Source organism: Xenopus tropicalis, chromosome 6 (assembly GCF_000004195.4).
Source record: "Xenopus tropicalis strain Nigerian chromosome 6, UCB_Xtro_10.0, whole genome shotgun sequence".
In the NCBI taxonomy this organism is placed as follows: Eukaryota; Metazoa; Chordata; class Amphibia; order Anura; family Pipidae; genus Xenopus; species Xenopus tropicalis.
Window position 1 is genome coordinate 142,668,740 of NC_030682.2, and position 138,588 is coordinate 142,807,327.

The 138,588-nt window shown below is 40.5% G+C and overlaps 1 protein-coding gene and 79 non-coding genes across 81 annotated transcripts; all 80 read left to right on the forward strand.

The window, feature by feature from the left end:
- The first annotated feature begins 401 nt into the window (after positions 1 to 401).
- Positions 402 to 4,015, forward strand: LOC116411720. Of its 2 annotated transcripts, XM_031904533.1 has the most exons (7): positions 402 to 442; positions 912 to 1,053; positions 1,598 to 1,738; positions 1,826 to 2,043; positions 3,071 to 3,230; positions 3,364 to 3,503; positions 3,824 to 4,015. In XM_031904533.1, exons 2-7 carry the CDS (start codon positions 957 to 959, stop codon positions 3,839 to 3,841), a joined length of 774 nt encoding a protein of 257 aa, XP_031760393.1. In that variant the 5' UTR covers positions 402 to 442; positions 912 to 956; the 3' UTR covers positions 3,842 to 4,015. The 2 variants fall into 2 exon arrangements, with proteins under 2 accessions (XP_031760393.1, XP_031760394.1); XM_031904534.1 differs by lacking the exons at positions 402 to 442; positions 912 to 1,053 and adding an exon at positions 1,196 to 1,468.
- A 21,452-nt stretch (positions 4,016 to 25,467) lies between these two features.
- On the forward strand, positions 25,468 to 25,540 carry trnav-uac. The gene has a single exon. It is a non-coding gene; the product is annotated as a tRNA-Val (tRNA).
- Positions 25,541 to 25,954: 414 nt separating this feature from the next.
- trnav-uac lies at positions 25,955 to 26,027 on the forward strand. The gene has a single exon. It is a non-coding gene; the product is annotated as a tRNA-Val (tRNA).
- Positions 26,028 to 26,619: 592 nt separating this feature from the next.
- On the forward strand, positions 26,620 to 26,692 carry trnai-uau. The gene has a single exon. It is a non-coding gene; the product is annotated as a tRNA-Ile (tRNA).
- A 271-nt stretch (positions 26,693 to 26,963) lies between these two features.
- trnav-uac lies at positions 26,964 to 27,036 on the forward strand. Its single transcript has one exon. It is a non-coding gene; the product is annotated as a tRNA-Val (tRNA).
- Positions 27,037 to 27,905: 869 nt separating this feature from the next.
- On the forward strand, positions 27,906 to 27,978 carry trnav-uac. The gene has a single exon. It is a non-coding gene; the product is annotated as a tRNA-Val (tRNA).
- A 414-nt stretch (positions 27,979 to 28,392) lies between these two features.
- On the forward strand, positions 28,393 to 28,465 carry trnav-uac. Its single transcript has one exon. It is a non-coding gene; the product is annotated as a tRNA-Val (tRNA).
- A 592-nt stretch (positions 28,466 to 29,057) lies between these two features.
- On the forward strand, positions 29,058 to 29,130 carry trnai-uau. The gene has a single exon. It is a non-coding gene; the product is annotated as a tRNA-Ile (tRNA).
- Positions 29,131 to 29,401: 271 nt separating this feature from the next.
- Positions 29,402 to 29,474, forward strand: trnav-uac. Its single transcript has one exon. It is a non-coding gene; the product is annotated as a tRNA-Val (tRNA).
- Positions 29,475 to 30,343: 869 nt separating this feature from the next.
- On the forward strand, positions 30,344 to 30,416 carry trnav-uac. Its single transcript has one exon. It is a non-coding gene; the product is annotated as a tRNA-Val (tRNA).
- A 414-nt stretch (positions 30,417 to 30,830) lies between these two features.
- Positions 30,831 to 30,903, forward strand: trnav-uac. The gene has a single exon. It is a non-coding gene; the product is annotated as a tRNA-Val (tRNA).
- A 592-nt stretch (positions 30,904 to 31,495) lies between these two features.
- Positions 31,496 to 31,568, forward strand: trnai-uau. The gene has a single exon. It is a non-coding gene; the product is annotated as a tRNA-Ile (tRNA).
- Positions 31,569 to 31,839: 271 nt separating this feature from the next.
- trnav-uac lies at positions 31,840 to 31,912 on the forward strand. The gene has a single exon. It is a non-coding gene; the product is annotated as a tRNA-Val (tRNA).
- An 869-nt stretch (positions 31,913 to 32,781) lies between these two features.
- trnav-uac lies at positions 32,782 to 32,854 on the forward strand. Its single transcript has one exon. It is a non-coding gene; the product is annotated as a tRNA-Val (tRNA).
- Positions 32,855 to 33,268: 414 nt separating this feature from the next.
- trnav-uac lies at positions 33,269 to 33,341 on the forward strand. Its single transcript has one exon. It is a non-coding gene; the product is annotated as a tRNA-Val (tRNA).
- Positions 33,342 to 33,933: 592 nt separating this feature from the next.
- On the forward strand, positions 33,934 to 34,006 carry trnai-uau. Its single transcript has one exon. It is a non-coding gene; the product is annotated as a tRNA-Ile (tRNA).
- A 271-nt stretch (positions 34,007 to 34,277) lies between these two features.
- Positions 34,278 to 34,350, forward strand: trnav-uac. The gene has a single exon. It is a non-coding gene; the product is annotated as a tRNA-Val (tRNA).
- An 869-nt stretch (positions 34,351 to 35,219) lies between these two features.
- Positions 35,220 to 35,292, forward strand: trnav-uac. The gene has a single exon. It is a non-coding gene; the product is annotated as a tRNA-Val (tRNA).
- A 414-nt stretch (positions 35,293 to 35,706) lies between these two features.
- trnav-uac lies at positions 35,707 to 35,779 on the forward strand. The gene has a single exon. It is a non-coding gene; the product is annotated as a tRNA-Val (tRNA).
- Positions 35,780 to 36,362: 583 nt separating this feature from the next.
- trnav-uac lies at positions 36,363 to 36,435 on the forward strand. Its single transcript has one exon. It is a non-coding gene; the product is annotated as a tRNA-Val (tRNA).
- A 414-nt stretch (positions 36,436 to 36,849) lies between these two features.
- On the forward strand, positions 36,850 to 36,922 carry trnav-uac. The gene has a single exon. It is a non-coding gene; the product is annotated as a tRNA-Val (tRNA).
- Positions 36,923 to 37,514: 592 nt separating this feature from the next.
- trnai-uau lies at positions 37,515 to 37,587 on the forward strand. Its single transcript has one exon. It is a non-coding gene; the product is annotated as a tRNA-Ile (tRNA).
- Positions 37,588 to 37,858: 271 nt separating this feature from the next.
- Positions 37,859 to 37,931, forward strand: trnav-uac. Its single transcript has one exon. It is a non-coding gene; the product is annotated as a tRNA-Val (tRNA).
- An 839-nt stretch (positions 37,932 to 38,770) lies between these two features.
- On the forward strand, positions 38,771 to 38,843 carry trnav-uac. The gene has a single exon. It is a non-coding gene; the product is annotated as a tRNA-Val (tRNA).
- A 414-nt stretch (positions 38,844 to 39,257) lies between these two features.
- Positions 39,258 to 39,330, forward strand: trnav-uac. The gene has a single exon. It is a non-coding gene; the product is annotated as a tRNA-Val (tRNA).
- Positions 39,331 to 39,913: 583 nt separating this feature from the next.
- Positions 39,914 to 39,986, forward strand: trnav-uac. The gene has a single exon. It is a non-coding gene; the product is annotated as a tRNA-Val (tRNA).
- Positions 39,987 to 40,400: 414 nt separating this feature from the next.
- trnav-uac lies at positions 40,401 to 40,473 on the forward strand. Its single transcript has one exon. It is a non-coding gene; the product is annotated as a tRNA-Val (tRNA).
- A 1,043-nt stretch (positions 40,474 to 41,516) lies between these two features.
- trnav-uac lies at positions 41,517 to 41,589 on the forward strand. The gene has a single exon. It is a non-coding gene; the product is annotated as a tRNA-Val (tRNA).
- A 271-nt stretch (positions 41,590 to 41,860) lies between these two features.
- On the forward strand, positions 41,861 to 41,933 carry trnav-uac. The gene has a single exon. It is a non-coding gene; the product is annotated as a tRNA-Val (tRNA).
- Positions 41,934 to 42,691: 758 nt separating this feature from the next.
- On the forward strand, positions 42,692 to 42,764 carry trnav-uac. Its single transcript has one exon. It is a non-coding gene; the product is annotated as a tRNA-Val (tRNA).
- A 1,253-nt stretch (positions 42,765 to 44,017) lies between these two features.
- Positions 44,018 to 44,090, forward strand: trnav-uac. The gene has a single exon. It is a non-coding gene; the product is annotated as a tRNA-Val (tRNA).
- A 758-nt stretch (positions 44,091 to 44,848) lies between these two features.
- On the forward strand, positions 44,849 to 44,921 carry trnav-uac. The gene has a single exon. It is a non-coding gene; the product is annotated as a tRNA-Val (tRNA).
- A 418-nt stretch (positions 44,922 to 45,339) lies between these two features.
- trnav-uac lies at positions 45,340 to 45,412 on the forward strand. Its single transcript has one exon. It is a non-coding gene; the product is annotated as a tRNA-Val (tRNA).
- An 869-nt stretch (positions 45,413 to 46,281) lies between these two features.
- Positions 46,282 to 46,354, forward strand: trnav-uac. The gene has a single exon. It is a non-coding gene; the product is annotated as a tRNA-Val (tRNA).
- Positions 46,355 to 46,768: 414 nt separating this feature from the next.
- On the forward strand, positions 46,769 to 46,841 carry trnav-uac. The gene has a single exon. It is a non-coding gene; the product is annotated as a tRNA-Val (tRNA).
- A 583-nt stretch (positions 46,842 to 47,424) lies between these two features.
- Positions 47,425 to 47,497, forward strand: trnav-uac. Its single transcript has one exon. It is a non-coding gene; the product is annotated as a tRNA-Val (tRNA).
- A 414-nt stretch (positions 47,498 to 47,911) lies between these two features.
- Positions 47,912 to 47,984, forward strand: trnav-uac. Its single transcript has one exon. It is a non-coding gene; the product is annotated as a tRNA-Val (tRNA).
- Positions 47,985 to 49,027: 1,043 nt separating this feature from the next.
- Positions 49,028 to 49,100, forward strand: trnav-uac. Its single transcript has one exon. It is a non-coding gene; the product is annotated as a tRNA-Val (tRNA).
- A 271-nt stretch (positions 49,101 to 49,371) lies between these two features.
- trnav-uac lies at positions 49,372 to 49,444 on the forward strand. Its single transcript has one exon. It is a non-coding gene; the product is annotated as a tRNA-Val (tRNA).
- Positions 49,445 to 50,202: 758 nt separating this feature from the next.
- trnav-uac lies at positions 50,203 to 50,275 on the forward strand. The gene has a single exon. It is a non-coding gene; the product is annotated as a tRNA-Val (tRNA).
- Positions 50,276 to 50,693: 418 nt separating this feature from the next.
- On the forward strand, positions 50,694 to 50,766 carry trnav-uac. The gene has a single exon. It is a non-coding gene; the product is annotated as a tRNA-Val (tRNA).
- An 869-nt stretch (positions 50,767 to 51,635) lies between these two features.
- trnav-uac lies at positions 51,636 to 51,708 on the forward strand. The gene has a single exon. It is a non-coding gene; the product is annotated as a tRNA-Val (tRNA).
- Positions 51,709 to 52,661: 953 nt separating this feature from the next.
- Positions 52,662 to 52,734, forward strand: trnav-uac. Its single transcript has one exon. It is a non-coding gene; the product is annotated as a tRNA-Val (tRNA).
- A 418-nt stretch (positions 52,735 to 53,152) lies between these two features.
- Positions 53,153 to 53,225, forward strand: trnav-uac. Its single transcript has one exon. It is a non-coding gene; the product is annotated as a tRNA-Val (tRNA).
- Positions 53,226 to 54,094: 869 nt separating this feature from the next.
- trnav-uac lies at positions 54,095 to 54,167 on the forward strand. The gene has a single exon. It is a non-coding gene; the product is annotated as a tRNA-Val (tRNA).
- Positions 54,168 to 54,438: 271 nt separating this feature from the next.
- trnav-uac lies at positions 54,439 to 54,511 on the forward strand. Its single transcript has one exon. It is a non-coding gene; the product is annotated as a tRNA-Val (tRNA).
- Positions 54,512 to 54,925: 414 nt separating this feature from the next.
- Positions 54,926 to 54,998, forward strand: trnav-uac. Its single transcript has one exon. It is a non-coding gene; the product is annotated as a tRNA-Val (tRNA).
- Positions 54,999 to 55,269: 271 nt separating this feature from the next.
- trnav-uac lies at positions 55,270 to 55,342 on the forward strand. Its single transcript has one exon. It is a non-coding gene; the product is annotated as a tRNA-Val (tRNA).
- Positions 55,343 to 55,760: 418 nt separating this feature from the next.
- Positions 55,761 to 55,833, forward strand: trnav-uac. The gene has a single exon. It is a non-coding gene; the product is annotated as a tRNA-Val (tRNA).
- Positions 55,834 to 56,702: 869 nt separating this feature from the next.
- trnav-uac lies at positions 56,703 to 56,775 on the forward strand. The gene has a single exon. It is a non-coding gene; the product is annotated as a tRNA-Val (tRNA).
- Positions 56,776 to 57,391: 616 nt separating this feature from the next.
- trnav-uac lies at positions 57,392 to 57,464 on the forward strand. The gene has a single exon. It is a non-coding gene; the product is annotated as a tRNA-Val (tRNA).
- Positions 57,465 to 57,878: 414 nt separating this feature from the next.
- trnav-uac lies at positions 57,879 to 57,951 on the forward strand. Its single transcript has one exon. It is a non-coding gene; the product is annotated as a tRNA-Val (tRNA).
- A 953-nt stretch (positions 57,952 to 58,904) lies between these two features.
- trnav-uac lies at positions 58,905 to 58,977 on the forward strand. The gene has a single exon. It is a non-coding gene; the product is annotated as a tRNA-Val (tRNA).
- Positions 58,978 to 59,395: 418 nt separating this feature from the next.
- trnav-uac lies at positions 59,396 to 59,468 on the forward strand. The gene has a single exon. It is a non-coding gene; the product is annotated as a tRNA-Val (tRNA).
- An 869-nt stretch (positions 59,469 to 60,337) lies between these two features.
- Positions 60,338 to 60,410, forward strand: trnav-uac. Its single transcript has one exon. It is a non-coding gene; the product is annotated as a tRNA-Val (tRNA).
- A 271-nt stretch (positions 60,411 to 60,681) lies between these two features.
- trnav-uac lies at positions 60,682 to 60,754 on the forward strand. The gene has a single exon. It is a non-coding gene; the product is annotated as a tRNA-Val (tRNA).
- A 414-nt stretch (positions 60,755 to 61,168) lies between these two features.
- On the forward strand, positions 61,169 to 61,241 carry trnav-uac. The gene has a single exon. It is a non-coding gene; the product is annotated as a tRNA-Val (tRNA).
- Positions 61,242 to 61,512: 271 nt separating this feature from the next.
- Positions 61,513 to 61,585, forward strand: trnav-uac. The gene has a single exon. It is a non-coding gene; the product is annotated as a tRNA-Val (tRNA).
- A 418-nt stretch (positions 61,586 to 62,003) lies between these two features.
- On the forward strand, positions 62,004 to 62,076 carry trnav-uac. The gene has a single exon. It is a non-coding gene; the product is annotated as a tRNA-Val (tRNA).
- An 869-nt stretch (positions 62,077 to 62,945) lies between these two features.
- Positions 62,946 to 63,018, forward strand: trnav-uac. The gene has a single exon. It is a non-coding gene; the product is annotated as a tRNA-Val (tRNA).
- Positions 63,019 to 63,634: 616 nt separating this feature from the next.
- Positions 63,635 to 63,707, forward strand: trnav-uac. The gene has a single exon. It is a non-coding gene; the product is annotated as a tRNA-Val (tRNA).
- A 414-nt stretch (positions 63,708 to 64,121) lies between these two features.
- Positions 64,122 to 64,194, forward strand: trnav-uac. The gene has a single exon. It is a non-coding gene; the product is annotated as a tRNA-Val (tRNA).
- A 592-nt stretch (positions 64,195 to 64,786) lies between these two features.
- trnai-uau lies at positions 64,787 to 64,859 on the forward strand. The gene has a single exon. It is a non-coding gene; the product is annotated as a tRNA-Ile (tRNA).
- Positions 64,860 to 65,147: 288 nt separating this feature from the next.
- Positions 65,148 to 65,220, forward strand: trnav-uac. Its single transcript has one exon. It is a non-coding gene; the product is annotated as a tRNA-Val (tRNA).
- Positions 65,221 to 65,634: 414 nt separating this feature from the next.
- trnav-uac lies at positions 65,635 to 65,707 on the forward strand. Its single transcript has one exon. It is a non-coding gene; the product is annotated as a tRNA-Val (tRNA).
- Positions 65,708 to 65,978: 271 nt separating this feature from the next.
- On the forward strand, positions 65,979 to 66,051 carry trnav-uac. Its single transcript has one exon. It is a non-coding gene; the product is annotated as a tRNA-Val (tRNA).
- A 1,360-nt stretch (positions 66,052 to 67,411) lies between these two features.
- On the forward strand, positions 67,412 to 67,484 carry trnav-uac. The gene has a single exon. It is a non-coding gene; the product is annotated as a tRNA-Val (tRNA).
- A 271-nt stretch (positions 67,485 to 67,755) lies between these two features.
- On the forward strand, positions 67,756 to 67,828 carry trnav-uac. The gene has a single exon. It is a non-coding gene; the product is annotated as a tRNA-Val (tRNA).
- A 758-nt stretch (positions 67,829 to 68,586) lies between these two features.
- On the forward strand, positions 68,587 to 68,659 carry trnav-uac. The gene has a single exon. It is a non-coding gene; the product is annotated as a tRNA-Val (tRNA).
- Positions 68,660 to 69,073: 414 nt separating this feature from the next.
- Positions 69,074 to 69,146, forward strand: trnav-uac. The gene has a single exon. It is a non-coding gene; the product is annotated as a tRNA-Val (tRNA).
- A 1,043-nt stretch (positions 69,147 to 70,189) lies between these two features.
- Positions 70,190 to 70,262, forward strand: trnav-uac. The gene has a single exon. It is a non-coding gene; the product is annotated as a tRNA-Val (tRNA).
- Positions 70,263 to 70,533: 271 nt separating this feature from the next.
- Positions 70,534 to 70,606, forward strand: trnav-uac. The gene has a single exon. It is a non-coding gene; the product is annotated as a tRNA-Val (tRNA).
- A 758-nt stretch (positions 70,607 to 71,364) lies between these two features.
- Positions 71,365 to 71,437, forward strand: trnav-uac. Its single transcript has one exon. It is a non-coding gene; the product is annotated as a tRNA-Val (tRNA).
- A 414-nt stretch (positions 71,438 to 71,851) lies between these two features.
- On the forward strand, positions 71,852 to 71,924 carry trnav-uac. The gene has a single exon. It is a non-coding gene; the product is annotated as a tRNA-Val (tRNA).
- A 238-nt stretch (positions 71,925 to 72,162) lies between these two features.
- Positions 72,163 to 72,235, forward strand: trnav-uac. The gene has a single exon. It is a non-coding gene; the product is annotated as a tRNA-Val (tRNA).
- A 271-nt stretch (positions 72,236 to 72,506) lies between these two features.
- On the forward strand, positions 72,507 to 72,579 carry trnav-uac. Its single transcript has one exon. It is a non-coding gene; the product is annotated as a tRNA-Val (tRNA).
- Positions 72,580 to 72,997: 418 nt separating this feature from the next.
- Positions 72,998 to 73,070, forward strand: trnav-uac. Its single transcript has one exon. It is a non-coding gene; the product is annotated as a tRNA-Val (tRNA).
- Positions 73,071 to 74,071: 1,001 nt separating this feature from the next.
- Positions 74,072 to 74,144, forward strand: trnav-uac. The gene has a single exon. It is a non-coding gene; the product is annotated as a tRNA-Val (tRNA).
- Positions 74,145 to 76,022: 1,878 nt separating this feature from the next.
- Positions 76,023 to 76,095, forward strand: trnav-uac. Its single transcript has one exon. It is a non-coding gene; the product is annotated as a tRNA-Val (tRNA).
- A 6,472-nt stretch (positions 76,096 to 82,567) lies between these two features.
- trnav-uac lies at positions 82,568 to 82,640 on the forward strand. The gene has a single exon. It is a non-coding gene; the product is annotated as a tRNA-Val (tRNA).
- The last annotated feature ends 55,948 nt before the right edge of the window (positions 82,641 to 138,588 follow it).

A 138,588-nucleotide genomic window follows, 5' to 3' on the forward strand; every position in this document is an offset into this window, starting at 1 on the left:
ATTCGCTAAACGGATCTGTGCCGCATCTGTGAAAACGAGTGCGCAAAATTCTTCGGTGTGGTAGTTATCGGTGGTACAGTACATCCTCAGAGCTACAAATTTCATAAAGGTAAGTCACTGTGCTGCCCCAGCAGGTAATACTGTATATTATGTTTTAAAGTTAATGGTTTATATGTATTTTCATTGTTACGCTGCCACCTAGTGACCAAGGTCGCATTACAACTTGTTTACTTCAAAGTCTGTATACCCTCCCATCCCCTTCCTTATGTGTGACGTCAGTTCCTCCCATCATGCCATTCATGTTCCTGCTTCCTATGTGTGAGGAGCTACTCCAGGGGTTGGGAAAGCAATATTTCTTTTGACCTCCAGCATTTGTCCATCCACCCCCAACGTTTGTTAACCCACAACAAATAAAGAACCTTATGTGGATCCCAAGTGCCTGGTGAGTTCTGCTATCTGGCACAGATTGCCAACAGTGACTGTGCCCAGCTCCATACAGGCCCAGGGAGAGGGGTCTCAGGGGAAACTCAGCCATTATCACAGCATATTATTAGAGACTATTACACCACTACTACTATGTACCATTTAAAATACATTTAGAAATATTTAACTATAGAGCTGAAAGGCTAGGTAGTGTAAACTTCTCTTTTTTTGCTTTGAAGTAATTTGCTATAATTGCCAAAGGAAGCAATGGACTGTTTGGATATTTTGCAGTACTATAAAGGGTCAACTGATACAAGTCATACTATAGATTCCATAGTGTAAGTTAATTTAATATTTTGTGTGTCTTTTTATGTATTTTGAGTGTTTTTAGGTTTTAATCTTAAAGCAATTTGTTAAAGTTTTTAACCCTGCCAAACATGATTAGTTGGTGTTTGTGTTGTTTGTTGGGCAAATCTTTGGCGATACAGACTCTGACAGTGAGCCAGAGACAGCTATAAAGAGGAGATGCCACAATGTCCTCCCTTTTCCAGTACCACCTATTCCTTCCCCTACTCCTGACTACTGCTAGACCTCTCCTAGACCAGAGGCAGACGGAATCTTATTTTACTGGTATATTCTTTTATTTTCGTTGAATAGTTTTTTAATACTGTTATGTTAATGTTACAACTGAACATGTATATACAGTCAAGCCGTGGCAAATTTTATCTTGAGTCAAGGTACTTGCCTGGATCTGATGCAGTTAATGTAACTGTAAAGTTTTTATGTGCTGAGTGAATCTGACAGATCTTGGCTGAACATTGTTCATTGTAAGCTTACATTTAGTTTGGTCATTTAGCAGATGCTTTTATACAAAGCAACTTGCACATAAGGACAATAGAAACTATAAACATAAAGGATTTATTATTATAATAGTAAATTTATCATAATTTGTTGTTATTCACTTAAAAATATGTTATTGACATACCTATGTTTCACAGCAGCACCACCTGCCCCCTTAAGTACATCTTGCATGCCTTCCAGTCAGGTATTTTTTATAATAATTAATATATATATATATATATATATATATATAGTATATTTTTTAATAATTGTTTGCATGCCATCTTTGATCAACAATCAGTGAGCTAAAAATAATGACTCTCCCCATCCTCAGTGCCTCAAGTTGCAACACGTGTCTCTCACACACCATCAAGCTCTATGGGCCAGATCTCTGCCACGCCTCTGCCAGATGAGCATTTCTTTAGGCCCACATTTAGACTGGGGAAGACAGGCACTGGACCAATTCCATGCTCTGGTAAAATCTTTTTTTTTTTTATTTCAAACATCCAGTTTTTCAAAATGATATATAAAAAGAAATCTTTCAATCTTTCCTTTATTGTAGCTGCTCAGCTGCACATCCTAACTTTATTGGAACATGTGAAGGAACAGCAAATGGCGATTGCTGCTGCTGTGAACAATCTTGCTTCAAGACTGGGGACAGAGGCTCCTGTGGCTGAAAAGCCTAAAGACATCAGTATCCCCCTGACCACTGTGCCTGAAGTTGAGGAGTTTGAGGAATGGCTTAAAGACTCAAGAAATTCACAAGCTAAACAAAACATGGTATGTTTTTTTTCCCATTATCTAAAGCTACTTTATGGTTGTTGTACCTACGTTATCTCAAGTGGTTCTGTGCCTGTTGTAGTGATACTGGCCTCAAATATTAATATTAATTCTTAGTTTTGGTTACATATTATTTAAGGTGAGAGTGTTAGATTTAGGGCACCAATTAATATAAAGTTTGGTACTCGTTCGGTTCATGGTACAGAACAACATGATGAAGACCATCCCTCCCTCCAGTGATCAGATGCTCTGTATGTTCATTAAGAAACATTACGCAAATGCAGAGTTAACCCATGGAAATCTGCTGGACCAGACAACATTCCTGGCAGAGCGTTCAGGGAATGTGCAGGACAGCTAGCATCTTTAACATTTTCCTGAGCAGCGCTGTTGTTCCTACGTGCCTCAAGACAAGGGGGGGAATTCACAAAAGTGGAGAGAGCCCTTTTTTGGAGTAAAAGTTGTGGAAAAACTGGTGGAAAACACTTTCTCCAGATTCACAGACAGAAATCCGCCTCAACCGCCACTTTTTAGTTTTTGGTGAAAGAAATATAAACAACCGCAAAAAATCCTCTGCACTCACCCATTATCAATATGTAGAAATAGGACATTAGGACATTTCTGTGCATTCAGCTACTAAGAAATGCCTTCCCCCCCACCTCAAAAGAGGGATTGTTTGTCCGTACATTGCAATATACTTCAAGCTGGCCAACTACGTCAAAGTCATCCCTTCTGGCCAGTCCTACCCTGACTGACCTATATAAGTAATTTAAGATTAGTACTGAGCAAAGGGACTAAGTTTTACCTGCAGGTTGCAGGTAAAACTTTGTCCCTTTGCTGTACTGCGTCAGCTATATGTGGTTGTAATGACAATAAAAGCGTCTTGACTTTACTAATGTCTCTCTCTACTTTTGTAGTCAGAGAGGGTCCTCACCGTAAAACGGCCCCTGGAATATGCTGTTCTCTACATTATATAAAATTTGTTCGTTTTGATTAGAGCAGAGAATATAATATATTTTTGTCTTTTCAGATATCTGCTCTGGGTGCTGTTGGAGGTCAAAACACCAAAAGAGTGACATGGAACATACTTTCAAGGCTTTACTCAGATGCAGTAGCCAAACAAATAAACTGGAAAGGAGTCAATGGGAAGAAGTGCTTTAAGGAAATGCTCACAAGAAGTTTGTTGATCAGTAAGTATTGAGTAATACCAAGAAGTTGAGTATTAGATACATCTTTAAAACCTAAACAATAAAGTTACTATGCCATTTTTATGGAGCTTATTATTCTGTGGAAGTTAAAGATTCTTATTTTTCTTTTTTACAGGGGCTATAAGAAAGAACCAGTCTTCGACCAATGCAGCAGACAGTGAGATAGATTCTTATGCCATCCGTTGGTTCAATCTTGCTCCTGACCGTGGCGGTGGCCGGAAAGAGCGTTCAAGAGTCAAAGAGGCGTTAACTGAGGTAAATTCAGATCCAAGAAGCATAGTGGCAGTTCCATTTTTTCATTAGGACAACAAGTCAGTAATAGAGGTTGACTTCATGATAAAAATAAATTTCAACTTTTATTTAAGGCAAAAAACTCAAACATTATTAAACAGCCATTGATTTATAGATAAAAAAATAATAAATAAATAAAAATATTACTAGAATTTGTAAGATAACTTAATCAGTAAAATAAGTTATAAGTTAATTTGCAGTTTATCCATAGTCTGTCTCATAACACTGCTTTAGTGGAAAAATAACAGCTTTCTTATTGGTGTTTTGTTTTTTTCTTTTTTCAGATGGCCCGTGGGAATTAAATTGTTTGACTGCTCTATCTGATTGTGTTTTTAGTTCATTGGGATAAATCTGTTATTATTAGTATTCTCTGTTTTGCTCTGACCACATTGTTTGGACTCGGGGGACCAACTCCTGTAGTTGCACAGTTAAAAAAAATAGTAAATAAATAAATAAATGAATTTATTTGCATTGTTCTTGTACTGTTTTATTTGTTTTTTATTTACACTTTGCACAATAATTATTTTTGTCAACAGTGTTGTAAAGATCAGTGTTTGTTTTTCTTTTATTAGTATAAATATACTGTCAATTTACTTTACTTTGAAACAGAAAAACAATACTTAAACAGAAGTCCAAGAACTGCTTGTGACCACTGACTCAGGGCCTTTATTGGATGTTATTCCTTATCCTGTCACTCCCCTACCATCTTTGTTAGTAAAAGCATAACAAGGCTCAAAACATGGAGAAAATATTGGTAAATAATGTTTGTGACTAACAACTTAAATTGAAATTAGATCTCAGTTGACTTATTTATATTTTTTAAATTTCAGGAAGTGTTGCATTACAACTATGTGGTAATAATTAGGTTTTTCTTATTGTGTAGCACTGATTTAAGCTTGGTGAATATTATGGAAGCACAGTAAGTAAAAAACTGTGTTAGGTAGAAAGTAAGGTCGAATCTGCTCTGTGTAATTGTTTTTGTATGTTTACAGTAAAGTAGTGGCTGTTGTGTTAGAATTAACATTAGATGATCAGAAGGCATTTTAATACAGTATTTGTTTATATCAAAAAAATAAGTAGCAAAAGACAATAAGATATTTAATCATGTATATTTTAGATAATAAATGCTTGAAATTCTAGACAACATAGTCTTAGAGAGCGCTGAAATAATTAATGAAAGCGCAGAGGGACTGTGCAGCTAGCTGGGGCTCAATTTCCTTCCGGAACACGAAGGGTTAAGTTGGTAGCCTTGGGCGGGAAAGATTAGACCCCACACTCACCCCTCCCCCTGTTGCCCCTGTCACATCCCAGCGCAGCGTTGCAGCCTTACCTCCCTGCTACACACGGAGCGGAATCTCCCTCCTCCCTCCCTGTTTAAGTGCATTTAGCTTGTGACCAGTAGGTCAGTAATTTCGAGTTTTGATTTGTCACAGCATATGGCGGGTGATTGGCCATTTAATCTCTGGTTGTTTGATGGTTTCCACATGCCCACTGCATTCGCAGTGGCTGGCATTCGTTATAAAACAGTCTTTAGGATGTTTGGTAAAAGTTGGAAATACATGGCAAGGACTATTCTGATGTTGGATTCTTTAATAAAGCTGTGGCCGAACTCCACCCACCAAAACGGCGTCATTGTGTTTTTCTTATGTCAGTTGGGCTCATTGGGGGGGATTAGGTGGAAGGAAGGGAATGAGTCTCCGCAGTCTGGGCCAGATCTGAGTCAGCTGAGCGAACTCCAGGCCAGATGCTATGATGATTTGGCTCAAATGTGAACCACATCTGGCCCACATCTATTCCACACTTCTGGCCCACATCTGGGGCTGGTATGGGACCAGAACCAGAACAGAGCTGGACCAGATCTGGTCCACATTTGAGCCAGATCATCATAAAGGAATCCGCATCTGGCCCGGAGCCGGCTCAGTGCTGGTCCGGATAAGTACAATCGGATATGTGCCAGTATTGGCCCGTTGTGCCAAAAGACACCGGCCCAAGTCAGTTGCGCGAATCTGGCCCAGAAATTACGATGGGTCTGGGCCAGATCTGGACCACATGATTTTTGCTATCTGGGTAGGTGATAGATAGATAGATAGATGATAGATAGATAGATGATAGATAGATAGATAGATAGATAGATAGATAGATGATAGATAGATAGATAGATAGATAGATAGATAGATAGATGATAGATAGATAGATAGATAGGTGATAGATAGATAGATAGATAGATAGATAGATAGATAGATAGATAGGTGATAGATAGATAGATAGATGATAGATAGATAGATAGATAGATAGATAGATAGATAGATAGATGATAGATAGATGATAGATAGATAGATAGATAGATAGATAGATAGATAGATAGATAGATGATAGATGATGAATATAATCTTATACAACATTTTAAGTATTTTTGATCTATTTACTAAAGTAAACCTTGTCATTATGCACCTTCCCACCCTCAAGGAAACATAAACTCAATTAAAAAAGAAGATATAGGAGAATGGAAGGGATAATGACACTGAAAAAAATGAAAAAGGTAAGGACAAAACACAAGGTGACAGTAAAAGAGAAACCATAAAAATAAAAACAATAAAGGGCAGAACATTAGGGAGGCAAACGCAAAATGAATGGGAAGGAATAAAAGCCAAGAAGAGAAATAAATAACAAATGTTTGAGCATAATGACACTTTGTACCCAACTATAAGTGGGTATAGAACTCTATTACAAGTATGGGACCCATTAGCCAGAATGCTCGGGACCTGGGGTATTCTGGATAAGGGGTCTTTCTGGAATTTGGATCTCCATGCCTTAAGTCTGCTAAGAAATAATTTAAAGGTTAATTAAACCCAATAGGATTGTTCTTCCTCCAATAAGGGGTAATTATATCTTAGTTGGGATCAAGTACAGGTACTGTTTTATTATTACAGAGAAAAGGGAATCATTTAACCATTAAATAAACCCAATAGGGCTGTTCTGCCCCCAATAAGGGGTAATTATATCTTAGTTGGGATCAAGTACAGGTACTGTTTTATTATTACAGAGAAAAGGGAATCATTTAACCATTAAATAAACCCAATAGGGCTGTTCTGCCCCCAATAAGGGGTAATTATATCTTAGTTGGGATCAAGTACAGGTACTGTTTTATTATTACAGAGAAAAGGGAATCATTTAACCATTAAATAAACCCAATAGGGCTGTTCTGCCCCCAATAAGGGGTAATTATATCTTAGTTGGGATCAAGTACAGGTACTGTTTTATTATTACAGAGAAAAGGGAATCATTTAACCATTAAATAAACCCAATAGGGCTGTTCTGCCCCCAATAAGGGGTAATTATATCTTAGTTGGGATCAAGTACAGGTACTGTTTTATTATTACAGAGAAAAGGGAATCATTTAACCATTAAATAAACCCAATAGGACTGTTCTGCCCCAATAAGGGGTAATTATATCTTAGTTGGGATCAAGTACAAGTACTGTTTTATTATTACAGAGAAAAGGGAATCATTTAACCATGAAATAAACCCAATAGGGCTGTTCTGCCCCCAATAAGGGGTAATTATATCTTAGTTGGGATCAAGTACAGGTACTGTTTTATTATTACAGAGAAAAGGGTAAATCAATTTTAAAAATCTGAATTATTTGATTAAAATGGAGTCTATGGGAGATGGGCTTTCCATAATACTTTTTCTGGGCAATGGGTTTCCGGATAACGGATCGAATACCTGTACTTAATTTTGGTTTTCCTTGGAATAGTAAGGTTTTTTTTCTATTTTAGACCCAGAAAGCAATGGCTGAATACAGTATAATGTGATTTTCAGACAGTTAGGTTTTTAAAATGGGATTTTCTTTTCTGAATGTTAAATAAAAATAATAAGTAATGACAATTTGGAACAATATGAAAGATCTGCTGCCAGAGCAGAAAAAACCCTGTATAGTTTACTGGGAGTATTATGGAATATTACCCTTAGAAAAAAAACTGAAAAACTCCTACTGACAGTAAATTGATTGAGTTAAGGTTCCTATTTGAGCTTACGGATGACACTTATAAAAACAAATGGAAGGGCATGTGAAGAGAGAACATTCCTTGGACACGAATCATGAGAATTGGACTTTGAAAGAGGTAAAGTTATTGGAATGGCAACACGATCCTTCTGAAGGGAACAAAAGAATCGTAAATATTGTGCAAATGGAAAAACCACAGTAAAGATATTGTGGAAGGAGAAACACATGGGTGATGCCCAGGCTGATATTAACTCCTACAATATTTGATACATTTTATAGATATTTAAACAGAGATACTTATGTTATATGACAATACTTATGAGATACTTATGTTATATGTTCCTTCCTTCCTCCCTTCCTTCCTTCCTCCCTTCCTCCCTCCCTCCCTCCCTCCCTCACTCCCTCACTCCCTCCCTTCCTTCCTTCCTCCCTCCCTCCCTCCCTCCCTCCCTCCCTCCCTTCCTTCCTTCCTCCCTCCCTCCCTCCCCCTCCCCCCTCCCTCCCTGCCTCCCTCCCGCCCTCCCTCCCTTCCTTCCTTCCTCCCTCCCTCCTTTCCTGGCTCCCTCCATTCCTCCCTTCCTTCCTTCCTTCCTTCCTTCCTCCCTCCCTCCTTTCCTGGCTCCCTCCATTCCTCCCTCCCTTCCTTCCTTACTTCCTTCTTTCCATCTTTTCATTGTTCTTTTATTCTCTTTTTAATTCACACTGTATGTATTCCTTCTGTATACTGTACTAGTCATATATTTGCATATTTTTTAACCGCATTAAGCCTAGAAAATAACATTTGAATAAACTCACTTACACAAATGTCTTAAATTTACTAAAAAGTCTAAACTGAAATGGTCTACACAAGAAAACTGCCTCCCTCCCTCCCTCCCTTCCTTCCTTTTTTCCTTCCTTCCTTCCTTCCTCTCTCCCTTCCTTCCTTGCTCCCTCCCTCCCTCCCTCCCTTCCTTCCTTCCTCCCTCCCTCCCTCCCTTCCTTCCTTCCTTCCTTCCTTCCTTCCTTCCTTCCTTCCTTCCTTCCTTCCTTCCTTCCTTCCTTCCTTCCTTCCTTCCTTCCTCCCTCCCTCCCTTCCTTCCTTGCTCCCTCCCTTCCTTCCTTCCTTCCTTCCTCCCTCCCTTCCTTCCTTCCTTCCTTCCTTCCTCTCTCCCTTCCTTCCTTGCTCCCTCCCTCCCTTCCTTCCTTGCTCCCTCCCTTCCTTCCTCCCTCCCTCCCTTCCTTCCTTCCTTCCTCTCTCCCTTCCTTCCTTGCTCCCTCCCTCCCTTCCTTCCTTCCTTCCTTCCTCCCTCCCTCCCTTCCTTCCTTCCTTCCTTCCTTCCTTCCTCCCTCCCTCCCTTCCTTCCTTCCTTCCTTCCTTCCTCCCTCCCTCCCTTCCTTCCTTTCTCCCTCCCTCCCTACCTCCCTCCCTTCCTCTCTCCCTTCCTTCCTTCCTTCCTTCCTTCCTTCCTTCCTTCCTTCCTTCCTTCCTTCCTTCCTTCCTTCCTTCCTTCCTTCCTTCCTTCCTTCCTTCCTTCCTCCCTCCCTCCCTTCCTTCCTTCCTCCCTCCCTCCCTCCCTCCCTTCCTTCCTTCCTTCCTTCCTTCCTCCCTCCCTCCCTCCCTCCCGCCCTTCCTTCCTCCCTCCCTCCCGCCCTTCCTTCCTCCCTCCCTCCCTCCCTCCCTCCCTCCCTCCCTCCCTCCCTCCCTTCCTCCCTCCCTCCCTCCCTCCCTCCCTTCCTTCCTCCCTCCCTCCCTCCCTCCCTTCCTTCCTTCCTCCCTCCCTCCCGCCCTTCCTTTCTTCCTTCCTCCCTTCCTTCCTTCCATCTTTTCATTGTTCTTTTATTCTCTTTTCAGTTCACACTGTATGTATTCCTTCTGTATACTGTACTAGTCATATAGTTGAATATTTTTAACCGCATTAAGCCTAGAAAGTATTTTTCTCAAATATTTGCTGTTTTTAACTTGAATATTATGTTCCTTGTGTGCATTGCAGGGATAATGTTCTGACACTGTGTTATTTCATATTAGTTTTGTTATATTGATGGCAGTGTCTTGTTTACATAATTTGATGTTATTGAGTATAGAATAAAAATTCACCAAGTTGAAAAGAGTTGTGAATAAAAAAGATCTTCTGAATGGCAAATAAGGTTCTGCTCCATTTATCCAAACCTTTAGAGATAGCGTGTTTCTTAAATAACTAAAAGAAGGGCAAATACATTAAAGGAGCTTAGCCAATTTTATTGAGTCTTGTGATGAAGCTCAAAATTTTTGGGGGGATAACCCTCCCCCCAAAACAGTCTGTGACTGAATAAAATTGTCTAGATGCCTTTAATGCAGGTGCGTTGCTCAGGATTAAAACAAAGTAATGAAAGATAAAACATTGCCTAAGCCAATAAGAATTTTCGGTGATTCATAGCTTGAATGAATAATAATAATTAGTGCTAATACTTCACTGACTGGCAGATGTAGTTTAGACACTGGGGGGGGGGAAGATTTACTAAAACTAGGGATGCACCCAATCCCGGATTCGGTTCGGGATTCGGGCCAAATCCAGCCTTTTTTTGGTGGATTCGGTTTCGGGCGAATCCACTTTCTCAGCCGAACCACAAACGCATATGCTAATTATCATTCTGAAAGAGTTAAAATTTAGGGGGGGGGGACATTTTTAGTAACTTTTAACCCTTCACGGTCCTAATTAGCATATGCTAATTAGGATTCGGATTCGGTTCGGGATCTGGCAGAACCCAAAAAAGTGGGTTCGGTGCATCCCTAACTAAAACGCTAACATTCTTATTATTGAAAATTCAATAAACTCACTTACACAAATGTCTTACATTTACTAAAAAGTCTAAACTGAAAAGGTCTCCACAGGAAAAGTTGTGAAACTGCCTCTTTTTTCAATTGTCGCCCCAAAAACACAAATTTTTCGAATTGCCACAAAAAAAAACTGTGTAAAAAAATCTGAAACCTCTGACATTGACTTCTGCATGATCTTTGCAAGTTTTACCCGGCAAATTGGCAAATTCTGATTTTTTGCTATTTGGACGCATAGTACATGTTATGAAAGTCGGGACTTTCTTTTTTCTGTGACCTTTAGTGCTAAAAAAAAAAAATCCACCATAGTGGTATCTAATGTAGTGGTAGTGAAGGGTTTACTGAGAAATTGAGAAATATATATTTTCTTTCAGACAGAACTGTTATTAAAAAAGAAATGAGCAAGTTAGCCCTGATTCAATTCCCAAGGTGTAATCCATTCCCAAATATCAGCTTCTGCCTATTTATTAATCATTTATTTTATCAAGATGTAAATTGGGAGTAAATAGTTTATAAAAAAAAAATCGAAATCGAGGGAGCATCGGAAAGAATTGTAAGATGTGGCAAAAAAGGATGAAATGAAAAGGAAGGTCTATGGAATATTTGGGGTTTAAGGAGGGACTGGGGTACTTAGTAGTGATGAGTGAAATTTTTTGGCATCTTGCCATTGGCGAATTACTTTGAGAAAAAATTTGTTGTACTGTACGTCAAAAAAAGTTGCAGTCACGTCAAAATAGGCGTGGTCGTGCCAAATTGGGAGCGGTCACATCAAAATAGGCGCGATCACGTCAAAATAGGCGTGGCCATGCCAAATTGGGAGCGGTCATGTCAAAATAAGCGTGGTCGTGCCAAATTGGGCGTGGTCATGTCAAAATAGGCAAAGTCACGTCAAAATAGGTGTGGTCGTGCCAAATTGGGAGCGGTCATGTCAAAATAAGCGTGGTCGTGCCAAATTGGGCGTGGTCATATCAAAATAGGTGCAGTCACGTCAAAATAGGCGCAGTCAAGTCAAAATAGGCGCGATCACATCAAAATAGGCGTGGCCATGCCAAATTGGGAGCGGTCATGTCAAAATAAGCGTGGTCGTGCCAAATTGGGCGTGATCATGTCAAAATAAGCACCGTTACGTCAAAATAGGTGTGGTTGTGCCAAATTGGGAGCGGTCATGTCAAAATAAGCACAGTTACGTCAAAATAGGTATTGTTGTGCCAAATTGGGAGTGGTCATGTCAAAATAAGCGTGGTCGTGCCAAATTTGGTGTGGTCATGTCAAAATAGGCGCAGTCATGTCAAAATAGGCGCAGTCACGTCAAAATAGGTGCGATCACGTCAAAATAGTCGTGGCCATGCCAAATTGGGAGCGGTCATGTCCATAGGCGGAGGGTGACTTTTTTGTTTGGGGAGGCTAAAGATGGGCCGTACACAGACTGACCTACAGCTAATGTGACACTTAGTGGATTCGCTGCTGGTGTAAAAAATTAACCTCCCAACTACCTCTTGCCGTTCCCACTGACTCCCAGGGATACTGCGCAAAAGTGCGGGTGGGGGGGATTTTTTTAACCCTAAAATGCTTAGGATGTAAAAGCATTCATACGTGCACTTCTGTTAGGGGTTCTCTATACATTTGTGTTTGTGATCAGTTAGCTTCAAGTGGTAGTTAACCTTTAAATTAACTTTTAATATGATGTAGACATTGATATTCTGAGACAAGTTGCAATTGGTCCTCTTTTATTTTTAATAGTTTTTCAGTTATTGTTCAGCAGCTCTCCATTTGGTATTTCAGCAGCTATCTGGTTGCTAGGGTCTTATTTACCAGGTAGTGGTTTAAACAAGAGATGGGAATATGAATAGTTAAGGGGCCTGCATGGAAAAGTAAAACTGTAGCTTCTCAGAGCAATACTTTTTGGTCAGTGACCCTCATTTGAAAGCTGGAAAGAGGCAGAAGCGAAAGGCAAATTATTCAAAAACTATAAAAAATTAACTAGGAAGACCAATTGCAAAGTTGCTAGGAATAGGCCATTCTATAATATACTACAAGTTAACTTAAAAGTGAACCTCACCTTTAGATGTGTTTAAGTTAGCTTTATAGAGAGAGAGGCAGCAGGTACTGACATCCCACGCACGTTATATACAGTGAGACGCAGTCTTTATATACAAAACCAGCACATTATATACAGCGAGACACAGTCTTTAGATACAAAACCAGCACGTTATATGCAGTGAGACGTAGTCTTTATATACAAAACCAGCACGTTATATGCAGTGAGACACAAGCTTTATATACAAAACCAGCACATTATATGCAGCGAGACAGAGTCTTTATATACAAAACCAGCACATTATATGCAGTGAGACGCAAGCTTTATATACAAAACCAGCACATTATATGCAGCGAGACGCAGTCTTTATATACAAAACCAGCACATTATATGCAGCGAGACGCAGTCTTTATATACAAAACCAGCACATTATATACAGTGAGGAGCAGTGGGTACAGATGGCAGATATTCAGGCCCTGGCACTATAACATTGGCACTGATACACAGCATTGGCCGCACTGTAACTAACTAGAAATGAAAAAAACAATGACAAAAGTAAAAGAAAAATAGAAAGTGCAAAAAAACATAACAAATATATAAAAGCACAATGAGCTTTGTCAGGGGGAAAAGTTAACTTACCCTCCATCTGTTAGTGTAGGGGATAGGGATATTATAGATATCAGGTGACAAAAAACAATTTAATTTCAGCTAGTGGGTCAGTCTTTAGAACATATACAGTATAGTACTTGTGAATAGTACAGAACTCTACTTCCTCCTTTCAGCTCTTTAACCTCTTAGTTAGTCAGTGACTGTTCAGTTAGTTTGCTATTGATCCTGACCTGTGTGCTCACAAACTAACTGACAGTTATATCCCATATGCCTCCCAAGTCACTGATTGGTTACTGACTGGTAACATGTTAGACAGCTGCAAAGGAGGTAGTTGCATCCTGGACAGTATGTCGGGCATCAGTTTGCTCCAACCTACAGTATGTATATACACCACTTTTATTTTTACACTGATTTAGAACCAGTTACTCATTCTGTACATGTGTTCATGCTGCAGCACACTGCCTGATGCTACCTCCTTTCAAAAAGGGGCTACACCAGGGGTGCCCAGACATTGCCACCTGGCCTCCGTCATGAGATCTACCACAGTTAAAATAGTGTGACAAATATTTGGTGCAATAAGCAAGAAAAAGTATCAATCAATGTTCAACAAATACACACAGTAATATATAAATGTAGTGCCAAATTCACATTTAATGCCCACATAACATTATTCAAGTGCCAACTTTAAGTTTAATGTGAAAGGATTGTAGTAGCTTTTACTCCCCTTCTTCATGGCCCACTTTGTAGTCTGTCACAGAAACATATATAAAGTAGAAACAAATATATACAGCGGCTTGGTGGGGACAATCTTCTTAACTGGGATGAAACTACAGAGACGGATGGCTTGAGCAGCCGCACTCAATAGTATGCTGGGGGGGAAATGAAGTAGTGGGATGTCATTCCACCACGATCTACCTCGGGCACCCCTGGGCTAGACACTGACTGACTCCTGCTGTATACCATTTACACTAGGCACTCTAACACAAACTGCCTCCTATTTCATCCCAATCATTGCAGGGACCCCCCAATGCAAGCACTTTGGCAGCTTAAATAAGAGCTTCAGACATATTGCCTGCTGCTAGCTCTTTATACTGGTTTAGCCTAAATGCTACTGAATGTAACCAGGACCTCTAGACTTTTAACAGGAACTCCCAGCAGGTACACTGTCTACTGCTGCACTATTTTATATAGGGGCCCTGGTATTTGTTTTGTAAGCACATTATATCATGTAACCCAAAGGTCTCAAAGCTGTGCAGCACAGATGTATTTAATATGATATTTAAATATTAAATATAATAGCTACATACCAGACAACAAGCAGCTTAAGAATCAGCACCTGCTGTGTCTGGGAGCCCAGATTACCAGCACCAGCAGTACAACAATTTCTTTGGATGAGTTGCACTTGTACTTGTGCTGTGTAGTAGTGCCTGACTAGCAGATCGCCTCTGGTTATGCTTTCCTATTCTGAAATCTCTCGAGATTTGCAGTCCGAAATCCCGTGGTGATGTCATCAAACACCAGAGTCACTAGCAAACTAACAGGTTGTTGTTCTAACTTCAGAGACACTAAACTGCAGCGTCCCCCACCCACAACATAAAGTAGGCACAACATCGCTCAGAGGATTTATTTTTTTTTTTAATTTTTTTTTTTTTTTTTTTAATTTTAATTTTTTGAAGGGGCTTTTATTTTGGGGAGGCTTAGCCTCCCCAAGCCTTAATGAAAATCCTCCTATGGTCATGTCAAAATAAGCGTGGTCGTGCCAAATTGGGCGTGGTCATGTCAAAATAGGCGCAGTCACGTCAAAATAGGCGCAGTCACGTCAAAATAGGCACGGTCACATCAAATAGGTGCCAAAAAAAGACGGGGCGACAAAAAAAAGTTGGGGTGACAAAAAAGTTTTGCAGATTTTTTGGTGAAGTGAAACAGGACAGATTCACTCATCACTAGTACTTAGTTAAGAATGAAGCATTTCAAAGGTAAGAGAAGATTGGGGTAAGAATCATATCATATTTATAAACATATATATCCTGTCCCTATTTATAATACCATATCAGTAAATTGGGGTGAAATACTCCTTCAGATCTACTTTTCAGTTTCTGCGCCAGAACGTCTCTCCCTCTTGTGTTTATATTCAGGTTTCTCAGTGGCCAAAAATGATTTCATTAAACTGACACAAAACAGAAATCAATGATCTCACACTTTACATTCTGAACCCTTTGCCTAAAAACTAGGAATACACACGTACATTGCTATTGCTCGACTGCAGAGAAACACAACATGCAATGTATTTACATCAATATTTGTTACCGTTGAAAATGTTCTTTCATACAAGATCAATAGAGTAATAGATATATCCCTCGAAATCTATGGATTCAAACTAAATGCAATGATCTCTTGAAATATATGATCAATTCAGTAGCCACTGTGTTATGTGCAGCCAATCATTGGTTGCCAAGCTGTTACTGAATTGCCATGTAGAGTGTTAATCACTAGCAACCAGGACCAGTGTGAGGATTGCACAAACCAGTGGGCCAATAGGCTGAAGACTAGTGGTGAGCAAATTTTTTCGCCAGGCATGGATTCACAGCAAATTTCTACATTTCGCCATTGGCAAATTGTTTTGTGAAACTTCCGTGAAAATTCACAGTGGAAAAATTTGTCACGCATTAAGTTAGTTGCTATTGCATCAAAAAAGGACAGGGTTGCGTCAAAAATGTGCAGGCGGCAAAAACAATTGCGCAACAAAAAAGATGCGGGCGACAAAAACAATTGCGTAACAAATGCGTTTCATAAATTTTTCGCTATTTCGCAAATTTTCTTGCTGTTTCGTGGATTTATGGCAAAGCGAAATGGAACAGATTCGCTCACCAATACTGAAGACACACCAACAAAGGTTACAAAAAGATAGTTGCGTGCAAAAAATTTTTAGTCACGTGTCAAATTGGGTCGCGTCAAATTGGGCTCTGTCACTTCAAAAAGGGCATGGTCACATAAAAAATGTGCGGGCAACAAAAAAAAAAGACGTGGGCAACAAAAACAATCGCGTTTCGCAAATTTTTCTCCGTTTCGTAAATTTTCTCGCCGTTTCGTGAATTTTATGGCGAAGCAAAATGGGACAGATTCGCTCATCACTACTGAAGACACACCAACAAAGTTTACAAAAAGATATGATTACGGGCTGCTGTGATATCCCTTTATAAAGAGGATAATTAATTGGACGAGATATCATTTGATGCACATTTGTCAAGATTAGTGATGAGCAAATCTGTGAATTTGGGAAATGCAGCTACCATGCAACTTTTTTAATACCTGCAATTTTTTTTGATGTGCAGAACTTTTTTTGATGCGATCATGGCTTTTTTGATGAGACCGCAACTTTTTTGCCGCAACCACAACTTTTTTGACATGACCGCAACTTTTTCCTTACAAAAAATTCAAAAGAATAGTCGCGGGCGGCAATTTTTTTCCGTGCGACATTTTCGCCGTTTCGCAAATCTTTTGAAAGATTCGTGAATTTATTGGCGAAGCGAAACAGGACAGATTCGCTCATCACTATTCACAATCTTTGGGATAAGTACGAAATTTTTGTATTCAAACGAAAATAATTTTCGTGACATTTGCGATCATCAGAAATGATTGGATTACATGATTCGGATTCGCACATTAGTGAATCAGCCCCATAAGGTATAGTGATGAGCAAATCTGTTGCGCTTGCCATTTTGTGGCACGTGCAGCTTTCTTTTGACGTGTGCATCAAATTTCTTTTTTTGACGTGCTACATTTTCACCGTTTCGGAGATATTCCACCGGTTTGCAAATCTTATGAAAGCTTTGCAAATTTTTCAGCGAAGCAAATTGGCGAAAATGTCACACGTCAAAAAGAAAATGTTGTGTGCGTCATTTTTGTGACGTGTGCAACAATATTTTGACCATTTTTTTTTGAAGCACAACAATTATTTTTCCAAATGACAATTTTTTTTTGCCACTGTGAATTTTTAGACAGTGAATTTTTCTACCCGTTTTGCTAAATAATCCGCCAATGGCGAACACGGAAATTTGCCGCGAATCCATGCCTGGTGAATTATTTTGCTCATCACTACTATTAAGGTATGTTTATCCAAATTAAAGAAAGATCCATTATCTGGGAAAGCCCAGGTAGCAATCTGTAAATACCGACTATAATGCTAAGGGGCAGATTTACTAATCCACGAACGGACCGAAAGCGTTCGAATGTGTTTTTTCATAATGATCGGGTTTTTGCGATTTTTTTTGTCGCCGTCGCAACTTTTTCGTATGTCCCACGATTTTTACGCCGCGTTGCGACTTTTTTGTATATTTTCCGCAACTTTTTCGCCGCCGTCGCGAAAAAATCGGATTGGTCTTTCCGGCGTTTAATATTGCGCAATCCGCGACGGCGACGAAATAATCGCGCAAAATACGATAAAGTCGTGCCGGCACCGAAAAAAGTCGTGACAAATACGATACATCACGAGGGCGACAAAAAAGTCGATTCCAGATTCGGATTCGTGGATTAGTAAATCTGCCTGTATGTTTAGTCAGATCTATGTTTCCCATGTAAATATTTTACCCACATATCTGCAAGGTATTGTTACCCGTTGGATAGATTGTAAGGAATCCCCCATTGCTTCACACCGGCAGTCGTAATTATTAAATATTTCAGAAATTGTTTAATCGAGCAATTTACAGACGATTAAAGGTCGCGGAAATATAAAAGTCAGTTCTGATAAATGGATAGTTAAGGCAGCTGAAATACTGTATATTTCTGTCCCATGCAACAGCTTTCATTAACATAAGAATAACACTAATAGGTGACCTTTTGTTCAATGAGAAAAATTGCCGTAATTAGTATGACAACCGCGCAAAGCGATGAATTAATGTAAGGTTACAATAAGGGCAAAAGGCTGTATAGAAAGGCACAGTCGCAAGCATTTACACTTGGTCCTCTGATCAAATACAAACGACAAAGATAAGTAATAGAGGAGAAATCATTATAAATAAAGGTGGATAAAGCAATTCATCCTTGTAGGAGGTTGAAGGTTCAGGGTTCAACTGTCTTCATATTATTAAACTTAAAAGGTTTGCCACCAAACAGATCAAGACTGCCCAGGATTTATATGAAACAATTCAATAAAAATATTTCCAAATGGAGTAGTTTAAGGGTGTGATCACCCTTTAGTAGTGATGAGCGAATCTGTCCCGTTTCGCTTGGCTGAAAAACTTGCGAATCTTTCAAAAGATTTGTGAAACGGCGAAAATGTTGCGCGTCCAAAAAAATTGTCACCCGTGGCTAATCTTTTGTCCCGTGGCTAATCTTTTGTTACCCACGGCTATTCTTTTGTCCCGCGGCTATTCGTTTGTTGCGCGTCTATCTTTTGTCACCTGCAGCTATTCTTTTGTCGCGTGTCTATTCTTTTGTCGCCCGTGGCTATTCTTTTGTCGCCCATGGCTATTCTTTTGTCACCCGTGGCTAATCTTTTGTCGCCCCTAGCTATTCTTTTGTCACGCGTCTATTCTTTTGTCGCCCGCAGCTATTCTATTGTCACGCGTCTATTCTTTCGTTGCGTGGCTATTCTTTTGTTGCCCGCAGCTATTCTTTTGTCACCTGGCTATTCTTTTTTTGACGCGCGACTATTCTTTTGATGTGGGTGACAATTTTTGGGTGCTGCGATTTTTTTTTCAGCAAATTTTTTCATCCATTTCGCGAAACAATCCGCCAATGGCAAAAAGCGGAAATTCGCCACAAATCCATGCCTGCCAAAACATTTTGCCCATCACTACCCTTTAGTATAAGGGTCCGGGTGCCCCAAACCTCAAAAAAAATCCTCAGCCCACAGGAAAACTTCAAAACAAAAATACCTCAAAAATGAGAAAGCAAGGCTGGCACTATAAGAAACTGGACCAATCAGTCAAAAAGTGTTGCAATAAAATATATTTGTATTTTATTTAAAGAAAAAAGCATCTCAAACACAAACAGCCTGACACGTTTCGTGCCAAAAGTGGGCACTTAATCATAGGCAGTATTTTTTATGATTAGAAATTCTACATCATGCTGTGATATATTCGTTTTTTTCATTCAAGGCCAAGGTTTCCTATATTTTTTTTATCACCAAAAACCTGTGATAGTATTATTGTTGTGATATTTTGATATATTTACACTTACGTACTAGTGATGGGCAAAATAATCCATCAGGAAGGGATTCACTGCAAATTTCCGCAGAGAATGGTGACAAAAAATGGCAAAAACAAATTGTTGTGTGCATAAAAAAATTATGAACGTCAGATAAAAAAAAAATGTGTGCACATATGCACTTATGTACTAGTGATGGGCGAAATAATTCACCAGGCATGGATTCGAGTCAATTTCCGAGTTTCACCATTGGTGGATTTTTTCGTGAAACTGGTGGCAAAATTTGCAGTGGGAAAATTCACCACGTGTCAAAAAATTGATGCCCGCAGCAAAAAAAAAATAAATCGGTGAGCGCATTAAAAAAAAATGACGCGCAGCAAAAGGCAAAAATAAGTTGCGCGTGTATGAAAATTGTTGTGTGACTTTTTTGCTATTTCACAAATCTTTTGAAAGATTCACAAATTTTTCGCTCATCACTATTATGTACTTATTGTGCAATTTTTGAGTTTGGGAATTCGTTTTTCTAATTCGGATAAACTTACAAAGGTCAGGTTAAAGGTCCTTCTTCAGCTCTTCTATTTTTAAAATTTAATTACATCCTAATTTCATTTATTAGTAGGGATGTAGCGAACCTAAAGGGGCCGATTTACTAATCCCGAAAGGGAAAAAATCGTATTAGAAACGAAAATGTTGCAACTTTTTCGTTGCCGACGCGATTTTTTGTATTTGTCGCGACTTTTTTTTTAATCCACGAGTCCGAATCCCGAAAGGGAAAAAATCGTATTAGAAACGAAAATGTTGCAACTTTTTCGTTGCCGACGCGATTTTTTGTATTTGTCGCGACTTTTTGAAACGACTTGAAACTAGTGATGATTAAACAATCATTTTAAAAACATTTTGACAACACAACTGTGAACAAAACAGGCACAACATCAAATTCCATGTGTGTCTATTAACTGATTTGTTGAACTCAGCATGGAATAGCTTATAAAGGGCTAAAGCTGGCCATACACGGGCAGATCCGCTCGCTTGGCGATGTCGCCAAGCGAGCGGATCTTCACCCGATATCCCCCACCTACGGGTGGCGATATCGGGGAGGCATGTAGACGAATTTGATTGTTTGGCCCTGGGGCCAAACGATAGAATTCTGCATGTGGCAATGGGGCAGTAGGTTGGGGGACCAAGTCGGTCCAAGGGACCCATATCGGCAGCTTCTATCGGCCCGTGTATGGGGGACTTTAGCAGGGCTTTATTTAATGAAGTACACAATGCAAGCATTAGGCATGGCAGCCGGCATCATTGGCTGTAAAGTGAGGCACCAATGCAGCTTAGTAAAAACAATCATAATTTAAACACTTTCATAATTGTATTGAACACTACCTAATCCATCTCCTACCCAAGGTACAGGTAGAGGATGCTGGTCTTTCTTAATTTTGGCTTCTGTACCACTTTTAAAGACTTTGGGGACTGATAGATCTTCAATAGTGATGAGTCGAAAATGCTGCAAATCTTTCTAAAGATTAGCGAAACAGCGGAAAAGGTTGCATGCGAAAAAAATTTATGTGCGAAAAAAAAAGCCGTACGTGTCATTTATTTGAAGTGTGCAAAAATTTTGTTGATGTGTGTGTCAAAAAAATCGATTAGTGATGAGCGTATCTGTCCCGTTTTGCCGAAATTTTTTTTTTGAATCTTTGGAAAGATTCGCTAAGCTGCGAAAATGTCATATGTCAAAAAAAAATTGTTGTGCACGTATCAAAAAAACAGCATTCGCCGCGTGCATCATTTTTTTTTTTTTTGTTTGTGAAAATAACCCACCATGTTGATGTTTTCCAAAGATAACAAACTAAACAATAAACTGTTCTATTTAGGGTTAATATCACTGGAGTGTAAATCTGTTAGGCACCCCCCCCACACTGATTGTAATTAGTGATTAGAGATGTAGCGAACTGTTCGCCGGAGAACTAATTCGCACGAAAATCGGGTGTTCGCAAGTTCGCAAGTTCGCGAACTTTTAGCGAAGTTCGCAATTTTGGGTTCGCCTTAGCTGGAGCCAAATTTTGACCTCTCACCCCAGAGCCAGCAGATACATGGCAGCCAATCAGGCAGCTCTCCCTCCTGGACCACCCCCGGACCACTCCCTTCCATATATAAACCGAAGCCCAGCAGCCATTTTACATTCTGCCTGTGTGTGCTTGATGAGTTAGCATAGGGAGAGAGCTGTGCAGGGGTTTGAGGGACAGTTTAGGTAGCTTTTCTGCTGATCTCATCTGCTGTAACCCAATACGTTACACATAGTAGTGACATTGCATTGCAATAAAATCACCTGAGCGATGTTTTTCCACCAGCAATAATATATTCCGTATCCACTACTGCGGCGTTTTGTCTTTGCGTGTGAACCGGCCGTAACCTTTACACGACTTGATTGGCATGTAGACGCCGGACATTTAAAAGCAGTTTATTACACAAGTTTAGAAATGTAGTGTGATTTCTGCCCTTTACAGCACAAAACGCAACGCTGTGTCAACAACGTATTTTCAGAGAAATTTTTGCCCTTGATCCCCCTCCTGCATGTCACTGTCCAGGTCGTGGCACCCTTTAAACAACTTTAAAATCAGTTTTCTGGGCAGAAATGGCTTTTCTAGGTTTTAAAGTTCGCCTTCCCATTGAAGTCTATGGGGTTCGCAAAGTTCGCAAAAGTTCGCACTTTTTTTGTGAGGTTCACTACATCTCTATTAGTGATGAGCGAATCTGTTCCATTTTGCTTCGTGGAAAAAATTTGCGAATCTTTCAAAAGATTAGCGAAACAGCAAAAAATTTGTGAAATGGCGAAAATGTCGCGCGTCAAAAAAAATTGTCTATCACGCAACTGCAAATGTTTTCATCCGTTTCGCAAAAAAAACCGCCAGTGGTGAAACGCGGAAATTCGCTGCGACTCCATGCCTGGCGATACATTACGCCCATCACTAATTATAATCAATACCTGGGCAAGTGCTCCTCTTAACTGAAAAAAACATTGGGCTGGGGGACTATTCTAGTGAGCGTCGCGCTGCCATCTTGCTCCTGATTCTGGGATCTTTCCTGCCCCCATGCTGTGCGCATTCAAAGTAGAGCAAAGTTTTGGGTTTTCACATCTAAGTTCTGATGTAAAAGTGAACAGCCCAGAAGGGCCACTGGGACAGAAGCGAAAACCATGGAGCTTTACTGATCCACATTCATCTGATCCATTTCGTACTCTAAGGGGCTGATTAACTAATCCACGAATCCGAATGGGAAAAAATCGGATTGGAAATGAACATTTTGCGACTTTTTCGTAGCCATTAGAACAAATTGTAGCGACTTTTTCATAGCCGTTACTACTTGCGTGAATTGTTGCAACTTTTTCGTAGCCGTTACGACTTTTTCGTATTGAGCGCTAGTAAACGGCGGGCAAACCTTTCCAATTTTTTCACAATGGCTATGAAAATTTCCGTATATTGACAGATATGACAATTTACGAAAAAGTTGCGTCGGCGGCGAAAAAATCGCAAAATACCGATCATTGTGAAAAAACCGCATTCGGATGCTTTCGATCTGTTCGTGGATTAGTAAATCGGCCCCTAAGGGGCCGATTTACTAATCCCTGAATCCGAATCCCGAAAGGGAAAAAATCGTATTAGAAACTAAAATTTCGCCGACACGATTTTTTGTATTTGTCACGACTTTTTCGTCACCGTCGCGACTTTATCGTAATTTGCGCAACTAATTCGTGGCCGTCACAATTTTTTCGTATTGAGTGAAAGTAAACGGCGGAAAAAACAATCCGATTTTTTCACGGCGGCGACGGAAAAGTCGCGATGAGCAACGGAAAAATCCCGGGACATATGAAAAAGTCGCAAAAATACCGATCATTATGAAAAAACGCATTCGGACGCCTTTGGACCGTTCGTGGATTAGTGAATCTCCCCCTTAGTAGAGCAGATAAAACAGAGAAACTTGTGATGCTAAGCCAATATAACTAGTGTGCCATTTTGCTTTCATTGCCAGCGTTAGGTCAACAAATACAAAAATCATTCTGTTTTGTAAAGACTAAATTTAATAAAAAAGCGTGAATACGGAAATATGAAAACAGACTCTTTCTGTATGATGAATTAAACCATGAAGAAGGTAAATCTTTAAATACACCGAAATCCTCTATAAATCTCCCAAACAAATTTCAGCTGCTTCCCATGTTGCACATTATTCTTAAGGGATGCTCCATTTTTGTTCTCAGAGCTTGTTTATTTTGGCCTAGCTAGGGTGCCTAGATAGGATTCGTTGCTATAGTTTCCAACATTCTGGAAAGAAGAAATCAATTTGTTGTGTAGTTTCCTAGTGAGATATTTGAGAGGAGGTGATGTTGATATGAAGAAGGAAAGCAGCATCACTGAAACCTAGAGCCATTGTAAGTTATTTACATGTACTGTATGTAGGTTATTAACTTGATTAAAAGTCTGGCAAATGCTGGGGAAGCTTCTCCGAGCTGTGGTTTCATAGTGTAGTGGTCATCATGTCTGATTAACATGCGGAAGTTCCTGTGTTCAATCCCCACTGAAACCTTTGTTTGAGCCTGGCTTTTCTAAAAGTAAGCCATCAAACAAGGCCAACTAAAAAGGCAAAGTTGTGTATACATAGGAATAGCTTGCTGTGCAAATACTGGCGTATTTCGGCCAACGCTTGAAAAATCCGTGCTAAGGCGTTGTCTGCCTTGCTTCAAGCCTTTTCAAGTTAATTCTATGGATGATATTATCGGGCGTTTTTCAGCCGCTGAAAGAATTAGAAAATAAGCAGTGTAAAAATGCCTCGTGTGGCATCAGCCTAAGCTGAGAACACAAATTGTCTACATGTCTATTGGGTAGTTTTAAAAATCCAGTGGAGCGAGAAATGCAATGACATCTTTACATTTCGATTGAAAAAACTAACCTGGAAACCTGGAGGTTCGATCCAATGTGAGGTTTCATAGTGTAGTGTTCATCACGTCTGCTTTACACGCAGAACGTCCTCGGTTCAATCCCTAGTGAAACCATGCATTGGGCTTGTCTGTTTAAAAAGCAGCAAACAAAAGTGGCAAAGCTGCCATATATATCTTAAACCCCGTCAATTATCAGCCTTTGGGTAATACATATAACTTAAGCTGAGCACACAAATTGTCCACATGTCTATTGGGTAGTTTTAAGTGAAACATCAGGAAAACACTAATGAAATGTCTCCCAAGGTGAGCTTTTCCAATAATATGTGTCCAAAAATGGTCCATATATCTACTGGGAAGTTTTGAAAATCATCATGTTTGGATTGGAAAACTTCACTTGTAATCCATGGTTTTATTACTGATAGAAAGATAGAAAGTCTTGGAAATACTATTGGGTCAAATGCAGCCTGTGGTTTCATAGTGTATTGGTCAACATGTCTTCTTTACATGCAGAAGGTCCTGGGTTCAATCCCCAGTGAAACCATGCATTGGCTTTGTTTATTCAAACCGTATGCAAAAATCAAAGCTGCGCTTCATATACAACTTAAACTCTATCATACATCAGGCTGGGAAAATATATATGACTGATGCTGACCATGTAAATTTTTGAGATATGTATTGCGTGGTTGTAAGAAGATAATCCTGGAAAGTGTCATTTCATTAGTCTTTGGAAAGTGAAAAATCAGGAAAACACTAATGAAATGTCTCCCAAGGTGAGGTTTTCCAACGATATGTGTCCAAAAATGGTCCATATATCTTCTGGGAAGTTTTGAAAATCAAGAGAAAGGACTGCATTGGAGAGTTCATATTTGGTTTTGAAAACTTCACTTCTAATCCATGCTTTTATTACTGATAGAAAGATTGAAAGTCTGGAAAATACCGTCGAACAAAACACAGCCTGTGATTTCATAGTGTAGTGGTCATCACATCTGCTTTACACGCAGAAGATCCTGGGTTCATTCCCCAGTGAAACCAAGCATTGGGTTTATCTGTTTAAACAGCAGCCACCTGAAGAGTTAAAGCTGCAATATATACCTTAAACCCCATCAATTATCAGCCTTGGGGTAATACATATAAATTAAGCATAGCACACAAATTGTCCACATGTCTATTGGGTAGTTTTAAGTGAAACATCAGGAAAAAACTAATGAAATGTCTCCCAAGGTGAGGTTTCCCAACGATATGTTTCCAAAAATGGTCCATATATCTACTGGGAAATTTTTAAAATCAAGAGCAAGGACTGCATTGGAGAGTTCATGTTTGGTTTTGAAAACTTCACTTGTAATCCATGGTTTTATTACTGATAGAAATATTGAAAGTCTGGAAAAGACTGTCGGGTCAAGCGCAGCCTGTGGTTTCATAGTGTAGTGGTCATCACGTCTGCTTTACACGCAGAAGGTCCTGGGTTCAATCCCCAGTGAAACCACGCATTGGCTTTGTTTATTCAAACCATATGCAAAAATCAAAGCTGCACTTCATATACAACTTAAACTCTATCATACATCAGGCTGGGAAAATATATATGACAGACGCTGACCATGCAAATTTTTGAGATATGTATTGCGTAGTTGTAAGAAGACAGTCTTGCAAAGTGTCATTTCATTAGTCTTTGGAAAGTGAAAAATCAGGAAAACACTAATGAAATGTCTCCCAAGGTGAAGTTTTCCAACGATATGTGTCCAAAAATGGTCCATATATCTTCTGGGAAGTTTTGAAAATCAAGAGAAAGGACTGCATTGGAGAGTTCATGTTTGGTTTTGAAAACTTCACTTCTAATCCATGCTTTTATTATAGAAAGATTGAAAGTCTGGAAAATACCGTTGCACAAAACACAGCCTGTGGTTTCATAGTGTAGTGGTCATCACATCTGCTTTACACGCAGAAGGTCCTGGGTTCAATCCCCAGTGAAACCATATGTTGGGTTTGGCTGTTTAAACTGCAGCAGCCTGAAAAGGCAAAGCTGCAATTCATACCGTAAACCCTGTTGATTATCATGCTTGGGGTAATACATATAAGTTAAGCTGAGCACAAAAATTGTCCACGTGTCTATTGGGTAGTTTTAAAAATCCAGTGGAGCGAGAAACCCAAAAACATCTTTACATTTCGATTGGAAAAACTAAGCTGGAAACCTTGAGGTTTTCTCCAAGGTGAGGTTTCATAGTGTAGTGGTCATCACGTCTGTATTACACGCAGAAGGTCCTGTAAATTTTTGAGATATGTATTGTGTGGTTGTAAGATGACAATCTTGGAAAGTGTCATTTCATTAGTGTTTGTAAAATTAAACAACAGGAAAAAACTAATGAAATATCTCCCAGGGTGAGGATTCCCAACGATATGTGTCCAAAAATGGTCCATATATCTACTGGGAAGTTTTGAAAATCAAGAGCAAGGACTGCATTGGAGAGTTCATGTTTGGTTTTGAAAACCTCTCTTGTAATCCATAGTTTTATTACTGATAGAAAGATTGAAAGTCTGGAAAAAACTGTTGGGTCAAGTGCAGCCTGTGGTTTCATAGTGTAGTGGTCATCATGTCTGCTTTATACGCCGAAGGCCCTGGGTTCATTCCCCAGTGAAAGCATTCATTGGGTTTGTCTGTTTAAACTGTAGCAACCTGAAGAGGCAAAGCTGCCATTCATACCATAAACCCCGTTGACTATCAGGCTTGGGGTAGTACATATAAGTTAAGCTGAGAACAAAAATTGTCCACATGTCTATTGGGTAGTTTAAAAATGCAGTGGAGCGAGAAACGCAATGACATCTTTTGATTTCGATTGGAAAAACTAACCTGGAAACTTGGAGGTTTGATCCAAGGTGAGGTTTCTTCCTAGGTGAGGCTTTGTCCAAGGTGAGGTTTCATAGTGTAGTGGTCATCACGTCTGCTTTACACGCAGAAGGTCCTGGGTTCAATCCCCAGTGAAACCATGCATTGGCTTTGTTTATTCAAACCGTATGCAAAAATCAAAGCTGCGCTTCATATACAACTTAAACTCTATCATACATGAGGCTGGGAAAATATATATGACTGATGCTGACCATGTAAATTTTTGACATATGTATTGCGTGGTTGTAAGAAGATAATCCTGGAAAGTGTCATTTCATTAGTCTTTGGAAAGTGAAAAATCAGGAAAACACTAATGAAATGTCTCCCAAGGTGAGGTTTTCCAACGATATGTGTCCAAAAATGGTCCATATATCTTCTGGGAAGTTTTGAAAATCAAGAGAAAGGACTGCATTGGAGAGTTCATATTTGGTTTTGAAAACTTCACTTCTAATCCATGCTTTTATTACTGATAGAAAGATTGAAAGTCTGGAAAATACTGTCGAACAAAACACAGCCTGTGATTTCATAGTGTAGTGGTCATCACATCTGCTTTACACGCAGAAGATCCTGGGTTCATTCCCCAGTGAAACCATGCATTGGGTTTATCTGTTTAAACAGCAGCCACCTGAAGAGTTAAAGCTGCAATATATACCTTAAACCCCATCAATTATCAGCCTTGGGGTAATACATATAAATTAAGCATAGCACACAAATTGTCCACATGTCTATTGGGTAGTTTTAAGTGAAACATCAGGAAAAAACTAATGAAATGTCTCCCAAGGTGAGGTTTCCCAACGATATGTTTCCAAAAATGGTCCATATATCTACTGGGAAATTTTTAAAATCAAGAGCAAGGACTGCATTGGAGAGTTCATGTTTGGTTTTGAAAACTTCACTTGTAATCCATGGTTTTATTACTGATAGAAATATTGAAAGTCTGGAAAATACTGTCGGGTCAAGCACAACCTGTGGTTTCATAGTGTAGCGGTCATCACGTCTGCTTTACACGCAGAAGGTCCTGGGTTCAATCCCCAGTGAAACCATGAGTTGGCTTTGTTTATTCAAACCATTTGCAAAAATCAAAGCTGCACTTCATATACAACTTAAACTCTATCATACATCAGGCTGGGAAAATATATATGACAGACGCTGACCATGCAAATTTTTGAGATATGTATTGCGTAGTTGTAAGAAGACAGTCTTGCAAAGTGTCATTTCATTAGTCTTTGGAAAGTGAAAAATCAGGAAAACACTAATGAAATGTCTCCCAAGGTGAAGTTTTCCAACGATATGTGTCCAAAAATGGTCCATATATCTTCTGGGAAGTTTTGAAAATCAAGAGAAAGGACTGCATTGGAGAGTTCATGTTTGGTTTTGAAAACTTCACTTCTAATCCATGCTTTTATTATAGAAAGATTGAAAGTCTGGAAAATACCGTTGCACAAAACACAGCCTGTGGTTTCATAGTGTAGTGGTCATCACATCTGCTTTACACGCAGAAGGTCCTGGGTTCAATCCCCAGTGAAACCATATGTTGGGTTTGGCTGTTTAAACTGCAGCAGCCTGAAAAGGCAAAGCTGCAATTCATACCGTAAACCCTGTTGATTATCATGCTTGGGGTAATACATATAAGTTAAGCTGAGCACAAAAATTGTCCACGTGTCTATTGGGTAGTTTTAAAAATCCAGTGGAGCGAGAAACCCAAAAACATCTTTACATTTCGATTGGAAAAACTAAGCTGGAAACCTTGAGGTTTTCTCCAAGGTGAGGTTTCATAGTGTAGTGGTCATCACGTCTGTATTACACGCAGAAGGTCCTGTAAATTTTTGAGATATGTATTGTGTGGTTGTAAGATGACAATCTTGGAAAGTGTCATTTCATTAGTGTTTGTAAAATTAAACAACAGGAAAAAACTAATGAAATATCTCCCAGGGTGAGGTTTCCCAACGATATGTGTCCAAAAATGGTCCATATATCTACTGGGAAGTTTTGAAAATCAAGAGCAAGGACTGCATTGGAGAGTTCATGTTTGGTTTTGAAAACCTCTCTTGTAATCCATAGTTTTATTACTGATAGAAAGATTGAAAGTCTGGAAAAAACTGTTGGGTCAAGTGCAGCCTGTGGTTTCATAGTGTAGTGGTCATCATGTCTGCTTTATACGCCGAAGGCCCTGGGTTCATTCCCCAGTGAAAGCATTCATTGGGTTTGTCTGTTTAAACTGTAGCAACCTGAAGAGGCAAAGCTGCCATTCATACCATAAACCCCGTTGACTATCAGGCTTGGGGTAGTACATATAAGTTAAGCTGAGAACAAAAATTGTCCACATGTCTATTGGGTAGTTTAAAAATGCAGTGGAGCGAGAAACGCAATGACATCTTTTGATTTCGATTGGAAAAACTAACCTGGAAACTTGGAGGTTTGATCCAAGGTGAGGTTTCTTCCTAGGTGAGGCTTTGTCCAAGGTGAGGTTTCATAGTGTAGTGGTCATCACGTCTGCTTTACACGCAGAAGGTCCTGGGTTCAATCCCCAGTGAAACCATGCGTTGGCTTTGTTTATTCAAACCGTATGCAAAAATCAAAGCTGCGCTTCATATACAACTTAAACTCTATCATACATGAGGCTGGGAAAATATATATGACTGATGCTGACCATGTAAATTTTTGACATATGTATTGCGTGGTTGTAAGAAGATAATCCTGGAAAGTGTCATTTCATTAGTCTTTGGAAAGTGAAAAATCAGGAAAACACTAATGAAATGTCTCCCAAGGTGAGGTTTTCCAACGATATGTGTCCAAAAATGGTCCATATATCTTCTGGGAAGTTTTGAAAATCAAGAGAAAGGACTGCATTGGAGAGTTCATATTTGGTTTTGAAAACTTCACTTCTAATCCATGCTTTTATCACTGATAGAAAGATTGAAAGTCTGGAAAATACTGTCGAACAAAACACAGCCTGTGATTTCATAGTGTAGTGGTCATCACATCTGCTTTACACGCAGAAGATCCTGGGTTCATTCCCCAGTGAAACCATGCATTGGGTTTATCTGTTTAAACAGCAGCCACCTGAAGAGTTAAAGCTGCAATATATACCTTAAACCCCATCAATTATCAGCCTTGGGGTAATACATATAAATTAAGCATAGCACACAAATTGTCCACATGTCTATTGGGTAGTTTTAAGTGAAACATCAGGAAAAAACTAATGAAATGTCTCCCAGGGCGAGGTTTCCCAACGATATGTTTCCAAAAATGGTCCATATATCTACTGGGAAGTTTTGAAAATCAAGAGCAAGGACTGCATTGGAGAGTTCATGTTTGGTTTTGAAAACTTCACTTGTAATCCATGGTTTTATTACTGATAGAAATATTGAAAGTCTGGAAAAGACTGTCGGGTCAAGCGCAGCCTGTGGTTTCATAGTGTAGTGGTCATCACGTCTGCTTTACACGCAGAAGGTCCTGGGTTCAATCCCCAGTGAAACCATGAGTTGGCTTTGTTTATTCAAACCATTTGCAAAAATCAAAGCTGCACTTCATATACAACTTAAACTCTATCATACATCAGGCTGGGAAAATATATATGACAGACGCTGACCATGCAAATTTTTAAGATATGTATTGCGTAGTTGTAAGAAGACAGTCTTGCAAAGTGTCATTTCATTAGTCTTTGGAAAGTGAAAAATCAGGAAAACACTAATGAAATGTCTCCCAAGGTGAAGTTTTCCAACGATATGTGTCCAAAAATGGTCCATATATCTTCTGGGAAGTTTTGAAAATCAAGAGAAAGGACTGCATTGGAGAGTTCATGTTTGGTTTTGAAAACTTCACTTCTAATCCATGCTTTTATTATAGAAAGATTGAAAGTCTGGAAAATACCGTTGCACAAAACACAGCCTGTGGTTTCATAGTGTAGTGGTCATCACATCTGCTTTACACGCAGAAGGTCCTGGGTTCAATCCCCAGTGAAACCATATGTTGGGTTTGGCTGTTTAAACTGCAGCAGCCTGAAAAGGCAAAGCTGCAATTCATACCGTAAACCCTGTTGATTATCATGCTTGGGGTAATACATATAAGTTAAGCTGAGCACAAAAATTGTCCACGTGTCTATTGGGTAGTTTTAAAAATCCAGTGGAGCGAGAAACCCAAAAACATCTTTACATTTCGATTGGAAAAACTAAGCTGGAAACCTTGAGGTTTTCTCCAAGGTGAGGTTTCATAGTGTAGTGGTCATCACGTCTGTATTACACGCAGAAGGTCCTGTAAATTTTTGAGATATGTATTGTGTGGTTGTAAGATGACAATCTTGGAAAGTGTCATTTCATTAGTGTTTGTAAAATTAAACAACAGGAAAAAACTAATGAAATATCTCCCAGGGTGAGGATTCCCAACGATATGTGTCCAAAAATGGTCCATATATCTACTGGGAAGTTTTGAAAATCAAGAGCAAGGACTGCATTGGAGAGTTCATGTTTGGTTTTGAAAACCTCTCTTGTAATCCATAGTTTTATTACTGATAGAAAGATTGAAAGTCTGGAAAAAACTGTTGGGTCAAGTGCAGCCTGTGGTTTCATAGTGTAGTGGTCATCATGTCTGCTTTATACGCCGAAGGCCCTGGGTTCATTCCCCAGTGAAAGCATTCATTGGGTTTGTCTGTTTAAACTGTAGCAACCTGAAGAGGCAAAGCTGCCATTCATACCATAAACCCCGTTGACTATCAGGCTTGGGGTAGTACATATAAGTTAAGCTGAGAACAAAAATTGTCCACATGTCTATTGGGTAGTTTAAAAATGCAGTGGAGCGAGAAACGCAATGACATCTTTTGATTTCGATTGGAAAAACTAACCTGGAAACTTGGAGGTTTGATCCAAGGTGAGGTTTCTTCCTAGGTGAGGCTTTGTCCAAGGTGAGGTTTCATAGTGTAGTGGTCATCACGTCTGCTTTACACGCAGAAGGTCCTGGGTTCAATCCCCAGTGAAACCATGCATTGGCTTTGTTTATTCAAACCGTATGCAAAAATCAAAGCTGCGCTTCATATACAACTTAAACTCTATCATACATGAGGCTGGGAAAATATATATGACTGATGCTGACCATGTAAATTTTTGACATATGTATTGCGTGGTTGTAAGAAGATAATCCTGGAAAGTGTCATTTCATTAGTCTTTGGAAAGTGAAAAATCAGGAAAACACTAATGAAATGTCTCCCAAGGTGAGGTTTTCCAACGATATGTGTCCAAAAATGGTCCATATATCTTCTGGGAAGTTTTGAAAATCAAGAGAAAGGACTGCATTGGAGAGTTCATATTTGGTTTTGAAAACTTCACTTCTAATCCATGCTTTTATTACTGATAGAAAGATTGAAAGTCTGGAAAATACTGTCGAACAAAACACAGCCTGTGATTTCATAGTGTAGTGGTCATCACATCTGCTTTACACGCAGAAGATCCTGGGTTCATTCCCCAGTGAAACCATGCATTGGGTTTATCTGTTTAAACAGCAGCCACCTGAAGAGTTAAAGCTGCAATATATACCTTAAACCCCATCAATTATCAGCCTTGGGGTAATACATATAAATTAAGCATAGCACACAAATTGTCCACATGTCTATTGGGTAGTTTTAAGTGAAACATCAGGAAAAAACTAATGAAATGTCTCCCAAGGTGAGGTTTCCCAACGATATGTTTCCAAAAATGGTCCATATATCTACTGGGAAATTTTTAAAATCAAGAGCAAGGACTGCATTGGAGAGTTCATGTTTGGTTTTGAAAACTTCACTTGTAATCCATGGTTTTATTACTGATAGAAATATTGAAAGTCTGGAAAATACTGTCGGGTCAAGCACAACCTGTGGTTTCATAGTGTAGCGGTCATCACGTCTGCTTTACACGCAGAAGGTCCTGGGTTCAATCCCCAGTGAAACCATGAGTTGGCTTTGTTTATTCAAACCATTTGCAAAAATCAAAGCTGCACTTCATATACAACTTAAACTCTATCATACATCAGGCTGGGAAAATATATATGACAGACGCTGACCATGCAAATTTTTGAGATATGTATTGCGTAGTTGTAAGAAGACAGTCTTGCAAAGTGTCATTTCATTAGTCTTTGGAAAGTGAAAAATCAGGAAAACACTAATGAAATGTCTCCCAAGGTGAAGTTTTCCAACGATATGTGTCCAAAAATGGTCCATATATCTTCTGGGAAGTTTTGAAAATCAAGAGAAAGGACTGCATTGGAGAGTTCATGTTTGGTTTTGAAAACTTCACTTCTAATCCATGCTTTTATTATAGAAAGATTGAAAGTCTGGAAAATACCGTTGCACAAAACACAGCCTGTGGTTTCATAGTGTAGTGGTCATCCCATCTGCTTTACACGCAGAAGGTCCTGGGTTCAATCCCCAGTGAAACCATATGTTGGGTTTGGCTGTTTAAACTGCAGCAGCCTGAAAAGGCAAAGCTGCCATTCATACCGTAAACCCTGTTGATTATCATGCTTGGGGTAATACATATAAGTTAAGCTGAGCACAAAAATTGTCCACGTGTCTATTGGGTAGTTTTAAAAATCCAGTGGAGCGAGAAACCCAAAAACATCTTTACATTTCGATTGGAAAAACTAAGCTGGAAACCTTGAGGTTTTCTCCAAGGTGAGGTTTCATAGTGTAGTGGTCATCACGTCTGTATTACACGCAGAAGGTCCTGTAAATTTTTGAGATATGTATTGTGTGGTTGTAAGATGACAATCTTGGAAAGTGTCATTTCATTAGTGTTTGTAAAATTAAACAACAGGAAAAAACTAATGAAATATCTCCCAGGGTGAGGTTTCCCAACGATATGTGTCCAAAAATGGTCCATATATCTACTGGGAAGTTTTGAAAATCAAGAGCAAGGACTGCATTGGAGAGTTCATGTTTGGTTTTGAAAACCTCTCTTGTAATCCATAGTTTTATTACTGATAGAAAGATTGAAAGTCTGGAAAAAACTGTTGGGTCAAGTGCAGCCTGTGGTTTCATAGTGTAGTGGTCATCATGTCTGCTTTATACGCCGAAGGCCCTGGGTTCATTCCCCAGTGAAAGCATTCATTGGGTTTGTCTGTTTAAACTGTAGCAACCTGAAGAGGCAAAGCTGCCATTCATACCATAAACCCCGTTGACTATCAGGCTTGGGGTAGTACATATAAGTTAAGCTGAGAACAAAAATTGTCCACATGTCTATTGGGTAGTTTAAAAATGCAGTGGAGCGAGAAACGCAATGACATCTTTTGATTTCGATTGGAAAAACTAACCTGGAAACTTGGAGGTTTGATCCAAGGTGAGGTTTCTTCCTAGGTGAGGCTTTGTCCAAGGTGAGGTTTCATAGTGTAGTGGTCATCACGTCTGCTTTACACGCAGAAGGTCCTGGGTTCAATCCCCAGTGAAACCATGCATTGGCTTTGTTTATTCAAACCGTATGCAAAAATCAAAGCTGCGCTTCATATACAACTTAAACTCTATCATACATGAGGCTGGGAAAATATATATGACTGATGCTGACCATGTAAATTTTTGACATATGTATTGCGTGGTTGTAAGAAGATAATCCTGGAAAGTGTCATTTCATTAGTCTTTGGAAAGTGAAAAATCAGGAAAACACTAATGAAATGTCTCCCAAGGTGAGGTTTTCCAACGATATGTGTCCAAAAATGGTCCATATATCTTCTGGGAAGTTTTGAAAATCAAGAGAAAGGACTGCATTGGAGAGTTCATATTTGGTTTTGAAAACTTCACTTCTAATCCATGCTTTTATCACTGATAGAAAGATTGAAAGTCTGGAAAATACTGTCGAACAAAACACAGCCTGTGATTTCATAGTGTAGTGGTCATCACATCTGCTTTACACGCAGAAGATCCTGGGTTCATTCCCCAGTGAAACCATGCATTGGGTTTATCTGTTTAAACAGCAGCCACCTGAAGAGTTAAAGCTGCAATATATACCTTAAACCCCATCAATTATCAGCCTTGGGGTAATACATATAAATTAAGCATAGCACACAAATTGTCCACATGTCTATTGGGTAGTTTTAAGTGAAACATCAGGAAAAAACTAATGAAATGTCTCCCAGGGCGAGGTTTCCCAACGATATGTTTCCAAAAATGGTCCATATATCTACTGGGAAGTTTTGAAAATCAAGAGCAAGGACTGCATTGGAGAGTTCATGTTTGGTTTTGAAAACTTCACTTGTAATCCATGGTTTTATTACTGATAGAAATATTGAAAGTCTGGAAAAGACTGTCGGGTCAAGCGCAGCCTGTGGTTTCATAGTGTAGTGGTCATCACGTCTGCTTTACACGCAGAAGGTCCTGGGTTCAATCCCCAGTGAAACCATGAGTTGGCTTTGTTTATTCAAACCATTTGCAAAAATCAAAGCTGCACTTCATATACAACTTAAACTCTATCATACATCAGGCTGGGAAAATATATATGACAGACGCTGACCATGCAAATTTTTAAGATATGTATTGCGTAGTTGTAAGAAGACAGTCTTGCAAAGTGTCATTTCATTAGTCTTTGGAAAGTGAAAAATCAGGAAAACACTAATGAAATGTCTCCCAAGGTGAAGTTTTCCAACGATATGTGTCCAAAAATGGTCCATATATCTTCTGGGAAGTTTTGAAAATCAAGAGAAAGGACTGCATTGGAGAGTTCATGTTTGGTTTTGAAAACTTCACTTCTAATCCATGCTTTTATTATAGAAAGATTGAAAGTCTGGAAAATACCGTTGCACAAAACACAGCCTGTGGTTTCATAGTGTAGTGGTCATCACATCTGCTTTACACGCAGAAGGTCCTGGGTTCAATCCCCAGTGAAGCCATATGTTGGGTTTGGCTGTTTAAACTGCAGCAGCCTGAAAAGGCAAAGCTGCCATTCATACCATAAACCCTGTTGATTATCATGCTTGGGGTAATACATATAAGTTAAGCTGAGCACAAAAATTGTCCACATGTCTACTGGGTAGTTTTAAAAATCCAGTGGAGCGAGAAACCCAAAAACATCTTTATATTTCGATTGGAAAAACTAAGCTGGAAACCTTGAGGTTTTCTCCAAGGTGAGTTTTCATAGTGTAGTGGTCATCACGTCTGTATTACACGCAGAAGGTCCTGCAAATTTTTGAGATATGTATTGTGTGGTTGTAAGATGACAATCTTGGAAAGTGTCATTTCATTACAGGAAAACAACAGGAAAAAACTAATGAAATGTCTCCCAGGGCGAGGTTTCCCAACGATATGTGTCCAAAAATGGTCCATATATCTACTGGGAAGTTTTGAAAATCAAGAGCAAGGACTGCATTGGAGAGTTCATGTTTGGTTTTGAAAACTTCACTTGTAATCCATGGTTTTATTACTGATAGAAATATTGAAAGTCTGGAAAAGACTGTCGGGTCAAGCGCAGCCTGTGGTTTCATAGTGTAGTGGTCATCACGTCTGCTTTACACGCAGAAGGTCCTGGGTTCAATCCCCAGTGAAACCATGCATTGGCTTTGTTTATTCAAACCATATGCAAAAATCAAAGCTGCACTTCATATACAACTTAAACTCTATCATACATCAGGCTGGGAAAATATATATGACAGACGCTGACCATGCAAATTTTTGAGATATGTATTGCGTAGTTGTAAGAAGACAATCTTGCAAAGTGTCATTTCATTAGTCTTTGGAAAGTGAAAAATCAGGAAAACACTAATGAAATGTCTCCCAAGGTGAAGTTTTCCAACGATATGTGTCCAAAAATGGTCCATATATCTTCTGGGAAGTTTTGAAAATCAAGAGAAAAGACTGCATTGGAGAGTTCATGTTTGGTTTTGAAAACTTCACTTCTAATCCATGGTTTTATTATAGAAAGATTGAAAGTCTGGAAAATACCGTTGCACAAAACACAGCCTGTGGTTTCATAGTGTAGTGGTCATCACATCTGCTTTACACGCAGAAGGTCCTGGGTTCAATCCCCAGTGAAACCATATGTTGGGTTTGGCTGTTTAAACTGCAGCAGCCTGAAAAGGCAAAGCTGCAATTCATACCGTAAACCCTGTTGATTATCATGCTTGGGGTAATACATATAAGTTAAGCTGAGCACAAAAATTGTCCACGTGTCTATTGGGTAGTTTTAAAAATCCAGTGGAGCGAGAAACCCAAAAACATCTTTACATTTCGATTGGAAAAACTAAGCTGGAAACCTTGAGGTTTTCTCCAAGGTGAGGTTTCATAGTGTAGTGGTCATCACGTCTGTATTACACGCAGAAGGTCCTGTAAATTTTTGAGATATGTATTGTGTGGTTGTAAGATGACAATCTTGGAAAGTGTCATTTCATTAGTGTTTGTAAAATTAAACAACAGGAAAAAACTAATGAAATATCTCCCAGGGTGAGGTTTCCCAACGATATGTGTCCAAAAATGGTCCATATATCTACTGGGAAGTTTTGAAAATCAAGAGCAAGGACTGCATTGGAGAGTTCATGTTTGGTTTTGAAAACCTCTCTTGTAATCCATAGTTTTATTACTGATAGAAAGATTGAAAGTCTGGAAAAAACTGTTGGGTCAAGTGCAGCCTGTGGTTTCATAGTGTAGTGGTCATCATGTCTGCTTTATACGCCGAAGGCCCTGGGTTCATTCCCCAGTGAAAGCATTCATTGGGTTTGTCTGTTTAAACTGTAGCAACCTGAAGAGGCAAAGCTGCCATTCATACCATAAACCCCGTTGACTATCAGGCTTGGGGTAGTACATATAAGTTAAGCTGAGAACAAAAATTGTCCACATGTCTATTGGGTAGTTTAAAAATGCAGTGGAGCGAGAAACGCAATGACATCTTTTGATTTCGATTGGAAAAACTAACCTGGAAACTTGGAGGTTTGATCCAAGGTGAGGTTTCTTCCTAGGTGAGGCTTTGTCCAAGGTGAGGTTTCATAGTGTAGTGGTCATCACGTCTGCTTTACACGCAGAAGGTCCTGGGTTCAATCCCCAGTGAAACCATGCATTGGCTTTGTTTATTCAAACCGTATGCAAAAATCAAAGCTGCGCTTCATATACAACTTAAACTCTATCATACATGAGGCTGGGAAAATATATATGACTGATGCTGACCATGTAAATTTTTGACATATGTATTGCGTGGTTGTAAGAAGATAATCCTGGAAAGTGTCATTTCATTAGTCTTTGGAAAGTGAAAAATCAGGAAAACACTAATGAAATGTCTCCCAAGGTGAGGTTTTCCAACAATATGTTACATAGTTACATAGTTACATAGTTACATAGGGTTGAAAAAAGACCTGTGTCCATCAAGTTCAACCCATCCAAGTAAACCCAGCACACCTAACCCACACCTACCAATCTATACTCACATACATAAACTATAAATACAACCACTAGTACTAACTGTAGATATTAGTATCACAATAGCCTTGGATATTCTGATTGATCAAGAACTCATCCAGGCCCCTCTTAAAGGCATTAACAGAATCTGCCATTACCACATCACTAGGAAGGGCATTCCATAACCTCACTGCCCTCACCGTGAAAAACCACCTACGCTGCTTCAAATGGAAGCTCCGTTCCTCTAATCTAAAGGGGTGACCTCTGGTGCGTTGATTGTTTTTATGGGAAAAAAGAACATCCCCCAACTGCCTATAATCCCCTCTAATATGTGTCCAAAAATGGTCCATATATCTTCTGGGAAGTTTTGAAAATCAAGAGCAAGGACTGCATTGGAGAGTTCATATTTGGTTTTGAAAACTTCACTTGTAATCCATGGTTTTATTACTGATAGAAATATTGAAAGTCTGGAAAATACTGTCGGGTCAAGCACAACCTGTGGTTTCATAGTGTAGTGGTCATCACGTCTGCTTTACACGCAGAAGGTCCTGGGTTCAATCCCCAGTGAAACCATGAGTTGGCTTTGTTTATTCAAACCATTTGCAAAAATCAAAGCTGCACTTCATATACAACTTAAACTCTATCATACATCAGGCTGGGAAAATATATATGACAGACGCTGACCATGCAAATTTTTGAGATATGTATTGCGTAGTTGTAAGAAGACAGTCTTGCAAAGTGTCATTTCATTAGTCTTTGGAAAGTGAAAAATCAGGAAAACACTAATGAAATGTCTCCCAAGGTGAAGTTTTCCAACGATATGTGTCCAAAAATGGTCCATATATCTTCTGGGAAGTTTTGAAAATCAAGAGAAAGGACTGCATTGGAGAGTTCATGTTTGGTTTTGAAAACTTCACTTCTAATCCATGCTTTTATTATAGAAAGATTGAAAGTCTGGAAAATACCGTTGCACAAAACACAGCCTGTGGTTTCATAGTGTAGTGGTCATCACATCTGCTTTACACGCAGAAGGTCCTGGGTTCAATCCCCAGTGAAACCATATGTTGGGTTTGGCTGTTTAAACTGCAGCAGCCTGAAAAGGCAAAGCTGCCATTCATACCATAAACCCTGTTGATTATCATGCTTGGGGTAATACATATAAGTTAAGCTGAGCACAAAAATTGTCCACATGTCTACTGGGTAGTTTTAAAAATCCAGTGGAGCGAGAAACCCAAAAACATCTTTACATTTCGATTGGAAAAACTAAGCTGGAAACCTTGAGGTTTTCTCCAAGGTGAGTTTTCATAGTGTAGTGGTCATCACGTCTGTATTACACGCAGAAGGTCCTGCAAATTTTTGAGATATGTATTGTGTGGTTGTAAGATGACAATCTTGGAAAGTGTCATTTCATTACAGGAAAACAACAGGAAAAAACTAATGAAATGTCTCCCAGGGCGAGGTTTCCCAACGATATGTGTCCAAAAATGGTCCATATATCTACTGGGAAGTTTTGAAAATCAAGAGCAAGGACTGCATTGGAGAGTTCATGTTTGGTTTTGAAAACTTCACTTGTAATCCATGGTTTTATTACTGATAGAAATATTGAAAGTCTGGAAAAGACTGTCGGGTCAAGCGCAGCCTGTGGTTTCATAGTGTAGTGGTCATCACGTCTGCTTTACACGCAGAAGGTCCTGGGTTCAATCCCCAGTGAAACCACGCATTGGCTTTGTTTATTCAAACCATATGCAAAAATCAAAGCTGCACTTCATATACAACTTAAACTCTATCATACATCAGGCTGGGAAAATATATATGACAGACGCTGACCATGCAAATTTTTGAGATATGTATTGCGTAGTTGTAAGAAGACAATCTTGCAAAGTGTCATTTCATTAGTCTTTGGAAAGTGAAAAATCAGGAAAACACTAATGAAATGTCTCCCAAGGTGAAGTTTTCCAACGATATGTGTCCAAAAATGGTCCATATATCTTCTGGGAAGTTTTGAAAATCAAGAGAAAAGACTGCATTGGAGAGTTCATGTTTGGTTTTGAAAACTTCACTTCTAATCCATGGTTTTATTATAGAAAGATTGAAAGTCTGGAAAATACCGTTGCACAAAACACAGCCTGTGGTTTCATATTGTAGTGGTCATCACATCTGCTTTACACGCAGAAGGTCCTGGGTTCAATCCCCAGTGAAACCATATGTTGGGTTTGGCTGTTTAAACTGCAGCAGCCTGAAAAGGCAAAGCTGCAATTCATACCATAAACCCTGTTGATTATCATGCTTGGGGTAATACATATAAGTTAAGCTAAGCACAAAAATTGTCCACGTGTCTATTGGGTAGTTTTAAAAATCCAGTGGAGCGAGAAACCCAAAAACATCTTTACATTTCGATTGGAAAAACTAAGCTGGAAACCTTGAGGTTTTCTCCAAGGTGAGGTTTCATAGTGTAGTGGTCATCACGTCTGTATTACACGCAGAAGGTCCTGTAAATTTTTGAGATATGTATTGTGTGGTTGTAAGATGACAATCTTGGAAAGTGTCATTTCATTAGTGTTTGTAAAATTAAACAACAGGAAAAAACTAATGAAATATCTCCCAGGGTGAGGTTTCCCAACGATATGTGTCCAAAAATGGTCCATATATCTACTGGGAAGTTTTGAAAATCAAGAGCAAGGACTGCATTGGAGAGTTCATGTTTGGTTTTGAAAACCTCTCTTGTAATCCATAGTTTTATTACTGATAGAAAGATTGAAAGTCTGGAAAAAACTGTTGGGTCAAGTGCAGCCTGTGGTTTCATAGTGTAGTGGTCATCACATCTGCTTTACACGCAGAAGAACCTGGGTTCATTCCCCAGTGAAACCATGCATTGGGTTTATCTGTTTAAACAGCAGCCACCTGAAGAGTTAAAGCTGCAATATATACCTTAAACCCCATCAATTATCAGCCTTGGGGTAATACATATAACTTAAGCATAGCACACAAATTGTCCACATGTCTATTGGGTAGTTTTAAGTGAAACATCAGGAAAAAACTAATGAAATGTCTCCCAAGGTGAGGTTTCCCAACGATATGTTTCCAAAAATGGTCCATATATCTACTGGGAAATTTTTAAAATCAAGAGCAAGGACTGCATTGGAGATTTCATGTTTGGTTTTGAAAACTTCACTTGTAATCCATGGTTTTATTACTGATAGAAATATTGAAAGTCTGGAAAATACTGTCGGGTCAAGCGCAGCCTGTGGTTTCATAGTGTAGTGGTCATCACGTCTGCTTTACACGCAGAAGGTCCTGGGTTCATTCCCCAGTGAAACCATGCATTGGGTTTGTCTGTTTAAACTGTAGCAACCTGAAGAGGCAAAGCTGCCATTCATACCATAAACCCCGTTGACTATCAGGCTTGGGGTAGTACATATAAGTTAAGCTGAGAACAAAAATTGTCCACGTGTCTTTTGGGTAGTTTAAAAATGCGGTGGAGCGAGAAACGCAATGACATCTTTTGATTTCGATTGGAAAAACTAACCTGGAAACTTGGAGGTTTGATCCAAGGTGAGGTTTCGTCCTAGGTGAGGCTGCGTCCAAGGTGAGGTTTCATAGTGTAGTGGTCATCACGTCTGCTTTACACGCAGAAGGTCCTGGGTTCAATCCCCAGTGAAACCATGCATTGGCTTTGTTTATTCAAACCGTATGCAAAAATCAAAGCTGCGCTTCATATACAACTTAAACTCTATCATACATCAGGCTGGGAAAATATATATGACTGAGGCTGACCATGCAAATTTTTGAGATATGTATTGCGTAGTTGTAAGAAGACAATCTTGCAAAGTGTCATTTCTTTATTCTTTGGAAAGTGAAAAATCAGGAAAACACTAATGAAATGTCTCCCAAGGTGAAGTTTTCCAACGATATGTGTCCAAAAATGGTCCATATATCTTCTGGGAAGTTTTGAAAATCAAGAGAAAGGACTGCATTGGAGAGTTCATGTTTGGTTTTGAAAACGTCACTTCTAATCCATGCTTTTATTATAGAAAGATTGAAAGTCTGGAAAATACCGTTGCACAAAACACAGCCTGTGGTTTCATAGTGTAGTGGTCCTCACGTCTGCTTTACACGCAGAAGGTCCTGGGTTCATTCCCCAGTGAAACCATATGTTGGGTTTGTCTGTTTAAACTGCAGCAGCCTGAAAAGGCAAAGCTGCCATTCATACCATAAACCCTGTTGATTATCATGCTTGGGGTAATACATATAAGTTAAGCTGAGCACAAAAATTGTCCACATGTCTATTGGGTAGTTTAAAGATGCAGTGGAGCGAGAAACGCAATGACATCTTTTGATTTCGATTGGAAGAACTAACCTTGAAACTTGGAGGTTTGATCCAAGGTGAGGTTTCGTCCTAGGTGAGGCTTTGTCCAAGGTGAGGTTTCGTAGTGTAGTGGTCATCACGTCTGCTTTACACGCAGAAGGTCCTGGGTTCAATCCCCAGTGAAACCATGCATTGGCTTTGTTTATTCAAACCGTATGCAAAAATCAAAGCTGCGCTTCATATACAACTTAAACTCGATCATACATCAGGCTGGGAAAATATATATGACTGACGCTGACCATGTAAATTTTTGAGATATGTATTGCGTGGTTGTAGGAATATAATCCTGGAAAGTGTCATTTCATTAGTCTTTGGAAAGTGAAAAATCAGGAAAACACTAATGAAATGTCTCCCAAGGTGAGGTTTTCCAACGATATGTGTCCAAAAATGGTCCATATATCTTCTGGGAAGTTTTGAAAATCAAGAGAAAGGACTGCATTGGAGAGTTCATATTTGGTTTTGAAAACTTCACTTCTAATCCATGCTTTTATTACTGATAGAAAGATTGAAAGTCTGGAAAATACCGTCGTACAAAACACAGCCTGTGGTTTCATAATGTAATGGTCATCACGTCTGCTTTACACGCAGAAGGTCCTGGGTTCAATCCCCAGTGAAACCATGCGTTGGCTTTGTTTATTCAAACCGTATGCAAAAATCAAAGCTGCGCTTCATATACAACTTAAACTCTATCATACATCAGGCTGGGAAAATATATATGACTGATGCTGACCATGTAAATTTTTGAGATATGTATTGCGTGGTTGTAAGAAGATAATCCTGGAAAGTGTCATTTCATTAGTCTTTGGAAAGTGAAAAATCAGGAAAACACTAATGAAATGTCTCCCAAGGTGAGGTTTTCCAACGATATGTGTCCAAAAATGGTCCATATATCTTCTGGGAAGTTTTGAAAATCAAGAGAAAGGACTGCATTGGAGAGTTCATATTTGGTTTTGAAAACTTCACTTCTAATCCATGCTTTTATTACTGATAGAAATATTGAAAGTCTGGAAAATACCGTCGTACAAAACACAGCCTGTGGTTTCATAGTGTAGTGGTCATCACATCTGCTTTACACGCAGAAGATCCTGTGTTCATTCCCCAGTGAAACCATGCATTGGGTTTGTCTGTTTAAACTGTAGCAACCTGAAGAGGCAAAGCTGCCATTCATACCATAAACCCCGTTGACTATCAGGCTTGGGGTAGTACATATAAGTTAAGCTGAGAACAAAAATTGTCCACATGTCTTTCGGGTAGTTTAAAAATGCGGTGGAGCGAGAAACGCAATGACATCTTTTGATTTCGATTGGAAAAACTAACCTGGAAACTTGGAGGTTTGATCCAAGGTGAGGTTTCGTCCTAGGTGAGGCTTCGTCCAAGGTGAGGTTTCATAGTGTAGTGGTCATCACGTCTGCTTTACATGCAGAAGGTCCTGGGTTCAATCCCCAATGAAACCATGCATTGGCTTTGTTTATTCAAACCGTATGCAAAAATCAAAGCTGCGCTTCATATACAACTTAAACTCTATCATACATCAGGCTGGGAAAATATATATGACTGAGGCTGACCATGCAAATTTTTGAGATATGTATTGCGTAGTTGTAAGAAGACAATCTTCCAAAGTGTCATTTCTTTATTCTTTGGAAAGTGAATAATCAGGAAAACACTAATGAAATGTCTCCCAAGGTGAAGTTTTCCAACGATATGTGTCCAAAAATGGTCCATATATCTTCTGGGAAGTTTTGAAAATCAAGAGAAAGGACTGCATTGGAGAGTTCATGTTTGGTTTTGAAAACGTCACTTCTAATCCATGCTTTTATTATAGAAAGATTGAAAGTCTGGAAAATACCGTTGCACAAAACACAGCCTGTGGTTTCATAGTGTAGTGGTCCTCACGTCTGCTTTACACGCCGAAGGTCCTGGGTTCGTTCCCCAGTGAAACCATATGTTGGGTTTGTCTGTTTAAACTGCAGCAGCCTGAAAAGGCAAAGCTGCCATTCATACCATAAACCCTGTTGATTATCATGCTTGGGGTAATACATATAAGTTAAGCTGAGCACAAAAATTGTCCACATGTCTATTGGGTAGTTTAAAAATGCAGTGGAGCGAGAAACGCAATGACATCTTTTGATTTCGATTGGAAAAACTAACCTGGAAACTTGGAGGTTTGATCCAAGGTGAGGTTTCGTCCTAGGTGAGGCTTTGTCCAAGGTGAGGTTTCATAGTGTAGTGGTCATCACGTCTGCTTTACACGCAGAAGGTCCTGGGTTCAATCCCCAGTGAAACCATGCATTGGCTTTGTTTATTCAAACCGTATGCAAAAATCAAAGCTGCGCTTCATATACAACTTAAACTCGATCATACATCAGGCTGGGAAAATATATATGACTGACGCTGACCATGTAAATTTTTGAGATATGTATTGCGTGGTTGTAGGAATATAATCCTGGAAAGTGTCATTTCATTAGTCTTTGGAAAGTGAAAAATCAGGAAAACACTAATGAAATGTCTCCCAAGGTGAGGTTTTCCAACGATATGTGTCCAAAAATGGTCCATATATCTTCTGGGAAGTTTTGAAAATCAAGAGAAAGGACTGCATTGGAGAGTTCATGTTTGGTTTTGAAAACTTCACTTCTAATCCATGGTTTTATTACTGATAGAAATATTGAAAGTCTGGAAAACACTGTCGGGTCAAGCGCAGCCTGTGGTTTCATAATGTAATGGTCATCACGTCTGCTTTACACGCAGAAGGTCCTGGGTTCAATCCCCAGTGAAACCATGCGTTGGCTTTGTTTATTCAAACCGTATGCAAAAATCAAAGCTGCGCTTCATATACAACTTAAACTCTATCATACATCAGGCTGGGAAAATATATATGACTGATGCTGACCATGTAAATTTTTGAGATATGTATTGCGTGGTTGTAAGAAGATAATCCTGGAAAGTGTCATTTCATTAGTCTTTGGAAAGTGAAAAATCAGGAAAACACTAATGAAATGTCTCCCAAGGTGAGGTTTTCCAACGATATGTGTCCAAAAATGGTCCATATATCTTCTGGGAAGTTTTGAAAATCAAGAGAAAGGACTGCATTGGAGAGTTCATATTTGGTTTTGAAATCTTCACTTCTAATCCATGCTTTTATTACTGATAGAAAGATTGAAAGTCTGGAAAATACTGTCGAACAAAACACAGCCTGTGATTTCATAGTGTAGTGGTCATCACATCTGCTTTACACGCAGAAGATCCTGGGTTCATTCCCCAGTGAAACCATGCATTGGGTTTATCTGTTTAAACAGCAGCCACCTGAAGAGTTAAAGCTGCAATATATACCTTAAACCCCATCAATTATCAGCCTTGGGGTAATACATATAAATTAAGCATAGCACACAAATTGTCCACATGTCTATTGGGTAGTTTTAAGTGAAACATCAGGAAAAAACTAATGAAATGTCTCCCAAGGTGAGGTTTCCCAACGATATGTTTCCAAAAATGGTCCATATATCTACTGGGAAATTTTTAAAATCAAGAGCAAGGACTGCATTGGAGAGTTCATGTTTGGTTTTGAAAACTTCACTTGTAATCCATGGTTTTATTACTGATAGAAATATTGAAAGTCTGGAAAATACTGTCGGGTCAAGCACAACCTGTGGTTTCATAGTGTAGTGGTCATCACGTCTGCTTTACACGCAGAAGGTCCTGGGTTCAATCCCCAGTGAAACCATGAGTTGGCTTTGTTTATTCAAACCATTTGCAAAAATCAAAGCTGCACTTCATATACAACTTAAACTCTATCATACATCAGGCTGGGAAAATATATATGACAGACGCTGACCATGCAAATTTTTGAGATATGTATTGCGTAGTTGTAAGAAGACAGTCTTGCAAAGTGTCATTTCATTAGTCTTTGGAAAGTGAAAAATCAGGAAAACACTAATGAAATGTCTCCCAAGGTGAAGTTTTCCAACGATATGTGTCCAAAAATGGTCCATATATCTTCTGGGAAGTTTTGAAAATCAAGAGAAAGGACTGCATTGGAGAGTTCATGTTTGGTTTTGAAAACTTCACTTCTAATCCATGCTTTTATTATAGAAAGATTGAAAGTCTGGAAAATACCGTTGCACAAAACACAGCCTGTGGTTTCATAGTGTAGTGGTCATCACATCTGCTTTACACGCAGAAGGTCCTGGGTTCAATCCCCAGTGAAACCATATGTTGGGTTTGGCTGTTTAAACTGCAGCAGCCTGAAAAGGCAAAGCTGCCATTCATACCATAAACCCTGTTGATTATCATGCTTGGGGTAATACATATAAGTTAAGCTGAGCACAAAAATTGTCCACATGTCTACTGGGTAGTTTTAAAAATCCAGTGGAGCGAGAAACCCAAAAACATCTTTACATTTCGATTGGAAAAACTAAGCTGGAAACCTTGAGGTTTTCTCCAAGGTGAGTTTTCATAGTGCAGTGGTCATCACGTCTGTATTACACGCAGAAGGTCCTGCAAATTTTTGAGATATGTATTGTGTGGTTGTAAGATGACAATCTTGGAAAGTGTCATTTCATTACAGGAAAACAACAGGAAAAAACTAATGAAATGTCTCCCAGGGCGAGGTTTCCCAACGATATGTGTCCAAAAATGGTCCATATATCTACTGGGAAGTTTTGAAAATCAAGAGCAAGGACTGCATTGGAGAGTTCATGTTTGGTTTTGAAAACTTCACTTGTAATCCATGGTTTTATTACTGATAGAAATATTGAAAGTCTGGAAAAGACTGTCGGGTCAAGCGCAGCCTGTGGTTTCATAGTGTAGTGGTCATCACGTCTGCTTTACACGCAGAAGGTCCTGGGTTCAATCCCCAGTGAAACCACGCATTGGCTTTGTTTATTCAAACCATATGCAAAAATCAAAGCTGCACTTCATATACAACTTAAACTCTATCATACATCAGGCTGGGAAAATATATATGACAGACGCTGACCATGCAAATTTTTGAGATATGTATTGCGTAGTTGTAAGAAGACAATCTTGCAAAGTGTCATTTCATTAGTCTTTGGAAAGTGAAAAATCAGGAAAACACTAATGAAATGTCTCCCAAGGTGAAGTTTTCCAACGATATGTGTCCAAAAATGGTCCATATATCTTCTGGGAAGTTTTGAAAATCAAGAGAAAAGACTGCATTGGAGAGTTCATGTTTGGTTTTGAAAACTTCACTTCTAATCCATGGTTTTATTATAGAAAGATTGAAAGTCTGGAAAATACCGTTGCACTAAACACAGCCTGTGGTTTCATAGTGTAGTGGTCATCACATCTGCTTTACACGCAGAAGGTCCTGGGTTCAATCCCCAGTGAAACCATATGTTGGGTTTGGCTGTTTAAACTGCAGCAGCCTGAAAAGGCAAAGCTGCAATTCATACCGTAAACCCTGTTGATTATCATGCTTGGGGTAATACATATAAGTTAAGCTGAGCACAAAAATTGTCCACGTGTCTATTGGGTAGTTTTAAAAATCCAGTGGAGCGAGAAACCCAAAAACATCTTTACATTTCGATTGGAAAAACTAAGCTGGAAACCTTGAGGTTTTCTCCAAGGTGAGGTTTCATAGTGTAGTGGTCATCACGTCTGTATTACACGCAGAAGGTCCTGTAAATTTTTGAGATATGTATTGTGTGGTTGTAAGATGACAATCTTGGAAAGTGTCATTTCATTAGTGTTTGTAAAATTAAACAACAGGAAAAAACTAATGAAATATCTCCCAGGGTGAGGTTTCCCAACGATATGTGTCCAAAAATGGTCCATATATCTACTGGGAAGTTTTGAAAATCAAGAGCAAGGACTGCATTGGAGAGTTCATGTTTGGTTTTGAAAACCTCTCTTGTAATCCATAGTTTTATTACTGATAGAAAGATTGAAAGTCTGGAAAAAACTGTTGGGTCAAGTGCAGCCTGTGGTTTCATAGTGTAGTGGTCATCACATCTGCTTTACACGCAGAAGATCCTGGGTTCATTCCCCAGTGAAACCATGCATTGGGTTTATCTGTTTAAACAGCAGCCACCTGAAGAGTTAAAGCTGCAATATATACCTTAAACCCCATCAATTATCAGCCTTGGGGTAATACATATAACTTAAGCATAGCACACAAATTGTCCACATGTCTATTGGGTAGTTTTAAGTGAAACATCAGGAAAAAACTAATGAAATGTCTCCCAAGGTGAGGTTTCCCAACGATATGTTTCCAAAAATGGTCCATATATCTACTGGGAAATTTTTAAAATCAAGAGCAAGGACTGCATTGGAGATTTCATGTTTGGTTTTGAAAACTTCACTTGTAATCCATGGTTTTATTACTGATAGAAATATTGAAAGTCTGGAAAATACTGTCGGGTCAAGCGCAGCCTGTGGTTTCATAGTGTAGTGGTCATCACGTCTGCTTTACACGCAGAAGGTCCTGGGTTCATTCCCCAGTGAAACCATGCATTGGGTTTGTCTGTTTAAACTGTAGCAACCTGAAGAGGCAAAGCTGCCATTCATACCATAAACCCCGTTGACTATCAGGCTTGGGGTAGTACATATAAGTTAAGCTGAGAACAAAAATTGTCCGCGTGTCTTTTGGGTAGTTTAAAAATGCGGTGGAGCGAGAAACGCAATGACATCTTTTGATTTCGATTGGAAAAACTAACCTGGAAACTTGGAGGTTTGATCCAAGGTGAGGTTTCGTCCTAGGTGAGGCTGCGTCCAAGGTGAGGTTTCAAAGTGTAGTGGTCATCACGTCTGCTTTACACGCAGAAGGTCCTGGGTTCAATCCCCAGTGAAACCATGCATTGGCTTTGTTTATTCAAACCGTATGCAAAAATCAAAGCTGCGCTTCATATACAACTTAAACTCGATCATACATCAGGCTGGGAAAATATATATGACTGAGGCTGACCATGCAAATTTTTGAGATATGTATTGCGTAGTTGTAAGAAGACAATCTTGCAAAGTGTCATTTCTTTATTCTTTGGAAAGTGAAAAATCAGGAAAACACTAATGAAATGTCTCCCAAGGTGAAGTTTTCCAACGATATGTGTCCAAAAATGGTCCATATATCTTCTGGGAAGTTTTGAAAATCAAGAGAAAGGACTGCATTGGAGAGTTCATGTTTGGTTTTGAAAACGTCACTTCTAATCCATGCTTTTATTATAGAAAGATTGAAAGTCTGGAAAATACCGTTGCACAAAACACAGCCTGTGGTTTCATAGTGTAGTGGTCCTCACGTCTGCTTTACACGCAGAAGGTCCTGGGTTCGTTCCCCAGTGAAACCATATGTTGGGTTTGTCTGTTTAAACTGCAGCAGCCTGAAAAGGCAAAGCTGCCATTCATACCATAAACCCTGTTGATTATCATGCTTGGGGTAATACATATAAGTTAAGCTGAGCACAAAAATTGTCCACATGTCTATTGGGTAGTTTAAAAATGCAGTGGAGCGAGAAACGCAATGACATCTTTTGATTTCGATTGGAAGAACTAACCTGGAAACTTGGAGGTTTGATCCAAGGTGAGGTTTCGTCCTAGGTGAGGCTTTGTCCAAGGTGAGGTTTCATAGTGTAGTGGTCATCACGTCTGCTTTACACGCAGAAGGTCCTGGGTTCAATCCCCAGTGAAACCATGCATTGGCTTTGTTTATTCAAACCGTATGCAAAAATCAAAGCTGCGCTTCATATACAACTTAAACTCGATCATACATCAGGCTGGGAAAATATATATGACTGACGCTGACCATGTAAATTTTTGAGATATGTATTGCGTGGTTGTAGGAATATAATCCTGGAAAGTGTCATTTCATTAGTCTTTGGAAAGTGAAAAATCAGGAAAACACTAATGAAATGTCTCCCAAGGTGAGGTTTTCCAACGATATGTGTCCAAAAATGGTCCATATATCTTCTGGGAAGTTTTGAAAATCAAGAAAAAGGACTGCATTGGAGAGTTCATGTTTGGTTTTGAAAACTTCACTTCTAATCCATGGTTTTATTACTGATAGAAATATTGAAAGTCTGGAAAACACTGTCGGGTCAAGCGCAGCCTGTGGTTTCATAATGTAATGGTCATCACGTCTGCTTTACACGCAGAAGGTCCTGGGTTCAATCCCCAGTGAAACCATGCGTTGGCTTTGTTTATTCAAACCGTATGCAAAAATCAAAGCTGCGCTTCATATACAACTTAAACTCTATCATACATCAGGCTGGGAAAATATATATGACTGATGCTGACCATGTAAATTTTTGAGATATGTATTGCGTGGTTGTAAGAAGATAATCCTGGAAAGTGTCATTTCATTAGTCTTTGGAAAGTGAAAAATCAGGAAAACACTAATGAAATGTCTCCCAAGGTGAGGTTTTCCAACGATATGTGTCCAAAAATGGTCCATATATCTTCTGGGAAGTTTTGAAAATCAAGAGAAAGGACTGCATTGGAGAGTTCATATTTGGTTTTGAAAACTTCACTTCTAATCCATGCTTTTATTACTGATAGAAAGATTGAAAGTCTGGAAAATACCGTCATACAAAACACAGCCTGTGGTTTCATAGTGTAGTGGTCATCACATCTGCTTTACACGCAGAAGATCCTGGGTTCATTCCCTAGTGAAACCATGCATTGGGTTTATCTGTTTAAACAGCAGCCACCTGAAGAGTTAAAGCTGCAATATATACCTTAAACCCCATCAATTATCAGCCTTGGGGTAATACATATAACTTAAGCATAGCACACAAATTGTCCACATGTCTATTGGGTAGTTTTAAGTGAAACATCAGGAAAAAACTAATGAAATGTCTCCCAAGGTGAGGTTTCCCAACGATATGTTTCCAAAAATGGTCCATATATCTACTGGGAAATTTTTAAAATCAAGAGCAAGGACTGCATTGGAGAGTTCATGTTTGGTTTTGAAAACTTCACTTGTAATCCATGGTTTTATTACTGATAGAAATATTGAAAGTCTGGAAAATACTGTCGGGTCAAGCGCAGCCTGTGGTTTCATAGTGTAGTGGTCATCACATCTGCTTTACACGCAGAAGGTCCTGGGTTCAATCCCCAGTGAAACCATATGTTGGGTTTGTCTGTTTAAACTGCAGCAGCCTGAAAAGGCAAAGCTGCCATTCATACCGTAAACCCTGTTGATTATCATGCTTGGGGTAATACATATAAGTTAAGCTGAGCACAAAAATTGTCCATATGTCTATTGGGTAGTTTTAAAAATCCAGTGGAGCGAGAAACCCAAAAACATCTTTACATTTCGATTGGAAAAACTAAGCTGGAAACCTTGAGGTTTTCTCCAAGGTGAGGTTTCATAGTGTAGTGGTCATCACGTCTGTATAACACGCAGAAGGTCCTGCAAATTTTTGAGATATGTATTGTGTGGTTGTAAGATGACAATCTTGGAAAGTGTCATTTCATTAGTCTTTGTAAAATGAAACAACAGGAAAAAACTAATGAAATGTCTCCCACGGTGAGGTTTCCCAACGATATGTGTCCAAAAATGGTCCATATATCTACTGGGAAGTTTTGAAAATCAAGAGCAAGGACTGCATTGGAGAGTTCATGTTTGGTTTTGAAAACCTCTCTTGTAATCCATAGTTTTATTACTGATAGAAAGATTGAAAGTCTGGAAAAAACTGTTGGGTCAAGTGCAGCCTGTGGTTTCATAGTGTAGCGGTCATCATGTCTGCTTTATACGCCGAAGGCCCTGGGTTCATTCCCCAGTAAAACCATGCATTGGGTTTGTCTGTTTAAACTGTAGCAACCTGAAGAGGCAAAGCTGCTATTCATACCATAAACCCCATTGACTATCAGGCTTGGGGTAGTACATATAAGTTAAGCTGAGAACAAAAATTGTCCACATGTCTGTTGGGTAGTTTAAAAATGCAGTGGAGCGAGAAACGCAATGACATCTTTTGATTTCGATTGGAAAAACTAACCTGGAAACTTGGAGGTTTAATCCAAGGTGAGGTTTCGTCCTAGGTGAGGCTTCGTCCAAGGTGAGGTTTCGTCCAAGGTGAGGTTTCATAGTGTAGTGGTCATCACGTCTGCTTTACACGCAGAAGGTCCTGGGTTCAATCCCCAGTGAAACCATGCATTGGCTTTGTTTATTCAAACCGTATGCAAAAATCAAAGCTGCGCTTCATATACAACTTAAACTCTATCATACATCAGGCTGGGAAAATATATATGACTGATGCTGACCATGTAAATTTTTGAGATATGTATTGCGTGGTTGTAAGAAGATAATCCTGGAAAGTGTCATTTCATTAGTCTTTGGAAAGTGAAAAATCAGGAAAACACTAATGAAATGTCTCCCAAGGTGAGGTTTTCCAACGATATGTGTCCAAAAATGGTCCATATATCTTCTGGGAAGTTTTGAAAATCAAGAGAAAGGACTGCATTGGAGAGTTCATATTTGGTTTTGAAAACTTCACTTCTAATCCATGCTTTTATTACTGATAGAAAGATTGAAAGTCTGGAAAATACCGTCGTACAAAACACAGCCTGTGGTTTCATAATGTAATGGTCATCACGTCTGCTTTACACGCAGAAGGTCCTGGGTTCAATCCCCAGTGAAACCATGCGTTGGCTTTGTTTATTCAAACCGTATGCAAAAATCAAAGCTGCGCTTCATATACAACTTAAACTCTATCATACATCAGGCTGGGAAAATATATATGACTGATGCTGACCATGTAAATTTTTGAGATATGTATTGCGTGGTTGTAAGAAGATAATCCTGGAAAGTGTCATTTCATTAGTCTTTGGAAAGTGAAAAATCAGGAAAACACTAATGAAATGTCTCCCAAGGTGAGGTTTTCCAACGATATGTGTCCAAAAATGGTCCATATATCTTCTGGGAAGTTTTGAAAATCAAGAGAAAGGACTGCATTGGAGAGTTCATATTTGGTTTTGAAAACTTCACTTCTAATCCATGCTTTTATTACTGATAGAAAGATTGAAAGTCTGGAAAATACCGTCGTACAAAACACAGCCTGTGGTTTCATAGTGTAGTGGTCATCACATCTGCTTTACACGCAGAAGATCCTGGGTTCATTCCCCAATGAAACCATGCATTGGGTTTATCTGTTTAAACAGCAGCCACCTGAAGAGTTAAAGCTGCAATATATACCTTAAACCCCATCAATTATCAGCCTTGGTGTAATACATATAACTTAAGCATAGCACACAAATTGTCCACATGTCTATTGGGTAGTTTTAAGTGAAACATCAGGAAAAAACTAATGAAATGTCTCCCAAGGTGAGGTTTCCCAACGATATGTTTCCAAAAATGGTCCATATATCTACTGGGAAATTTTTAAAATCAAGAGCAAGGACTGCATTGGAGAGTTCATGTTTGGTTTTGAAAACTTCACTTGTAATCCATGGTTTTATTACTGATAGAAATATTGAAAGTCTGGAAAATACTGTCGGGTCAAGGGCAGCCTGTGGTTTCATAGTGTAGTGGTCATCACGTCTGCTTTACACGCAGAAGGTCCTGGGTTCATTCCCCAGTGAAACCATGCATTGGGTTTGTCTGTTTAAACTGTAGCAACCTGAAGAGGCAAAGCTGCCATTCATACCATAAACCCCGTTGACTATCAGGCTTGGGGTAGTACATATAAGTTAAGCTGAGAACAAAAATTGTCCACGTGTCTTTTGGGTAGTTTAAAAATGCGGTGGAGCGAGAAACGCAATGACATCTTTTGATTTCGATTGGAAAAACTAACCTGGAAACTTGGAGGTTTGATCCAAGGTGAGGTTTCGTCCTAGGTGAGGCTTCGTCCAAGGTGAGGTTTCATAGTGTAGTGGTCATCACGTCTGCTTTACACGCAGAAGGTCCTGGGTTCAATCCCCAGTGAAACCATGCATTGGCTTTGTTTATTCAAACCGTATGCAAAAATCAAAGCTGCGCTTCATATACAACTTAAACTCTATCATACATCAGGCTGGGAAAATATATATGACTGAGGCTGACCATGCAAATTTTTGAGATATGTATTGCGTAGTTGTAAGAAGACAATCTTGAAAAGTGTCATTTCTTTATTCTTTGGAAAGTGAATAATCAGGAAAACACTGATGAAATGTCTCCCAAGGTGAAGTTTTCCAACGATATGTGTCCAAAAATGGTCCATATATCTTCTGGGAAGTTTTGAAAATCAAGAGAAAGAACTGCATTGGAGAGTTCATGTTTGGTTTTGAAAACGTCACTTCTAATCCATGCTTTTATTATAGAAAGATTGAAAGTCTGGAAAATACCGTTGCACAAAACACAGCCTGTGGTTTCATAGTGTAGTGGTCATCACATCTGCTTTACACGCAGAAGGTCCTGGGTTCATTCCCCAGTGAAACCATATGTTGGGTTTGTCTGTTTAAACTGCAGCAGCCTGAAAAGGCAAAGCTGCCATTCATACCATAAACCCTGTTGATTATCATGCTTGGGGTAGTACATATAAGTTAAGCTGAGCACAAAAATTGTCCACATGTCTATTGGGTAGTTTAAAAATGCAGTGGAGCGAGAAACGCAATGACATCTTTTGATTTCGATTGGAAAAACTAACCTGGAAACTTGGAGGTTTGATCCAAGGTGAGGTTTCGTCCTAGGTGAGGCGTTGTCCAAGGTGAGGTTTCATAGTGTAGTGGTCATCACGTCTGCTTTACACGCAGAAGGTCCTGGGTTCAATCCCCAGTGAAACCATGCATTGGCTTTGTTTATTCAAACCGTATGCAAAAATCAAAGCTGCGCTTCATATACAACTTAAACTCGATCATACATCAGGCTGGGAAAATATATATGACTGACGCTGACCATGTAAATTTTTGAGATATGTATTGCGTGGTTGTAGGAATATAATCCTGGAAAGTGTCATTTCATTAGTCTTTGGAAAGTGAAAAATCAGGAAAACACTAATGAAATGTCTCCCAAGGTGAGGTTTTCCAACGATATGTGTCCAAAAATGGTCCATATATCTTCTGGGAAGTTTTGAAAATCAAGAGAAAGGACTGCATTGGAGAGTTCATGTTTGGTTTTGAAAACTTCACTTCTAATCCATGGTTTTATTACTGATAGAAATATTGAAAGTCTGGAAAACACTGTCAGGTCAAGCGCAGCCTGTGGTTTCATAATGTAATGGTCATCACGTCTGCTTTACACGCAGAAGGTCCTGGGTTCAATCCCCAGTGAAACCATGCGTTGGCTTTGTTTATTCAAACCGTATGCAAAAATCAAAGCTGCGCTTCATATACAACTTAAACTCTATCATACATCAGGCTGGGAAAATATATATGACTGATGCTGACCATGTAAATTTTTGAGATATGTATTGCGTGGTTGTAAGAAGATAATCCTGGAAAGTGTCATTTCATTAGTCTTTGGAAAGTGAAAAATCAGGAAAACACTAATGAAATGTCTCCCAAGGTGAGGTTTTCCAACGATATGTGTCCAAAAATGGTCCATATATCTTCTGGGAAGTTTTGAAAATCAAGAGAAAGGACTGCATTGGAGAGTTCATATTTGGTTTTGAAAACTTCACTTCTAATCCATGCTTTTATTACTGATAGAAAGATTGAAAGTCTGGAAAATACCGTCGTACAAAACACAGCCTGTGGTTTCATAGTGTAGTGGTCATCACATCTGCTTTACACGCAGAAGATCCTGGGTTCATTCCCCAGTGAAACCATGCATTGGGTTTATCTGTTTAAACAGCAGCCACCTGAAGAGTTAAAGCTGCAATATATACCTTAAACCCCATCAATTATCAGCCTTGGGGTAATACATATAACTTAAGCATAGCACACAAATTGTCCACATGTCTATTGGGTAGTTTTAAGTGAAACATCAGGAAAAAACTAATGAAATGTCTCCCAAGGTGAGGTTTCCCAACGATATGTTTCCAAAAATGGTCCATATATCTACTGGGAAATTTTTAAAATCAAGAGCAAGGACTGCATTGGAGAGTTCATGTTTGGTTTTTAAAACTTCACTTGTAATCCATGGTTTTATTACTGATAGAAATATTGAAAGTCTGGAAAATACTGTCGGGTCAAGCGCAGCCTGTGGTTTCATAGTGTAGTGGTCATCACGTCTGCTTTACACGCAGAAGGTCCTGGGTTCATTCCCCAGTGAAACCATGCATTGGGTTTGTCTGTTTAAACTGTAGCAACCTGAAGAGGCAAAGCTGCCATTCATACCATAAACCCCGTTGACTAAAGCTGGCCATACACGTGGCGATCTCACGATGTTTCGTACGACCGTCGGTCGCACGAAACATCGTCAGATCCGCCACACACCATTCAGGGCTGAATCTGCAGGTAAGGAGGTAGAAACAATAGGATTTCTACCTCCTTCTGCCGATTCAGCTCTGAAGGGAGAATTTTGGTCAGGCGCCTTCTATGGCGCCTGATCAAAATTTTCTAACTTGGCCGATCGGCGAGCCGACCGATTTCAGCAGCTTCCTGCGATATCGGTCGGCTCGCTGACATGCCATACACGCACCGATTATCGTACGAAACGAGGTTTCGTACGATAATATCGGTGCGTGTATGGCCACCTTATCAGGCTTGGGGTAGTACATATAAGTTAAGCTGAGAACAAAAATTGTCCACGTGTCTATTGGGTAGTTTAAAAATGCGGTGGAGCGAGAAACGCAATGACATCTTTTGATTTCGATTGGAAAAACTAACCTGGAAACTTGGAGGTTTGATCCAAGGTGAGGTTTCGTCCTAGGTGAGGCTTCGTCCAAGGTGAGGTTTCATAGTGTAGTGGTCATCACGTCTGCTTTACACGCAGAAGGTCCTGGGTTCAATCCCCAGTGAAACCATGCATTGGCTTTGTTTATTCAAACCGTATGCAAAAATCAAAGCTGCGCTTCATATACAACTTAAACTCTATCATACATCAGGCTGGGAAAATATATATGACTGAGGCTGACCATGCAAATTTTTGAGATATGTATTGCGTAGTTGTAAGAAGACAATCTTGAAAAGTGTCATTTCTTTATTCTTTGGAAAGTGAATAATCAGGAAAACACTAATGAAATGTCTCCCAAGGTGAAGTTTTCCAACGATATGTGTCCAAAAATGGTCCATATATCTTCTGGGAAGTTTTGAAAATCAAGAGAAAGGACTGCATTGGAGAGTTCATGTTTGGTTTTGAAAACGTCACTTCTAATCCATGCTTTTATTATAGAAAGATTGAAAGTCTGGAAAATACCGTTGCACAAAACACAGCCTGTGGTTTCATAGTGTAGTGGTCATCACATCTGCTTTACACGCAGAAGGTCCTGGGTTCAATCCCCAGTGAAACCATATGTTGGGTTTGTCTGTTTAAACTGCAGCAGCCTGAAAAGGCAAAGCTGCCATTCATACCGTAAACCCTGTTGATTATCATGCTTGGGGTAATACATATAAGTTAAGCTGAGCACAAAAATTGTCCATATGTCTATTGGGTAGTTTTAAAAATCCAGTGGAGCGAGAAACCCAAAAACATCTTTACATTTCGATTGGAAAAACTAAGCTGGAAACCTTGAGGTTTTCTCCAAGGTGAGGTTTCATAGTGTAGTGGTCATCACGTCTGTATAACACGCAGAAGGTCCTGCAAATTTTTGAGATATGTATTGTGTGGTTGTAAGATGACAATCTTGGAAAGTGTCATTTCATTAGTCTTTGTAAAATGAAACAACAGGAAAAAACTAATGAAATGTCTCCCACGGTGAGGTTTCCCAACGATATGTGTCCAAAAATGGTCCATATATCTACTGGGAAGTTTTGAAAATCAAGAGCAAGGACTGCATTGGAGAGTTCATGTTTGGTTTTGAAAACCTCTCTTGTAATCCATAGTTTTATTACTGATAGAAAGATTGAAAGTCTGGAAAAAACTGTTGGGTCAAGTGCAGCCTGTGGTTTCATAGTGTAGCGGTCATCATGTCTGCTTTATACGCCGAAGGCCCTGGGTTCATTCCCCAGTAAAACCATGCATTGGGTTTGTCTGTTTAAACTGTAGCAACCTGAAGAGGCAAAGCTGCTATTCATACCATAAACCCCATTGACTATCAGGCTTGGGGTAGTACATATAAGTTAAGCTGAGAACAAAAATTGTCCACATGTCTATTGGGTAGTTTAAAAATGCAGTGGAGCGAGAAACGCAATGACATCTTTTGATTTCGATTGGAAAAACTAACCTGGAAACTTGGAGGTTTAATCCAAGGTGAGGTTTCGTCCTAGGTGAGGCTTCGTCCAAGGTGAGGTTTCGTCCAAGGTGAGGTTTCATAGTGTAGTGGTCATCACGTCTGCTTTACACGCAGAAGGTCCTGGGTTCAATCCCCAGTGAAACCATGCATTGGCTTTGTTTATTCAAACCGTATGCAAAAATCAAAGCTGCGCTTCATATACAACTTAAACTCTATCATACATCAGGCTGGGAAAATATATATGACTGATGCTGACCATGTAAATTTTTGAGATATGTATTGCGTGGTTGTAAGAAGATAATCCTGGAAAGTGTCATTTCATTAGTCTTTGGAAAGTGAAAAATCAGGAAAACACTAATGAAATGTCTCCCAAGGTGAGGTTTTCCAACGATATGTGTCCAAAAATGGTCCATATATCTTCTGGGAAGTTTTGAAAATCAAGAGAAAGGACTGCATTGGAGAGTTCATATTTGGTTTTGAAAACTTCACTTCTAATCCATGCTTTTATTACTGATAGAAAGATTGAAAGTCTGGAAAATACCGTCGTACAAAACACAGCCTGTGGTTTCATAATGTAATGGTCATCACGTCTGCTTTACACGCAGAAGGTCCTGGGTTCAATCCCCAGTGAAACCATGCGTTGGCTTTGTTTATTCAAACCGTATGCAAAAATCAAAGCTGCGCTTCATATACAACTTAAACTCTATCATACATCAGGCTGGGAAAATATATATGACTGATGCTGACCATGTAAATTTTTGAGATATGTATTGCGTGGTTGTAAGAAGATAATCCTGGAAAGTGTCATTTCATTAGTCTTTGGAAAGTGAAAAATCAGGAAAACACTAATGAAATGTCTCCCAAGGTGAGGTTTTCCAACGATATGTGTCCAAAAATGGTCCATATATCTTCTGGGAAGTTTTGAAAATCAAGAGAAAGGACTGCATTGGAGAGTTCATATTTGGTTTTGAAAACTTCACTTCTAATCCATGCTTTTATTACTGATAGAAAGATTGAAAGTCTGGAAAATACCGTCGTACAAAACACAGCCTGTGGTTTCATAGTGTAGTGGTCATCACATCTGCTTTACACGCAGAAGATCCTGGGTTCATTCCCCAATGAAACCATGCATTGGGTTTATCTGTTTAAACAGCAGCCACCTGAAGAGTTAAAGCTGCAATATATACCTTAAACCCCATCAATTATCAGCCTTGGTGTAATACATATAACTTAAGCATAGCACACAAATTGTCCACATGTCTATTGGGTAGTTTTAAGTGAAACATCAGGAAAAAACTAATGAAATGTCTCCCAAGGTGAGGTTTCCCAACGATATGTTTCCAAAAATGGTCCATATATCTACTGGGAAATTTTTAAAATCAAGAGCAAGGACTGCATTGGAGAGTTCATGTTTGGTTTTGAAAACTTCACTTGTAATCCATGGTTTTATTACTGATAGAAATATTGAAAGTCTGGAAAATACTGTCGGGTCAAGGGCAGCCTGTGGTTTCATAGTGTAGTGGTCATCACGTCTGCTTTACACGCAGAAGGTCCTGGGTTCATTCCCCAGTGAAACCATGCATTGGGTTTGTCTGTTTAAACTGTAGCAACCTGAAGAGGCAAAGCTGCCATTCATACCATAAACCCCGTTGACTATCAGGCTTGGGGTAGTACATATAAGTTAAGCTGAGAACAAAAATTGTCCACGTGTCTTTTGGGTAGTTTAAAAATGCGGTGGAGCGAGAAACGCAATGACATCTTTTGATTTCGATTGGAAAAACTAACCTGGAAACTTGGAGGTTTGATCCAAGGTGAGGTTTCGTCCTAGGTGAGGCTTCGTCCAAGGTGAGGTTTCATAGTGTAGTGGTCATCACGTCTGCTTTACACGCAGAAGGTCCTGGGTTCAATCCCCAGTGAAACCATGCATTGGCTTTGTTTATTCAAACCGTATGCAAAAATCAAAGCTGCGCTTCATATACAACTTAAACTCTATCATACATCAGGCTGGGAAAATATATATGACTGAGGCTGACCATGCAAATTTTTGAGATATGTATTGCGTAGTTGTAAGAAGACAATCTTGAAAAGTGTCATTTCTTTATTCTTTGGAAAGTGAATAATCAGGAAAACACTAATGAAATGTCTCCCAAGGTGAAGTTTTCCAACGATATGTGTCCAAAAATGGTCCATATATCTTCTGGGAAGTTTTGAAAATCAAGAGAAAGAACTGCATTGGAGAGTTCATGTTTGGTTTTGAAAACGTCACTTCTAATCCATGCTTTTATTATAGAAAGATTGAAAGTCTGGAAAATACCGTTGCACAAAACACAGCCTGTGGTTTCATAGTGTAGTGGTCATCACATCTGCTTTACACGCAGAAGGTCCTGGGTTCATTCCCCAGTGAAACCATATGTTGGGTTTGTCTGTTTAAACTGCAGCAGCCTGAAAAGGCAAAGCTGCCATTCATACCATAAACCCTGTTGATTATCATGCTTGGGGTAATACATATAAGTTAAGCTGAGCACAAAAATTGTCCACATGTCTATTGGGTAGTTTAAAAATGCAGTGGAGCGAGAAACGCAATGACATCTTTTGATTTCGATTGGAAAAACTAACCTGGAAACTTGGAGGTTTGATCCAAGGTGAGGTTTCGTCCTAGGTGAGGCGTTGTCCAAGGTGAGGTTTCATAGTGTAGTGGTCATCACGTCTGCTTTACACGCAGAAGGTCCTGGGTTCAATCCCCAGTGAAACCATGCATTGGCTTTGTTTATTCAAACCGTATGCAAAAATCAAAGCTGCGCTTCATATACAACTTAAACTCGATCATACATCAGGCTGGGAAAATATATATGACTGACGCTGACCATGTAAATTTTTGAGATATGTATTGCGTGGTTGTAGGAATATAATCCTGGAAAGTGTCATTTCATTAGTCTTTGGAAAGTGAAAAATCAGGAAAACACTAATGAAATGTCTCCCAAGGTGAGGTTTTCCAACGATATGTGTCCAAAAATGGTCCATATATCTTCTGGGAAGTTTTGAAAATCAAGAGAAAGGACTGCATTGGAGAGTTCATGTTTGGTTTTGAAAACTTCACTTCTAATCCATGGTTTTATTACTGATAGAAATATTGAAAGTCTGGAAAACACTGTCAGGTCAAGCGCAGCCTGTGGTTTCATAATGTAATGGTCATCACGTCTGCTTTACACGCAGAAGGTCCTGGGTTCAATCCCCAGTGAAACCATGCGTTGGCTTTGTTTATTCAAACCGTATGCAAAAATCAAAGCTGCGCTTCATATACAACTTAAACTCTATCATACATCAGGCTGGGAAAATATATATGACTGATGCTGACCATGTAAATTTTTGAGATATGTATTGCGTGGTTGTAAGAAGATAATCCTGGAAAGTGTCATTTCATTAGTCTTTGGAAAGTGAAAAATCAGGAAAACACTAATGAAATGTCTCCCAAGGTGAGGTTTTCCAACGATATGTGTCCAAAAATGGTCCATATATCTTCTGGGAAGTTTTGAAAATCAAGAGAAAGGACTGCATTGGAGAGTTCATATTTGGTTTTGAAAACTTCACTTCTAATCCATGCTTTTATTACTGATAGAAAGATTGAAAGTCTGGAAAATACCGTCGTACAAAACACAGCCTGTGGTTTCATAGTGTAGTGGTCATCACATCTGCTTTACACGCAGAAGATCCTGGGTTCATTCCCCAGTGAAACCATGCATTGGGTTTATCTGTTTAAACAGCAGCCACCTGAAGAGTTAAAGCTGCAATATATACCTTAAACCCCATCAATTATCAGCCTTGGGGTAATACATATAACTTAAGCATAGCACACAAATTGTCCACATGTCTATTGGGTAGTTTTAAGTGAAACATCAGGAAAAAACTAATGAAATGTCTCCCAAGGTGAGGTTTCCCAACGATATGTTTCCAAAAATGGTCCATATATCTACTGGGAAATTTTTAAAATCAAGAGCAAGGACTGCATTGGAGAGTTCATGTTTGGTTTTTAAAACTTCACTTGTAATCCATGGTTTTATTACTGATAGAAATATTGAAAGTCTGGAAAATACTGTCGGGTCAAGCGCAGCCTGTGGTTTCATAGTGTAGTGGTCATCACGTCTGCTTTACACGCAGAAGGTCCTGGGTTCATTCCCCAGTGAAACCATGCATTGGGTTTGTCTGTTTAAACTGTAGCAACCTGAAGAGGCAAAGCTGCCATTCATACCATAAACCCCGTTGACTAAAGCTGGCCATACACGTGGCGATCTCACGATGTTTCGTACGACCGTCGGTCGCACGAAACATCGTCAGATCCGCCACACACCATTCAGGGCTGAATCGGCAGGTAAGGAGGTAGAAACAATAGGATTTCTACCTCCTTCTGCCGATTCAGCTCTGAAGGGAGAATTTTGGTCAGGCGCCTTCTATGGCGCCTGATCAAAATTTTCTAACTTGGCCGATCGGCGAGCCGACCGATTTCAGCAGCTTCCTGCGATATCGGTCGGCTCGCTGACATGCCATACACGCACCGATTATCGTACGAAACGAGGTTTCGTACGATAATATCGGTGCGTGTATGGCCACCTTATCAGGCTTGGGGTAGTACATATAAGTTAAGCTGAGAACAAAAATTGTCCACGTGTCTATTGGGTAGTTTAAAAATGCGGTGGAGCGAGAAACGCAATGACATCTTTTGATTTCGATTGGAAAAACTAACCTGGAAACTTGGAGGTTTGATCCAAGGTGAGGTTTCGTCCTAGGTGAGGCTTCGTCCAAGGTGAGGTTTCATAGTGTAGTGGTCATCACGTCTGCTTTACACGCAGAAGGTCCTGGGTTCAATCCCCAGTGAAACCATGCATTGGCTTTGTTTATTCAAACCGTATGCAAAAATCAAAGCTGCGCTTCATATACAACTTAAACTCTATCATACATCAGGCTGGGAAAATATATATGACTGACGCTGACCATGCAAATTTTTGAGATATGTATTGCGTAGTTGTAAGAAGACAATCTTGAAAAGTGTCATTTCTTTATTCTTTGGAAAGTGAATAATCAGGAAAACACTAATGAAATGTCTCCCAAGGTGAAGTTTTCCAACGATATGTGTCCAAAAATGGTCCATATATCTTCTGGGAAGTTTTGAAAATCAAGAGAAAGGACTGCATTGGAGAGTTCATGTTTGGTTTTGAAAACGTCACTTCTAATCCATGCTTTTATTATAGAAAGATTGAAAGTCTGGAAAATACCGTTGCACAAAACACAGCCTGTGGTTTCATAGTGTAGTGGTCATCACATCTGCTTTACACGCAGAAGGTCCTGGGTTCAATCCCCAGTGAAACCATATGTTGGGTTTGTCTGTTTAAACTGCAGCAGCCTGAAAAGGCAAAGCTGCCATTCATACCGTAAACCCTGTTGATTATCATGCTTGGGGTAATACATATAAGTTAAGCTGAGCACAAAAATTGTCCATATGTCTATTGGGTAGTTTTAAAAATCCAGTGGAGCGAGAAACCCAAAAACATCTTTACATTTCGATTGGAAAAACTAAGCTGGAAACCTTGAGGTTTTCTCCAAGGTGAGGTTTCATAGTGTAGTGGTCATCACGTCTGTATAACACGCAGAAGGTCCTGCAAATTTTTGAGATATGTATTGTGTGGTTGTAAGATGACAATCTTGGAAAGTGTCATTTCATTAGTCTTTGTAAAATGAAACAACAGGAAAAAACTAATGAAATGTCTCCCACGGTGAGGTTTCCCAACGATATGTGTCCAAAAATGGTCCATATATCTACTGGGAAGTTTTGAAAATCAAGAGCAAGGACTGCTTTGGAGAGTTCATGTTTGGTTTTGAAAACCTCTCTTGTAATCCATAGTTTTATTAATGATAGAAAGATTGAAAGTCTGGAAAAAACTGTTGGGTCAAGTGCAGCCTGTGGTTTCATAGTGTAGCGGTCATCATGTCTGCTTTATACGCCGAAGGCCCTGGGTTCATTCCCCAGTGAAACCATGCATTGGGTTTGTCTGTTTAAACTGTAGCAACCTGAAGAGGCAAAGCTGCTATTCATACCATAAACCCCATTGACTATCAGGCTTGGGGTAGTACATATAAGTTAAGCTGAGAACAAAAATTGTCCACATGTCTATTGGGTAGTTTAAAAATGCAGTGGAGCGAGAAACGCAATGACATCTTTTGATTTCGATTGGAAAAACTAACCTGGAAACTTGGAGGTTTAATCCAAGGTGAGGTTTCGTCCTAGGTGAGGCTTCGTCCAAGGTGAGGTTTCGTCCAAGATGAGGTTTCATAGTGTAGCGGTCATCACGTCTGCTTTACACGCAGAAGGTCCTGGGTTCAATCCCCAGTGAAGCCATGCATTGGCTTTGTTTATTCAAACCGTATGCAAAAATCAAAGCTGCGCTTCATATACAACTTAAACTCTATCATACATCAGGCTGGGAAAATATATATGACTGAGGCTGACCATGCAAATTTTTGAGATATGTATTGCGTAGTTGTAAGAAGACAATCTTGAAAAGTGTCATTTCTTTATTCTTTGGAAAGTGAATAATCAGGAAAACACTAATGAAATGTCTCCCAAGGTGAAGTTTTCCAACGATATGTGTCCAAAAATGGTCCATATATCTTCTGGGAAGTTTTGAAAATCAAGAGAAAGGACTGCATTGGAGAGTTCATGTTTGGTTTTGAAAACATCACTTCTAATCCATGCTTTTATTATAGAAAGATTGAAAGTCTGGAAAATACCGTTGCACAAAACACAGCCTGTGGTTTCATAGTGTAGTGGTCATCACATCTGCTTTACACGCAGAAGGTCCTGGGTTCATTCCCCAGTGAAACCATATGTTGGGTTTGTCTGTTTAAACTGCAGCAGCCTGAAAAGGCAAAGCTGCCATTCATACCATAAACCCTGTTGATTATCATGCTTGGGGTAATACATATAAGTTAAGCTGAGCACAAAAATTGTCCACATGTCTATTGGGTAGTTTAAAAATGCAGTGGAGCGAGAAACGCAATGACATCTTTTGATTTCGATTGGAAAAACTAACCTGGAAACTTGGAGGTTTGATCCAAGGTGAGGTTTCGTCCTAGGTGAGGCTTTGTCCAAGGTGAGGTTTCATAGTGTAGTGGTCATCACGTCTGCTTTACACGCAGAAGGTCCTGGGTTCAATCCCCAGTGAAACCATGCATTGGCTTTGTTTATTCAAACCGTATGCAAAAATCAAAGCTGCGCTTCATATACAACTTAAACTCGATCATACATCAGGCTGGGAAAATATATATGACTGACGCTGACCATGTAAATTTTTGAGATATGTATTGCGTGGTTGTAGGAATATAATCCTGGAAAGTGTCATTTCATTAGTCTTTGGAAAGTGAAAAATCAGGAAAACACTAATGAAATGTCTCCCAAGGTGAGGTTTTCCAACGATATGTGTCCAAAAATGGTCCATATATCTTCTGGGAAGTTTTGAAAATCAAGAGAAAGGACTGCATTGGAGAGTTCATGTTTGGTTTTGAAAACTTCACTTCTAATCCATGGTTTTATTACTGATAGAAATATTGAAAGTCTGGAAAACACTGTCGGGTCAAGCGCAGCCTGTGGTTTCATAATGTAATGGTCATCACGTCTGCTTTACACGCAGAAGGTCCTGGCTTCAATCCCCAGTGAAACCATGCGTTGGCTTTGTTTATTCAAACCGTATGCAAAAATCAAAGCTGCGCTTCATATACAACTTAAACTCTATCATACATCAGGCTGGGAAAATATATATGACTGATGCTGACCATGTAAATTTTTGAGATATGTATTGCGTGGTTGTAAGAAGATAATCCTGGAAAGTGTCATTTCATTAGTCTTTGGAAAGTGAAAAATCAGGAAAACACTAATGAAATGTCTCCCAAGGTGAGGTTTTCCAACGATATGTGTCCAAAAATGGTCCATATATCTTCTGGGAAGTTTTGAAAATCAAGAGAAAGGACTGCATTGGAGAGTTCATATTTGGTTTTGAAAACTTCACTTCTAATCCATGCTTTTATTACTGATAGAAAGATTGAAAGTCTGGAAAATACCGTCGTACAAAACACAGCCTGTGGTTTCATAGTGTAGTGGTCATCACATCTGCTTTACACGCAGAAGATCCTGGGTTCATTCCCCAGTGAAACCATGCATTGGGTTTATCTGTTTAAACAGCAGCCACCTGAAGAGTTAAAGCTGCAATATATACCTTAAACCCCATCAATTATCAGCCTTGGGGTAATACATATAACTTAAGCATAGCACACAAATTGTCCACATGTCTATTGGGTAGTTTTAAGTGAAACATCAGGAAAAAACTAATGAAATGTCTCCCAAGGTGAGGTTTCCCAACGATATGTTTCCAAAAATGGTCCATATATCTACTGGGAAATTTTTAAAATCAAGAGCAAGGACTGCATTGGAGAGTTCATGTTTGGTTTTGAAAACTTCACTTGTAATCCATGGTTTTATTACTGATAGAAATATTGAAAGTCTGGAAAATACTGTCGGGTCAAGCGCAGCCTGTGGTTTCATAGTGTAGTGGTCATCACGTCTGCTTTACACGCAGAAGGTCCTGGGTTCATTCCCCAGTGAAACCATGCATTGGGTTTGTCTGTTTAAACTGTAGCAACCTGAAGAGGCAAAGCTGCCATTCATACCATAAACCCCGTTGACTATCAGGCTTGGGGTAGTACATATAAGTTAAGCTGAGAACAAAAATTGTCCACGTGTCTATTGGGTAGTTTAAAAATGCGGTGGAGCGAGAAACGCAATGACATCTTTTGATTTCGATTGGAAAAACTAACCTGGAAACTTGGAGGTTTGATCCAAGGTGAGGTTTCGTCCTAGGTGAGGCTTCGTCCAAGGTGAGGTTTCATAGTGTAGTGGTCATCACGTCTGCTTTACACGCAGAAGGTCCTGGGTTCAATCCCCAGTGAAACCATGCATTGGCTTTGTTTATTCAAACCGTATGCAAAAATCAAAGCTGCGCTTCATATACAACTTAAACTCTATCATACATCAGGCTGGGAAAATATATATGACTGAGGCTGACCATGCAAATTTTTGAGATATGTATTGCGTAGTTGTAAGAAGACAATCTTGCAAAGTGTCATTTCTTTATTCTTTGGAAAGTGAAAAATCAGGAAAACACTAATGAAATGTCTCCCAAGGTGAAGTTTTCCAACGATATGTGTCCAAAAATGGTCCATATATCTTCTGGGAAGTTTTGAAAATCAAGAGAAAGGACTGCATTGGAGAGTTCATGTTTGGTTTTGAAAACTTCACTTCTAATCCATGCTTTTATTATAGAAAGATTGAAAGTCTGGAAAATACCGTTGCACAAAACACAGCCTGTGGTTTCGTAGTGTAGTGGTCCTCACGTCTGCTCTACACGCAGAAGGTCCTGGGTTCATTCCCCAGTGAAACCATATGTTGGGTTTGTCTGTTTAAACTGCAGCAGCCTGAAAAGGCAAAGCTGCCATTCATACCATAAACCCTGTTGATTATCATGCTTGGGGTAATACATATAAGTTAAGCTGAGCACAAAAATTGTCCACATGTCTATTGGGTAGTTTAAAAATGCAGTGGAGCGAGAAACGCAATGACATCTTTTGATTTCGATTGGAAAAACTAACCTGGAAACTTGGAGGTTTGATCCAAGGTGAGGTTTCGTCCTAGGTGAGGCTTTGTCCAAGGTGAGGTTTCATAGTGTAGTGGTCATCACGTCTGCTTTACACGCAGAAGGTCCTGGGTTCAATCCCCAGTGAAACCATGCATTGGCTTTGTTTATTCAAACCGTATGCAAAAATCAAAGCTGCGCTTCATATACAACTTAAACTCGATCATACATCAGGCTGGGAAAATATATATGACTGACGCTGACCATGTAAATTTTTGAGATATGTATTGCGTGGTTGTAGGAATATAATCCTGGAAAGTGTCATTTCATTAGTCTTTGGAAAGTGAAAAATCAGGAAAACACTAATGAAATGTCTCCCAAGGTGAGGTTTTCCAATGATATGTGTCCAAAAATGGTCCATATATCTTCTGGGAAGTTTTGAAAATCAAGAGAAAGGACTGCATTGGAGAGTTCATGTTTGGTTTTGAAAACTTCACTTCTAATCCATGCTTTTATTATAGAAAGATTGAAAGTCTGGAAAATACCGTTGCACAAAACACAGCCTGTGGTTTCATAGTGTAGTGGTCATCACATCTGCTTTACACGCAGAAGGTCCTGGGTTCAATCCCCAGTGAAACCATATGTTGGGTTTGTCTGTTTAAACTGCAGCAGCCTGAAAAGGCAAAGCTGCCATTCATACCGTAAACCCTGTTGATTATCATGCTTGGGGTAATACATATAAGTTAAGCTGAGCACAAAAATTGTCCATATGTCTATTGGGTAGTTTTAAAAATCCAGTGGAGCGAGAAACCCAAAAACATCTTTACATTTCGATTGGAAAAACTAAGCTGGAAACCTTGAGGTTTTCTCCAAGGTGAGGTTTCATAGTGTAGTGGTCATCACGTCTGTATAACACGCAGAAGGTCCTGCAAATTTTTGAGATATGTATTGTGTGGTTGTAAGATGACAATCTTGGAAAGTGTCATTTCATTAGTCTTTGTAAAATGAAACAACAGGAAAAAACTAATGAAATGTCTCCCACGTTGAGGTTTCCCAACGATATGTGTCCAAAAATGGTCCATATATCTACTGGGAAGTTTTGAAAATCAAGAGCAAGGACTGCATTGGAGAGTTCATGTTTGGTTTTGAAAACCTCTCTTGTAATCCATAGTTTTATTACTGATAGAAAGATTGAAAGTCTGGAAAATACCGTCGTACAAAACACAGCCTGTGGTTTCATAGTGTAGTGGTCATCACATCTGCTTTACACGCAGAAGATCCTGGGTTCATTCCCCAGTGAAACCATGCATTGGGTTTATCTGTTTAAACAGCAGCCACCTGAAGAGTTAAAGCTGCAATATATACCTTAAACCCCATCAATTATCAGCCTTGGGGTAATACATATAACTTAAGCATAGCACACAAATTGTCCACATGTCTATTGGGTAGTTTTAAGTGAAACATCAGGAAAAAACTAATGAAATGTCTCCCAAGGTGAGGTTTCCCAACGATATGTTTCCAAAAATGGTCCATATATCTACTGGGAAATTTTTAAAATCAAGAGCAAGGACTGCATTGGAGAGTTCATGTTTGGTTTTGAAAACTTCACTTGTAATCCATGGTTTTATTACTGATAGAAATATTGAAAGTCTGGAAAATACTGTCGGGTCAAGCGCAGCCTGTGGTTTCATAGTGTAGTGGTCATCACATCTGCTTTACACGCAGAAGGTCCTGGGTTCATTCCCCAGTGAAACCATGCATTGGGTTTTTCTGTTTAAACTGTAGCAACCTGAAGAGGCAAAGCTGCCATTCATACCATAAACCCCGTTGACTATCAGGCTTGGGGTAGTACATATAAGTTAAGCTGAGAACAAAAATTGTCCACGTGTCTATTGGGTAGTTTAAAAATGCGGTGGAGCAAGAAACGCAATGACATCTTTTGATTTCGATTGGAAAAACTAACCTGGAAACTTGGAGGTTTGATCCAAGGTGAGGTTTCGTCCTAGGTGAGGCTTCGTCCAAGGTGAGGTTTCATAGTGTAGTGGTCATCACGTCTGCTTTACACGCAGAAGGTCCTGGGTTCAATCCCCAGTGAAACCATGCATTGGCTTTGTTTATTCAAACCGTATGCAAAAATCAAAGCTGCGCTTCATATACAACTTAAACTCTATCATACATCAGGCTGGGAAAATATATATGACTGAGGCTGACCATGCAAATTTTTGAGATATGTATTGCGTAGTTGTAAGAAGACAATCTTGCAAAGTGTCATTTCTTTATTCTTTGGAAAGTGAAAAATCAGGAAAACACTAATGAAATGTCTCCCAAGGTTAAGTTTTCCAACGATATGTGTCCAAAAATGGTCCATATATCTTCTGGGAAGTTTTGAAAATCAAGAGAAAGGACTGCATTGGAGAGTTCATGTTTGGTTTTGAAAACTTCACTTCTAATCCATGCTTTTATTATAGAAAGATTGAAAGTCTGGAAAATACCGTTGCACAAAACACAGCCTGTGGTTTCATAGTGTAGTGGTCCTCACGTCTGCTTTACACGCAGAAGGTCCTGGGTTCATTCCCCAGTGAAACCATATGTTGGGTTTGTCTGTTTAAACTGCAGCAGCCTGAAAAGGCAAAGCTGCCATTCATACCATAAACCCTGTTGATTATCATGCTTGGGGTAATACATATAAGTTAAGCTGAGCACAAAAATTGTCCACATGTCTATTGGGTAGTTTAAAAATGCAGTGGAGCGAGAAACGCAATGACATCTTTTGATTTCGATTGGAAAAACTAACCTGGAAACTTGGAGGTTTGATCCAAGGTGAGGTTTCGTCCTAGGTGAGGCTTTGTCCAAGGTGAGGTTTCATAGTGTAGTGGTCATCACGTCTGCTTTACACGCAGAAGGTCCTGGGTTCAATCCCCAGTGAAACCATGCATTGGCTTTGTTTATTCAAACCGTATGCAAAAATCAAAGCTGCGCTTCATATACAACTTAAACTCGATCATACATCAGGCTGGGAAAATATATATGACTGACGCTGACCATGTAAATTTTTGAGATATGTATTGCGTGGTTGTAGGAATATAATCCTGGAAAGTGTCATTTCATTAGTCTTTGGAAAGTGAAAAATCAGGAAAACACTAATGAAATGTCTCCCAAGGTGAGGTTTTCCAATGATATGTGTCCAAAAATGGTCCATATATCTTCTGGGAAGTTTTGAAAATCAAGAGAAAGGACTGCATTGGAGAGTTCATGTTTGGTTTTGAAAACTTCACTTCTAATCCATGCTTTTATTATAGAAAGATTGAAAGTCTGGAAAATACCGTTGCACAAAACACAGCCTGTGGTTTCATAGTGTAGTGGTCATCACATCTGCTTTACACGCAGAAGGTCCTGGGTTCAATCCCCAGTGAAACCATATGTTGGGTTTGTCTGTTTAAACTGCAGCAGCCTGAAAAGGCAAAGCTGCCATTCATACCGTAAACCCTGTTGATTATCATGCTTGGGGTAATACATATAAGTTAAGCTGAGCACAAAAATTGTCCATATGTCTATTGGGTAGTTTGGTTTTGAAAACTTCACTTGTAATCCATGGTTTTATTACTGATAGAAATATTGAAAGTCTGGAAAATACTGTCGGGTCAAGCGCAGCCTGTGGTTTCATAGTGTAGTGGTCATCACGTCTGCTTTACACGCAGAAGGTCCTGGGTTCATTCCCCAGTGAAACCATGCATTGGGTTTGTCTGTTTAAACTGTAGCAACCTGAAGGGGCAAAGCTGCCATTCATACCAAAAACCCCGTTGACTATCAGGCTTGGGGTAGTACATATAAGTTAAGCTGAGAACAAAAATTGTCCACGTGTCTTTTGGGTAGTTTAAAAATGCGGTGGAGCGAGAAACGCAATGACATCTTTTGATTTCGATTGGAAAAACTAACCTGGAAACTTGGAGGTTTGATCCAAGGTGAGGTTTCGTCCTAGGGGAAGCTACATCCAAGGTGAGGTTTCATAGTGTAGTGGTCATCACGTCTGCTTTACACGTAGAAGGTCCTGGGTTCAATCCCCAGTGAAACCATGCATTGGCTTTGTTTATTCAAACCGTATGCAAAAATCAAAGCTGCGCTTCTTATACAACTTAAACTCTATCATACATCAGGCTGGGAAAATATATATGACTGACGCTGACCATGTAAATTTTTGAGATATGTATTGCGTGGTTGTAAGAAGATAATCCTGGAAAGTGTCATTTCATTAGTCTTTGGAAAGTGAAAAATCAGGAAAACACTAATGAAATGTCTCCCAAGGTGAGGTTTCCCAACGATATGTTTCCAAAAATGGTCCATATATCTACTGGGAAATTTTTAAAATCAAGAGCAAGGACTGCATTGGAGAGTTCATGTTTGGTTTTGAAAACTTCACTTGTAATCCATGGTTTTATTACTGATAGAAATATTGAAAGTGTGGAAAATACTGTTGGGGCAAGCACAGCCTGTGGTTTCATAGTGTAGTGGTCTTCACGTCTGCTTTACACGCAGAAGGTCCTGGGTTCAATCCCCAGTGAAACCATATGTTGGGTTTGTCTGTTTAAACTGCAGCAACCTGAAAAGGCAAAGCTGCCATTCATACTATAAACCCTGTTGATTATCAGGCTTGGGGTAAAACATATAAATTAAGCTGAGCACAAAAATTGTCCACGTGTCTCTTGGGTGGTTTTAAAAATGCAGTGGAGTGAGAAAAGCAATGACATCTTTACATTTTGTTTGGAAAAACTAACATGGAAACCTGGAGGTTTGATCCAAGGTGAGCTTTCATCCAAGGTAAAGTTTCATAGTGTAGTGTCATCACGTCTGCTTCATTACGCTGAAGGTCCTGGGTTCAATCCCCAGTGAAACCATGCGTTGGGTTTGTCTGTTTAAACTGCAGCAAGTATAGCAAAAGTTTTCCATTTTCCCTTTGTACTATGGCAACCTTCACACCTCTGGGTCTGCACCCTAGCAATCAGAAGGGGTGGGAAAAAATAACACCAAAATAAACGCTCAATATTTTTATTCTTTAGCAAATTGAAACGCTTCCAAAATCCTCTTCCCAGAGTTAACATCTTTTGAAGAAACAAGATTAACATGATAATGATTCAAAAATGTCTTGGCTGAAATCCATGAAGCTTATCTGCACACCTGGTCCAGTGTGACATCTGCTTGAAACGCCCAAGAAGCACTTAATGCCCTTGTGGAGTGTGCCTTAACCCCTTTTTGAACTTGCCGTCCTTCTGTCTGGGAAGCTATCCGGATGAATCTTACAATCCATCTGCTTAGCGTAGATACTGAAGCTGCTTTGAATAACAAACAATCTGTCGGATTCTCTCCATTCCTTGGATCTTGATAAATAAGTTGAGAGACATCTAACAAGATCTAGAGTATGCCAAGCCTCTTCCTGCTCAGATGTAGGTTCTGGAAAAAAAAGCTGGCAATACTGACTCATGATTCATGTAAAGGGCAGAGACAACCTTTGGAAGGTATCCTGGAAATGACCTTAATAAGACCAGGTGCTTTGGATGAAAGGCAGCCTATGGTTTCATAGTGTAGTGGTCATCACGTCTGCTTTACACACAGAAGGTCCTGGGTTCAATCCCCAGTGAAACCATGTGATGGGTTTGTCTGTTTAAAAAGCAGCCAGCTGAAGAAGCAAAGCTGCTATAAATACCTTAAACCAGGGGTCCCCAACCTTCCTTAATTGTGAGCCACAGTCAAATGTAAAAAGACTTGGAGAGCAATACAAGCACCATAAAAGTTCATGGAGGAGCCAAATAAGGGCTGTGATTGGCTATTAGGCAGCCTCTATGCACCCTATCACTTTACAGGGTCTTTATTTGGTAGGAAATCTTGTTTTTATCCAACCAAAACTTGCCCCCAAGTCAGGAATTCAAAAATAACTCCCTGGTTTGGGGGCACTGGGAGCAACATCCAAGGGGTTGGGGAGCAACATGTTGCCCTGAGCCACTGGTTGGGGATCACTGCCTTAAACCCTGTCATTCATCAGGCTGGGGAAATACATATAACTTAAGCTGAGCACACAAATCGCCCAGATGTCTATTTGGTAGTTTTAAAAATCCAGTGGAGCGAGAAACACAATGAAATCTTTACATCTAGATTGGAAAAACTAACCTGGAAACCATCATTTTGTTAGTGATTGGAAAGTGACAAAAAAATGGCAAACACTGTGTCAGACTTGTCACGATGTGAGGTTTCATAGTGTAGTGGTCGTCATGTTTGCTTTACATGTGGAAGGTCCTTGGTTCAATCCCAAGTAAAACCATGTTTTTGGTTTGTCTAATTAAACAGAAGCCACCTGAAGAGGCAAAGCTGCCATATATACCTTCAACCCTGTCATTTATCAGGCTGGAAAAATACATATAATTTAAGCTGAGCACACAAATTGTCCACATATCTATTGAATACTTTTAAAAAGCCAGTGGCACGAGAAACACAATGACATTTTCACATTTAGATTTTAAACTAACCTGGAAACAATCTTTTTATTAGTAAATGGAAAGTGAAAAAATTGGCAAACATTGTGTGGGACTTAGGCCAAGGTGAGCTTTCATAGTGTAGTGGTCATCCCGTCTGCTTTACACGCAGAAGGTCCTGGGTTCAATCCCCAGTGAAACCTTTGTTTGAGTCTGGCTTTTCTAAAAGTAAGCCATCAAACAAGGCCAACTTATAAGGCAAAAATCAAGGCTGTGCATCATATACAACTGAAACTCTATCATACATCAGGCTGGGAAAATATATATGACTGACGCTGACCATGCAAATTTTCCAGATATGTATTGCGTGGTTGTAAGAAGACAACTGAGCAAGAAACACATTGGCGTGTTCATGTTTAAAGTGGAAAAAGTAACATGAAAACCACAGTTTCATTTGTGATTGTAAAGTGAAAAACCGGGCAAACAAGCACTGTTGGAATGTCTCCCAGGGTGAGGTTTCCCAACGATATGTGTCCAAAAATGGTCCATATATCTTCTGGGAAATTTTGAAAATCTTGAGCGAGGACTGCATTGGCGTGTTTGTGTTTGGTTTGGAAAACTTCACTTGTAAATCCATGGTTTTATTACTGATAGGAAAGTTAAAAGTCTGACAAACAGTGTTGGGTTAAACACAGCCCGTGAATTCATAGTGTAGTAGTCATCGTGTCTGCTTTACACGCAGTAGGTTCTCGGTTCAATCCCCAGTGAAACCATGTGTTGGGTTTGTCTATTTAAACAGCAGCCACCTGAAGAGGCAAAGCTGCAATATATACCTTAAACCCTGTCATTCATCAGGCTGGGGAAATACATATAACTTAAGATGAGCACACAATATGTACACATGTCTATTGGGTAGTTTTAAAAATCCAGTGGCGCGAGAAACACAATGACATTCTCAAATTTAGATTGAAAAACTAACCTGGAAACAATCTTTTTGTTAGTAAATGGAAAGTGAAAAAATTGGCAAACATTGTGTAGAACATGGTCCAAGGTGAGGTTTCATAGTGTAGTGGTCATCACGTCTGCTTTACACGCAGAAGGTCCTGGGTTCAATCCCCAGTGAAACCATTATTTGAGTTTGGCTTTTCTGAAAGTAAGCCATCAAACAAGGCCAACTCATAAGGCAAAAATCAAGGCTGCGCGTCATATTCAACTGAAACCCTATCATTCATCATGTTGGGGAAATATATATGACTTACGCTGACCATGCAGATTTTCCAGATATGTATTGCGTGGTTGTAAGAAGACAACTGAGCAAGAAACATATTGACGTGTTCATGTTTAAGTGGAAACTGTAACATGAAAACCACAGTTTAATTTGTGATTATAAAGTGAAATCCGGGCAAACAAGCACTGTTGGAATGTCTGCCAAGGTGAGGTTTCCCCATTCATATGTGTCTGATAATGGTCCATATATCTACTGGGAAGTTTTGAATATCAAGAGCAAGGACTGCATTGGCGTGTTTGTGTTTGGTTTGGAAAACCTCCCTTGTAATCCATGGTTTCATTACTGATAGGAAAGTTAAACGTCTGGCAAACGTGGTTGTGGAAAAAGCAGCCTGTGGTTTCATAGTGTAGTGGTCATCACGTCTGCTTTACACGCAGATGGTCCTGGGTTCAATCCCCAGTGACCCCACCTTTCATTGTTTTTGTCTATTTAAACAGCAGCCACCTGCAGAGGTAAAGCTGCCATATATACCTTCAACCCTGTCATTCATCAGGCTGGGGAAATACATATAACTTAAGCTGATCACACAAATTGCCCAGATGTCTATTGGGTAGTTTTAAAAATCCAGTGGAGCGAGAAACGCGACATCTTCAAATTTGATTGGAACAACTAACCTGGAAACCATCTTTTTGTTGTGATAGAAAAGTGAAAAAAATTGGCAAACACTGTGTCGGGGTTGGTCCAAGGCGCGGTTTCATAGTGTAGTGGTCATTACGTCTGCTTTACACGCAGAAGGTCCTGGGTTCCATCACCAAGAAAACTGTCAATTGAGTGTGACTTTTACTAAATTAAGCCATGAACCATGGCTAACAAATGAAGCAAAGTTGACATACAAATATCAAAGCTGCACCTTGTATACAACATTAAATATATTGTATATAAATGAAGCCGACCATGGAAAATGTCCAGATATCTATTGGGTTGTTTTGTAAATTAATGCACCAAATCTGGGATTAGTAGGATTGAGATTCAGTCGATTTCCAATTGGCTATTTTTGTTATGTTTGAAGTTACTCATCAGGGAGATCTGATAAAGTTTATCCCACTATGGAACTATCTGTGTCCCTCTGTGTCCCATGGAGGCTCTTTTTCTCTTCTTTTTACTGCCCCTTTACCTCCTCTACATTTTTACTGAGTAGAAAGGAAAGATTATGGAGAGGAACATAGTTTTGGCGAAAAAAGTTCCTATGGTGGTTATGGAAGGTAATCGTCCAAAATAACAAATAATGTTTTATCTTGTCTTTTTTTTCCCTTCAAAAAGGCTAAAGAATTTAAGTACAAGCTGTGAAGGCAGAATTTATTCCTGCATCAAAATAGTCTTATCTCGGAACAGCCTGCCGTATTTCCTCAGATAGGCAGAAATGAAATTGAATTCTGAGAATCTATATGCAGTCATCTTACGAAACTGCCATAAATGTGATCCATGCAAAATTATTTAAGACATTTATTTGAGGCAGATGTTTGATTTGCCCAAAGCGACCACCAGTCTTTTACTGTTTCTTGACACTCACTGAATGGCCAACAAACCTATAAAATTGGGTGTAGTGGTGTCAAAATTGGGCACGGTTGCTTCAAATTGGGCGCGGTCACGTAAAAATGGTGCGGGCTACAGAATTAAAGACGTGGGCAACCATAAAAGGGCGTGGGTGACAAAAAAGACACAGGTGACAAAAAAATCACGCAACAAATGCATTTTGCAAATTTTCTTGCCGTTTCGTGATTTTTATGGCGAAACGGGACAGATTCGCTCATCACTACATATTTATGTAACAATACTTGCAGATTGCATTGAGCAGTGGGGGGACAAAATAAATCTCAAATAGAATAAGATTTTGGGCAAATTGCAATTTATTTTTTTTTAACAGATCACTTGACAAAAATTATGCTGGCTGTGCCCTCCACAGGATTGTTTGGCCCCTGCCAACCTGTATTCTATCCTGAATTTGATACCATCTGGCAAACCTATGAGGCCTCACTGACCATGGGTACAGGAGTAGTGATGAGCCAACCTGTCTCGTTTCGGCAAAAAATCAGTGAAATAACAGGAAAATTCTCGAAATGGCGGAAAATTAGTGAAACGCTACTTTTGTTGCACTACTTTTTTGTCTTTTTTTGTCATGACCACGCTTATTTTGAAGCGACATTGCCCATTTTGCGGCGACCACACCCAATTTTGCCTATTTTGATGCAATCACGCCTTTTTATGACACACAACTAATTTTTCATGGCAAATGTTCAATCACGTTTTGCCAAACAATTTGCCAATGGCGAAATGCAGAAGGTTGCTGCAAATCCATGCCTGGCAAAAACATTTGCTCATCACTATACAGGAGTACCGTTTGCGATGAAGCAGTAATTCAAAATTTTCACATTTTTCATTTGATAAATATTGGTAGCTTGAATTTTAAGAACTAGATTTTGAATTTATTGAAAATCGTAAATTGGCCTAATTTTCTCGAATGCAGCCAAATCACATTCCTTGATATTGATTTATGCCCAAGGTATATAGAGATGTAGCAAACTGTTCACCAGCGAACTAATTCGCGCGAACATTGGGTGTTCGCGAACTTTTAGCGATGTTCGCAATTTTGGGTTCGCCTTAGGCTGATGCCACACGTGGCATTTTTCCGCTGCGTTTTTTCTCGGCCTAAAAACGTCGCACAAGCCACACAGCCTCTGACTATGGCGTTTTTCAGCCTAGTACTGGTGACGTAAGCAAATCCCGTTTCCATGGTGCTAATAGTGCGAAATAGCAAAAAACGCTGCGTATTTCCGCTAGGTGCTAAGGCGTTTTCTAGCGTATTTCCGCATTGTGTGGTTTTCTTCGAGTCTTTTCAAGCTATTTCTATGGATGATGATATCGGGCGAGAGGATTAGAAAAAACGCAGCGGAAAAACGCCACGTGTGGCATCAGCCTTACAGCACAAAACGCAACGCTGTGTCAACAAAGTATTTTTCAGAGAAGTTTTTGCCCTTGATCCCCCTCCTGCATGCCCCTGTCCAGGTCGTGGCACTCTTTAAAGAACTTTAAAATCAGTTTTCTGGCCAGAAACGGCTTTTCTAGGTTTTAAAGTTCGCCTTCCCATTGAAGTCTATGGGGTTCGCAAAGTTTGCGAACTTTCGCACTTTTTGGCGGAAGTTCGCGAACGGGTTCGCAAACTTTTCTTTTGAGGTTCGCTACATCCCTAAAGGTATATAATGTCCTACAAACAGTAAAATTATCCATTATCCATAGTACAAAAAAAGTTAAGACAGCTCAAAATACAAATATTTTTATTTTTCAACAGGATCATTTCTGATAAAAGAAGACCAACTGCCATGAAAAACAGGGGCATTCATTCCCCATTGGAAATCCAGTTGAGCAATCACGGTTCTCCTTACTTTCACTATACTTACACTGAGTGCTGCATTTTGGGGGCAAATGCATTCATTTTTGTATTCAATTTTTTTTCCCGAATTTGCATTCTTTTAAAAAAATAATCGTGCAAAGTTTTTTGGGATATGAAAAAATTCAAATTTTCGAATGTGTGCTTATTTATGAAAAAATTGAAATATGGAAGTGGAAATATGCAGTGAAACCACATTCTTTGCTTAATTGTTTGAGTCTAAGAAATTTAAACTAATTCTTGGAAACTGGAATTTTAAAATAGCTCAATTTTGAAAACCCAATTCTCTTGGACCTCTACATAAACTCACTAGGCTTTAGCTGCCAATTATTTATAACTGAGTTTTCTAGTTTTTTTTGCGTTCTAGTAGTGATGAGCGAATCTTTCACATTTTGCGTCGCCAAACAAATCTTGAAACTACAGAAAAATTTGGCAAACGGTGGAAAGTTCGCGGAGAATTAACGAAACTAGCGAAAAATTTGCGAAATGGAAATAGGAAAGTTAAAGGTCTGGCAAACACTGTTGAGATAAGTCCAGCCTGTAGTTTCGTAGTATAGTGGTCATCACGTCTGCTTTACACACAGACGGTCCTGGGTTCAGTCCCCGGTTGCCACCAGAAAAGGCAAAGCTGCCATATTTACTTTCAACCTGACACATCTCCTCTATCTTCTTCGCATTAGCGAGCCAATACATGATAGCGCTACATGCGTTGCCTAGGCAACGCGCGACCACTTCTAGATATGCGCCTCCTTACTCTCATTAGCAAATATTTAACTATTCCCTATAGCTTCTTATATGCGATAGTGCACTGATTGGTTTTAGATCTGTTTTGTGCGATAGTGCACTTATTCTCTTGAATTAACCAGGCAGATGGATTAATGGACGCACATTAGGTGACGTCATAGACGGCAGACAAATCTTTTACACATGGGGAATGGCATCAACCCCACATCACAACACTATTTAAAGAGGTTCTAGGGTTATGAGCCCCACTTTACTCCTAGGAGTAGGGATGTAGTGAACCTCACAAAAAAAGTTTGCGAACTTACGCCAAAAAGTGCGAAAGTTCGCGAACTTTGCGAACCCCATAGACTTCAATGGGAAGGCGAACTTTAAAACCTAGAAAAGCCATTTCTGCCAGAAAACTGATTTTAAAGTTGTTTAAAGGGTGCCACGACCTGGGCAGTGACATGCAGGGGGGGGATCAAGGGCAAAAATGTATCTGAAAAATACGTTGTAGACACAGCGTTGCGTAAAAACGCAAGCTATTCCTATGTATACGCAAAGGCAGCTGGCAGACCTAGCGGAAATACGCAGCGTTTTTTGCTATTTTGCACTATTAGCACCATGGAAACAGGATTTGCTTACGTCACCAGAACTAGGCTGAAAAACACCATGTGTGGCTTGTGCGGCGTTTTTAGGCCGAGAAAAAACGCAGCGGAAGAACGCCACGCGAACCCAAATTGTGAACATGCGCAAAAAGTTCGCAAACTTGCGAACACCCGATGTTCACGCGAATTAGTTCGCCGGCGAACAGTTCGCTACATCTCTACACCTGAGGAAGCGTACCGCAGTACGCGAAACGCGTTGAGTTTTTTATGTACCTGTTTACACTCTACATCCTGTAAGTAGCCTATTTTTAGCAGAATTTATGTAATAAATTATGTTACACTATTTGCCGTTTTTCTCCTTTCTCTGCCTAAATTGAGGACTCGGTTACATCCCATTCTCGAATATCTGCTGTTGAGCTTGAAGTTATCGCAATCTGGTGAGCCTTTTGAATCACTACACACGGGGGTTTTATATATTAATACTTACATCACACACTTTTGGTGATTGGATTTATCTTGAATCAAATGTTCAAAACGGTATTGCACTATTAGTTGTTTTATTTTACATATATGCGCTCCCACTACACATTTCTGAAAGCTTCTGGGACCCAGTCAAAGGGGTTATTTTGAAGAGGAGCTGCAGGATCACAAACACACGACTTCACTCTATTGGAACATTATTAAGAGCGCTGAAGACTGAAGTATTGTATATACCACAGTGCACTAGTGATTAGCGAATCTGTTCCGTTTTGCTTCGCCGGAAAATTCGCGCATCTTTCAAAAGATCCACGAAACGGCGAAAAATTCGCGAAACGGCAAAAATGTCGCGCAACAAAAAAAATTTGTCGCCCGCGGCTATTATTTTGTCGCGCGGCTATTGTTTCGTTGCCCGCGGCTATTATTTTGTTGCGCGGCTATTGTTTTGTCGCCCGCGGCTATTATTTTGGCGCGCGGCTATTGTTTTGTCGCCCGCGGCTATTATTTTGTCGCGCGGCTATTATTTCGTCACCCGTGGCCATTCTTTTTTGACGCCCGCGGCTATTATTTTGTCGCCCGGGCAATTATTTTGTCGCTCGCTGCTATTATTTCATCGCCCGCGACTATTATTTCGTCGCCCGGGGGTATTATTTTGTCGTGCGGGCAATTATTTCATCGCTCGCGGCTATTATGTGCCGCGTGGCTATTATTTAGACGCGCGGCTATTATTTCGTCACCCGTGGCCATTCTTTTTTGACGCCGGCGAAAATTTTTATATGTGCGGCGCATTTTTCCGCAGCAAATTTTTTCATCAGTTTCGCGAAACAATCCGCCAATGGCGAACCACGGAAATTCGCTGTGAATCCATGCCTGGCAAAACATTTCGCCCATCACTACAGTGCACCTGTCATTCATCAGGCTGGGGAAATACATATAACTTAAGCTGAGCACACAAATGGTCCACATGTCTATTGGGTAGTTTTAAAAATCTAGTGGCACGAGAAACACAATGACGTCTACACATTTAGATTGGAAAAACTAACCTGGAAACCATCTCTTTGTTAGTGATTGGAAAGTGAAAAAATTGGTAAACACTGTGTCGGGCTTGGTCCAAGGCAAGGTTTCATAGTGTAGTGGTCATCACGTCTGCTTTACACGCAGAAGGTCCTTGGTTCAATCCCCAGTGAAACCATTATTTGAGTCTGGCTTTTCTAAAAGTAAGCCATCAAACAAGGCCAACTTATAATGCAATTTGCGTCGACAAAAAAATCTCGAAATTACGGAAAAATTTGCGAAAAGGAGAAAAATTAACAAAATGTGGGTGTTGCTTGACTGTGCCCATTTAAACGTGACTACGCCCAACTTGACACAAACCATGCCTACTTTGATGCGCCTATTTTGATGCAACCATGACAAATTTTTTTGCATCAAATTTTCATGGGAGTTTCACAAACCAATTCGCCGATGGCAAAATGTGGAAATTCTCTGCGAATCCATGCCTGGTAAAGAAATTAGCTCATCACTACTTTCTAAATCTCAAATATTTTAGTTTTGGAACTCCGATTTGCAAATAATCATGACTGTAATTTCTTACCACGAAAAAAACCTCAAATGGCAGTGTTGATACATTTCCCCCTTCGTTCTGTCGGTCGTTGATAAAACTTCAGCCCCTAAATCCATAATAAGAAAACAATTTGTCAGAACAAGTAGAAAAAAGGGTATAAACATATATACAATGAATTTCACCCTAAACTAAAGGTTGCATCAAGAATACATTTGCTCTAAGAATAATTTCTTACATAGAGGGTATAAAATAAATTCATGTACAGGTATGGGATTCGTTATCCAGAAACCCAATATCCAGAAAGCTCTGAATTACGGAAAGCCTGTCTCCCATAGACTCCATTTTTATCAAATAATTCAGACTTTTGATAATTGATTACATTTTTCTCTGTAAAAATAAAACATTGCTTTGTATTTGATCCCAACTAAGATATAATTACCCCTTATTGGGGGCAGAACAGTCCTATTGGGTTTATTTAATGGTTAAATGATTCCCTTTTCTCTGTAATAATAAAACAGTACCTGTACTTGATCCCAACTAAGATATAATTACCCCTTATTGGGGGCAGAACAGCCCTATTAGGTTTATTTAATGGTTAAATGATTCCCTTTTCTCTGTAATAATAAAACAGTACCTGTACTTGATCCCAACTAAGATATAATTACCCCTTATTGGGGCAGAACAGCCCTATTGGGATTATTTAATGGTTAAATGATTCCCTTTTCTCTGTAATAATAAAACAGTACCTGTACTTGATCCCAACTAAGATATAATTACCCCTTATTGGGGGCAGAACAGCCCTATTGGGTTTAATTAATGTTTTATTGATTTTTTAGTTGACTTAAGGTATGAAGATCCAAACTACAGAAAGACCCCTTATCCCTTGGTCCCAAGTATTCTGGATAACGGGTCCTATACCTGTACAAAGTCGTACATTTATATATTATTCCAAATTCTATAGAAAAACCAACTTTCATCTGTCAGTGTGGTCTATATTCTATACATCAGCTTTGGAGAGTGAAACCCCCATTCCATCAGCATCTCAACTCCGGTGAATGTTCTTCTTCCAAAGACAGTTTTACCTTGTTATACATCAAGCGGAATGATGGTCGTGACCTACAGAGAAAAGTCTTGATTTCCTCTCAACACAGACAGACTTAAACCTTAACCCCAAGAAATGGGATCCCAAGGGACAGGGCTGTCACAGAATATATATCAAAACAGTGTGATGACTGACAGTAGGAAGATCACTATAATGTATCACAGTGTACTGTGCCTTTTCAAGGCTTTTTTAATAGTATCTTTTATTTATTAAACATAGCATTGGGTTTGACATCACAAGCCCAGATAGAACGTCTAAAATAAAAACTAGACATAAAAATATATATACCTTGTAAAGAATACAGTATGTAACCATTGTTTTATTACATTTTCTTTGGGTTTTAATGCGCTTTGTTTGTATTTTCCCCACGGTGCTCACCTTTCTGATATTTCTTGATGATAAATGTCTAACAATGTAAAAATAAATGTCTCTTTAAAAGAGAAGGCAGCCATGTTGTGCATGTATGTTGTGTTGTGTAGGTGCATGTATGTTGTGTTGTGTAGGTGCATGTATGTTGTGTTGTGTAGGTGCATGTATGTTGTGTTGTGTAGGTGCATGTATGTTGTGTAGGTGCATGTATGTTGTGTAGGTGCATGTATGTTGTGTTGTGTATGTGCATGTATGTTGTGTTGTGTTGTGTATGTGCGTGTATGTTGTGTTGTGTAGGTGCATGTATGTTGTGTTGTGTAGGTGCATGTATGTTGTGTAGGTGCATGTATGTTGTGTAGGTGCATGTATGTTGTGTTGTGTAGGTGCATGTATGTTGTGTAGGTGCATGTATGTTGTGTAGGTGCATGTATGTTGTGTTGTGTATGTGCATGTATGTTGTGTTGTGTATGTGCGTGTATGTTGTGTTGTGTATGTGCATGTATGTTGTGTATGTGCATGTATGTTGTGTTGTGTAGGTGCATGTATGTTGTGTTGTGTATGTGCATGTATGTTGTGTTGTGTATGTGCATGTATGTTATGTTGTGTATGTGCATGTATGTTGTGTTGTGTATGTGCATGTATGTTGTGTTGTGTATGTGCATGTATGTTGTGTATGTGCATGTATGTTGTGTATGTGCATGTATGTTGTGTTGTGTATGTGCATGTATGTTGTGTTGTGTATGTGCGTGTATGTTGTGTTGTGTATGTGCATGTATGTTGTGTATGTGCATGTATGTTGTGTTGTGTAGGTGCATGTATGTTGTGTTGTGTATGTGCATGTATGTTATGTTGTGTATGTGCATGTATGTTGTGTTGTGTATGTGCATGTATGTTGTGTTGTGTAGGTGCATGTATGTTGTGTTGTGTAGGTGCATGTATGTGATGTAGGGTGGGGAGTCGACCCTACAACATGAGCAGCAATGAGCAATGAGCACACTCATTATTTACCCTAAATAACATGGCAGTGGGGGCAAGCTTTATTAGACCAAACTGATGGCAGAGGAAACAATTTCATGTTGATAGGTGCCCTTTATATTCTCTTTGGCTGAATCCATCAGGGTGGGTTCGGCAGAACCCAAAAAAGTGGGTTTGGTGCATCCCTAGTTTACATTGAAACGTATTACTATATGGAAATATAACTTTTTTTAAAGAATTCAAATAAATATCCAACTCTACCATTCTGAACACCTTGATTTCAGGTAACAGAGCCACTTTTATGAAATTGCAGAAAAAGGCAAAACTGATCCTCATGAGTCAAAACTTATTGCTCTGTAGGACCATCTAGCACAGGGGCCCCCAACCTTTCTTACTCGGGAGCCACAGTCAAATGTAAAAAGACTTGGGGAGCAACACAAGCACCATAAAAGTTCATGGAGGAGCCAAATAAGGGCTGTGATTGGCTATTAGGGGCCTCTATGCACACTATCAGCTTACAGGGGCTTTATTTGGTAGTAAGTCTTGTTTTTATTCAACCAAAACTTGCCCCCAAGTCAGGAATTCAAAAATAACTCCCTAGTTTGGGGGCACTGAGAGCAACACCCAAGGGGTTGGGGAGCAACATGTTGTCCCTGAGCCACTGGTTGGGGATCACTGGCCTAGCAGAACAAAGAGGCAATCCTCCAACTTCTACCTTGTGTTTCCTCATTAGCAAAGCTCAGAATAAAGAAGAAATTGGCTTGTTGTTTTATTGCCTGTCTGGATTATTTTCACACAGCATGTTAAATAACAATAATCATCTCACAGTACCACACAGGGTCTCTTTGCTCAAAATTTAGTAAGGCAATAGATATATACTGACAAAATGAAATGCTGCAGATGATTATCCTAAAGCTATAGGCTACTGCGACTGCACCAAAGCAATTTAATTTGTGTCCCATAAAAATTATCTGTATGGAAAGATATCATATCGTGAATTCTATTGAAATATGTTTCTCTACAGTGAAATACAGTATTCAGCTCAGATATGGAAACACTATAAAACAGATGATAGAAAAATGGCCAAAATGTTGCTCTGTTGTGGCGGGGCAGAGATCAAGCCCACTGGGTGACCTCCTTGCTTGTTTCAATGCTGCAAAGTGCCCTAAATGCTCAATGATATTTACCCAGAAAAAACTCAGTTTTGGGGGTGCACTGCATACACCAGGGGTGGGCAAACTTGTTGGCTCAGGGGCCAACAGATGGGCCGGGCCAGCGTTATACCGCCTCCACTCGCCAGTCCAAGCCTCGCGTGATGAGACTTGTGGAGTCAGTGGGTTGGATTAAAAAGCTGAATGGGCTGGACGTGGCCCATGGACCGTAGTTTGCCCACCCCTGCCATACACCATTCATACATTTCATTCAAGCATTTTCACTGATTTTCTTTGGGTGTTTATGCTGTTTGGCCTCAGTCCAACATTGGAGATAATCCTCAAAATAATCTGTTTATCATAACCAGCATGGGGCCAGGGATCTCATGAAGGTGAGGTGTTAATTGTATTAGCATGATTGGAGCTTTGAGGTGTTATTAAACCATCCAGGGAGAGGTGCCAAAACAGCACTGTATGTGGCAGACAATAGATGTTGGGTTTTCTGTTTTCACATATATGGCCTCTTTTGCACTAGTCATTCTCCCTGTCTAGAATCTGGACTTGGCAGTCTTCAAATGTGTGTCCTTTATCCTTTAGATCAGGGATCCATTACATTACATTACATTACCATTTATTTATAAAGCGCCAACATATTCCGCAGCGCTGTACAATAAGTGGGTTACATACATTGGACATACAGAGTAACATATAAAGCAATCAATAACCGATACAAGAGGTGAAGAGGGCCCCGCCCTAAAGAGCTTACAATCTCCCCAACCTTTTATACAGTTGAGCCACATTTAAAGGGAAAAAGTGTTGGGGAGCAACACAAGCATTAAAATGGTTCCTGGGGTGCCAATAAGAGCTATAATTGGCTATTGTTTGGCATTATACTTGGTTCTTATGCAACCAAAACTTTTCTCCTTACCAGAAATTCAAAAATAAGCACCTGCTTTGTGGCCACTGGGTGCAACATCCAAGAGGTTGGGGAGGAACATGTTGGTTGGGGATCACTGCTTTAGATGTAGGTACTTGGCTGAGTCCTGACCAGAGGAGCTGCGCCATACCCTGGTGTATCTGTTGTTTGGTTTCTCCCACATACAAGTCAGAGCACTCCTCACTGCACTGCATACACCATGTTACACTTCTTTTGCTTTGGGATTGGGTCTTTTGGGTAAACCAGTTGCTGTTAAAGCAGACACGTTTTTCAGACACCCCAGTTACATATGGGAGGACAATATGTAGCTGGGTCAATCAGTTACATCAGTTATTGAGCATCACTTCAAGACTTTGCAAGGGCTGCCCCCCTTCTCTGGAATTCGCTCCCACAAACTATCAGACTTTCTCCCAATCTCTCTGCCTTCAAGAGATCTCTAAAAACACATTTATTCAGAGAAGCTTACCCTAATCTAGTTTAGCAACACCCTGTGCCCCACCTCTCTGGTCATGCCCATTCCCACACCTTGTGTCTCAACCCTTTCTCCTTGTAGATTGTAAGCTCTTTTGGGCAGGGCTCTCTTCCCCTCCTGTATCGGTTATTGATTGCTTTATATGTTACTTTGTATGTCCAATGTATGTAACCCACTTATTGTACAGCGCTGCGGGATATGTTGGCGCTTTATAAATAAATGTTAATAATAATAATCACTAAAAAACACCAACAGATTGAGGGGCTTCAAAAAGATAAAGCCCAAGAGCTTGGAGAAGCGTCTGATATTGTGCACAGCCTTTTGGCATCCCGTTAGCCACTAGATTCAGTAAAGGGATTATTTAACGGCCTTATAATATCCTACTGTCCCTAAATGAAAGCACTTAGAATAACATTGAAATGCTCAACTCTCACAATGATGGGCTTTATCCGTTTTCATGGCCGGTACCAAGATTGCCACCGGAGAAGAAGTTTATCATGGTCTGTAGACCTCCCATTCTGGCCAAGAGACAGTTTTCAGTATGTTCTTCTCAGCAAAGGAAGAGGGTAATAATGACGGAGTCAATCACTGTATAACGAGTGCCGAGTGCGCCTCCCATCAAGCCTCAGTAAATATCATTCACATTTTTCTCGCTCAGCCCCGCACCAACGGTGATATTTTTATCCGGCAGCAGAAAGTGTTCCGGATACATTTCCAGACACATTAGCAAACATTTGCCCTTCCAAAAAATTGTAATTGCCCAACAGGATCGTCATTAAAACAGATGAAAGCTGGAGATCGCTCGGGGATATCCTATTATTTTACCATTTGCGGCGGCTCTTTATTCAGCGCAAGGCAATGAGCGTTTATCAATCAGCCGACGGGATGAAGAAGTGACAAGGGTTTTTTGTTTTTTTTTAAATACTTTGGCCCAGGAATTTATTATGATACTGACGTGCCCCCCCCCCCCCCCCAGCTGATTCACACATAGCTCGCTATTAACCCCGAGTGCTGGACAATAATGATGTTTGTTGTCTTTGTTACTTATATAGAGATCAGTTTTTTTCTGCTAAATGATTGGACGGTATCTCAGCATTAGTGATGAGCCAAATGTTTCGCCAGGCATGGATTCGCTGTGAAACTCCACATTTTACCATTGGTGAATTTTTTCATGAAATGCCCGCAAAAATTTAAAATGTGGCAAAAGTTCGCTGAGTGAGTCGCAGTTGCTAGTGAAGAGCGTAAATGACGCTTTTCACTTCAACGTAAAATTCTCAAAACAACAAGAAAATTTGCGAAACCCAGAAAAATCCGCGAAACGTGTTTTGTCACGTGATTTTTTTGTTACTCGAATCTTTTTTCGACGTCCACATCTTATTTTGTCACAAGCGCCTATTTTGATGTGATTTTGCCTATTTTGACCCAACCACGTCCATTTTGATGCAACTTTTTTTTGACATGCGATTAATTTTTCTGTGGCAAATTTTGGTGGAAAATCACTAAACAATTCAGCAATGGCGAAATGAGTAAATTCACTGCAAATCCACAAGAGGCTTCATATTAGAGATAAGTACCTAATATATAGGGGCAGAGAGAGGGGAAACTGTTGAAAGGGTTACTGCCTGCACTCTCTCATTTCCCTACAGAAATAGGGGTTGGTAGCACTAGGTAGGTACCTAATAAAATAGGGCAGAGACAGGGGAAAGTGTTGGGAGGGTTACTGCCTGCTCTGCTCTCATTTCCCTACAGAAATAGGGGTTGGTAGCACTAGGTAGGTACCTAATATATAGGTGCAGAGACAGGGGAAAGTGTTGAAAGGGTTACTGCCTGCTCTGCTCTCATTTCCCTACAGAAATAGGGGTTGGTAGCACTAGGTAGGTACCTAATATATAGGTGCAGAGACAGGGGAAAGTGTTGAAAGGGTTACTGCCTGCTCTGCTCTCATTTCCCTACAGAAATAGGGGTTGGTAGCACTAGGTAGGTACCTAATATATAGGGGCAGAGACAGGGGAAAGTGTTGGAAGGGATACTGCCTGCCCTGCTCTCATTTCCCTACAGAAATAGGGGTTGGTAGCACTAGGTAGGTACCTAATATATAGGGGCAGAGACAGGGGAAGGTGTTGAAAGGGTTACTGCCTGCCCTGCTCTCATTTCCCTACAGAAATAGGGGTTGGTAGCACTAGGTAGGTACCTAATATATAGGGACAGAGACAGGGGAAAGTGTTGGGAGGGTTACTGCCTGCTCTAAAATGGCAGCTGCTATCTTAAACAAACAGAGGGAGATTCTAGGGCTGTTTACTCAGGTATGGTAAAGCTTTCTTCAGAATAAATATAGCATTCTAGCTTAAATTCTAGCACTAATGTAGCTAATCTATTGGCAATAAAATGGTAATAGATCATCGATCTTCTATTGATATTTGACCAAGGATTCCTTCTTAAAAAAAACTTATCTGTCTTCCCCATTCACAGATAAACTGAACCCATAATTCCTATAATAAATAGCTGAGTTTTGTTATATTTAATCATTTTTGGTCAAAGAAGTATCAGATCCCATTGGTTCCAAAGAACAGGAGTTCCCGGCACATCCGGAACGGAAATCCATCCCGGTTACGGAGCGATCAGATGATTCCTGCACTCTATCAGTAACCTCATAGGGCTCGTGCCTCCCGTGGAGACGGCGTCGGCTGCTTTTATTGAATCATATATCAGTGTAATTCAGTGCTTAGCATTAGCATCATATACCGCGTTCCTTTATTAAATGCCTATATTTCACAATGGCCCAGTTTTTATGAATATTTCATTTTTTATGCAATTCTAATTAGCCCTCTGCAGTACTTTATTATTAAATAGAAGTGTTGATGAAATTACATATATTAAAAATGCTGTGGAGCTAATTAATCCTGTTTAGTGCCCAAAAACCCTGTAGTGAGGGAAACAGTAGGTATAAGAGCTGAATCTGGATCAGTGCCACTGTGTTTTCTTTCCATAAAACTTAAATGTTCAAATTTTGATAATTTTGCTTCTTTATCAGGGATTCCTAGCCTAGGAGTTGGGACAGAGGATTGTTTTCATACTGGTTAGGGTGGGTCTCTGTGACTCCTGTAAATACAGTGACATTTTCTTCTACAGGTATGGGACCTGTTATCCACAATGCTCGGGACCTGGGGTTTTCTGGATAAGGAGTCTTTCCATTATTTGGATCTCCATACTTTAAGTCTACTAAAATACACAATAAATTATCCCAATAAGGGGTAATTATATCTTAGTTGGGATCAAGTACAGGTACTGTTTTATTATTACAGAGAAAAGGGAATCATTTAACCATTAAATAAACCCAATAGGGCTGTTCTGCCCCAATAAGGGGTAATTATATCTTAGTTGGGATCAAGTACAGGTACTGTTTTATTATTACAGAGAAAAGGGAATCATTTAACCATTAAATAAACCCAATAGGGCTGTTCTGCCCCCAATAAGGGGTAATTATATCTTAGTTGGGATCAAGTACAGGTAGGGGATCAGTTACCTGGAAACCCGTTATCTAGAATGTTCCAAATTATTATTTGATTAAAATGGAGTCTAAAAGGTATGTCCTTTCCATAATTCAGAGCTTTCTGAGTAATGGCTTTCCAGATAATGGATCCCATACATGTACAACAGATACAAGGTATATAAACCAATGTTTTGTGGGTTCCTTGAAAAAAAGGTTGTGAAACACTGCTTTAAATGATCAAGTAATTTCAATAAGATATAATATGAATATGAGTTCCTTCTCTTCCTTTTCTGGTCTTCATCTTTTCTCTCCGTATTTCCTCCTTTCTCCCCTTTTTTCCTTCACGGTTTGGTGCAAATATTCTTTAATTCCGTATTTTTTCCCTGCAAATCTGATCTAAATGGTTTTCTCCTGGATGCTGACGGCTTCCTGCGGCTGGCTCTGGACATTAGAGTATTCAGCGGAAAACAACAACTTAGCAAGCTTAATATCCACCACAGTTTGATGTGTAAGCTCAATGTAGCTCTCAGCTATTAGCCGGCATAATAGCAAATCTCAGTAGGGCACGGGGGAGATTATTCTCCTGGAAATGGAAAATGGTTCAAAGAAAAGCGTGTAAGTGCAGGAAAGCCATTTTACTTGGCTGTATTGTAAGTGAAATGAACATCGACAAGCGAGCCTTTTGCTTCTTCTTGAAAGTGAATATTTCCCATTGTTTGAGGTTTTACTTTTTCAAGTGGATTAATATCCAACTCAAACGTTTTGAAATCATTAAAGGCTAGCCCATATTGATACCCCAGAGGGGAGGGAATTCCTTCCTGTGTCCCGGATACCAAACCTGAAAATTAGCCCCAGTAATTGGGGCTTGCCAGACCGGGGGTGAGTGAGTGTAGGACTGGCCAGACCGGGGGTGAGTGAGTGTAGGACAGGCCAGACCGGGGGTGAGTGAGTGTAGGACAGGCCAGACCGGGGGTGAGTGAGTGTAGGACAGGCCAGACCGGGGGTGAGTGAGTGTAGGACTGGCCAGACCGGGGGTGAGTGAGTGTAGGACAGGCCAGACCGGGGGTGAGTGAGTGTAGGACAGGCCAGACCGGGGGTGAGTGAGTGTAGGACAGGCCAGACCGGGGGTGAGTGAGTGTAGCACAGGCCAGACCGGGGGTGAGTGAGTGTAGGACAGGTCAGACCGGGGGTGAGTGAGTGTAGGACAGGCCAGACCGGGGGTGAGTGAGTGTAGGACAGGTCAGACCGGGGGTGAGTGAGTGTAGGACAGGTCAGACCGGGGGTGAGTGAGTGTAGGACAGGCCAGACCGGGGGTGAGTGAGTGTAGGACAGGCCAGACCGGGGGTGAGTGAGTGTAGGACAGGTCAGACCGGGGGTGAGTGAGTGTAGGACAGGCCAGACCGGGGGTGAGTGAGTGTAGGACAGGTCAGACCGGGGGTGAGTGAGTGTAGGACAGGCCAGACCGGGGGTGAGTGAGTGTAGGACTGGCCAGACCGGGGTGAGTGAGTGTAGGACTGGCCAGACCGGGGGAGAGTGAGTGTAGGACTGGCCAGACCGGGGGTGAGTGAGTGTAGGACTGGCCAGACCGGGGGTGAGTGAGTGTAGGACTGGCCAGACCGGGGGTGAGTGAGTGTAGGACTGGCCAGACCGGGGGTGAGTGAGTGTAGGACTGGCCAGACCGGGGGTGAGTGAGTGTAGGACAGACCAGACCAGGGGTGAGTGAGTGTAGGACAGGCCAGACCGGGGGTGAGTGAGTGTAGGACAGGCCAGACCGGGGGTGAGTGAGTGTAGGACTGGCCAGACCGGGGGTGAGTGAGTGTAGGACTGGCCAGACCGGGGGTGAGTGAGTGTAGGACTGGCCAGACCGGGGGTGAGTGAGTGTAGGACAGGCCAGACCAGGGGTGAGTGAGTGTAGGACAGGCCAGACCGGGGGTGAGTGAGTGTAGGACAGGTCAGACCGGGGGTGAGTGAGTGTAGGACTGGCCAGACCGGGGGTGAGTGAGTGTAGGACAGGCCAGACCGGGGGTGAGTGAGTGTAGGACTGGCCAGACCGGGGGTGAGTGAGTGTAGTACTGGCCAGACTGGGGGTGAGTGAGTGTAGGACTGGCCAGACTGGGGGTGAGTGAGTGTAGGACTGGCCAGACTGGGGGTGAGTGAGTGTAGGACAGGCCAGACCGGGGGTGAGTGAGTGTAGGACTGGCCAGACCGGGGGTGAGTGAGTGTAGGACAGACCAGACCGGGGGTGAGTGAGTGTAGGACAGGCCAGACCGGGGATGAGCGAGTGTAGGACAGGCCAGACCGGGGTGAGTGAGTGTAGGACAGGCCAGACCGGGGGTGAGTGAGTGTAGGACTGGCCAGACCGGGGGTGAGTGAGTGTAGGACTGGCCAGACCGGGGGTGAGTGAGTGTAGGACTGGCCAGACCGGGGGTGAGTGAGTGTAGGACAGGCCAGACCAGGGGTGAGTGAGTGTAGGACAGGCCAGACCGGGGGTGAGTGAGTGTAGGACAGGTCAGACCGGGGGTGAGTGAGTGTAGGACTGGCCAGACCGGGGGTGAGTGAGTGTAGGACAGGCCAGACCGGGGGTGAGTGAGTGTAGGACTGGCCAGACCGGGGGTGAGTGAGTGTAGTACTGGCCAGACTGGGGGTGAGTGAGTGTAGGACTGGCCAGACTGGGGGTGAGTGAGTGTAGGACTGGCCAGACTGGGGGTGAGTGAGTGTAGGACAGGCCAGACCGGGGGTGAGTGAGTGTAGGACTGGCCAGACCGGGGGTGAGTGAGTGTAGGACAGACCAGACCGGGGGTGAGTGAGTGTAGGACAGGCCAGACCGGGGATGAGCGAGTGTAGGACAGGCCAGACCGGGGGTGAGTGAGTGTAGGACAGGCCAGACCGGGGGTGAGTGAGTGTAGGACTGGCCAGACCGGGGGTGAGTGAGTGTAGGACAGGCCAGACCGGGGGTGAGTGAGTGTAGGACTGGCCAGACTGGGGGTGAGTGAGTGTAGGACAGGCCAGACCGGGGGTGAGTGAGTGTAGGACTGGCCAGACCGGGGGTGAGTGAGTGTAGGACAGACCAGACCGGGGGTGAGTGAGTGTAGGACAGACCAGACCGGGGGTGAGTGAGTGTAGGACAGGCCAGACCGGGGATGAGCGAGTGTAGGACAGGCCAGACTGGGGGTGAGTGAGTGTAGGACAGGCCAGACCGGGGGTGAGTAAGTGTAGGAGAGGACAGACTGGGGGTGAGTGTAGGACAGGCCAGACTGGGGGTGAGTGAGTGTAGGACTGGCCAGACTGGGGGTGAGTGAGTGTAGGACTGGCCAGACTGGGGGTGAGTGAGTGTAGGACTGGCCAGACTGGGGGTGAGTGAGTGTAGGACAGGCCAGACCGGGGGTGAGTGAGTGTAGGACTGGCCAGACCGGGGGTGAGTGAGTGTAGGACAGACCAGACCGGGGGTGAGTGAGTGTAGGACAGGCCAGACCGGGGATGAGCGAGTGTAGGACAGGCCAGACTGGGGGTGAGTGAGTGTAGGACAGGCCAGACCGGGGGTGAGTAAGTGTAGGAGAGGACAGACTGGGGGTGAGTGTAGGACAGGCCAGACTGGGGGTGAGTGAGTGTAGGACTGGCCAGACTGGGTGAATATATTGCAATATATGGACAAACAATCCCTGTTTTGCTTAAAGGGGAGGGCATTGCTTGGCAGCTTAATGCATACAATGGCTTAATGCCCTATATATATATTTATAATGGGGGAGTGCAGAGGCTCACAAAGACCAGTCAATTCCAGATTGCATTCACAGTCCAGTGTGCTCTTTGGCCAATCAAACTTTATACTGAGCCTGATCAATATATAACAGAGTCCACAAACTGACCAGGGGGCTGCCAACTTGGTCAACCAATAAGGTACCTTATAACAAACGGGGCTCATATATCTGAAATTGATTAGTTCAAAAGTCTAGAGCAAAAAAATTAGCAAACTGCCTATTTTTTGGTTTTAGGACTTTTAGGACTAACGGCACCAAAAAAACCCAATTTGTCTGCAAGTTAAGATGCAGCGCAGAACAAATGTTTACAGGGCACAGTCTCGAGTCATTGCTGCCTAAATAATGAATAATAGAAATAGAGACATTTAGGAAGGGCGATTTCAATTGTGCTGAAAAAATGGAGGGAGTAATAGCCCAGGGAGCCCTGCCAATCAATTGGAAGAGGTTAGAGAACAAGGTGAGCGCCACCATCACAAGGGGAGCGGGCACTAGAATACCCAAACACACCATTAATATTTAAACCTGCAACACACGAAGAAAACAATTTATATTTTATAGTCTGAGAAGTAGCTTGCCTTATCTTTTATTTCTCTGGCCCTTTTTTTGTTTGTTTTGTTTAAAAATAACATGCCACCATATTAGCCATTTCTCTTTAGTAGATATCACACAAATTCCCTTTGCATTAAATCTCAAACCAATTAAACGGCTCACCATGAGTTGTATTAATAAATATACAAGTTGCAGTTTTTGCAACCAGACGAGGTCAGCATGTAATAAATACCACCCTGGGCTGACCAATGCCTAACAATGGCTGAAAGGGTAATGTATGCAATGCAATTAGCACATATACATGGGATCAAGACACAATGGTGTAGTCATCTTGGCAACTACATGCAAATATCAATATGGTGTCCACTCCCACATATGCTTGTAATCAAAACACAATAGTATAGTCATCTTGACAATGATATAATGTTTATAAATATCATTTTGGAGTCCACACCCAGTAGTAGACTCCCAGTAAGTATAGATATGCATGGAATTAAGATACAATAGTATCGTCATCTTGACAATGATAAGAAATGTATCAGTATCAGTATGGAGTCCACTCCCAGTGAGTATAGCTATGCATGGAATTAAGACACAATAGTATAGTCATCTTGACAATGATAAGAAATGTATCAGTATCAGTATGGAGTCCACTCCTATTGGGTATAGATATGCATGGAATTAAGACCCAGTAGTATAATCATCTTGACAATGATAAGAAATGTATCAGTATCAGTATGGAGTCCACTCCTATTGGGTATAGATAAGCATGGAATTAAGACACAATAGTATAATCATCTTGACAATGATATGAAATGTATCAGTATGAGTATGGAGTCCACTCCTATTGGTTAAAGATACGCATGGAATTAGACCCACCATCAGATGAACAACCTAACCATAGATACATCAATAAATGGGCCAATTGGCTACCAACGCAACCAACCGCAGAAGACTGGGACGCAATCTGGGCCAACTCCAGGAAAATGGTCACATGTACCAGACAAAAAGAGAACATTTACAAGATACTGATGCACTGGTACTACACTCCAGATAGACTCCATGCCCTCTTCCCAGACCACCCCAACACATGCTGGAGACTTTGTGAGGACGTAGGCACCCTATACCATATCTTCTGGTCTTGTCCTAAGATACAGACTCTTTGGGACAACGTAGCAGGTCTACTAACAAGTCTAACCACCCAGGTCCTACCGAAAGACCCAATAACCTATCTGCTGGGGAGGCCTTTCCCTGAACTCCCCAAATACTCCCAGATCTTAGTCAACCACATTCTAACAGCCACTCGAATAGCTATAGCAGCTAAATGGAAAACTATAGACCCTCCCACTATATCCAAAATTATAGCCAGAGTAAACAGCAACAGATGATTTGAGGACAAAATAGCATTTATACAAAACAAATCCGCTAACTTCCAAAAGATCTGGTCTATTTGGGTGTTCAGGGGCCTCGCCAACTAATTGCTCAACAATGTGCAGAATTACTCTCATGAAGCTAACATGCCCTAGTCATAAACTCTCTTGACTGATTAACATATATCTTTAAAACCAATAAGGCTGACAGTTACTGTTTCCCTCCCCTTTTCCCTTCCCCCCTACCTAATCCTCCCAGGTTTTTTTCCTATGCCCTTTTCAACAAATTCCTTACCTTTCCTTCCTTCCCCCTTCCTTCACCCCTCCTTCACTCAACTCTCACTTTCCTTTAAAGCTAGACACTATACCAGAATATGGAAAGTATATCCTGTTTACTATGTATATGACATTGTTCCAATTGGATCTCCATCAGACGACAGTCTAAAATGTCAATGTTTACCCCTTCCCCCCTCTTCCTTTCTGTATCCCCCCCAAATATTTGAATACCTCTTCAATAAAATATTAGTTACAAAAAAAAAAGATACGCATGGAATTAAGACACAATAGTATAGTCATCTTGACAATGATATGAAGTTTATCAGTATCAGTATGGAGTCCACTCCCAGTGAGTACAGACAACCGAATTGCTACCTAGTAGACACCAGCTACTGCCTAAACGTGGTCTTCTTCCTCCACTTGTAAGTGGTTATAAGAATGCCCAGTTGTGAAGAATGATACCAATGCAAACTATTCTACTTATTCACAGTTGAAAAGAAGTAGTAAAAATCTGTTAAAAATAACGTGCAGAAGAACTACCTGGTTTACGATTGCCCTTTCTTCCAATAGCCTTACTTATATTGCTGACTTTTCCTTTTTTATTAGAAGGACATATCTCTTCTCCTCCACTTGACCTCACCTCAAACAGCAATAAATACAGTGTTGATAGGATCTCCCTCTTCTGGTGTGACAAAGTGTATAAATAATTGCTTTCTACTGTCTGATTCTTTTCTATGTGGTTGGAAGCAGTTTTTCTGCTGATATTAGTCCCATAGCACCACAATACAATGGCTGTGCTGCCTGTAAACGGCATTACTCAAATGACTCACCTTATTATGAGTACATTATTCTTTCCAAAGTGGATTAAATACACTGTATATACAACAGGATTACTCCAGATTAGGCCCTAGACTATAAAAATGATAAATAAAACAAAGAAAGATCTTGTTATTATGGTATATACACCTGCCTTCTGTAATTGTCCTGGTTCATTGGAAACCATTGGCATGGGATATAATGTATCATTCAAAAGTTCTTGGAGAATGTTTTATTTGCTGATACAGGTATGGGACCTTTTATCCAGAATGCTTGGGAGTAATTTGGATCTCTATAATTTAAGTCTGCTAAAAATAATTTAAATACTGAATAAACCTAATAGGCTTGTTTTACCCCCAATAAGGGGTAATTATATCTTAGTTGGGATCAAGTACAGGTACTGTTTTATTATTACAGAGAAAAGGGAATCATTTAACCATTAAATAAACCCAATAGGGCTGTTCTGCCCCCAATAAGGGGTAATTATATCTTAGTTGGGATCAAGTACAGGTACTGTTTTATTATTACAGAGAAAAGGGAATCATTTAACCATTAAATAAACCCAATAGGGCTGTTCTGCCCCCAATAAGAGGCCTATGGGAGATGGCCTTTCCGTAATTTGGAACTTTCTGGATAAGGGGTTTCCGGATAAGGGATCCCATACCTGTATTTATTTTTTATAGTTAACATAAAGTCCATATTTCAGCCACACCTAACTGAACCTGGTGCTAGTCACAAAAAAATGAATAAAATAAAATTTGAAAGTCTTTAAAGAATATTTTATCTTCTGAAGCAAAAAAAAGGTTGAACTCTAAACCTTGTAGCTATTCCTGAGGTGTAACTCTTCCCCGCTTACCATGTATCCGGATACAGGAGAATGCTGAGAATGACTGACAAAGCTGTAACCTTCCAATCACTAAAGTTTGCAGTGAGCTGGAACCAAAGAACGTGGGAAAGCTGATGAATAAGTGAACAAAAGAACTCGCAAAGCCAAGGTGCATCATTCATTATTTATTGTATTTCTGTTTTTGTTGATCCTTGTTGCCCGTATGAATTTCCTGATATTTCACTGAATAGGAGGTTGCAGGTAAATAGTATCTAAGCTTCCCCGGGGTCCAAGGTGCAGCTTTAAATCAAGTTCCCACAGTAACTACTGCTTATCTGCCTTTTTATTTCCATGCTTTGGCACGGAACACCAGCAGACTATCTGATAGCCACCACAATTAAATGTATAATGTCGTTTGTCCATTGGTATCACTTCCATATCAATCAATTTGTGCCTCTTACCTGTTGGCAAACTCTAATAAACTGCAATTATGTCTGGAAAGAAAGGACAAAGAAACAAAAATGGCCAACTTTCTAAATAGGAATGATCCTTACCATTTGCCCGGTTGGGAAATGATCCAACTTGTGTCCTGTAGCAGTGATCCCCACCAGTGGTTTGTGAGCCACATGTTCCTTAACAATCCCTTTGATGTTGCTCCCAGTGGCCTCAAAGTAGGTGCCATTTTTACTTTTCTGGCTTGGAGACAAGTTTTGAAAGCACAAAGACACAGTTTTACTCCAAGCAGAGCCTCCTGCAGTCACATGGGGCTACCAAATAGCCAATCACAGCCCTTATTTGGCATCCCCAAGGATTTTTTCTCATGCAACACTTTTTACATCTGAGCTTGGGTCACAAGTAAAAAAAGGTTGGGGACCCCTGTCCTATAGGGTTACTTCATCACCAAATAGCCAATCACAGCCCTTATTTGCCAGTCCCAAAGACCTTTTCTCATGCTTGTGTGGCTCCCCAACACTTTTTATATCTGAGCTTGGCTCACAAGTTAAAAAAAAGGTTGGGGATTCCAGTCCTATAGGGTTGCTCCATATTTGTTTACTGGCAATTTACAAAATGTTGTAGTTCACATGGGGCTACCAAATAGCCAATCACAGCCCTTATTTGGCACCCCAAAAAAACTTTGTTCATGCTTGTGTGGCTCCCCAACACTTTTTATATCTGAGTGTGGCTCACAAGTAAAAAAAGGTTGGGGATCCCAGTCCTATAGGTTTGCTCCGTCAATTGCATTCAGTTTACGGGCAATTTGCAAAATATTGTAGTTCACATAGGGCTACCAAATAGCCAATTATAGTCCTTATTTGGCACCCCAAAGAACTTTTCTCATCTTGTATGGCTCCCCAACACTTTTTATATCTGAGTGTGGCTCACAAGTAAAAAAGGTTGGGGATCCCAGTCCTTTAGGGTTACTCCATCAATTGGATGCAGTTTACAGGCAATTTACAAAATGTTGCAGTTCACATGGGGCTACCAAATAGCCAATCACAGCCCTTATTTGGCATCCCCCAAAGAACTTTGTTCATGCTTGCATGGCACCCCAACACTTTTTACATCTGAGCTTGGCTCACAAGTAAAAAAGGTTGGGGATCCCTATAGGGTTGCTCCTTCAATTGCATTCAGTTTACAGACAATTTACAAAATGTTGCAGTGGGTTCAATGTAACTGAAGTTTGGGAAGATTGGAAATGAATAGAACGTGGGTTCGATTTTATAAATAAGTTCTAAACTCACATTTTGATAGATCTACCCCCAAACTGTAGGTAAAACAGAGTCACTTTGCCCACATTTAGTAGACAAGGCCCAGGATTTAATCCAAAACTTGCTTGTAATACTGCTCAGATTATTATACCGCTTGCAGCACATAAGAAAACATTCTAGTTTAATTCCAGCCGATGCAAGCAATGGAAATATGCTTAAATACTGAATTTCTCCTCTGTAAATGGGACAAGGTTATCCTTAGGCAGAAGAGGAGACAGAATGGAATGAATGGAGGGAAGGAGTTTTTGCTGAATTTCCACATATGATGTTATGCAAATGCAATAAAAAAAAGACTTTACCAAATAGGAATTGTCTAAAGCCATTCGGGCACGTCGGAGATTCATTTTCTTTGAAGAAATTGTAAACATACCTGTACTTGGATTTCTGCTTGAATTTCATAAGATCTGCTCCTGGCAAGTTAGGTCATTTCCCATGCGATTCTACAAATCTTAAACACAGGCCAAAGTCAAAATTGTAGTTTGTGTAATGTGATCATTGCAGTGAATTAAACATTCATTTCAGCTGTATCTAAAAAAAGTCTAAAAAACCATAACGTGGTCCTGAGGAAAAAAAATTTTTATTACTGAGTGGCAATTATTTCCCCAATGTCATTAGCGCTGACTTGTTAGGGATGTGCGGCCGGCCCAATACGGACCAGGTCGACCTCATCACATGACTTGTAAGTTTGATTATATTTTAACTGTGCTTCCTTTGGTAGGTTGAGAATCCTATTGGGTATATATAGGATGTAGTGATGAGCGAATCTGTTCCGTTTCGCTTCGCCGAAAAATTCGCGAATCTTTGAAAAGATCCGCGAAACGGCGAAAAATTCGTGAAACGGCGAAAATGTCGTGCGACAAAAAAAATTGTCTCGCGCGGCTCTTGTTTCGTCGCGCACGGCTCTTGTTTCGTCGCGCGGCTCTTGTTTCGTCGCCCGCGGCTCTTGTTTCGTCGCGCGGCTCTTGTTTCGTCGCCCGCGGCTCTTGTTTCGTCGCCCGCAGCTATTATTTTGTCGCACGGCTATTGTTTCGTCGCGCGCAGCTCTTGTTTCGTCGCGCGGCTCTTGTTTCGTCGCGCGCTATTGTTTCGTCGCCCGCGGCTATTATTTTGTCGCCCGCGGCTATTCTTTTTTGACGCCGGCGACAATTTTTGGACGTGCGGCGAATTTTTCCGCGGCGAAATTTTTCATCCATTTCGCGAAACAATCCGCCAATGGCGAAACGCGGAAATTCACCGCGAATCCATGCCTGGCGAAACTTTTCGCCCATCACTAATAGGATGTCCTATTAAATCAGTGCACCAGAGGCCCCCCTTTAGATTAGATTCCCCAACCCCCTCACTGCCCTCACCGTGAGGAACCCCCTACCCAACATCCCCCGGCAGGGCATTCCCCAACCCCCTCACTGCCCTTACCGTGAGGAACCCCCTACCCAACATCCCCCGGCAGGGCATTCCCCAACCCCCTCACTGCCCTCACTGTGAGGAACCCCCTACCCAACATCCCCTGGCAGGGCATTCCCCAACCCCCTCACTGCCCTCACCGTGAGGAACCCCCTACGCTGCTTCAACTGAAATCTAATCTAAAGGGGGGGCCTCTGGTGGGGGTTGGGGAATGCCCTGCCGGGGGATGTTGGGTAGGGGGTTCCTCACGGTGAGGGCAGTGAGGGGGTTGGGGAATGCCCTGCCGGGGGATGTTGGGTAGGGGGTTCCTCACGGTGAGGGCAGTGAGGGGGTTGGGGAATGCCCTGCCGGGGGATGTTGGGTAGGGGGTTCCTCACGGTGAGGGCAGTGAGGGGGTTGGGGAATGCCCTGCCGGGGGATGTTGGGTAGGGGGTTCCTCACGGTGAGGGCAGTGAGGGGGTTGGGGAATGCCCTGCCGGGGGATGTTGGGTAGGGGGTTCCTCACGGTGAGGGCAGTGAGGGGGTTGGGGAATGCCCTGCCGGGGGATGTTGGGTAGGGGGTTCCTCACGGTGAGGGCAGTGAGGGGGTTGGGGAATGCCCTGCCGGGGGATGTTGGGTAGGGGGTTCCTCACGGTGAGGGAAGTGAGGGGGTTGGGGAATGCCCTGCCGGGGGATGTTGGGTAGGGGGTTCCTCATGGTGAGGGCAGTGAGGGGGTTGGGGAACGCCCTGCCGGGGGATGTTGGGAGGCAGATTCTGTTAATGCCTATAAGAGGGGCCTGGATGAGTTCTTGAACAAGCACAGTACCCAAGGCTATTGTGATACTAATATCTACAGTTAGTATTAATGTTTGTATATATAGTTTATGCACAGTATGTGAGTGTATAGATAAGTCAGTATAGGTTTATGTGTGTGCTGGGTTCACTTAAAAGAGTTGACCTTGGTGGACTTTTTTCAACCCACCTTAACTATGTAAAAAAAGGACTGTGATTGGCTATTTTGTAGCCCAAAGTAGACTGTTAGTCTGTAGGAGACAATAGGGCTGATTCACTAAAGTGCGTTAAAACGTGCGCTATTTATAGCGTGCGTTAAAAATGTTATCGCGTCTAAATTTTCACAACTTACCGCACGATTCACTATAAGCATACTTGCGCTAATTAATGCCTATTATTATGTACGCTAATTAACGCCTATTACTATGTGCATATAAATAGTAGCCGCATATAAATAATAGCGGCTACTATTTATATGCTACTATTTATATGTGGTTACTATTTATATGCACTATTTATATGCTACTATTTATATGCTACTATTTATATGCGGCTACTATTTATATGCACTATTTCTATGCTACTATTTATATGCTACTATTTATATGCGGCTACTATTTATATGCTACTATTTATATGCTAGTATTTATATGCTACTATTTATATGCTACTATTTATATGCGGCTACTATTTATATGCACTATTTCTATGCTACTATTTATATGCTACTATTTATATGCGGCTACTATTTATATGCTACTATTTATATGCGGCTACTATTTATATGCTACTATTTATATGTGGCTACTATTTATATGCGGCTACTATTTATATGCACTATTTATATGCGGCTACTATTTATATGCTACTATTTATATGTGGCTACTATTTATATGCTACTATTTATATGTGGCTACCATTTATATGCTACTATTTATATGCTACTATTTATATGCGGCTACTATTTATATGCTACTATTTATATGCGGCTACTATTTATATGCTACTATTTATATGTGGCTACTATTTATATGCACTATTTATATGCGGCTACTATTTATATGCACTATTTATATGCGGCTACTATTTATATGCTACTATTTATATGTGGCTACTATTTATATGTGGCTACCATTTATATGCTACTATTTATATGCGGCTACTATTTATATGCAACTATTTATATGCTAGTATTTATATGCTACTATTTATATGCGGCTACTATTTATATGCTACTATTTATATGCTACTAGGGCCACTCTAGGGCCAACAAAGACTTGAATAAATAACACTGCAAAGTCCATATTGTGTTGCCAAAAGCTCATTAACTGTACTTTTCTATAATTACCGCCTGCCTCAAGTAGGGGTTAATTTTCGCAAAGACTAATGTGATATGTAGCGCGTCTGTTTTCGTGTTTGTGAATCATGCGTTAGTATTATTACGGCGCGCTAATTAACGCATGCGGTAATACTGTAGTGAATCACGCGCTAATTGTCGCGTCTATTTTATTCATTTGACACGCAACGATTTATTTTGACGCCGCAACGATTTATTCTGACGCCGCAATGAATTATTTTGATGCTGTGACTATTCTTTGACGCTGCGACTATTTATTTTGATGCTGCGACTATTCTTTTGATGCGGGGCTATTTATTTTGACATGCGGCTATTTATTCTGACGCCGCGACTATTTATTTTGATGCTGCGACTATTCTTTTGATGCAGGGCTATTTATTTTGACGCCGCGACTATTCTTTTGACGCATGGCTATTTATTCTGACGCCGCGACTATTTATTCTGATGCCGCAACTATTTTTTTGATGCAGGGCTATTTATTTTGACGCCGCAACTATTTATTCTGACGCCGCGACTATTTATTTTGCCACCGCAACAATTCTTTAGACGTCCACGACAATTTTTGGACACGCAGCAAATTTTTCGCATTCGTTTGAGAAACAATTCGCCGTGAATCCATGCCTTGTGAAACATTTCGCCCATCACTACTGTTAGGACTTCTTATTGAATGTGTCACGTGAAACAATCAAGTCAACAAGGCAAGACACACCTCAACTACCTGTATGGGTTATACCGATGGGAGACTGGTTTATACTTTCTTAATGGCGCAATGTTAGAGAAAATGGTTTGATCCTGCCGATATCTAAGTCTAAGTAAAACTCCCGCCATTCTAGCACAAATCTCAGTTAAAGGGTAACCTTGGATACACGTCGATTTAACTTAACTTTAAACACATACCTTTTGAAGTTCTTTGTTCTTGCGGAATCCATTCAGGTCAATATTACTTTTTTAATTAGAAACATGTCCATGGGGCTGAAGATCTATCTCTTGAACGTCACTTGCATAAGGAACACCAACAGTATCTATACTGTTACTAGTAACATTCACGGGGGGGAGGATATTGGCAAAGATACTCTTTGTACATCAGATGCAAAGAAGTCTTACTGCCAAAATGCCGCGTTCTATGGGGAGTCTGACATTATTGATTTCCCCACAATATGTTGCATTGTTCTTAATTAGCTGCTCATTATTACAGTATTATTTTCAATATGGAAATATCCATTAAGTCTATTCATCTTCAGGCACATTTTTTTGTGCTTTTTGTGCCGCAGGAATGATGAGAAAAATAGAACGCGAAGAGCTGCAGCAATAGGGGTTCATGATGGGGGAGTCACGAGTTACCTGCAATGATGCACGGAGGGGGCTCAGCAAAAACTTTTTGGGAACCTGGGTGCTGAAAGTTATGCCACTGAGATCAGACTGCTCTATACATGGACTGACCCATAGTACATAGATATCAGTCAAGATAATGGTACATGATGCTTGTGGTTCTAAAATAGCCATAAAATGTGTTACTAAACTGCAAAACAGCCCCCCATAGACTAACATTGCCGATGCCTAAGCATCACTCCTACCAACGCTTGCAGTGTCGGACTGAGGTGCCAAGGGCCCACCAGAAAACCCTTAAGGTGGCCACACACGTGGCGATCTGCGATCTTTCGTGCGACCATTGGTCGTCAGACCCGCCTCTAACCTTCAGCGACTATTTGATTTTGATCAGGCGCCTTCTATGGCGCCCTATCAAAATCTTTTGATCTGGCCCGATATGGCCCAGTCGACTCGCCGACTTGCCATACACGCACCAAATATCGTACAAAATGAGGTTTCCTACGATATTATCGGTGCGTGTATGGCCAGCTTTAGACCTGAGGCCCACTCTCCCCTTCTCTGTTTACTCACTTTCTTTAATCTTTAATTTACTTCCTTTTACATCTATTCTTTCCTCCATTTCTTCTGTTTCTTCTCATATACAGGTAGAATTGAGTAATGGCCATGGTGGAGGCATACAAGACAAATAGTTGGGTGAGCAGGAGGGCCCACTGACACCTGGGCCCACCGGGAGTTTTCCTGGTATCCTGGTGGGCGAGTCCGACACTGAACGCTTGGCAAGAAATAATTGGATAAAAACAAATACTAATGAGCCATTACCGTAAGACGCTGATCCCCAAGCAGGGACTCGAAAGCAACATGTTGCTTACCAACTAGTGATGAGCCAAATTTTTCGCCAGGCATGGATTCGCAGCGAATTTCTGCATTTCGTCATTGTCGAATTGTTTTTCGAAACAGCAAAAATCTGCTGCGAAAAAATAGGAATGGGCGTGCCCGTGTTCAAAATAGGCACAGTCGAGGCAAAAATAGATGCGGTCACAGCAAAAAAAAAAGAATGTGTGTGACAAAAAAAGAGCCTCAAACGTGTTTTGCTGTTTTTTCGCCACTTCGTGATTTTTCCTATCGTTTTGTGAATTTTTCGCCGAAACGGGACAGATTCACTAATCACTATTACCAGCCTCCTAGATGTTGTTCCTGGCTTGAAGGCACATTTTGGTTGCATGAAAACCAGGGGTACTACCAAACAGAGCCTTCTATAGGCTGCCAGTCCACACAAGGGCTACCAAATAGCCAATCACAGCCCTCTTTTGGCTCCCCAGGAACTTTTTTCATGCTTGTGTTGCTTTTCAACTGCAACTGATAATCCCCATTAGTGATGAGGGAATCTGTCCCATTTCGCTTCGCCATAAAATTTGCGAAACGGCGAAAAATTTGCGAAACGCATTTGTTGTGCGATTTTTTTGTCGTCCGTGATTTTTTCGGCGCCGCATCTATTTTTTGTCATCGCGGCTATTATTTTGTCGCCCGTGCCCAACAGCTACGAAAAAGTTGCGACAATTCGCAAACAAATCGTGCCGGCGACAAAAAAATTGCAAAAAATACAAAAAAGTTGCAAAATGTTCGTTTCCAATCCTATTCTTCCCCATTCGGGATTCGGATAAGTACATCAGCCCCTAAGTGTAAGATTGAAAGACGACCCCACTGTATCTTTCCGTTAAGCAGCTGACTAGCAACATGCCCTAGACTAATTAATATTAAGATCATGGTATATAATGGTCAGAATCTGTTAGACTGGCCTGGGATCAGGATCTATTAGACATACCTAGGGCTATAAAATCCCCTTCGATAGGACTAATGATGAGCGAATCTGCCCCGTTTTGCTGCACCATAAAATTCTCAATACGGCGAAAAAAATTGCGAAACTCATTTGTTGCGCGATTTTTTTTTTGTTATGTTCGCAATTTGGGTTCACGTGACGTTTTTCCGCTGCGTTTTTTCTCGGCTTAAAAACGCTGCACAAGCCACACATGGCGTTTTTCAGCAAATCCCGTTTCCATGGTGCTAATAGTGCGAAATAGCAAAAAACGCCGTGTAGGTCTGCCAGCTGCCTTTGCGTATACTTAGGAATAGCTTGCGTTTTTGTGCAACGCTGTGTCAACAAAGTATTTTTCAGAGAAATTTTTGCCCTTGATCCCCCTCCTGCATGCCCCTGTCCAGGTCGTGGCACCCTTTAAACAACTTTAAAATCAGTTTTCTGGCCAGAAATGGCTTTTCTAGGTTTTAAAGTTCGCCTTCCCATTGAAGTCTATGGGGTTCGCAAAGTTCATGAATATTTGCACTTTTTAGTGTAAGTTAGTGAACGGGTTCGCAAATTTTTTTTTTGTGGTTCGCTACATCCCTAGATAGGACTACTTATTCAGTGTGTTCTGTGTCTTTAAAGAGGCCTACTCGACCTGAAGGTTGCACTTCCCACTAGTCTATGATAATATTATCGATCAGTCCCGGGACGTATTAATGCAGATAACACAGGGATATTGGGTATAATGGTTCATCTACAGGACTGATAGCAACAAAACACAGAGAATCTCCCTGGATTACACTGCTCATGGAAAGCATCCAAAGGTCACCTTCTTTCCATTATTGCAACTTCTTCTCTTACAGAGCTGTCTATTTGCCCCCGCTATTGATTCCTTCTATCTACGCCTGACGAGGAAAAAACTAATTACCTCGAGCTAATTTATTTATTTTTGCAGCAATTTAAGATGAAATTTAGATAGCAAATAGTAAATTTCTTTTACAACCTAGTTTTTTCTTCTGAAAAATAAATGTAAAAAATGATTATTCTCAGATTCATTGTTACTTTCATTTGCATTTTTATATTGAACTGAAATGAAATCTATATTTTTATATTCAGATTGTATTTTAGATTTGACTATTACAGTTTTTTGTATATTTAAATATGATAGAAATTGTATTTACAGGTATCGGACCCCTTATACGGAAACCCGTTATCCAGAAAGCTCCGAATTACGGAAAGCCCGTTTCCCATAGACTCCATTTTAATCAAATAATTCAGAATTTTAAAATTGATTTTATTTTTCTCTGTAATAATAAAACAGTACCTGTACTTGATCCCAACTAAGATATAAATTACCCCTTATTGGGGGCAGAACAGCCCTATTGGGTTTATTTCATGGTTAAATGATTCCCTTTTCTCTGTAATAATAAAACAGTACCTGTACTTGATCCCAACTAAGATATAATTACCCCTTATTGGGGGCAGAACAGCCCTATTGGGTTTATTTAATGGTTAAATGATTCCCTTTTCTCTGTAATAATAAAACAGTACCTGTACTTGATCCCAACTAAGATATAATTACCCCTTATTGGGGGCAGAACAGCCCTATTGGGTTTATTTCATGGTTAAATGATTCCCTTTTCTCTGTAATAATAAAACAGTACCTGTACTTGATCCCAACTAAGATATAATTACCCCTTATTGGGGGCAGAACAGCCCTATTGGGTTTATTTAATGGTTAAATGATTCCCTTTTCTCTGTAATAATAAAACAGTACCTGTACTTGATCCCAACTAAGATATAATTACCCCTTATTGGGGCAGAACAGCCCTATTGGGTTTATTTCATGGTTAAATGATTCCCTTTTCTCTGTAATAATAAAACAGTACCTGTACTTGATCCCAACTAAGATATAATTACCCCTTATTGGGGCAGAACAGCCCTATTGGGTTTATTTCATGGTTAAATGATTCCCTTTTCTCTGTAATAATAAAACAGTACCTGTACTTGATCCCAACTAAGATATAATTACCCCTTATTGGGGCAGAACAGCCCTATTGGGTTTATTTAATGGTTAAATGATTCCCTTTTCTCTATAATAATAAAACAGTACCTGTACTTGATCCCAACTAAGATATAATTACCCCTTATTGGGGCAGAACAGCCCTATTGGGTTTATTTAATGGTTAAATGATTCCCTTTTCTCTGTAATAATAAAACAGTACCTGTACTTGATCCCAACTAAGATATAATTACCCCTTATTGGGGGCAGAACAGCCCTATTGGGTTTATTTAATGGTTAAATGATTCCCTTTTCTCTGTAATAATAAAACAGTACCTGTACTTGATCCCAACTAAGATATAATTACCCCTTATTGGGGGCAGAACAGCCCTATTGGGTTTATTTAATGGTTAAATGATTCCCTTTTCTCTGTAATAATAAAACAGTACCTGTACTTGATCCCAACTAAGATATAATTACCCCTTATTGGGGCAGAACAGCCCTATTGGGTTTATTTAATGGTTAAATGATTCCCTTTTCTCTGTAATAATAAAACAGTACCTGTACTTGATCCCAACTAAGATATAATTACCCCTTATTGAGGCAGAACAGCCCTATTGGGTTTATTTCATGGTTAAATGATTCCCTTTTCTCTGTAATAATAAAACAGTACCTGTACTTGATCCCAACTAAGATATAATTACCCCTTTTTTTCCCTTTTTGAAGAGACCGCAACTTTTTTGTCGCGCAACACATTTTTCTGCAGTGAATGTTCACAGAAGGTTTCACAGAAGTGAAACGATTTGCCAATAGCGAAATGTGGAAATTCGCTGCAAATCCATGCCTGGTGAAAAAATTTGCTGATCACTAATGGTATATTTATATTCAAATATAATAAAATATAAATTGAATTTGACTATAAAAAATGAGTATTTTTATACTGAAACATGATGCAAATTGTATTTATCTAAATATGAATTAAATTCATTTTTATGAATTTCATTTTTTGAGAATCTTTTAGAAAGATTCGCAATTTTTTCCCAAAACGGGCCTTTTTGTTACTCGCGCAACAATTTCTTGACCCGCGCATCAAAAAACGGGCAATTTTTTTTTTGCGCCAAATTTTTATGCAGCAAATTTTGTCACCAGTTTCGCAAAATAATCTGCCAATGGCGAAACGTGGAAATTCAGTGCAAATCCATCACTAACTCTGGATAATGGTTTAAAAACCTGTATTATTACATATGTATTATTAAATGTAAATATTATGAAATTTGTATTTTATACTTAAATAAAATTGCATTACTATTTTTATATTTAAACTCTATCTGATAATTTATAAATATATAAATGATACAAAAGTTTTGCGACAATATTTTCAAATTAAACAAAACATTCAGAAGAAATAGTTAGTAAATGGGGTTTATTTAATAAATGTTATTACTGTAAACTGAAATGACTTTACAGGTATGGGATCCCTTATCTGGAAATCCGTTATCCAGAATGTTCGGAATTATGGAAAGGTCGTCTCTCATAGACTTAAGGTATGGATCCAAATTATGAAAAGATCCCTTATCCAAAAAACTCCAGGTCCCGAGTATTCTGGATAACAGGTCCCATACCTGTACTTTCAAAACTACGATATATTTGTTTATCTATGAAAACTAAAAGAGAGAAACGTTTTTATTCTGTATATGTACAGAGCGAATGACAAAAGCGATCAAGTGAACAAAGATATAGAAATATTGTGTTGCCATGGAAACTATTGTTAATCTGCAGTAGGGAATCTCTAAAGTTATTAAAGGCAAAACAAGCGAATTGTTGATAGGAAAGTCGGCGCGTCACAAAGACAAACAATCTAGAAATTCAAAGAGAGAGCAGAAATGTATTCCATCAGTGGTTTGTTGTTTAAAGGCTGCTATTTATAAGGAGTGCCAATATTTACTTAGAGAAAACAAATTAATCCCTTCTATAATCTATAAATGGAGATTTTTTTCGAAATCGTTCTCTTACATTTTCAGTTTAAAGGGACAGTATCCTGCTTATTCACGTGAAACGATTAAGTGTTTAATTGTGCTCTGTTACTTTAATAGAAATGCTGTTGTCATTTATTGCATCATCAAGGGTGAATTTAGTGCACATTTTAACTTTCTCCAACCTTATATCAAGATTTAGAGCTAGTGCCTTTTTCTTTTGTCCCTGTATATTAAACACCGGCTTTTCTGTCAGAGGCTACAGCTCATTGTACAAAAGAAAAGAAGGAAAGTCATTTTTGCATTTTACTGCCAATAGATTTGCCACATTACTGCCACCTAGAACACTATATTTATTCTGCAGAAAGCTTTACCATACCTGAGTAAACAGCCCTAGAAGCTTTCTCTGTTTGTCTAAGATAGCAGCTGCCATTTTAGCTTGGTCTCCATAGCTTCCTGCTGCAGCTCCAGCTGCTGGTAGCTCAGATCACACATTCTGATGGGAGGGGGGAGTGAATTCTTATTAATTCTTATGGGAGGGGGTGCAGGAGAAGGGAAAGAGGTGAGAACTGTGCAGACTTGGGTCCTGGGAATAAAGCAATTTTCTGAGAAAGGAAGTCTGATACCATAAGAACACGTGTACACAAAAGAAGACAAGAAATCCTGTGTTTCTTTTGATAGAGTACTCTATCAGATTTTTATCTTTCCTTCTCTTTAAGGGTAAATGGATTTGGGCAGGGGGGACTAATCCCCATTAAACCCACTCCAAGTTAAAGAAATAGGTTAGAAACATAAATACAGTTTTAATACAAACCCAGTTTATTGAAGGTAGGCTTGACTTGCTCACCTGTTGTCAATCTGGCCACAAGTGCTCAGTGTTAGCCATCAGTTTGCAATATCCCCAGCTCTGAACTAAAGGTGGCCATCCACGGGCCGATTGTAGCTTCCGATATTCGTCCCTTGGACCAATACGGCATCTTATTAGCCCGTGTAGGGGAAACAACGACTGACCTGCCCAACTGATATCTGGCCTGAAATCAGGCAGATATCGATCGGGCAGGTTAAAAAATTAAGTTGGATCAGAGACCGCATTGGCTCGTTGATGCGATCCCCGAAACGGCCGAACCTATACCCGTCGTTATAATTCGTCCGAATCAGCCTAAATTCCCCTGATATCGCATACCCGTAGGTGGGGATATCGGGAAAAGATTCACTCGCTTGGCGACCTCACCAGGCGAGCGGATCTTTACGTGTATGGCCACCTTTTCTCACAGCCCATTGTATGTCAAGCTTGCTCCAAGGTGCTGTGAATGCTTGAATCCTGTTGTTTCCTGCTTCCCTGGTTCTGTTCTCATGTTGTTTTCTGGTTTTGACCCCGGCTTGAGTTTTATTTTAAGTTTGTCTCACAATTCTATGGTTGCTATCTGGTTCTGGCCCAGCCTGTCTCACTATGTGCCAGGAGTCCAGAAACCCCCCTGGGGTTGCCATATGTTACATTGGTAGGTCCTGCTGTTGTTAGTACTTGTTGTGATTATCCTGGTCCTGCAAATCTGGTATGGGTGGGCTGGCTGGGTGGGCAGCAGGGGCCACTGGGGGAGTGTGGGGACCCCGGTGGGCCCTGTACCCCCACGTCTGACCCTGTTTGGGGGTGCAAGTGCCTGACACCTCTTTGAGGAAAATTGTGCATTTGACTGGACCCCAAATGGAAATTCAGTATTATAACCAGATATCTTTGGCTTGTACAGTGTATTTAATACAGACAATCATTATCCCAATGCACTCATTTGAAGCAAACAAGTTCAGTGCAATAATATTAATAAATTAAAGATAGAAAGTCCCCGCTGAGGGATGCTACACCTCCCAACTGGGCCGATTTTCATGGGACAGTCACGATTTTAACAGCTCTTTTCTTAATGAAAAGTCCCTCATTTCCCTTTGATCTCCTGCAATGAACGCCAAAAAAGATACAAAGCTTCTCAAACTTAATTAAGTAAGTAGCTATTGGCAGAGCCCAGAATACTCAATCCCTGCACTTAAAAACAATTGCAACTAATAAGCTAAACAGGTCTCTTGGGGGAACTGAGATGCGCAGCTTAAAGGGCAAATTCACCTTCATTAGCAAAACTGTACTTTTAGACCCTAAAACCCCCAGAAATGTGTTCAAACTTTAAATACCCTACCAAATTTTGTAAAATGGGAGTGGTATTTAGGGGGTGTGGTCAAAATGTTGCCGTTCTACACACGCCATTTCTTTTTCTCCCTGTTAGCAATGTCCCCGCTCTCAGTTTCTCGCTGATTTTGCTTTCAGTTATATTCGCGGCAGGATGAAAACAAGCAGATGGCAGCAGCAAGTTTTAAAATATCCTCATTCATATGCTCCCTCCCAGTGTAAGAGTTGGCTGATATTCCATGCAACAACATGCTGCCATGCTTTATATAGCTGGAGCTTTATCAAACAGATGCCCAGGCCTCGATGGGCTCAGCTTTATTACATGGGATGGGGGGGGGGGGGGGTTGCTATGCTGAGATAATGGAGGATTCAGATTGTTCCCTCAAATACCCTCAATGTAGATATGGCACTGGGCTATGTGAAATAACAGCATAGGAGCCTCATTCTGCCAAGGGCTGAATTCTGCACTGATGGACATGAAGGGAGAGTTAGTCAGGCCCCGAGCAGAAGTGTAAGAGCACTAAGGGTGAAGACACACAGAGCTACTAGTAGCAGTTACTTGTCGTAGCTACTAAAATAGACAATGCTGATCATTTACTGATAATTGCCCCTACGTGTGTTTTAGCAGAGGCAATTCTCAGTATTGTTTATGGCAGGGGATTGTCTGGCGATTAGTAGAGCCAAGTAGCTGCTACTAAGTAGCTCTGTGTGTCTTCACCCTAAGGGCTCTGGCACACGGGGAGATTAGTCGCACGCGACAAATATCCCTGTTCACGGGCGACTAATCTCCCCGACATGCCATCCCACCAGCAAGAATGTAAATCACCGGTGGGATGGCATACGCGGCGGCGCAGAAGTTTCCTCTCTCGGCAAATCACGGTGCCGCGTATGCCATCCCACCGGCGATTTACATTCTTGCTGGTGGGATGGCATGTCGGGGAGATTAGTCGCCCGTGGTAACGAAGATTTATTGCGGGCGACTAATCTCCACGTGTGCCACTGTACTTATGGTTGTAGCATGGCTAGCAAGTAAAGAGTGAAAATGGAAAGATATCATAAAACAATGCCATTATGGGTATTCCCCTGTATAAAGCACAGTTCAGCAGGAACAGCCTCCTAAGTTTGCTCATAGCCTGTACAGAGAGATACCATAAAACTATGGCACATAGGGATTCCCCTGTACTAAGCACAATTCAGCAGGAACAGCCCCCTAAGTTTGCTCATAGCCTGTACAGAGAGATACCATAAAACTATGGCACATAGGGATTCCCCTGTACTAAGCACAATTCAGCAGGAACAGCCTCCTAAGTTTGCTCATAGCCTGTACAGAGAGATACCATAAAACTATGGCAGCATAGGGATTCCCCTGTACTAAGCACAATTCAGCAGGAACAGCCCCCTAAGTTTGCTCATAGCCTGTACAGAGAGATACCATAAAACTACGGCACATAGGGATTCCCCTGTACTAAGCACAATTCAGCAGGAACAGCCCCCTAAGTTTGCTCATAGCCTGTACAGAGAGATACCATAAAATTACGGCACATAGGGATTCCCCTGTACTAAGCACAATTCAGCAGGAACAGCCCCCTAAGTTTGCTCATAGCCTTTACAGAGAGATACCATAAAACTACGGCACATAGGGATTCCCCTGTACTAAGCACAATTCAGCAGGAACAGCCCCCTAAGTTTGCTCATAGCCTTTACAGCGAGATACCATAAAACTACGGCACATAGGGATTCCCCTGCACTAAGCACAATTCAAAACATGGTGATTTCATTTCAGATTGTACTTGTGCTTGTAAATGAACCCTTGTATATACTGGGACACGCCCATGGAGACTAGTATATTTTTTCTGTTTGTTGTTTTTTGTAGCCCTGTCTACCTTTCCGCCCCAACACACATTACTGTTGCTGCAATGATAGTTCTCGCTGCACCTTTTGTCTTTATTGTTTGTGTACTAACACTTTCACTTGCTTGAGCCTTTTGTCCATCATTCCCTCCTGCCGGATCCTTTATTATCTCCTGTTTGGCACAATAATATTTACCCCAAGCTCTGTATCTCTTTTCTGTCATTCTTCCTCCTCCCTGTAAGTCACCGAAAACAGCAGATGACCCACAATCTGCCCTTTAAAAAATGAATGGAAATACAGTGACTACTGTCTGAGAGCAGGAGATTCGGACCAACCAATCCCTTATAATAAGTAATAGTGATAGGAAAGCAGCAACACATGGGCCAAGTCGTTACATAGAGAGTATTTATTTTTCATTTTTTGGGCAAGTCCAATTAGCTCTGGGGAATATTCTGTTACCAATTATATACCAATTTCATATACAGGTATAGGACCCGTTATCCAGAATGCTTGGGACCAAGGGTATCCCGGATAAGGAGTTTTTCTGTAATTTGGATCTCCTTACCTTAAGTCTACTAAAAAATCAATAAAACATTAATCAAACCCAATAGGATTGTTCTGCCCCCAATAAGGGGTAATTATATCTTAGTTGGGATCAAGTACAGGTACTGTTTTATTATTACAGAGAAAAGGGAATCATTTAACCATTAAATAAACCCAATAGGGCTGTTCTGCCCCAATAAGGGGTAATTATATCTTAGTTGGGATCAAGTACAGGTACTGTTTTATTATTACAGAGAAAAGGGAATCATTTAACCATTAAATAAACCCAATAGGACTGTTCTGCCCCCAATAAGGGGTAATTATATCTTAGTTGGGATCAAGTACAGATACTGTTTTATTATTACAGAGAAAAGGGAATCATTTAACCATGAAATAAACCCAATAGGGCTGTTCTGCCCCAATAAGGGGTAATTATATCTTAGTTGGGATCAAGTACAGGTACTGTTTTATTATTACAGAGAAAAGGGAATCATTTAACCATTAAATAAACCCAATAGGGCTGTTCTGCCCCCAATAAGGGGTAATTATATCTTAGTTGGGATCAAGTACAGGTACTGTTTTATTATTACAGAGAAAAGGGAATCATTTAACCATTAAATAAACCCAATAGGGCTGTTCTGCCCCCAATAAGGGGTAATTATATCTTAGTTGGGATCAAGTACAGGTACTGTTTTATTATTACAGAGAAAAGGGAATGATTTAACCATTAAATAAACCCAATAGGGCTGTTCTGCCCCAATAAGGGGTAATTATATCTTAGTTGGGATCAAGTACAGGTACTGTTTTATTATTACAGAGAAAAGGGAATCATTTAACCATTAAATAAACCCAATAGGGCTGTTCTGCCCCAATAAGGGGTAATTATATCTTAGTTGGGATCAAGTACAGGTACTGTTTTATTATTACAGAGAAAAGGGAATCATTTAACCATTAAATAAACCCAATAGGACTGTTCTGCCCAACAAATTTATATATATATATTTTTTTTAATGACATAAATGAAATCCTTGTTTGGTCTGCCTTGCAGAGGTTTATTATCCCATTCACTCGACACTGCTAATTAAAAGGAAACCTATACACCCAAATAATATAGGTCTCTATAAAACTATCCTTAATTCTTAAAATGGCAGTTTCCTATTTAGGATTACCCAATGGCACATACTACTAAAAAAGTATATTTTTATGAAGATGGTTTATTTATATGAAGCAGGGTTTTACATATGAGCTGGTTTTTATAGAGACCTATAATGTTTGGGGGTTTAGTTTTCCTTTAAAGGCTTTTTCCAAGATTCACTACTTTACTAAAGATGCAACATTTTTTCAGGCACAAACCCAATGTTATTAATGTGAGTATATCTTAATTAGGATAATAAAGTCCCCTACACTCATGAATGGAATGTCTGTATATCATTAGATATAGTATTGTACCATCTGGGCACTTATCACAGGTATCTGGACAGCCCACAGGGGAGCAGAGAAGTCAACAGATGTATTTATGAAAAGGAAATGATCTCTTCCTCAGGAAGTGCCTTGGGAAGTCGCATTCGGCAGTTCACACAACGCGGGGAAGGGAAAGATGGTGTCGCGAGCACATGAAGGATTGGAAAGATCTGCAGAAGTAGGTACAGTATCTATTTTGGGAACACCGGGTGTCATGGAAACTATTAAGTACCAATGAGCAGTGGCAGGGGGGGGAAACGTTGGAAGAAGATGTTTTTGCTTTATGAACCCACGGTGATAGGCAATTAAACTAATACCGATACGAAAAGCTGTTCGAAACCGAAATGAAAATACGGAATTATTCTACACTGATACTTCTTCCATAGTCACATAACAGAAAAAAACCCCAAAACCTTTAAAGATACGGGATTATTTCATAGCAGGGAATAAATTTATCCCAGTAACCTATAGCAACTGGATGTCATTTCATTATTCTAACTGGGCCAGAGGTTATTGGTTGCTATGGGTTGCTGCACTGGTGCAAATATAGAGCTTGTTAACACATAACCCTTAGCATCCTCCTATTAATATTATATATATTAGTATAGCAGCAGCATATGATATAGCAGTTGAGGGAATAAATGTCTAAATATACACATCAGGCCCTGGCCAAGTGGCGCATAAAATCTAAATTTTCTACCACCTACAAATGAGGCCACCAAATTACCAACACCAACATGTTGGGCCAAATCAGGCTGATCCAGTCGTTGACCTCATATGGATGATTTTGGATCAAATATTGCTTGGACAGTCAGGTTGGTGGGCACAATACAAGGGCTCAGGGTCGGGCTGGCCAACCAGGCTACCAGGAAAAAACCTGGTGGGCCCCCACCATGTTGGGCACTGCCACCTGTCCGGGACCCAGCCTTACTTGCTTACTTTCCGGAAAAAAAATAAAGATGGACGTGCGTTCCAAGGTGAGCCCCGGGTACCGAGTCCGACTCCGCTCTGCTGCTTACTTACTGTAAAAAAATAAAGATGGACACGCGTTCCAAGGTGAGCCCGGGTACTGAGTCTGACGACGCTCTGCTGCTTACTTACTGTAAAAAAATAAAGATGGGCGTGCGTTCCAAGGTGAGCCCCGGGTACTGAGTCTGACGACGCTCTGCTGCTTACTTACTGTAAAAAAATAAAGATGGGCGTGCGTTCCAAGGTGAGCCCCGGGTACTGAGTCTGACGACGCTCTGCTGCTTACTTACTGTAAAAAAATAAAGATGGACACGCGTTCCAAGGTGAGCCCGGGTACTGAGTCTGACGACGCTCTGCTGCTTACTTACTGTAAAAAAATAAAGATGGGCGTGCGTTCCAAGGTGAGCCCCGGGTACTGAGTCTGACGACGCTCTGCTGCTTACTTACTGTAAAAAAGTAAAGATGGACGTGCGTTCCAAGGTGAGCCCCGGGTACTGAGTCCGACTCCGCTCTGCTGCTTACTTACTGTAAAAAAGTAAAGATGGGCGTGCGTTCCAAGGTGAGCCCGGGTACCGAGTCCAACTCCGCTCTGCTGCTTACTTACTGTAAAAAAGTAAAGATGGACGTGCGTTCTAAGGTGAGCCCCGGGTATTGAGTCCGACTCCGCTCTGCTGCTTACTTACTGTAAAAAAATAAAGATGGCTGTGCGTTCCAAAGTGAGCCCAGGTACCGAGTCCGACTCCGCTCTGCTGCTTACTTACTGTAAAAAAGTAAAGATGGACGTGCGTTCCAAGGTGAGCCCCGGGTACTGAGTACGACTCCGCTCTGCTGCTTACTTACTGTAAAGAAATAAAGATAGACGTGCGTTCCAAGGTGAGCCCCGGGTACCGAGTCCGACTCCGCTCTGCTGCTTACTTACTGTAAAGAAATAAAGATAGACGTGCGTTCCAAGGTGAGCCCCGGGTACTGAGTCTGACTCCGCTCTGCTGCTTACTTACTGTAAAAAAATAAAGATGGACGTGCGTTCCAAGGTGAGCCCCGGGTACTGAGTCCGACTCCGCTCTGCTGCTTACTTACTGTAAAAAAATAAAGATGGGCATGCGTTCCAAGGTGAGCCCGGGTACCGAGTCCGACTCCGCTCTGCTGCTTACTTACTGTAAAATAATAAAGATGGGAGTTCCAACATGGGCCTCAGGTACCCAGTCTGACTCTGCATGGGTTTTTATCAGCCCATGTATGGCCAACTTAAGACAGTTGCTGTAGCAATTTTTCATTTCAAGTGCCCCCCCACACACCTTTCTACATAATAACAGTTAGAGTAAATTATTGATCTTTGAGTCATTCAGATAAAGATCCAAGAATATCTAGAACAGCCAATAAATTGTCACCCCTAATCTCACCCTAACTGACCTTCAATTTGGGATTTCAAATGCATCTAGGAGAGAAAGTAGGAATTCTCCCCAAATCTCTCCATAACTACTCTGGGTCCCAACTCCTACAGTTTTAGAATCACTGCACTAAGGTCAGAGTCCATAAACCAACCAGTATTTTGTGCGCTGTTGAAGGAAACCCATTCAAACACGGGGGATACACAAACTTATTAGCACCCTGTTTGCAATTCAGTAGTGGAAGACTGCCCCCATGGCTGTGGGGGAAATAGTTAGCACCTACAACCCCTCCAACATCATGCATCTCTTTGCACAGGGGGCAACAGGAAGGGCAGATGCTAAGGCCCAGGATGGCTATGTTACACCCCTTTGCTGGGAGCCAACAACACTTGAGCAATTTGTTACACCAGTATATAAAAAATCCAAAATATTCTGTATGGATGAGAGTACTGTGCCTTCCAGCCAAACATTCCTAAGTATAATCTGTAAGAGATTCCTGGGGGCATTTTATATTTCCAGTAATAATTTTAGGCACAGTAATAGTCGCCCTTGCCTGGAATGCTTAGGCGCTATCTATCACATCTGTCGTCCCCGTTATTTGGATGGCTCAGGGAGCTTTGGAGACAGCTTGGTTGACAGACGACATCAGTCATTCCATTCGTATCAGTCATCATGCCTTATCAATAATAACTGGATAACATATTTGATATATGAAACCTCTCTCTGCTTATGTTTCAAATTGCGTAGGCTTTGCATCCATAACCCTTATTCATAAACCTAGCCTGTTTGGCAAATTTGTAGATGGATCCTGAAGGCAAGTGCACTTGTACTGGGTTACTGTTTCGGGTCAATGTTCTAGAGCCTAATGTGTCTATTCTCTGGCACCTATTCATTTAAATGAGGCACAGGGCTCAATGAGCAGCACCATAGGTAAAAAATAGATACTGATGAGTGAATCTGTCCCATTTTGCTTTGCTGAAAAATTCACGAATCTTTCAAAAGATTCGCGAAACGGTGAAAAATTTGCGAACCGGTGAAAATGTTGTATGTCAAAAAAAAAATTGTTGCTCACGACTATTCTTTTGTTGCTTGTCTATTCTTTTGTTACCTGCGGCTATTCTTTTGTTGTGCGGCTATTCTTTTGTCGCCCGTGGCTATTGTTTTGTTGTGCGGCTACTCTTCTGTCGCCCGCGGCTATTCTTTTGTCATGCGACTATTCTTTTGACGCCCACGACTATACTTTTTTGACGCATGACTATTCTTTTGATTCAATTTTTGGACGCGCAGCGAATTTTTCCGTTTCACGAAACAATCCGCCAATGGCGAAACGCGGAAATTCCATGCCTGCCGAAACATTTCGCCCATCACTAAGAAAGAGTGATTTACTGTAATACCATTTTTTTTAGAAGGGATCCCAGTTTCAGAACTAGGGGTAGGCACAGTAGGCAACTGCGGGGGGAGCAATTCTAAAAAGAATTTTATCCATATAGTAGAGCATTCAGAAATGGGCAAATGGACTGTAGTGTGGGAAGAGGGTCTGCGCAGGAAGGTTTACATTGCCAGTAGGCTGGGGCAGTGGGTGGGTGGGTGCTGGGGGTCTGCGCAGGAAGGTTTACATTGCCAGTAGGCTGGGGCAGTGGGTGGGTGGGTGCTGGGGGTCTGCGCAGGAAGGTTTACATTGCCAGTAGGCTGGGGCAGTGGGTGGGTGGGTGCTGGGACAAGAGGTATTTGCCTTGGGTGCAAGTAATTCTTGGCCTAGCACTGAGAGATCCCTTTACCTTCTGTGTCAACACCTTTTTTCCTTTTGGACCAACTGAATAGCCTGCAAGTGAAGGACAAATAAAAGAATTCCAATGCCACATGCATGTAATGCCCACAGGCCCGGACTGGCAATCTGTGGTTTCTGGCAAATGCCAGAGGGGCTGCTGTAAGATGCCATAGACAGTCACTACTTATTGGGCTGGGGGGGCTGTTTTGACCTCTGTGTCCTAGGAATACCTAAGGCCTATTTTGACTCCAAGCCCAGATCTAAATGCCCATATTCATGCCGACACAATTTGTGCCTAAGCTATGTCCTTAGTTGCACCAAACAGTGCGCACAAATACTTGGGTCTGCACAATTCTGTACAAATGCTGCATTGTGGGTAAAAACACTTGTCAAGGAGCCACATAGAAAGAAGGCAGACTCAATATTATCTAGGGAAATAGTAGAAAATGGAAAGAATGGTACATTCCTATGCTAACGGTGCCATTAGCCGTACCCAAAGGGAAAGAGAAGAAAATAAGAATGGAGATGGAGTTGCCCTTTCACACTAGAGCTAAGCGTTCCATCTCAGAAGAGATCCAGGCTCTCATTAGAAAACACGGAGCGTTTAATTCAAAGAAAAGGAAATAAACAGAAGTCTGAAGCCTGGGATTTTACATTTAAATTGCGAAAAGTAAACACTTACTTACTAAACAGGGGTGTGAAGTGCGGGCATTGCAGGCATCTGCGGCACATCTAACCAGCAGCTATTGGCAGCCGGCTCCAGCAAGGAGCCCAAAATAGCAGTTTGTTCCCTGCTCAGGCTGCGTCGCTATGAGAAGCGAAACGCGCTGAAGTCTGTGGAGTATAGACAATTAATTAGTTTGGCTGTGAGAGACAAAGAGTCTGGATTTGCAGTGTCTCCCACCCTAACACGGCAGATACACACACACACAATTAAACACTGTTTCTTTCTTAAATATATTCCCAAGGCTGCAAGGGAAGTAATAAATGGAAATAGTCATTGTAAAGTGCTGTCATTGGAATCCAGGGGGTTCTACTGAAGTGCCACAGCTGGGGCAAAACATATAAACGGTCACTCCTGTCGCTTATGTATTATAAGGGTTAATGAACCCTACACAGTAACATATATATAGAGTAATATGGAGTACCCCTTATCGTAAAATGTAAGGATTTTATCAGTCAAAGAGGAGTTCCATGACAATATAAAAGTGACTGCTAATATCCTTATCATTTACAGTAGGGGGTACAGTATCCCTTATAATACATGAGTGATACTCAGAGTTCCCTGTATAACTCAGCCTGCAGCCTTGTGCCTTTATATGGGCACAGAACCCCTCAGTGACTGCTAATATCCTTATCATTTACAGTAGGGGGTACATTATCCCTTATAATACATGAGTGATACTCAGAGTTCCCTGTATAACTCAGCCTGCAGCCTTGTGCCTTTATATGGGCACAGAACCCCTCAGTGACTGCTAATATCCTTATCATTTACAGTAGGGGGATGATGACGGGGAGGCAGATTTAGGAATGAATATGTGGATGTGTATAAGGCAATAATAACGCCATGACTTCCAATTCAGTTGCGCATTGTTACAATATATTGCCCCTAAGTACCAAGCCTGCCAGCTACATTCTAATAAGGATGACAGTCATGTAATGCCCATCGGCCTTGGGAGATAATTTGCATTACGTTTCCCACAAGCCATAATAAGTAGATTTTTCTCTGTAATTCAATTGCATTGTATCTGTATTTTAATATTCAGAATAAATATGGGGTTACAGCCCCAGGAATTTTCCCAGTATCCCACTGGCCCAGTCTAACCCTGGGTAAATAAGAACAGCGGCACATATAACTCCACAAAAAAATTCCATGGCAACCAATCAGACATCTACTTCCTTTAATTCAACCACACTGAACCACATAAAAGCAACATTTTGATTGGACGTTGCAGTTGCTAGCCCAAAAATCCCAGCTTTTAGTCGAAAGAAAAAAATGAGAAATGTTAGTATGCCCCTAACCAGTGTTGGACTGGCCCTCCAGGATACCAGGAAAACCCCCAGTGGGCCCAGGTGTCAGTGGGACCTGCTGCTTCTATATGGCCAATTGCATGGTCATTCCCTATTTCTGTATGGGAAAAAGAGATGGAAGGATAGAGAAAAGAGAGTTGCATAATAAGGGAGGGGGAGGAAATTTAGAATTTCGAGTTTAAACATTGGGCCTGTGGTCCAAGGTTTTCTGTAGGGCCCCTGGCATCCCAGTCCGACACTGCCCCTAAGTTTGCCCAGGAGCAAAGGAGGCCATACACGGGCAGATTTCAGCTGTTGATATTGGTCCTTCAGACTGATTCGGCAGCTTATCTGCCCGTGTAGGGGAACCCCCAATGGGCCCCATGACCAACATCTGGCCTGAAATTGGCCAGATCTCGATTGGGCAGGTTTGATTTTTCCGTCGGATTGGAGACCACATCGGCTTGTTGATGCAGTCCCCGAACCAACGGCGGCTATGCCCACCATTCTAATTCGATTGTTTGGCCCTAAAAGAATTAGCCCAATATCACCAAACCGTAGGATCTTACCATGTATGGCCACCTTTATATAGCTCAGAAAATATAAAAAAACTGAGGACCCCTGGAACTGAGAAATACAAATGGGCATACATAATGAAGAGTGGTATAGAGGAAACTCCCCCTGGTGACCAATGGGGGGATAAAGCTACTAGACACAATTATTTAGCTCAAATAATACTTCTTATTAACTATGAGTGGTATTTGAGCCTATATAATTGTGTCTAGCACCTAGCTACCAATAAGATGTTGGCTTTTAAACAGGTGACCAGAAAATTCTACCTGCTGATTGGTTGCTATGGGTAACTGCTCCTGGGCAAAGTGCTTTCAATTAAATAACACCATGTTGAAAACTGCCCTTTTGGCACAATTATATGTGATTCTCATAACAAAGATATCGGAAAATTCCGAAAATTGCAAACACAATGCAACAAAAAATAAATCAGGGCCAAAGAATCTGTTCCAAAAAATATATATAATTTCTTCGGTAAAGGGTAAAAAATGTTTTAATTGAAATAATTAAATGTCAAAACCTGCACATATAGCAGCCTTAATATAGAGAGATGTATCTAGAAGGTTCTCTCCAGCTTTAAGTTTTCTGACTGTTACCTCCAGATATTTCATTTCCTCCCCAAAATAACCGCCGCGGCCGCCTCGTACCGATATTATTCGCTCTGGATTTTCTACGCGGCAGGAAGAGTCTGTCGGAAGGAACACCGCTCCGGGCTGTGAATATGCCAAGCCAAGTGCTATTTATATGTGTCACAATGATTAAAATCGTCCAAATGAGAAAATATAGCAACGCTGTGTGTCTGAGAGGGGAAGGCTTCTTAAAGGGGAAGATAAACCTCTTTTTCAAAGTGCAGGTTCCTATTCATTCTTTTCAACATGTGTAATGAAAGCACAAGCAGCAGGTAGCATGTAATGGTCACCTGATTAAAAGCAAACATTTTATTGGCTGCTCTGGGTCACTATTAGTGATGAGCGAGTCCCGTTTTGCTTCGGCATAAAATTCCCGAAATGGCCAAAAATTTGCAAACGCATTTGTCGCGAAATTTTTTTGTCACCCGTGTCTTTTTTGTCGCCCGCGTCTTTTTTTGTCGCCCATGTCTTTTTTTGTCACCCGCGTCTTTTTTTGTCGCCCGTGTCTTTTTTGTCACCCGCGTCTTTTATTGTCGCCCGCGTCTTTTATAGTCGCCCATGTCTTTTTTTGTCACCCGCGTCTTTTTTTGTCGCCCGTGTCTTTTTTGTCACCCGCGTCTTTTATAGTTGCCCGCGTCTTTTATTGTCACCCGCGTCTTTTTTTGTCACCCACGTCTTTTTTGTCACCCTCGTCTTGTTTGTCGCCAGTGTCTTTTTTGTTGCCGGCGTCTTTTTTTGTCACCCGTGTCTTTTTTGTCACCCATGTTTTTTTTGTCGCCCGCATCTTTTTTGTCGCCCGCATCTTTTTTTGTCGCCCGCATCTTTTTTTGTTGCCCTTACTTCTTTGATGCAACCGAGCCCTTTTTTTGACGCAACCGTGCCCAAATTTTTACATGACCGCGTCCAATTTGATGCGTGACAGAAGAAAAATGTACGCATGACGAATTTTTCCGCTGCAAATTTTCACTGAACTTTTGAGAAACAATTCGTCAATGGTGATATTCGGAAATTCGCTGTGAATCCATGCCTGGCGAAAAAATTTGCACATCACTAGTCGAAATATGTCTATGAAGATTCTCATTCATCCAGGTCATGATATACAGTATCTAGTAGAATTAAGTCTAAAACAACTGGACTTTTCTGAGTTTTTCTTGAAAACGTTTCACCACTCATCCGAGTGGCTTCTTCAGTTTACTGAAGAAGCCACTCGGATGAGTGGTGAAACGTTTTCAAGAAAAACTCAGAAAAGTCCAGTTGTTTTAGACTTAATTCTACTAGATACATCACTAGTCACTATATTTAGGGGAAAATCACCAAGAGCAAAACAATATTTTAAAAAGAAATGTGCAAGGGTTATAAAATTATAAAATGTTTTCACCAGCCATGGATTTACTGTGAAATGACACATTCGGCATAGGGGATTATTTTTCACAAAACTGTCGCAAAATGTTGACACGAAAAATATGTATTATGTCACAAAAGGCGTGGTCATGTAAAAAAAAAAAAAGTGCGGGCGCGTCAAATGAAGGTGTGGCTGTGTAACAAAATGTTGTGCTGTATTTTGTACATTTTCCTCCATTTTGCAGTTTTGGGAATTTTTCAGCGGAGCAAAATGGGACAGATTTGCTCATCACTATGACTTACCAGCTGCTTCAGATCCAGGATTCTGTACAATATCTTACATTTCATGTAGTTAGGAACTGTTTCAAGTGTTTATGCAGAAGGTTAATGGTCAGTTGAGCCCCCCTCTTCCCAATGGTTCCCTGAGCAGCCACATGGGTAACACACCCCAAAGCCTGGATCTGGATAAAGAATAATATAGGATGATTGTGCCACCCAATTTACGACCCTCTGGTTGCATGGGGGCATTGCCTGGTTGCGTTGGGGTGTTCCCCACTACTAGGGGAGGTAATGTTGAAGGCCTTGAAGGAAATGGTTATAGCTTCTAATGAGAATGGGTTTAGAGATAAATATTGCAGTGATGTTCTCTAGTGATGAGTGATCTATCCAGTTTCGTTTCGCTATTTGTCGCGTGATTTTTTTGCTGCCCACGTCTTTTTTTTTTTTTTCACCCGCACTTTTTTCACGCAACCTCTGCTTTTTTGACGCATCTTTGGCCAATTTGACATGCAACAAATTTTTTTGATGCGCGCCGAATTTTCACAGGAGTTTTGCAAAACAATTTGCCAATGGCGAAATGCAGAAATTCACTGCAAAGCCATGCCTGCCGAAAAAATTCTTACGAAACCTAGTCTTGTAACATTTTTGGACCATGTGGAGGCTCCTAAATTATAGTCCCGGTAATTTTTGTACCATGGCAATCGGTTATTTAGTCAATCGGACAGGTTTGAAAATGGCGGTGGGATAAGGATAAAATCTGCGATACCCTTGGGGGCCCTACAGTGGGAGTCACTGTCGTACGATTGGTGCTGCCAACTATTTCATGTTCAGAACATCCTCCCATTGGATATTTTTAGGGCTTTATCCTACAATTTCAGGCTGAATGTGAGTTTTAGATCGTTGCATTAAAACGTACGATCAATATCCCAACGTTTGTCGGAAGTAGACTAAAATCTGAACGTGTGTGTGGCCACATTAAGTAGGGTATTGCTATCGAAAGGAAATGACTCACTGGGGATAATTCACAAACAAAGGTGCCCAATTGCACAGGGCAGTTACTCACACCAACCAATGAGATCTTTGGTTTCATTTTTAACTTGCAGCAGATAAACTAATTGCTGAATGGCTGCTATTAACCACTGAAATGTAGCACCAGTACATGGGATGGTCCTGCAATCTTCATCAGGTACAACCAATCGTTCCTGCTGTCTGACACTATCAACATGATAGGGTTGTTTGCAGCAGGGGCAACTGAAAGGATGAGTAAACTCTTTGTTATGTAAATGTTACAGTGATATCAGAATATCCAAGGCTATTGTGATACTAATATCTACAGTTAGTATTGATGTTTGTATATATGGTTTATGTATGTGAATGTATAGATTGGTAAGTATAGGTTGTGGGTGCTGGGTTTACTTGGAAGGGTTGAACTTGATGGACTCTGGTCTTTTTTCAACCCTATGTAACTATATAAAGCAGATCATAAAGTTCATTGGTAAAATAGTTGGTTTAAATATATACTGTGATTTTCCTTTCTTGGAATGATAGTGCACCTTAGAATAGAGGTCTTGGGGTATTGGGGTTCTACTATAGTCTAGGTTGAGAGCTGTTGGTAGTGAAGTGGTTGCACCAATCATTAAAGAACTTCCGAGTATAGACGTATTCGGGGTCTTCTATTCCATCCCCTGTAAAATCATGTTCTTGATTTGGCAGAATCATATTCTCTTCTAAGGAGAAAGGGTAACATGGCATGACCTAGATCTGACACGCTAACAATTACAACCTTGATGTTATCCATAATGACACAAAGTGCACCGCGGTGATCAGAATGTTAAGCAACGTTTCACTTTCTCACCTCTCGGATCTCACATCACAAGAGGCATTTCTGGCTGCCTGTGTCAGTCAACCGGCACTTAAGGCAAAGTTAAGTGGAAACCAGCGGGCAGCAATGCACAGGGGAGGCAGGGACTCAAGGGAGTCTCTTACAGGTGGGAATGTGGCTGGGAGATTGGCTGTTAATATTTAATTGGGTTGTGGTGCATTTCTAGGAGGCAGAGCTGACTGTAAGAGGGTGTGAATTGGGGGTGACAGAGCACCAGTTTGGGGTACAGTAAGAATAATAAGTAAAAGCATTCATGGTGGCCAAGGCAAGATTGCCCTTTACAGTGTCTCTAGAACTTTGGTTGCTGGTGACATACAACTCCCAATCATGTATGTGTGTATGTATGTAAGTAAGTATGTATGTATATCTTTATTTATAAAGTGCTACTTATGTACCCAGCGCTGTACAGTAGAATGCATTAATACAAACAGGGGGTTATTAAGATAATAATAGATAAATACAAAGTATAACAATAAATACAGATAAATACAAGATACAGTTGCAATAAGTTAAGAGTCAAAGACACAAGAGGATGGAGGTCCCTGCCCCGTAGAGCTTACAATCTATATGGGAGGGTAACTTACAGACACAAGCAGGCAAATATAAGTGCTGTAGGTGACAGTGGGTGACACTACAATATAAGTGCCAGTTCCCAGATCAGGTGTTCGGTGAGTGCTCCAATAGGGAGTCTTAAGTTTATTTTTTTAAAAACTGAGGGAGGATTCTGTCCGGAGGAAATCAGGGAGGGCATTCCCAATGTATCCATCTATCCCAGCAGCACTGCAGCTAATGAAGAACTCCATAGAACTCTTCCACGGAGCCCAGGCAATGTTTATGGTGACATGCCAAAGATCGTCTGCCCAAAACGGTTTTGCCTATAGACTTACCCACCATGTGCTGACGGTGGCTGGCCCAGTGGAGACTTGCTGTCCTGATCCTGATGGGAATTTCCTATACAACTGGTAAAGCTTCCTGTTGATAATGGAGCACCACTCAGTTCCATCCCATAAAGGGTCGTATATCCTCTTTAGCAGCTTCCAATTCCAAGGGTTAAGGAGCTCCTCACCTCGATGATCAGGGCCCATGTTCCACCTCCATACATGACCATGGGACAAATTATTGTGCAATACAGTCTTATTAGTGTTTTTTGGGAACTCTCATGGTTTTGGAGGCTTTGATAAGATCTGTTGCCCATTACTAGTTCCCAGCAATTTTTTGTTGCCAGTGATCAAGGACTCTAGTCTTTCAAAGGTACTACTTGCCAGGTAGTGTTGACAGTTTGGTCCTTGCCTGCTACCCCATCAGGGTCATGACTAAATACTTTGTTTTGGTTTAGTAAACCTTATGTCCTGCTTCAGATGCCTTCAGTTGGGTGAATATGAAATGCATCCATTTGGGTCAATTGTATTTAGCCGGTACACCGGTTAGCTACAGCGAGAGCATGGGTAACAGACAAAACACCAATTGCACGAGAAATCTCAACCAACAATAAATTTCAACTACAATTTGTCTACTTCCATAGTAACCCTATCAGTACAAAGAAACTATGGGAACCATTGTGGTTGTATATTAATACTAATAAATCCCCAAACAAAAAAACAGTGTTCTATTAACTATACAAAGTAGCCCTAGAACTATTGACTTTAATTCTCTTTTCAATCGATTTTTAATTTTTCTAAGGTACAACCCCCCCCCCCCCCCGCCACCATGCCTTCACTCCAACCCCCTGTACATTCTGCTTCCCTCCATGTCTATTCCTTCTCCCCTAAACCAAAATGTATGGGCTAATGTAAGTTACCAGGTTTATTAACACAGTAATCATATATTTGCTCTTAGACAGGTGACCAAATGAAAACCTGCTGATTGGTTGTTCTGAGTTCCCAGATCTGGTAAAAAAACGTTGCAGCTTTGATTAAGCTTTGAATGTTTTGGATAAGCAGTTTGCTCGGCACAAAGTACATTTGTTTTCAGCTGGAAAAATGAGTCTTAAATATGATTGGCTTGTTCCATTAGAGCTCACCATAACTTCTGTGCCCTTGGCTAAGACCTAATTTGATTTTATTTTAAATAAATGAATCCAAGTTGAGTTTATGGGAAGTTATATTTATCCTACTTTTGCCTACGGCAACCTTGACTATCATGTTAAAATAAAAAAAATAATATTAAACAAATTAAAGTCTATAACTACGTCTTTTAGTATACTATATTATAGCAAAGGGCGACGCGTTTCGCACTCTACTTCTTATGGGTAATTGTAATTTGACCTTTGCAGTTCTACTGGGGATTAAAGCATCCCAAAGTGCCACATTCCTGAAGCAGTCCTGTCCAATGCTTGTAATACAAAAGGCCGCTTATTCATCACTTGACATATTGGGGGGGTTATAGAGAAATATTATTATCTCATACAGTGAAGTTAGTGGAGCTCTTTGGCAGGCAGTAGCTGGCAGTCTAAATGAAGTTTCCTTTGCTATCATTATGCATCCCCACTGTACTTTTATTTGCGGTAGGAGGACGATATCTGTCCCCATTGGACAACCCTGTCTGAAAGGACCATTGGGAGGGAAGGCAGTCAGAGTTGATATAGAATATGGCATGCTGTATTTATGTAGGAATAAAGAGGAATGGAACTTAATCCCCATACCAATGTATTGCAGAATAATTTGGACACACTTCCTTTCCCCCCATGTGGCTTGGCACACTGAATAATGTAAGCTTTTTTCACTTATAGGTCGCTGAGCCCTAATCGTGCAAGGGAAGCCGTTTCTTCACTTAAGACAGTGGTCCCCAACCTTTTTTGCACCACGGACCGGTTTCAAGCAAGACAATTTTTCCAAGGAGCGAAGTTGGGGGGGCGGATGGGGGCGCAACTAGTGCATAGTATATAAGTTAAATATTATATATATAATGTAAATGTCATTATTACATTTTATATTATGCACTTTATTTTTATTGTTATTGATATTATTACCATATATACTCGAGTATAAGCCAATCCGAATATAAGCCGAGGTACCTAATTTTACCTAAGAAAACTGGAAAAACTTATTGACTCGAGTATAAGCCTAGGGTGGGAAATGCAGCCGCTACTTCTAAGTGTCAATAATCAAAATAAATACCAATAAAATTACATTAATTGAGGCATCAGTAGGGTATATGTTTTTAAATATTTATTTAAAAGAAAAACAGTAAACTAGCTTAACAAAAACAATATGAGTACTACCCCACGCTCATTGCACATTGGCAAACTGGATGCAGACCCAGTCCCGGAGGACACGTAAGGGGAAATAAGTATTGCTACTGGGAGTGGGCCAGGGCACTGGAGGGTCTGGTTGTGGGTGGCCTAATTTGCACACAAAGGAATGAGGGTGCTAGTCTGGAGGGACCCATGGCACCCGACTCGAGTATTTTGGATTCTGAAAAACTAGGCTTATACTCGACTATATACAGTACATTATAAAATATAATACAGCTCACCATAATACAAAATCAATGGAAGACCAGGTGGCCCGGTTCAGCACAGCCCGCGGCCCGGTACCGGTCCATGGCCCGGTGGTTGGGGACCCCTGACTTAACATATCTAGGTGTTTCCTGGTTCAGTCAAAGCCTACAAACATAACAATGTCATTGTAATAGATAGAAAATACAAATGCCGGCCCAATCCTTTTGGTCTACTTTCTCTTGCTAATAAAACAAGTGCCATCAATGTAAGTTATTGGCTGTAACTACGCTATTTATTTTACACTGTGCACAATAAAGTGAAGCAATTATTTTCCCAACATCTATATTTCTTTCAGAGTGACAGAGCAATCGATAACCTTCATAGCTAGCAAAGTTATAGCAGCAATAACTTTTCTGGAACATGGAATAGAAAAGGAGAATGTAAAACTAACCTAGTAGTGCGCCTTTGTAGCAGAGCCATTGTTTAGAGACTAACAAGAATTGATAAATTATTATATGGGTAAAAGTATGGGGACACTTGCCTGTCCTACAAGTCATTCCCAAGGGTATTCTATGAAGTTGTTCCTCTCGTTGCCGCTAAACCAGTCCAGTGGCAACCCTTGTTGGCCAAGCTGTCTATGAGTATCCAGACCTTAGCTAAAGCCTTGTTTTGGATTGTCCTACTGGTTTTTGAAGCTGAATCTCCACTGCCCGCCCTTGACCTTTTGCCTGACTCTGATGTTGCCTCTGTCTGACCCCTTTAGTACTTCATTTCTGTATAAACCTTGGCAGTGTTGAGAATCTCTGTCTTCCCCACAGCAGAAAGCCCGGGCCCAAAAAGGGCATTGATGAAGACTGGGGTTGCCAGGGCTCTTCTAGTTCACCTAAGAGGTTGGTAATAGCAGTCTACAAACTTCTTCATACTACAGTCCATAACAGGTCTGACAGTTAGTCAGGGCCCCTATATCCCCCACCAAGGTTATAGATGTATGATATCACGTGTAACCCTCTTCTGCTACAGCATGAGATCTAGCATGCATTTACTTGTGTGTGGCGCTACAGGAGTCCTGTGCCTCCGCTATATGGAAGTGCAGGTACACTATTAAATGGCGTGCCTCCACCCAGGGTCAGGATAAGTTGAACCGATGTACCCCTCCCGGGGAAACTTCTCTGGTAATGTGCAGGCCTTCATTGGTAGACTCCCTTCAACTCCAGGGACCTTGCTCCCCTTGGGGTGAATGCTTACCAAGTTGTGGATATGCTTGGAGAGGAATTGACCAAGAGGCCGGAAGTTGCTGCTTAACCAAGTGAACGTCTTTATTTCACTGTAATAATAAAACAGTACCTGTACTTGATCCCAACTAAGATATAATTACCCCTTATTGGGGGCAGAACAGCCCTATTGGGTTTATTTCATGGTTAAATGATTCCCTTTTCTCTGTAATAATAAAACAGTACCTGTACTTGATCCCAACTAAGATATAATTACCCCTTATTGGGGCAGAACAGCCCTATTGGGTTTATTTCATGGTTAAATGATTCCCTTTTCTCTGTAATAATAAAACAGTACCTGTACTTGATCCCAACTAAGATATAATTACCCCTTATTGGGGCAGAACAGCCCTATTGGGTTTATTTAATGGTTAAATGATTCCCTTTTCTCTGTAATAATAAAACAGTACCTGTACTTGATCCCAACTAAGATATAATTACCCCTTATTGGGGGCAGAACAGTCCTATTGGAATTCGAATTATGGAAAGACCCCTTATCCAGAAAACCCAAGGTCCCAAGCATTCTGGATAACGGGTCCTATACCTGTATAACAATGGAGAACTGTCTCTGTTGCTGAACTAGAACTCCGGCCGGCTGGTTATGCTTGATTCAGATAATGTACATAGATTTTTCTTCTTTAAAGAACAGATGAAGCCCTACGCCTGAGTTAACCGGCTGACCTGCTCCGGCGGTGGGAACGCTCCACTGAGCCTGTAATACACACACTGAGCAGGGAAAGTACTGACGGATTCCATGAGTGTCCGGGGTTTCACCAGAAGTACCTGAAGCACATTCATATTTCATTGACTCTGTTCATGTGTTTGTACAGCGGGAGAGGGAACCCGGGAAACTACACACATAAAAGCAGCAGAAATCCCTACATGATCCGAAGACTTTCTTTCCCCTTTTGGTATTTGTCAGAACTTGTTAGAATCAAAGGATAAACTTTCCACATTTCCCCCCAGAAATGAATTTATCCGAGTGGAAAGTAGAGCTGATATGAGGACAGTGCATTTCCGCATTAGCTGTAGATACATACTGTAAATGTACACAGAAAAGAAACTAAATTAAACGGGGTATAAGTTCAGAAATAACATTTTAACCCCCAAAAAAACGAAAATGGAGTTTAAGCAAATTTGCAATACAGGTATAGGACCTGTTATCCAGAATGCTCGGGGCCGAGGGTATTCCGGATAAGGGGTCTTTCCGTAATTTGGATCTCCATACATTAAGTCTACTAAAATATTAATAAAACGTTAATTAAACCCAATAGGATTGTTTTACCTCCAATAAGGGGTAATTATATCTTAGTTGGGATCAAGTACAGGTACTGTTTTATTATTACAGAGAAAAGAGAATCATTTAACCATTAAATAAACCCAATAGGGCTGTTCTGCCCCAATAAGGGGTAATTATATCTTAGTTGGGATCAAGTACAGGTACTGTTTTATTATTACAGAGAAAAGGGAATCATTTAACCATTAAATAAACCCAATAGGACTGTTCTGCCTCAATAAGGGGTAATTATATCTTAGTTGGGATCAAGTCCAGGTACTGTTTTATTATTACAGAGAAAAGGGAATCATTTAACCATTAAATAAACCCAATAGGGCTGTTCTGCCCCAATAAGGGGTAATTATATCTTAGTTGGGATCAAGTACAGGTACTGTTTTATTATTACAGAGAAAAGGGAATCATTTAACCATGAAATAAACCCAATAGGGCTGTTCTGCCCCAATAAGGGGTAATTATATCTTAGTTGGGATCAAGTACAGGTACTGTTTTATTATTACAGAGAAAAGGGAATCATTTAACCATGAAATAAACCCAATAGGGCTGTTCTGCCCCAATAAGGGGTAATTATATCTTAGTTGGGGTCAAAGTCAAAGAGAAGGTTTTGTTGTTTTTCTGAATTTTTTTTTCCCAGCGCAAATTTTAATTCTAATAATGCAATTATTCTCTTTCTGGCGAAACAAACTGCATGGGGAAACACTAACAAACATTTGCTAAAATATTCACCATTTATGAAAAAAGAGAGTTTCCCCATGTAATTGTACCGGTTCCATAATTATCAGTATCAACTGCAAGTTTATCCAGTACTTTCCGGGACCCTAAAAAGTTGTATAGATTTTAGTATTAGACAAAAGCTGTCTGTCCCTTGAATGTAGCAATATTTTGAGCACAACATTATTCTATAAGCTGGCCATTGACTTTTGACACACCAAATCAGTTCATTTTAGAACATTTCCTCAGCCAATCGGCAGATGTGGAAAGGAAGAAGAGGGTCATTTATGGCTACTTGTAAAGTATCTGTTCACTCCGTCTATGGGTCACAGCCACCTGGATACTGTAAAGCAGTGGTCATCAGAAATGTTCAGTTTTAGCCTCACTTGAAGGTCCAACCTTTGACCAAGGTTCAACCACTGGTCGGGGCATCCTGTCATCTCTTGTTTTAGTACTTAGTACTAATTAGTACCCTTGTGTTTGTATTTTTAAAGTTCAGTTTTGGTTGATAACAGAGAGATAACAGACTATTTCCTTAGCTGGACAATCACGCATACTCCTTTAGAACCTATATAGGGTTTAGGTGAAGAGTCTGGGATCCATTTGCTTCCCACATTTTAACAGACAAACTGAGATTATTCATGAGATTATCAGTCACACGAAGGGCTGTGGTTTCATAATTGGAGCAGTTACCCTCTGGTATTCATTATACCGTGATGTTCTGACAAGATTTAGGCACAAACCATCCTGCACTCCATTGTACTTTGGCCTCGACCCTTACCAGATTACATAAGGGTTGATGAGACCTATATGGAGTTTTTGGATAGGGTGGGGACAGGATCCTTACAGTTAGGTGGATAGTGGCTTAGATACATGGAATATATGATGACCCTCACCAGATTACATAAGGGCTAATGAGGTGACCTATATGGAGTTTTTGGATAGGGTGGGGACAGGGACCTTACAGTTAGGTGGATAGTGGCTTAGATACAAAAAATATATGATGACCCTCACCAGATTACATAAGGGCTGATGAGACCTATATGGAGTTTTTGGATAGGGTGGGGACAGGATCCTTACAGTTAGGTGGATAGTGCCTCTGACATGTTTAGATACAAAGAATATATGATGACCCTCACCAGATTACATAAGGGCTGATGAGACCTATATGGAGTTTTTGGATAGGGTGGGGACAGGGACTTTACAGTTAGGTGGATAGTGCCTCTGACATGTTTAGATACAAAGAATATATGATGACCCTCACCAGATTACATAAGGGCTGATGAGACCTATATGGAGTTTTTGGATAGGGTGGGGACAGGGACCTTACAGTTAGGTAGATAGTGGCTCTGACATGTTTAGATACAAAGAATATATGATGACCCTCACCAGATTACATAAGGCCTGATGAGGTGACCTATATGGAGTTTTTGGATAGGGTAGGGACGGGGACCTTACAGTTAGGTGGATAGTGGCTCTGACATGCTTAGATACAAAGAATATATGATGACCCTCACCAGATTACATAAGGCCTGATGAGGTGACCTATATGGAGTTTTTGGATAGGGTAGGGACAGGGACCTTACAGTTAGGTGGATAGTGGCTCTGACATGCTTAGATACAAAGAATATATGATGACCCTCACCAGATTACATAAGGGCTGATGAGGTGACCTATATGGAGTTTTTGGATAGGGTGGGGACAGGGACCTTACAGTTAGGTGGATAGTGGCTCTGACACACTTAGATACATAGAATATATGATGCACAAAGACCTGGATAAATCAAATGCATATAAACTGATCCACTCTGTTTGTAACTAAATTCCAAACTGACTACACTGGTATTTAACCTGAATAGGTATAAAAACATCCCCCAATTATAGTGATCGTTGGAGGCCTGAACTGCATAAATCAAACACAATCAGCTTCCTAACATTCCATCCACAAAGGTTCTGCTTCCGTTTCTCCTCTTAATCTAACCCTTAAGATAAAACTCCCCTACTGCCGAGCCCATCATCCATTCACGTGAGGGGAAGCAATGCATGGCGCTTGAGAGGCTGCCTTTGAAGAAATAAACAATGCTCCTAAGAGCAGCCGCCACTTTAGCCAAAGCTCCGTCATTATACACTGGAACTGCGGAAGCAACGAGGAATAATTGAGATGGAGACACAAAACATTGGCTTCCTATAAAGTTTTAGTGCAGATACACAGCCTGCAAAGCAAATCATTTAGATCGGAGCTAATTAACTTATTGTGGGGTTTTTTCCAATCAACAAATGAGATTATTTTTGAATTTCCAAATTCAAGATTTATCAAATGAAAAAAACCCCAATGAAAATTATTTGGCAGCTAAAGTCTGTTGAGTTTTTGTAGAAGTTGGAGTTTACGACTTTTTTGCTGTCCGCGTCTTTTTTTTTGTTGCCGCGACTGCACCCATTTTGACACGACCATGCCTATTTTGATGTAACCGTGACTTTTTTTGTCGCTCATGGAAATTTGCTGCGAATCCTTGTCTGGCAAAAACATTCACTTATCAATAATAAAAAGTTTAAAAAAATTGAATTTCAATTTTATCTATTTAGTCAATTTGAGTTTTTTGAGTTATGAGTAGTGATGAGCGAAATTTTTCGCCAGGCAGAGATTCGCAGCGAAATTCAGCATTTTGGATTTTTTTTACGAAACAGGTGCAAAAATTTGCAGAGTGAGGAAAAAGTCCTGGCCACGTCAAAAAAGTTGCGGCCCTGTCAAGAAAAGTTGCATATGTCAAAAAAGTCGTACTGTAGCCGCATTTTTCGAATTCTTCACCGTTTTGTGAATTTTTTGCAGTTTTTCTAATTTTTCGGCTAATTTTTTGGATTTTGTGGTTAATCATAAAGGGAAAAAAATATGAAAATTACACAAATATGAATCTTGATAAATAAGCCTCCCCTTGTCTCTTGTTATCTGAAGGTCCTTGAATGTTACTTTGTAGAACTTTTCATGACCAGTAGGGTCCGTAGAGGGCGTGTCTACCAAGTAGGAGGTGTTACCGTACCCATTTAATATTAGTCATACACAAGAAGTCATGAGTAATTTTTTTGCCAGGCATGGACTTGCGGTGAATTTCCACATTTCACCATTGGAGAATTGTGTTGCGAAACGCCAGTGAAAATCTGGTTCAAAAAATTTGGCCGCATCAAAATAGGCGCAGTCGCGGCTAAATGGGCGTGATTGTGTCAAAATAGGTGTGGTCACGTCAAAAATGGGTGCGGGCGCGGTAAAAATAGGCACGGTCATGGCAAGATTAGGCATGGTAACGACAAAAAAAGACGCACATGACAAAAAATTTGCGCAACATACATGTTTCGCACATTTTTTGCCAATTTGGAAATTTTCCTAGTGTTTCGCCAATTTTTCAGCAAATCACGGGACAGATTCGCCCATCACTAACAGGAAGCAGTGCAGTCTGCAGCATGTATCTTAAAAATAGAAACGTGCTTAATAGCCATGTAGGTTGAACACGTGTCCCA

What these genes read in the sequence shown, in the direction of transcription:
- LOC116411720 (XM_031904533.1), top strand. Translation starts at nt 957, where the DNA reads ATGTCCTCCCTTTTCCAGTACCACCTATTCCTTCCCCTACTCCTGACT. An exon ending in TGGACCAATTCCATGCTCTG is followed by an intron (nt 1,739 to 1,825) that starts GTAAAATCTTTT and finishes CCTTTATTGTAG; the next exon opens with CTGCTCAGCTGCACATCCTA. An exon ending in CACAAGAAGTTTGTTGATCA is followed by an intron (nt 3,231 to 3,363) that starts GTAAGTATTGAG and finishes TCTTTTTTACAG; the next exon opens with GGGCTATAAGAAAGAACCAG.